This window comes from Hippopotamus amphibius, chromosome 5 (genome assembly GCF_030028045.1).
Source record: "Hippopotamus amphibius kiboko isolate mHipAmp2 chromosome 5, mHipAmp2.hap2, whole genome shotgun sequence".
Taxonomy (NCBI): domain Eukaryota; kingdom Metazoa; phylum Chordata; class Mammalia; order Artiodactyla; family Hippopotamidae; genus Hippopotamus; species Hippopotamus amphibius.
Window position 1 is genome coordinate 29,015,207 of NC_080190.1, and position 139,183 is coordinate 29,154,389.

A 139,183-nucleotide genomic window follows, 5' to 3' on the forward strand; every position below is an offset into this window, starting at 1 on the left:
GAAAAGAACTCAAATCTTATCCACAACTCAGGGGTCAGATATAAGTAGGGGAATCTGACAGCCTAGGGGTTCAGGTGTTGGAAGCTAGCGTGCAGAAGGAAGCTCTGAAAGAAAATCACTAGCAGTGATGAGCAAGTCTAGCAGGATGAACCAGACTCAGAAGGCTTGAGTATCAAAAGCAATGCTTCCAGGTATGTTGGGGGTCCTTAATCTTACAGCACTGCTACCCAGCACCACCCCTGACCCCACTGTGCCTTGGTGCCCTGGAAAGGAGGTCATGGCCATGAAACTATATCACCAGAGACCAGCAACTCTGTGTGGGAATACTCTGTAGGAACTGGACAGGAATGAGGTGAAGGTGTCTCCTCTCCAGCATGCCTCAAATGATGGCAGCTCGGTGCCAGACCCAAGAAGTGGCAGAGATAAGAGGGCAGGTCAGTGCCACAGGGAACTAACTGCCAAAAGGCAAAGGCATGGACATGTGCAAAGAAGCAGATAGCACAGTTGGAGACAGTGGCTCTGATTACATGTTAGATACTCTCTTCCTCACCTCTCTGCATTTAGGACCCCTAGAAAGACACAGAAGAGGGAGGGCTGAGCTCCTTCTCTTGCTGGCTATCGTATGTAGGGACATCTCTAGAGACAAGCTTCACTTTGCCTAGGGGACTTTTCAAGCCACACTACCCCCAAGATTCTGACATGCCTCCCTGGGAGGACGTGCTGCAGGCTGAAAATCACTAAAGCTGTGAGCCATTGTTTCTGTTGTGAATATGTCATGTCTTTTAGGTTTATTGAGGAGTAAAACAGATTGAGAACCACTGTGTTAGTAAACTAACCTAGAAGCAATATATAAGTGGGGTTTAGGGCACTTTTGGATTCCACATTCATTTATTCAGGAAACATGTATTGTGTACCTACTGTGGATCAGGCACTATTCTAGGTGCTGTGGGCATGTAAAAGTGAAGCTATGAGTAGTTGCCTAATGTGTAGAGAGTTTCAGATATGATGTGCAAGATGAAAAAGTTATGAAGAGTGACTCCACAAAAATGTGACTATACCTAACACTACCGAACTGTACACTTAAACATGGTTAAGATGGTTTTTGTTATGTGTTTTTTATCACAATAAAAAAAAAAAGTGAAGATATGCTACCTGCTCTCAGGTTTTTCATTTAAACTGGAGAGAATCCTTTGTATAGACTCAATAGGAATACATGTTGTAGCAAATACCAATCAGGTTAATTCCCAGCTCACAACCACTGCCCTTCTTTGAGAACAGCCCTAACCACAGAGGTGGACCTGAAGTAATGATGTGCAATGTCCTTGCAACTTGACCTTGACCTCTGGCTACCTCATAGGGGTAGACAACTAATCTAAGGTGTACCAATTTTTGAAACTTGAATAGAGAGACTGAAGCTGGCTGAAGCTGTTACCTGAATGGCAGGGTCCACATACTCCCGTTGCTGAGGCCTCCAGAACTGCCCAGCTTCTTCCCCTTTCCAAGGCCTGGTTGATTAGCTCCATCGCTGATTCTGAGAGCAATGGCAGAATCCTTCCAATACATCCCTCCATTTACTGAAGCTAGACACAATCATTGTTGTTCCTTTTCACAAATAACTTCAATTATAATCCAAACCAGTAGTGCTCCTTCTGGGAAATAAAAGTTGTCAACTGAGGATTTGCTGGTAATAGGGGAGGGGAGGTCTTCAATCAGAAAATAGCATAGGTGGTTAATTTATAGATTAAAATAGCAAACTTTTGTTCCATAAGCAAACACTTTACCCTGAAGGAGCCTCGTGCTGCTTGTTACAGGCAGGGGGTTATCTTCCTACTGGATATACGCGGATGGAAGGAGGACAGCGCTGTGTGAGTAGCCTAAGTTATTCAGAGTTCCTCTCCCATTCTCCTGGTCCTTATTCAGCAGCAAAATGTTGCTGGTCTGAGAAGATTGGAAGGAAAAAGCTGGAGGAGGCTGTGGCCTGAAGCTGAGGCTGCTGTTGTCCTTCTGGCAGCCTGGGCTGCGACTGCCAGTCAGGAAAAAGATGTGTTTACAAGAAGAGAGGAGGGAGCAGCCCCAGAAGCTCTCTTCTGGAGATTGATCCAACTGGTTCGAGGGTCCTCCACAATTCCTAGCAAAAGTTTGCCCCGCATGAGGACCCGAGATCACTGCAACGTCTGGAGAGACTAACGAAGAGGGGACCGAGAGAGGTGCCTTAATACCTGCCGAGCACGGGCTGTGTCCCTGCAGAGGGGAAGGCACTCTTCACCGAACAGCCCATTTCTACTCAGCGGCGGGCACAGAGCCATACTTAGCAGAGTTCACTGAACCGTGGGATGCAAGGGTGGAGAGACGGAGAGACTGCGGAAGGCTCAAGAGGCAGGGCCAATAGCCTCACAGGCCTCCGAAAAAAATCAGGGCGCGGGACCCAGGAGGGGGCCTTGCGTGATTCCTCAAAAACCTCGCGGACTTCTGGGCGGGAAGTCAAAGGGCGGGCGCTGGGGCGCTCGTGGGTTTCGAAACTGGAAAGTAGGGAGGGGATCTGGCGGATTTAATGGTCTAGGACCGAGGTCACCAAGGAAGCGGATCTGTGACGTAGGTTCCAGGCTCAGGTAGGCGAGGTGAACTGTATTCCCGGCCTGCGGAGCTAAAGTCGTTGCCCGGGAAACGGGAAGGAGGCGGAGCCAGCCGAGTTTTGACTGACAGGAGCCACAGCAGGGGCGGGACTCTGCTTCTGACTGGCTATGTCCCCCACGAGGGGCGTGGCTCACCTATGACTAACAGGCCCAGGGGCAGGGCTGGCTTGAGACTGACAAGCTTGACGGAGAGGAAATGGGACTCGATTTTGACTCGTAGGACACCCGCCAGGGCGGGACTAGGATAGCCTGATTGGCATGAGTCCACAGGGCCTGAGATAAAGCAGGCCCAAACCACTTGTCCTTAAGATGCCGGCCTCATTAGCCCCAGTAACCAAGGAAAAGAGCAGGATATGCCCACCTGGTCCCCTCCCTACAGCCAAAGTAAGCCAGGGCTCCAGATCCAAACCATTCTTTCCCTTAGAATGTGGGCCAGGAAGAAGGAAGAAGGCTGGGGAGGAAGGCCAAGGGTGCTGATGCAGGTTCCCAGAGAAGGTTCCCGGAGTCTGAGCACTGGGAGGAAGAGAGGAGGGCCAAGAATGAGGCAGATTACTTTCCAGTGAGAAAAGTGCTATTTCTGCCCAACTGCTGACTTCTGAGGAAAATTCCAAGCATGTGGAGGCAGTTTGGAAAACATAACTGACTAGGATTTGCCCCTAGAGAACCTGTGAAGTTAGCCTAAACCAACCTTTTTTTCTTTGAGAAGCTGGTGTGGAACTAGAAATGGAAGATGGTGGGAAAGCCTTCCTTCTAACTGGCCCACTGATGCCCTGGCCAATCTTCTCTCTGACATGGTTCAGTATTATTTGCAGAGCACAGATAATTGTTATTAAATGTTCTTGATGATCTTGTTTTACGGAGATTCCTGCACCTCACTCCCCAAGTGGGTTTCTTTTACCTAGATTTTCCAATAAAAGTGCAAGACCTCCTTTCAAGGGGATTGCCAAAGGTCAAAGCTGAAACTGCACAAAGAGGCTTCAAGATTTGACCCAGGGCTCAAGTTGGACTTGGTGGGAGGCATTGTTCCCTGGCAGAAAAGGATGGAATTGAAACTGGTTATCTAAATGTCGTCCCGTAGTTAATCAAGAATGGGATTCTTTGGTTATACTTCTTCAGCTATAAAATGCTTAAGCTTGGAAACTCCTCAGGGGCTTTGGTAAAAGATCTGTATACACTTGTGGGCCTGTCAGTTTTGCTGACCTGTATACAAATTGGGCCCGGGGAGGAGATGTCCTGGAATGTCAAAGGGACTAGGGCAATGACCTCAGGTTTGGCTGGTGGGAGAGGAAGAAGCATAGCACAGGCTTCAGAGTCACTCAACTTGTCTTGAATCCTGGTTCCACCACTACATAGCTGTGTAGGTGTGGGCAACTTTCTTAATGTATTTAATAAGCCTGTGTCCTTGCTATGAGTGGACATAACATGTCTGGTCTCACAGGGGTAGTTGTGGAGATCAAAAGAGACAATGGACTTAAAGCACTTGGCTGCAGTAAGCCTGCCTGGCACGACATGGAAGGACTCAACGAGCAGTAGCTGGTGTCACCCCCACCGCCCATCGAGTAAACTTCCACTTCCCAAGAGGATCAAGTGAGCCCAGGCCAGGGTCACAGGTTGCTTGAGGCTGTTGTGGGACCATTCAGCCCTAAAGATTTCTCTTGACCATCTATTGTAAGAGCTTTGGGCTGAGGGGTATTTCCTGCAGGTAATAGGGAATGGATTTTATTATAGATTCATTCATGTTTATACTTTTGAATCGTCCAAAGCTAAGACTTGGGATAAGAGAGGCAACTATTGGGGGAATTCCCTGGTGGTCCAGTGGTTAGGACTCTGTGCTTTCATTGCCGAGGGCAGAGGGCCCAGGTTCAATCCCTGGTCAGGGAACTAAGATCCTGCAAGGCATGGCCAAAAAGAGAGAGAGAGAGAGAGAAAGGCAACTATACACTGTTTAACAGTAGCTCTCACCAGTTACACATAGGCATGAACTCTGGGCTTTATTTTTCCCAGAAAAAAAAAAAAAGGTGGGGGTTATAAGCAGGGAGGGAGGAGAGGGCCCTGGGATGGGGAAAGGGGCGTTAACTAGCAAAAGGTCCCTACTAGGCCTGTTCTGGTGTTGCACCAGTGAGGGTGTGGAGGGGCGTAGAGATGTGCTGGCACCCTAACAACTTCTCTGATGGAGCCAGGCAGTCCTTAGCCCTCTAGCCTTCCTCTACCAGAGGCCACCACCCCATGCCAAATGCCTGAAGGGAACCAAGAAGCCCAGAGCCTGAGTTGGTTTGTAGGTGTGTGATCAGCACCCCCTAGAAAAAAAGAAAATGAAGCCAGGACTCCATCTGTTGAGAGAACAGAAGGTGGAGGCATCTACCCCCATCCCCTCTACTTTAGTACTTAGGGTGCTGATGGAGGACTGACTTTCTAACCTGAGAGAGCCCTCTGCTGGGGGCTGAGGCTCCCTACAGAAGGGAAGGGAAGAGACTAAGACCTGAACTTTGTAGAGAGAGAAGGGAAGGCCGCAATTGGGAGGCTATTCCTAGGCACACAGGACACAGAATTGAAAGAAGATCAAGAAGTAGACAGGTTTTCAGTTTATTGAGTAACAATGGCACCATAGCTTTTCTTACTGGTGGTGGTTGGTTGGGGAAGCAGGAAAGTGCTCTTAGAGGATCCCACTGGGGCCTTCACCCCATTTCAGCCAGAGCTCACAGGAGTTGGAGTCAAGGTCCAGCTCTGCACTCTGTGAACTCACCAGCACATATTCCATCCCCAAACCCACCTCCCCTTTGGACTAGCCGTTGACAACTGGGCCCTTCTTCCCCTTGGAGGTGGAGGTGGGGGTGGGAGCAGAACCAAGCCTCAAGAAAGAGAAAGAACTAAGATCAGGATCCTGCTGAATGTCTAACAAGATCAGTGGAACACAAAATTCCCTGTCTTAAGATTGTACACTCAGGGCCTAGTTGCCCTTGAGGTGTCCCAGTTATAGTCACTAAGACACCTGTGGAGTTTAAGCACCATTCCCATAGCTGCGTCCCTGTGTAAGAGGGTGCAGTGGGGGCTCTTAAAGAGGAATGCTTGCTCTGCTTTGGGGGCTATTTGGTTGGGGGAGGGCGTTGGGATTGTAAATTTAGATTTGAGATTATGATGTCAGAGCGGTCCAAGAACTCCTAGGATTGTGCCTAAAGGTGCCCATATTGCAGAGTGGGGGAGATGGGATGATGGCCAGAGCAGTACAGGACACTGACACTCCTTTGTTCTAGCAGAGAAGAGGAGAGGAAATGACCCTTTCCAAGTTGTGGGGGATGGGATAAGCCCCCTGCCTCCCTTATCCTGACACATCTTCCCCTGCCAGCCCAGTTCCTGAGTCAGCTTCAGGAGTCAGGAAGCAGAAATCTGAAGGATTCAGCCCAGTTTGGCCTGCTAGTGTCTCTCAGTCTCTGTCTTAAGATCCTGGGGCTCCTGTGTTCAGAAGGGGCAAGATTCCGTCAGAAATGACTTGGCTGGTGGAACTGTTTAGGCAAGAAAGTCCTGGACCCTGACTGGCTGGCAGGTGGCAGGAGGCCAAGAAGGGAAGCCAGAATGAGGACATCCCATGACAGCCTGTACACATGCACATATCATGAATGAACGTACATAGACACACTAGTGCAGGAGAAAGGGATTATGTGACCCTGCTCTTTGAAATCAGAGGAGAGAAAAAGGCTTATGGGGGCACCTCTCCCAGCCTAATGGATTGCTGGTCTCAATGGCTGCCCCCCCACCAAGCCCCCTGCCCAGTCCAGACAGCTGGGAAAGTGGCAAGGACAGCAAGCCTCCACTAAAGCAGCAGTCCAAGGAGGTGAGAGAGGATGCCAGGGGCTGACCCTCCCTCAAAGCCCCTTGTTGTAGTAAACCACTTCGACGCTGGGGTTTTGCTCACGGATCTGAGCTCTCAGCTCCGGCTCCAGCCTGCTGACGTGTATAGAGCTGCAACAGAACAGCGCAGGCAGGCTGAGTGTCCCTTGAGCCCACCCGCCTCAGGCTAAGGGATCACCATCCCTCCTCCTCCCAGGCTGCAGAATCTTCTCCTTCAACTGCCAGAGGCCCTGATCACTGTCATCCCCCCACCCCCAGAATAAGCTGACTGCCTGCCAGGCCTCCTCCCAGAACACACTGAAGGAACCTAAGGTCAGCTGCTCCCAGAGATGCGGAGATCTGTCCAAAGCCCCCAGCCAAACCCGGGGGCAACACTTACCTTCTCTGGGGGAACAGGGCACAGCACAGGGGGGTGGCAAATACCAGGCTGAGGGAGAAGAGTGTTGGAGAGTTTTGTAAAGCTCTGACCTAAGGGTGTGCCCTTCCAGCACCCCACCCCATCTCTGGAGACAGCCCCTGGGGTGGAAACTGATTAAAGCCAATGATGACATTAGGTTCTGGCTGAGGAAAGAGCCTCTGGAGTAGTGACTCAGAGCACCACAGCCAGTGACAGAATCAGGAATTAAACGTGCATGAAACGCTGGGATGGTACCAAAAAGTATACTTCCATGGTTTCCACGGTGGATGTAGAACCCCTTCGACTAGACTTTTGACCTTCAAGAACAGAGATCACCCCTAACACTCTTAGTATGCCCTGCAGGTGTCCAAGACCCCGACCAGCTGAATGTATGAATGAATGAGGTATATAAATCAAGCAGTAATACCCACCCACATCCATCACAGAAAGGACACTCCCACACACTCTAGCTAACTCTCTGCACACTTACCAGAAGCCCACCAGTCCCACCTGCAGGGGCGCCCCCAGCCAGGGGCGGCGCTGTGGGGAGAGAGAGAGAATGTAATGGTGTGTGTCCCCTGCCCCCTCACCCCTACACATTCACCCACCGCGGCTCTATCCCATCAGTGCTTGCCTTTGAGCCTCCGATACATGACCCTTTTCTTTCCCCCAATCCTGCAACAGGGATTGACCACCCTCCATGCCAGCCAGGCCCGCTTGCCGACACCCTCCCTAGCATTCCACCACCCATTCTCACCTTGCAGAATCACTTCCCACACTTCCTCCCGGAGCTGCTTTCTTCAGGATGCCTCCTCTAACCCTCCACTCACTCACTCCCATCCCATTGCACGAAACTGCCCCTTTCCAAACACATCTCCTGCTCTGCACACCCTTCTTGATTTGCTCCAGGCATAGAGACCACCAACCTGTTGCTCCGTGTGCATGGCTGGCACTCAATAAATATGCACGAATACATGATTCAACGAATGAGCCAGAGTTTGTATTCCTGTGCCTTGCTTATCTGTCCTGTTGGTGTGCGTGTGAGCCTGTGTGTGTGTGTGTCTCAATGTTTTTCATTGCTGACAGCACGAGCATGATATCAAGCGTGACTGTGATAGTCCATCCCTATGTGTGTCAGAGGTCCCTGGAGTGACACCAGCTTCCTTCAGAATAGAAACCCTTTCTTTCCTTTCCTTCCCTTCTCCTCTGGCACCCCTAGTGTTCCTTCATTCCAGCTCAATTTCTTCTTGCTGAATGAATTAATGGCAAACAGGTAGCAAGTCTTAGGTCAGGTTGGAGAGGAGGTTGGGGACTGGTCAATTCTGCCCCCAGTCACCGCTACTTCCAGGACAGGAAAGGTGAGAGTGGCCTACCTTCAGGAAGTCCTTCTTCTCCAGGGTGTCCATGATCACGGGGGGAATGGCTGAGGGGAGGGCAGGGAGGGAGGGAGTTAGTGAAGTGAAAGTCAGGACCCTAAGGAAGGGGTGATCCCCCTTTGCAGCTTCTCCCACTCCCCCCAGAGTCTAATGGCTCCCAGAGTCCTCAAACCCCTGGATAATGGCACTCCCTTCTCTTAGAGCCTCCCATTCCCACCAAACCACTCCTGCCTCACCCATGGCAGGAATCGCCATGCAGATTCTTGATATCACCACCTGGAAGATTCCTTGTTTGGCTGCAGCCACCGACTGGCCAAGCCTCTGACCTTGTTCATTGGTCACCGGGATGCCCACCTGCAGCTCCCTAAGAAGGGAAGAGGGTGGGGGTCAGGTCACAGGCCCCCAATCTGACCTGCCATGTCTGCATGGGCAGCTAGTCTCTGGGGTCCCCTCCGACAGCCTAGATTCAAAGGCTGGTTCTCCCAACCCAGGATCCCAGCACCAGACTGAGAGGAGGCCCAGCAGCTCGTGTGACTGGCTGGTGTGCCCACGTGCACATGCCAGGAGCGGGGGCCACTCACCTCTGCCTCATCAGAGGGATGTTGATGCAGTTGGCAGCTGCCACAGCTGCAAAGGGCACAAATCTGCCAACCAGCGGGGGCAGGTGCTGGGGGAGGAAAGATGTCATTTAGTGGCTCTAAGGGCCACGGGGTGGTGAGGAACTCTGAGGAGAGATACGGGGAGCCAGTAGGTTGGGGTGGAGGAGTGGTAGGGAAGAAGGAGGCAGATAAAGGGTGAACCGGGGGGACAGTGGAATGGGGGGCACTTACCTTGGTGAGGGATTTGAGTCCCAGGGCCGTGGCCACAGCCCCAGTGGTGGCACTCACGTAAGCCGTTCCCAGCTGCCTGCAGGTGGAAAAGCCAGGACACACGCAGGAGGTGAACAGTCCAGCATGTGCCTTTGCTTCAGGGACATGCCAAATCCTCAATACAGGAGGTGTACGAAGGTGGCCTCATTGCAGAGAAATGTCTCCCCTGCTCCAGTGTAGACTTGTCTGAAAGTGCCAATCCCTCCCCTTGAAGAGGACTGGGTCCCCCAAACCATACACAAGAAGACCCATGCCCTCAGTCAGGCCAGGAAAGGGAGTAGGGGGCGGACTCTGAGGAGGGCACTGAGCCACTGGCTGCACAGGCCCTCGGGGAACGGGCGAGAGCCATGGCGGGTGCGGAGAAGAGTCCCTGGGGATGAGTTCTCACCCCACAGTGAAGGGAGCGTCGCCACTGCGATTGGAGTAGTTAACGATGGCATTGAAGGACTGATTCACCCACTGCCAGAACACCACGGTTGGGGTCTTCCTGAGGGAACAAAGACACTTACTTCCACAGTGTCCCACATCCTTGGACACTGAAAATAAAACCCCAGAGGTTATCCCCAAACCCTCAGGAGGGGCCCTGCTGATGACCCTAGAACCTGCTCTGGTGACCCCTGCATGACCCTCCTTACACAAACCCAACCATTGTCTCTGGGGTGGGAAGACCCCAGGGGCCGAGTTCTGAGGAATGGAAGGGATTCTAACACAAGCTCTCACCCACCCGCAATTTTCTGCCCAAACTGGCCCAGAGAGCAAGTGCCTAGTCATCAAGTTATACTCTAGCTTGGACAGAGCGCCCAGGGAGGAGACACAGAGGACAGGACCTGCCTGTAGAAGGTGAGCATGCAGCCGGTGATGGTCATGTTCATGGGCACCTGGGCTGACATGCGGCCGATCAGGACCACCTTCTCCCCTGTGTCCGGATGGAAGGCAGAGTCATACGCATACTTGGCCCTCCACAGCTGGTCCTCGGTGAGCCCTGGCATTACCACGCCGGCCCTGCAGAGGTTGGCAAGGAGCAGACAGGCAATTCTAGGGGGCAGATCTGCCTTCCCAAGCCCTGCCCACCCAGTTCAGAGGAAGTCTGGGCAGAGGACCAGGCACTTTGGCCTCCAGTCTCAGAACAAAAGAGCTCCTTGTCTCTGGGGAAGAATCACATCTTCCCAGAAGAATGGCTCCTATTTCTATTTCCCTTCTAGCCACACAAAGAGGGGTGCCCTTCTGTTTCTCCCCAAATGCTAGGCCATGGGTATTGGTGGTTTCCAATGGGTCAAAAATAGTTGGGGTGTTGCAAGGGTTTTTCCTCCTGGAGACAAGAAGGCTGTCCTCCTACCTCCTTGGGACTCAACTTTGGGTCCCTCCGTCCTTGCAGAGGGTGGCCCAGTAGTGGGACAAGTCCTTATAGAAGGTTTGTGAAGCACAGAGCAGCCCCCTACCCATAAATATCAACACCACCTCCTGAACCCAAATACCCTGAAATCCTTTGGGTTAAAGTTCTGTGCCCTAGTTGTTTGTGATTCCAACAGATAGGGCCAGGGAGTGAGGGGGTGGGGGAGTGGGACAGGAAGGCAGGTGCAAAAGTTACTGCATTAATAGCAGGGAATGAGCCCCAGGGTTAGATGGGGTTGGTCGTCACCTGTAGTTTTGCACAATGTTCCGGGAAGCTTCCAGCTGTGCCCCAGACAGCAGGAGATTTCGGGGGTCGGTCACAGTGAAGAAGTGCCGGGCTCTGCCCAGGAAAGTGCTTTGGTCCCAGCGAGGTTCCTGGATATTTATATCTAAAGGCAACTCACCCATTTTCTGCAGGGCAGAGATCAAAGTCAGAGGACTGGGAGGAGGGGTCTGAGGGCTCCACATGGGGAGACTTTGGTGATGCTGTCCTGGTCCCTGGGCCTATTGCCAATCCTTCTAGAGCTCAAGGTGACTCCATATAGGTAAGAAAGGGTGGGGGGAGGAGCTGTTTTCTGGGCAATGTTCCAGTCTGCCCTGGGCCACTGGAGAACAGGGCCAGGAAAACAGATGTCCTTGCGCTCTGGCCTGGTGCAGATTTTCATGAGCGAGGATTTACATGTGCATGGTTGACGCATGAGCAGCGACTAATCCCATGCAGCCACTCTTGTGTCTGTATGCACAAAAATGCAGGTTATATGCATTACACACCCCTGTTCATGTCAGCCTTAGGCCCCGGTTGCCCTGAGACCTACATACAAACCCCCAAGGCTGTTTGGGAAGATGGCATAAGCCATCCCACACCCCAGGCCCTGACTGGAGGAGAGCAAGGGCTCATTGGCAACTCCAGGGCTTACCTATTCCAGATCTCAAACAGGGGACTGATGCCAGCCAGCCAGGTGTGCTTCTGGGCATGCACAAGTCCCCTTTCCAGACTCATCTTCCTCAACCCACACTGAATGGTCCAAGGCTCTCCTTGTTCCCCAGCTGGGCAGGGCTGGCACAGACACCCATCCACCTCTCCCTGAGCTACCTGCCTCTAAAGAAGCAGGATTCAGTAAGTGACCCCTCCACGCAGAGGAAAGCTTGAAGCAGCCATCTGGCCATGTTGGGCAAAATCCTACAGAATGACTAATCTTCTCCAACCACACTTCCTCCCTCACAGGCAGACACACCCTCCCCTCCCCTCTCACACACATTCACATACCCACACACAAAGACACCAGCATACTCGCCCTACAGAGACCTGCAAACAGGGTGGATCCGCCCTGCATACAAAGACCGTTATTTACACCACCACCCCCATATCCATCAGTTGCAGACACTTGAATGTGAGGCCCCACCCCACACAGAGCCCCACCCTGACATCCCCTCCCGAACCAACCTCTCCTCGTGCCTCATGGACCTCCCTACAGCCTAAGATACTGAATCCCGCAGAACAGAAGCTGCTTCCCCTTCTAACTCCCAGCCCTCAACTCCCTACTCCCCCGACCCCAGACGCCGCCAGGCACAGCGAGCACTCACGCTTTCCTGGGCGCCTGGGTTCCCGGCCTCTGCAGCTCTCAGACCCGCCTTCTTCTCCGCGCGTCGCCCCCGCCCTCACACCCATCACGCGTAACGTCACGCGTGACGCTCACCAGCCTGAAGGGCGGGGGCTCCCTCGGCGCATCCGCCCCGCGAGGCCAGGGATTGGCAGAGCCTGGGGGCATGGGTGTCATTAAGGGCGACGCCCCCAGCCCGGGCCACTGAGACCTGGCCCTACCCTATCTCCCACAGCCAATCCGGGCTCAGGGATCAGTTCTGGCCCGGTCCGCAGCCCCAGAGAGGAGGGGAGGAGCTGCCCCATTTGGTTGCAGTCCCTTGGCTGGCCTCGGGAGGCACCCGGCCTCTACAGCAAGGAGTCTAGGTACCCCGGGCGAAGGCGGGCGGCGTTCAGGGGCATCCTTTGACGGTGCGCCCAGAGGGACTCGGGTTACCGGCCGGCTTGTTTACTTGATGGCTGCCTTGGCAGTGGCCTCTGCCTTCTTGGCCCCCTAGGCTCCTACCCCGGTTTCCACAAGGTCCTCTCAGCACCTCGGCATTCTCACCCCTTCACATTCCGGTTCTGCTCGTGCCCGTGCCCCTCAGTGTCCCCAGCCCTTTCCTCCTCCCCAGTCCCCTCTTTCCTCCCCAGTCCCCTCTTTCCTCCCCTCTGTAACCTCTAGTTCCCCTGGGTCGCCAGTTTCCTTTTGCCCCCAATCCCTACCCTTGCATCACAGACCCTGGCCCCAGTCTCTGCCCCGGATATGAAGGGGCAGAAAGCTCAAGGCACCTCTATCTGCATCAAGCAAATGGAACAGAAAGATTCTTCTTCCTTCTAGTGTCTTGGGACCAGCTTCCCTGCCTTGTGTCCTTTCCAGAACTCGGTGGCCAGAGGGACATTTTCTGACATGGAGGGAGGATGCACGTGAAGGCAGCGCTCAAACACACACACACACACACACACACACACACACACACACACACACACACACACTCACAACTCACCCAGTCACCATACAGAGCATGCGTGCCGCACACCCAGGCGCCAGCCCTCGCTCCTGCCCACCGCAGGCTCACGCCCTGCTCTGCCCAGGTGACATTCCCTCGCTGAGGCCTCAGGGATTACCGCGGAGGGGAGACAATTCCATGAGCCCTGGTAGCTGGTTTGGCCTGGAAAAGACGCGGTTCTGGGCTCCCCTGCGCTGAACTGGTAGCGGGAGCCGGGCGAGCCGAGACCCAAGCCCTAAGTTCGTGGTGCGGGGTGGGGTATCAGAACTCGAACTGGAGCGGGTAGAACCCAGAGGCCCCAGTCCAGGTTACAAAAGGCTGTCCGGGGCACCCAAGGGAGGTGGTGGGAGGGAGTGACTGGCGGCCCTCCCAGCCAATGGGAGCGCGGGGCTGTGCGGGCCAGCCCTGTTCCTGCAGCCTCGGCGGGGCGTGGGCGGGGATCCCCCTGCTGCTGCAGTCGCCCGCGCTCGCGGGTGGGCGAGGCCGGCGGCTGCCACACGCGCGAGCAGGTGAGGGGGGCCGGGAGGACCGAACCGGGGGTAGGGTGCTGCGTTCTGGGTCCCGGAGCTGCTCTGGGGGATTTGGCCCCAGGTTTCGAGGGGGATGTTGCCAGGCTCTCGCCAGCAAAGCTCGGAGACGTTCATGCACCTCTTTAGACGGGAGGGAAGCGGGGACAGAGGGGACGGCAGCCTGAGGCCTGGGGAATCTCTGGGGGCCCCGGAATCTCCGGGGCCCTTGGCTGCAGCTGTCCCAGGTTCTGAAGGCCCTGGAGACCTGAGCCCCTAGGGCTGGCCCCCTACCCACATACACAGGAGAGGTGGTGCAGTGAACTGCCCTGGGCCAGATTTCTGTCACACTGCTTGCAGCCCTAGGGCCGGCAATAATCCCATCTCCACTCTCTCAAACTCTACTGAGGACTGGAGACCTACCGGAGTAGATGACTCAGCTGAGAGCAGGATCTAGGGGTGAAAGAGAGGTTCTCATCCACCTGGTTGTATAAATGGCTCCCAAAGTCCACAATGGTGGCTGAAATGGGTAGTTCTCTGGCCAGTGGTGAGAGAGGTGAGAGGCCTATGGCATGGGAGGTAGGATGTTCCAATCAGGGGAAGCGGTGGAAGTTCTGGGGGGCAGCAGGGGCCGCATTCACACCCCTTCCCCAATCCCTGCTCTCCCTGCACAGGCCTGGAGCACACACTCCTGAGAGGCAGCAGAGGTCGGGGGCTCCCGGTCCCTGAGATCCCAGTCCACACAGAAGGCTCATGGAGCCTGGGGCATTGTGGGGCCCTCCTCCCAAGGGCTAGCAGGTTCCTTCTGAACCTGTAGGGCGCTGCCCCAGTCTAGCCACCATGGCGCATGGTTTCTCCGTGGGCTTCGACCCACTGGGCCTCGGAGACCTAAGCTCCGGCTCTCTGAGCTCCCTCTCCTCCCGAGGCCACCTGGGAAGCGAGTCGGGCTCCGCAACGCGATACCTGCTGAGAAAGCAACGGCGGCTGCTGAATGGGCCCCCCCGCGGAATCCGAGCCTCATCGCCCATGGGCCGAGTCATCCTCATCAACTCCCCCATCGAAGGTGGGGGCAGGGCCCAGGCGCCGGCCGGGAACTGCGGGTGGGGGTAGGGGGCGGCAGGCACTAAACAGGAGGAGGCAGAGCCAATGCAGGTGGGGGAATTCAAGACATGGGAGTGTAGGGATGCAGGGAAAGAGGGCCTCTGATAACCCATAGACTTCCTTAGCTGCTCTTTTCTCACCTTTCGGCCAAACCTTTAGTGTTCCAGGATTGTGGAGAGGTCAGAGATGGGAGGTCTGGGCATGGAGGCAGAGAAGGGGGTATGGCGTCCTATGGACTCTTCCTTTCTCCAAACCCATTCCTGTATGACGTTGGGGGGTGGGGCAGAATGGAGAAGGACATTCTTCATCAACCAGTCCATTGTGTGCCCAGCTCTGCACTGGGCTGTGAGAAGTCAGTGTCTAGCTGGACAGACAGAACTAAAGGCTTCAGGTGCAGAGGATGGAGATAGAGGTAGAGTGGAAGATGTTCCAAAGAGCGAGGAGAGGAGGAGGGTTGAGGGTCAGGAGAGAGCCCCAGGTCTGGCCCCTGAGGGAGGGGGACACCTAATCTTATGTAGTTGCTTAACGCTGTTTCATTGCACACCTATTCTATACCAGCTCTTGTTAGGTCCTGTGGGGAACCCGCAGAGAAACAAGGCTCAGTCTTTACCTTCCAGAAATTTCCAGTGTAGCAGGGCTTAGAGACAGAGCAATGATAGCAGCTGGTGGTGGAGTGGAGATATCACAGACAAGACTGAAATGAAAAGCATGGAATATGGTGGGCGGGCACTTAGGAGACAGCCTGGCTGCAGTGACAGATGTGAGGCGACAAAGAGCCGGTAAGCAAGGCAGGACCTCAAATACCCGCAAGGGATTGGGGCCCCCTGGGCCTGGGCTTTCCATGAACAGGACCAGATAAGTATCTCCAGCTCCCTCCTCTCTCTCAGCCAGCAGAGCTTCCCTGGCTGGATCCCAGACTGGACTTTTCAGACCCTGCTCCTTCCACTTACCCAGCTGGGCCCCTCTGTCCCCTAACCCAGGCCACAGGGGCGAGGGGGGAGCACGTTGCTCAGGGAGCAGGCTTTCCTGCACCAGCGGCCCATCACACTCACCCCCATCACCCTCCATGCTCGGCCTCACCTTCAGGTGAGCAGCAGGGCAGTGTGTCATCCTACACATGGAGCAGAAGTCCTCAGGTGAGCTAGGAGCCATGGAGGGGGAGAGAGGGGGCACTGCAGCACGGCCCTTGCAAGTCCCATCATGTTAGAAGTACACCATGCCTCCCCCTCACAAACCCATGTACTCCAAGCCTGACTATGACGCAAGGCCTGTGCTCATGGTCCCTCTAAAGATCCTCTTCCAGAAGTTCCATGAGTGCTCTGTCCCTCTGCCTCACCCCAGTGCCCCACTGCAGCCAGGAGAGCAACAGCCCCTAGCAATGGAAGGACTGGGGCATCGCTCCAACCACCTGGCCTGTCTGGGTTGGGAGCCTGTGAGTTCAGAATCGTCCCCTCTGCCTGAGCACAAACATCTCCCAACTCACTACAGCCTGGAGCCCCTCCCCCACATTATTATTTAGACCATTCCAGAAGCCCACAGTAGCTGATAAGGGAGACACAGTGAGAAGGCGAACACTGCCACCCACATCACCCCCAAGAGTTCCTGTTAGCTCCTCAGACTCAGCGGGTCCCAGAGAAACCGCATTATCTTTAATCCCAATCAGCCCTTTCTCCTCAATCTCCTCATTCATTCACTTATTCATTATTCCGCTCATTGTTTCATTCATTAAAAAAAAAGACAACAAATATCAAGCACTGTGCAACATACTGGGGATACATTGGTGGACAGAATTACCAAGTCCCTACCATGATTGAGCTTATGGTCCAGTGACAGGAGAGCAAGAATAAATAATATATAAATAAGCAAATAATAAGAAAGGATGGTAAGAGTCTTGAAGATGTAATTTGGGTGATATGATACAGTAGTGGTTCTCAAACTTCAGAATACATCAGAAATGCCTAGGGGGCTTGTTAAAAGACAGATTATTGGGCCCCACACCCAGAGCATCTGATTCAGTGGGTCTGCAGTAAAACCCCCAAATTCACATTTTTAATAACTTTCCAGGTGCTACTAATGCTGCTGGGCTGAAGAGCTTGCTTTGAGAACCATTCTAACAGAGACTACCTGGGAGGAGGGAGAAAGGACTTTCTTAGCGAGGGTTGTCCGGGAAGGCGTCTCTGAGAAAGTGGCGTCTGAGCCAGGAGGAAGTGGAAATAGGAGGTGGCTTTATGAAGGTCTGGGCAAAAGCACTGCAGGCAGAGGGAACCCTGAAAGGACTGGCCGGTGAGAGGAACAGGAAGGAGGTCAGTGTGGCCAAAGGTCATGAGGCCGGGGAGGGTGGCCAGAGGTGAGTGCAGAGAGGTGGGCAGAGGGAAGCCCAGGGAGGGCCTTACTGAGCATGCAAGGAAGTTCCTTCTAGAAGCAAGGGCAGGCATTGAGGTTTTTAATCAGGGGAAAGGCATGATCTAGTATGAAAGCTGACTCTGGCCACTGTGTAGAGAATGGATTAAAGGAGGCAGGAGTGGAAGCAAGGAGATAGTAAGGAGGCTGCCCAGTGCCTGGAGGGATGACTTGTGGCCCAAGCTAGGGCAATGGAGGTAGAGAAGATTTCCTCCTGAGAGGCTTCAAGCTCCTAGGCTCAAAACCCCAGATTTGACATCCCCCTGACCCAGGGCCCTAGGGAGGCCCCCTGAGAGGGACTGAGGAGAAAGAGTTGAAGGGCAGGAGAACCAAAGGCTCCTTGTCTTGGCTGAGAAGGTCCTGGGACCTGTGCAGATAGAATCATCTAGGAAGCCCCAGAATCTCCCACACCTCTGTCCTGCACTGTCCCCGCCTAGAGCTGCCCTTGGGGATTTCTTCCTGAGCTGCTCTGCTCATGAACTGTAATCTGATTTCTCTTAGTTCGATTTAGAAGTGTGTGTGAGAGAGAGAGAGAGAGAGAGAGAGAGTGTGTGTGTGTGTGTGTGTGTGTGTGATTTCCTCTCTCAAACACCTCTGAGTAAGCCTTGCCCAAGAAGAACTCTCACCTTCCCACCTGGGACCCAACTTATCCCTCCAGTTCCCTCACTTTTCTCTAACCAAAAGGCCACCTCTGAGCCTTTGCTCACTCTGTCCCCTCGTCGGTGCCTTTCCCTTCCCCTTCACGCATCCAAATTCCATCCTCCAAGAAACCTTCCGTGACAGCTCCAGTCCTTAAGGACGCCCTCCTCTGACTTTCCCCATCACTGATGGACAGGACCACTTTTGCATTCTGGGCACATACTGCAACATGGTGGTGTTTTGGGTTTCTCTCCTCATGTAGTCAAGTAGCTCCTAGAGCCCTCACCTCCAGAATCACAGAGTCCATAAGATAGAAGGGACCTCAAGGATCCTTCCACAACATCCCAGACAGGGATTAACTATCAACTTGTATGCCTCCAATGATGGGGAACTCACTACCTTTCATGGAAAATTCATTCCATTGTCTTCCAGCTGAAGGCTTTAGAAAGTTTTCCTTTATTATTATTTCCCTTCCTCCATATAACTCCACTATGTGGGCTTGGTTCTGCCCCATGGGTTACACAGACAAGAAACATCTAATGCCTTTTATAGAACAGCTCTTCAACTATTTGAAGATAGACTTACCATACTCATCACTGCTGTAAGCCGGAGAGCCCAGACTCCCTTGACTGTGCCTCATAGAATGCAATCTTGAACCTCTTTTCCATCCATCTGACTCTCAGAGGGGCAGGATTTTTTGGAATTTGCCCTACTCCAGGCCTGTGGGCGTGGGAAGCTTAGTAAGGATTAGATACACCCCCCCCTCACCCCCCCACCCCCACATTATGAGAGAAGGAGAACAGTGGCTTCTAGCATGGAGTCCTGACCTGCTTGCTCCCACACCCTCCCTGGCCCATGGTCTCAAAATCCCTCAGCGAGGACTCCGAAATTAGCTGCCTACCCCTTCATGTAGGGCCCCGGGTGCCTGTGCCCAGCAATCCAGCCTTTGAAGGCCCCAAGTTGGGGAACCCAGGGACCCTCTGTGCCCAGAACGGGCAGGGGAGTCATGCCTGGGTCTCCACCCCAACAGCCAACAGTGATGAAAGCGACATCATCCATGCAGTTCGAGTGGAGAAGAGTCCAGCTGGGAGGCTGGGGTTCAGTGTGCGGGGCGGCTCTGAGCACGGCCTGGGCATCTTTGTCAGCAAAGTGGAGGAGGGGAGCAGTGCAGGTGAGCAGGGCCCCCCGGGATGAGGTCCTGGCTTAGGATGTGACCCCCACTTCGGTGGGTGTGGCGATGCTGCTGTCAAGGATGAGAGGAAAGGGCCCTCAGCTTTGGAGGGCCTGGTCCGATGGGGGGGATGGAAGGGGCTAATGAACAGATCCCTGGTCTGATGGGGGATACTCAGACCCTACCTGGGGTCCCAATCTCATTGAAGAAGTTTTACCCCAGGGAGCCTAGTCTGATGGGGGAGGCTCAGCTTCAATCTGGGGGACTTCTCCCAAGGGGCCCACGCCAGCGCCCACTCCCCTGGTGCAGAGCGGGCTGGCCTGTGCGTGGGGGACAAGATCACCGAGGTGAATGGGCTGAGCCTGGAGAGCACCACGATGGGCAGTGCTGTGAAGGTGCTGACGGGCAGCAGCCGCCTGCACATGATGGTGAGGCGCATGGGTCGTGTGCCGGGCATCAAGTTCTCCAAGGAGAAGACTACCTGGTGAGCAGGCCTGGCCCCACATCATCCACTCCAGCACTACCACCCAAAGCCGTGGCGGGAGAGGCCGAGGGCACAGGGCCCAGCCCGGGGCCTGGCTAGTGTGGCTTCTGCTCTTCCCATCCCCTGGCGCTGGAAACACAGGGATCTGATGGCCTGACCTCAAAATGACAAAGGGCCATGTCTTTCCCCCAGCCCTCCTCCCAACACTCTTCTATCTCAGACCCCAGTGGCCCTGCCCCTCCGTGCTGCTGCAGCTGTGAGCCTGGGGACAGTACAGGGCTTCTCCCTCGGGGGCCCGGGGAGGATTTGAAATGGGGCCTGGCAGTTAGAGCTGCTCAGTAAAGAGAGATTTGTGTGGTTTCCCTGACTTGATGAAATCTATGTCCCAGTGAAGATCTCAGGTCTGGGAGTCCCTCAAAGGCAGACCCACCTTTCCTATACAATTGTCTTGGCTACGGGGAGGAGAGGGTGGTGGGTGGATGGAGCCCAGGCTGAGGGCCCCATGCTGTTGTCCAGGGTGGATGTGGTCAATCGGCGGCTGGTGGTGGAGAAGTGCAGCTCAATGCCCTCCGACAGCAGCTCGGAAGACAGCGCACGGCGTATCGTCCACCTCTACACAACCTCCGACGACTTCTGCCTGGGCTTCAACATCCGCGGGGGCAAGGAGTTTGGCCTGGGCATCTACGTGTCCAAGTGAGGGCTGGGGCAGGAAAGGACACAGGGTCGGGCTGGGACCTGCGGATGGGTCAGCAAGTGAGTCCTGGCCAATGATATGTCCATGTGACCTAGGTTAGGGATGAGATCTGGAGAGGGGTCAGGGGTCACCAGGAGGAGGGTCAAGGAATTTGGGGCATCCTGTATTCAAATGAAGAGTCTGGAATGGGGTGAGGGAGGGCAGCCAGGTGGCCTATCAGACAGCCTCCTTTCTGAGCCCAGAGTGGACCACGGTGGACTGGCCGAGGAGAACGGCATCAAGGTGGGGGACCAAGTCCTGGCGGCCAACGGTGTCAGGTTCGACGACATCAGCCACAGCCAGGCCGTGGAGGTGCTGAAGGGCCAAACACACATCATGTTGACCATCAAGGTGGGCAGGACTGTGGGAGACAGGGAGAAGCCAGACTATAGGAAGGACTTCCCAGACCACTCTAGTACTTAATGTTGTGCAACTTATGACGTTCCACAGCCTCGTGAGTGGTAAGGCAGGCCTTGTCCTCATCTCTATTTCACAGAAGAAGAAACAGGCTCAGAGAGGTGGCAGAGCTCAGGAATCACAGTCAGTTACTCAGCTGATCAGTAGTAGGGCCTGGTTTCAGTCCTGCTCCCTGCCAGATGCCTAGGCCAGTGCCCCTTTGTATGAGTGGTGGAGGTCTAGGGGTGAAAGGAGAAAATTTCCTGCCCAGAAGAGGGGGTGGTAGCCGTGGCTTTGGGCAGGACCTGGGCGGCGGGCAACCTCAGGGCACAGGGCAGGGAAGGCTGTGCTGGAGCCAGAGATTGGGTTTCAGGGGAGACGCCTGGATTCATTATTCATGTGGGTCTCACACTTGCCTAAGGATCAAGTCCTTCCCACCCTGGCTCCTGAAGGAGGTGATATCTCACTCTCCCCTAGCGCCGGCCTCTGGCTCCTGCCCCTGTCCTCTCCCTTCCAAGCCTTCACCCATCTCATCATTCAGTGCCTCCTCTACCATCCCCCCCCACCTCTATTTCCCACCTCTCCCACATCCCATTTCTCCCTTTTCTTCCTTTCAAATTATCCCAAACACTCCTCCTCTCTCCCACTCTCCCCCATTCATTCATTCAATATTTTTGAGTGCCTACTACGTGACAGTCACTACACCAGGTACTGCATTACAACAGTGACCAAGATAGACAAGGTCTCGGCTACTGGAGGGAAACAGACAAACGACAGGCATGTGGATTGTGACAGCTTCTATAAGGAAGCTAACCGAGACACGTAGAATGGGGGTAATTTGGGAAGGCCCTTTTAGCCAAGGGGGGTCAGGACCTTTTAGCTCTGAGGAGGTGACACCTGAAGAGCTGGCCATAAGAGGAGCTGAAAGAAAAGAATTCAGGCAGAAGGAACAGCAAGTGCAAAGGCCGTAAGTATAGAGGAACTTGGCACGTTCAGAAATAAAGTGGCTGGTGTGGCTAGAGTGTGATGAACTTGCAGGAGAGTAATCGGGTTGAAAAGTTGACTCCTGTGCCATCGCTGCCCCATCCTTACCCTCCCTTGTCACCCACTCCCCTTGCCCTCCTGTGCCCACCATGCCCTCCCCAGGAAACTGGCCGGTACCCTGCATACAAGGAGATGGTTTCTGAATACTGTTGGCTGGACCGACGTAAGTATCTAGGTCCCAAGGTTGGAGAGAAAGGGCTGAGGCCCTAAAGTGGGGCCAGAATCTGTGCAGAATAAGTGGCAGGGGCACCAGGATCTCCTCAGGACTTTCACACACCCAGAGCCATCTCTGGGCTCCCCTTTGAGAGGCTGCAGGTTCCTTTACAGGCTCTCCTGGGGTCTGGAGTCCCAGGGGGTGGTTGGAGGAGAAGTGACTTGCTTAAGGTCTCTCACCCGGCCAGTGGCAGGACTGCTGAGCAGCGGGTTCCCTGGACCCCACGCTTACAACCTGCCCAGCGCTACCCCGCCAAGCCCACGGGTGGTCTGCAGCCCTGGAAGGGCCCCAAAGCCGCCCGGTCAGATCCCTGAGCGGGCCCTGCCCTCCCCACTGCCCGCAGTGAGCAACGGGGTGCTGCAGCAGCTGTCCCCTGCCTCGGAAAGCAGCTCCAGCGTCTCCTCGTTCGCCTCCAGTGCCCCCTACAGCTCCGCCGAGGGCTCGGGCTCCCTGCCTTCGGACCGCATGGATGTCTGCCTGGGGCCTGAGGAGCCGGGCAGTTGGGGCCCAGGATGGGGGCGGGCGGACACGGCCATGCAGACGGAGCCAGACGCGGGGGGCCACGTGGAGACCTGGTGCAGCGTGCGGCCCACAGTCATCCTCAGGGACACAGCCATCCGCTCCGATGGCCCCCCACCCACCCGCCGCCTTGGCTCTGCGCTCTCTGAGTCCCCCAAGACTGCTCTGCTGCTGGCCCTCAGCCGACCCCGGCCCCCCATCACCCGCTCCCAGAGCCACCTGACCTTGTGGGGTACGTGGGGGATGGGTGGCTGCTGCTCTCTCCAAAGCCCTGGGTCCAAAACCTGTCTTGCACCCTGTCCTGCGTCCCAAACCTTCCTTTGCACCAGGCTTGGCCCAGCCCCAGCTCCAGAATACACTCAGGCCCTGCTCTGGGCTCCATTTTACACTAGTCTGGTCCCAAAACCTACCCTCAGACCCAACCCCAGCTTGTTAGCTCTGGGCCCCAAACCAGCCCTAACTCAGCCCCTCCATCCTGGAGTTCCCAGGCCTGTCTACATACACCGGCCCCTCTCCATATAGCTGTAGCTGTGAATGGGGGAGGGTGGACAGTTGGCAGAGGAACCCCACCCCATCCTCACCCCCACCTCCCCACACAGCTGCAGGTGCTGTCTGCCCCCTACTCTCCCTTCTTTCTGCCCCTCCCCACACCCCTGGCCCTCGTCCTTCCCTTCTGCCCACCCCTCCAGCCCCCCGGGTGCTCCCTCGTGTCTGCAGAGGAGAAGCAGCAGCGGAGGAAGGAGAAGTCGGGGTCCCCTGGGGAGAAGGGGGCCCTGCAGCGCTCCAAGACCCTGATGAACCTCTTCTTCAAGGGAGGGCGGCAGGGGCGGCTGGCGGGGGATGGGCGCAGAGAGGCTTGGACGCTGGACAGCAGGAGCCCGGCCAAGCCCCGCCCCAACCTGGACCTGGAGAAAGGTAAGTACTGGGCCGGTCAGACAGTGAGGACAGAGGAGAAGTCCACGTCGTTACCCAGCAGCTCTGAGCTTAAATCCCACACTGCCTTGTCCTGGTGTGAGCCACCACTTCACCTTGCGAGCCTCATGAATGAAGTGGGAGCAGTAATACCTATTTCTTTGGGCGTAACGAGGAATAAGTGAATTAGTGTATGTTAAGCACTTAGTACACGGTCTGACACACAGAAGGGGCTCAGAAAACGTAATGGTCCTTGTTATACTGCCTCATCTTCCCATTTTACAGGAGAGAAAACTGATAAGAGGCACAATGTAGATGAGAAAACCTTGGGTCAGATCCCCATGCTCTTGGTGCTGAGGGGAGACAGGGCACTCCTTTCCTAGAGCGTTTGGCTTCACCTCCCCTGGCCAGAGCTCCACAGGCTCTACCCAATTCTAGCACCATCTTGAGCAAGGCCACTTCTAGATCAAGGCCCAGGCAGGAGGGCCTAGACAGGCTTCACTCATGTCAAGGGCTTCCTAAGGACCCTTACAGAGGGCATCTCATCTCTCTGGTGAGATTCAGAGACTGGACCCAAAGTGGATGCATTGAGACTCTTGGGGTTGCCTGTGGCAGAAACTCAACTCAAGCTAGCTTTAAAAAGCGCTTCTTGGCTCAGCTACTGATGTTAAACTGGGTCTAAATGTTTAAACCATCTCCTCAGACATCTGCCCCCTTCATCTTTTGGTTCCTCTTTCCCCTTGGTTGGCTTCATTATCTTGCTGGCTTTGCCACTTGGAGGTAAGAGAGTCACTGTGTCTTAGCAGCCCAGGGGAAAGAGCTTCTCCTTAAATAGTTCCAGCTGAAGTCCCAGGCTCTTGTTGGCCCAGCTGGAATCACGTGCTCAACACATCACTTGTGACCTGGGAGAGAGAGAGGGTGCTTTCATTGGCCAGCCTGGGTCATGTGTGCACTCTGCAGTAAAAGGACTGAGAATGGCAGGATGAGGGGAGTGTCCCCAGGTGAAATCAGGGTGCTGTTTCTAGAAGGGAAAGTGGATGTTGGGTAGGCAAAAACAACCAAGGGATGAAGAGCTGGGCCTTGCCCCTCCCTGGGGTCTCAAGGTGACAGTCTCATGGAGAGACAATCCCTTCTAATCAGGAAAGGCCAGCCCCCGCCCTAAACCCATCTCTCTTTCCACAGCCCCCAGAGCCCTGCTCTCTCCTGATTCTCCTTCCACTTCTCTGGGCACTCCTCTCTTTCCTTCAAAGGCTCCTCTTTTCCTCTTTGTTCCCTGAAGGTAGGTGATTTGCCCTTGGGGTTCTTCCCTCCATTCATTTGCTTCCAAATGCACCTCCATGAGCAGGGTGCAGATTGGACCCTCTCTTTATCCAAAGCCTTCACTGACTTCCCATTGCCTGTGAATGAAGTCCCTGGCCTGAGCATGGCCTTCAAGACCCTACTCAATAGCCTAGCTTCTTGCTTCCCAGTCCCATCGCCTTCCAGCCTTGAACTCTCCATTCAAACCAGTGATCCAGTCAGTCCTGAGCCCCCAACCCCCATTTTCAGATAGGTGACCAGGGCTGCAACTTAGCTGAGCCTCTTTCTTTTTTCATAGCAGGGGGAGTGGGGCCCGTGCAGAAGTTTGTCACCTGGAGGCTGAGACGTGGTAATACATGCATTCCTCTCCCAAGCCTGGTTTACAGTAGAGCTGCAGATGGGGTGCATGTTGGGGGTAGTAGCTAAGGGACTTTGGGCTCAACTCAGTTGGGGTCAAGCATGGGGGATCAGACAGATAGAGAGGTGCACATTGGGGGCAGCTAAAAGAATTGGACTACACTTTCTAGGAAAGATAGTGTTGCAGACAGATATTGGGGTGCATTTTTGAGGACTAAGGGCTTGAGTTGGGTCTCCCAAAGACAGATTTTTGGGGAGATGAGAGAGGGAGCCTTGCTAGAACTCCAGTGGGAACAGACTTGTATGACAGTGCATGTTCAGAGGACCCAGGGGGCACTGGGCTAGGACTCCACTAAGGAACAGACTGGGATAGGGGTCTGTGTTAGGGGCTGAAGGGCCTGGATTGGAGCGCCAATGATGGGCAGATTGCTGTGGGAGACCGCGATGGGAAGCATATGGGCTAGGCTGGGATTCCATCGGCCCCTTAGCCAGTCTGTTCTGGGATCTGACCCCACTAAGGGGAGCCCCTGTCTCTTCTTCTGATGGCTCCTGGCTCCTTCATCATGCACTTTTGCTCCTGCCCTGCAGACCGGGAGAGGGGCCGGGCTCTGCTCTCTGCCAGGTCCCGGAGCCCCTCCAGCCAGCTGCCCGATGTGGATGAGCGGGTGCAGGCCTGGGCGAGCCGACGGCCCCTGATTGAGGACCTGGCCCGGCGGCTGCTGACTGACGACGAGGTGCTGGCTGTCACCCGCCATTGCTCCCGGGTGAGCCTCCAGCCCTCCCCCAGCCCCAGTACATGGTCACTCAGTCACCCAGCCCCTCATTCACTCAGGCCACTATCTGCTGACCAGTATCTGGGCTTGATGCTGTGAGGCCAGTGCTAAGTAAAAGCAGACATCACCCCTATAACATGGGCACCCATGAGTGCGCGCACACATGCACGCGCGCGCGCGCACACACACACACACACACACACACACACACACACACGCTGACCTTGAAGCCAGGAAGGGAAGATAGTAACTAAAACATAAGCACCCATAGTGACAAATTACGTGAAGTACAGTGAAGAAAAGGAACATGAGAAAATAATCTAAGAGGTGTGGTCTGGGAGGGCCTCCCTGAGGAGGTGATATTTAAGCTAAGGAGAGAAGGAGCCAGACCAGACAGGTGATGAGTTCAGGACCCGAGTCCCTGCAGTTGCCTGCTCTGTTCTCTGTTCTCTTCTAAACCCCAGCCTTCCCCACCCCCCACGCCTCCTTCCACTCCTGGGTCAGCCAACAGCCCTGGCCTCATGCCAGGCCCCCACCCCCGTTACCCATGTAAGTAATCTTTTGTTCTCCAGACATACCCCAAGCCTCCCCCAACATCTGCACTGTTGTTCTCTGTTTCCTTCCACTTCAGACAGAAGCAGAGGGCCCCATGGTGGGGTAGAGGGTAGATTTGAGGGAGCCTTTGTAGCCTGAATGTTGGGGAGGCTGCAGGAGGCACAGGTCACCCCCTCCAGGAGGATTGGAAGGCCCTCTTCTATCCCTCTGTCTCAAGAACCCCCGAGTTTCCTGTGATGGGTTCCCTGTGCTGGATCTGCATCAGTGCATGCATGGTCCTGTGTACCAGGGCAAGCTGAGGAGTTTCAGGAAATTTTTTGTGGTTCCCTCCACTCCCTCACTTTGGTCAGGGTGGGGCTGTGTTATGTCTGTGTGACGTATGCATTTGTTTATCTGTGGGGTACCTATGATTGTATCTGTGTGTATATCACCTGGAGACTGAGGCACACTAATTCATGCATCCTTTTACCAGCGCTTGGTTTGCAGCAGAGCTACATATGGGGCTGCATGTTGGGGGGCAGCTAAGGGCCATGGGCTAAACTCAGTTGAGTGTCACACTCAGCTCTGAGCACCAAGTGGGGCTGTGTGTATCAACAAGCCTTTGTGAGCCTGTGGCTCCAGGCTCTGGCCACTAGGTGGAGCTCTGTGTCGGTTTCTTTGGTCGGCTCCCGTTCCCTCATCCCTCTGCTCCTGGAGGGCCTCTGCCTGTGCCCCAGAGCACCTGGAGAGCAATGCCTACCATCCAAGCCTGACCCAAACCCCTCCCACACCAAGAGATCAGATCCTCAGGAGAGCAGATCCTGGGGGGTGGGGCCCTGGCCAGAATGATTAGTAAAGGTCCCCTAGTGACTCTGGTGTGTGGTCCCGAACCTCAGGCCTCCCTCCTCTCTCTGGCTCTGAGCCATCTCCCCACAGCCGCCAGACCAGACATTATAAAGCACCTCTTTGATCACTTTACACTCCCCAAGCCCTCTTGCAGCCTCCTTTTGTTGGCAGAACAGAGTACAAGTTCCTTATCCTCACATTCAAGGCCCTGCCTGATTTGACTCCCCAGCTCACTAACCCCTGCTTTCCCATGGTCACCACATCACATCATCTTCCCCCGTGTAACATATAACATTGGTTTATACAGGTTATGAATTGCTCAGCTCTAGAGGCACTACTCCCACTGTAGTCATAACCTGCACAGTCTATATGGAGGCCCTTCATGTGCCCAGTGGTCAACAAACATCTATCTACTCATTATTTCACACCACCCTTTCCTCCCAACGTTCATGCTATTCCCTGCATTTATCCTTAAGAGTCAGTGTAAGTGCCACCGCCTCCATACAGCCTACCGTGATCTTCCCACCCTCCTCTGAGACTCCCTCTGCCCCATCACCATTGGTTTGTAGTTTACTGGGGCACGTGGTCCTTTGCTGTTGTTGCCCCCACTGCTCAGTACAGGACCTGGTACTTAGTGGATGCTGAAAGCAGGTTTGTGGACTTGAAGTGTGTGCACATATGTGACCTGTTCTGTGCAATTACATGTACCTCTCCAGACAAAAGGGGGTGCATTGTGGATATGTGTGAGTCCCTGTAACTTTGTGTGTGGTTTAGGGCCACACACAGTTTAATTCCCAGATATTTATGAATGTCTCACTCTGGCCACCAGGGTGTGCTGTTTCCCTGTGTCCGTGCACATCCCGGAGGCTCCGTGTGTGTCCCACAATCAGTATGTGTCCCTCATGGCACTAGGGGGCAGTGTGCTGTCCAAGTTGGGTGGCTCCCAGTATTCAGTTTGCCAGTTTGTCTGTGTTGGTGGGGTGTGGCTGGTGGCATCCGGGCAGTGCCAGGCAGAAAGGCCTCCACCACCATGGGTACTGACTGGAGAGGCTTTCTATAGGGCCACCCCTTCCCCAAAGTCCCCATTCCAGCCTTGAACAAAGCCTAATTTGTAGGTCTGTGTGCAGATACAAGCAGGGACAGCCAGGCACACAGCCTAGTCTTTGGCTGGAATTCCTTCCTTCTGTCTAGGAGGTGGGGGTGGGGAGGAGAGTCCACTCCCTGCATATCCTTTTCCGGTACCAAAGCAGGGAGGAGCCAGATTTCTCAGGTTCCAATGCCTCTTCACACTTCCTCATCTGTGTAGCCTGGGGCAAAGTCCTTCTCTATGAGCCTCAGTTCCCTCATCTTTAAAACGGGAATAATGATGTCACCTCTCAAAGAGGTTGCTAAATGAGAGACCATGTGTAAAAGGCCTAGGAAAAGGCCCAAAGCTGTTATTGTTATTGCTGTTACAGTCCTGTCATTATTATTATTTTTTAAAATTAATTAATTAATTAATTAACTTATTTATTGGCTGCGTTGGGTCTTTGTTGCTGTGTGCGGGCTTCCTCTAGTTGTGGCAAGCGTGGGCTACTCTTCATTGCGGTGCATGGGCTTCTTATTGCAATAGTTTCCCTTGTGGAGCACAGGCTCTGGGCACGTGGGCTTCAGTAGTTGTGGCATGTGGGCTCAGTAGTTGTGGCTCGTGGGCTCTAGAGTGCAGGCTCAGTAGTTGTGGCTCATGGGCTTTTTTGCTCCTTGGCACGTGGGACCTTCCCAGACCAGGGATCGTACCCATGTCCCTTGTATTGGCAGGCAGATTCTCAACCACTGCACTACCACGGAAACCCGCTGTCATTGTTATTGCAGGCTTCTACCCAGTCACCAAGATAAGACCATCTTGTGGACAGCCTGGGGGTGGGGAGAACTTTTCCTAAACGTGGAGGTCCCTCCATGCCCAGGCATGTCCCCTCACTGAGCTCTGGAAGTCCCTGCTGCTGTCTGACCTGTGGTGCCTCTCTTTGCAGTACGTGCATGAGGGTGGAGTGGAGGACCTGGTGAGGCCCCTGCTGGCCATTCTGGACAGGCCCGCGAAGCTGCTGCTGCTGAGGGACATCAGGTGGGGAGGAAGGGGACCCCGATACCTCCCCTAACCTCTCCAGGGCTGAAGCCCCTCCAGCCACCTCCAGAGCTGAGCCCTGCCCACCCCTCATCTCTTGCCCTCCCCCAGGAGTGTGGTGGCCCCCACAGACCTGGGTCGCTTTGACAGCATGGTGATGCCTGTGGAGCTGGAGGCTTTTGAGGCCCTCAAGAGCCAGGCAGGTCAGCAGCCAGGGGCAGGGCTGTGAATCCTGAGCCCCAGGTGGGGCTGGGGGTGGGGCCTCCCAGTGGAGAGGGGCAGAGATTGCCTGGGCCTTTGCAGCTGTGTCCATTAGGGAGTCTTGTTCCTGACCTGCTCTCCTCTCCAACCAGTTCGGCCTCCTGCCTTGCGACCAGCCCGGCAGGACACACCACCCAAGCGTCACCTCATCACACCTGTGCCTGGTCAGTCAGAGTCCCAGAACCTGGGGAGGGGGCACACCCCGGGAGGACTCGGGGAGGGAGAATGGGCCTTCCATCCCTGTCCTCACATGGCATGTTGTGGCTTCAGAGGTACATGCGGTTACCCGAAGGAAATCCCTCGTCTGCTAGAACCATTTTTATCACGTCCACTCACCATGTACTGTACTATTATTTACTTAATAATTGGTTTTAAACCCACTCACTTTTTAAATCATCTCATTTCATGCAATAATCTCTGAGAAATTACCAGCTTGGTGTGGGAGTCATATTTTTACTTAGACATGTTAAAATAAGACTGTAAGTATTACAATAGAAAGTATTAAAATACTATTGTAATAGAGCCCGGGCAGCGTCCCCTCACTGTGGGGCACACAGACACAGGGCCTGAGCAAACCCAGGCCTGGGTCTCCCTACACCAACAAAGGCAAGGATCGGGTCTGGCAAGGTGGTCTGGGCTGTTGAAGAGAGGGTGGCCTGACCTTGGCCCTCTTCCACAGACAGTCGTGGAGGCTTCTACCTGCTTCCTGTGAACGGCTTCTCAGAGGAAGAAGATGATGGGGAGCTGAGGGAGCGGCTGGGGGGCCTCCAGGTCTCCCTGGGTGCCTCTGCCTCCCGCCACTCTCGTAAAGGGGTCCCCCCGCTCCAAGACGTGCCAGTAGATGCCTTTGTCCCATGCCGAAGCACCCGCACACCCCCTCCCCAGCCACCCCCTGTTGCTCCCCGGCCCCCGAGGCCTAACTGGCTGCTGACAGAACCCTTGACCCTAGAGGACCCTCGGCAGAGCTGGAGCCAGGGCCCAGCCCAGAGCCGCAGCCGCAGCCGCAGCCGCAGCCGGGGCAGAGGCAAGTCCCCCGGAAGCAGGCGTTCCCCATCCCCAGCGCCTGTCCCCACTCTCAGCACAGCCAGTGGGCGCTACCTCAAGCCTCGGAAGGCCAGGCCCCCTCTGCCACGATCTACAGACGGGCAGGTCAAGGCAGGGGGCAGTCAAGGGCCCTCTGAGAATGGAACCAGCGGGACAGCCAAGGAGGCAGCCGTGAAGGGCCCTCGTGGGGAGCTGAGGACCATCACTCTGTCCAAGATGAAGCAGTCCTTGGGTGAGTCCAGGCGGGACTGGGCCTGGTGGGGGCAGGGGCTCTTGGATGTGGGTGAAGTTGGTGGGCTTGGTTTTGGGGTATAACTAGGGAACCTGGGACTAGGGAAAGAATCAGGGTATTGGGGTATAGTTGGGAGGATCTAATTTGGGAGGTTTGGGATCTAGAGTGAACTGAGGATTGAGTAGTAATAGAATCTGGGGGTTTGGGAGACGTTGAGGGCTCTCTCTTTGGGGGTGGGTCCTGGGTTCTCCTGGGAGCTCAGGGTTTTAGAGGTGTGGGTGCACTATTACCCTGTGTTTTGCCCTCTCACTAGGCATCAGCATTTCTGGGGGCATTGAGTCCAAGGTGCAGCCCATGGTGAAGATAGAAAAGATCTTCCCTGGGGGCGCCGCCTTCCTCAGTGGGGCCCTTCAGGTGGGTGAAGGGCACCCAGGCCCACTCCCTAGGCCCAGAGCTGAATTCTGGCAGAGGGTGGGGCTGGTACATACTCATCTTCCAGCCAGACATGTTTAGACCAAGTCGTGGGAGAAGGCTTGGGAGCAGGGGGGTTAGGACTGCTGGATGAGCAGACCTAGAGAAAAATCTGTCCCCTCATGCCAGCCTGGGCCTGAAGACAGCCCATCCTGTTTCACCCCAGCCCCAAGGGACAAAAGGCTGTTGTCTGTGCCCCATCCTGCCCCCAATGGGCTCTGGGCACAAAAGTCCCATTGTCCATCCCCTCTGCCCAGATGGGGAGGAGTGTCCTAGCTGGTGAAAGGTGAGAGGTTGGGCGGTGGGGTGGAGTTGACCTGAGGAGGGAGGGCTGTGACTCTCCCACCCCCATCCCAGGCTGGCTACGAGCTTGTGGCAGTGGATGGAGAGAGCCTGGAGCAGGTGACCCACCAGCGGGCAGTAGACACCATCCGCCGGGCTTATCGAAATAAGGCTCGGGAGCCCATGGAGCTTGTGGTCAGGGTCCCCGGGCCTGACCCACCGCCCTTGCCCTCTGACTCATCAGCCCTCACTGAACAGTGGCTTCCTGCTGAACATTCCCCTGCCCACTGACCCCTTGATGGTACTCCAGCTACCTCCCACTGTCTCCCAGAACCTCCCATCAGTGCCCTTCCCACCCATACCCGGACCCCTCCCACTGATGCCAGTCTTCTGCAGCTGACCCCCTGCCCAGTCCCCTTTCCAACCCCCCAGCCTCCTGGTAAGTCATCCCAGACTCTCCCCAGCTATCCCATAACTCTTCCCACGGACCCCAGATAATCCTCTTGCCGTTCCCTGGACCCTACTAACCTCTTCAGGCCTCAGGAACCTCCCACTCCTGCTTGCTTTGCCTACTCCCAAAGCTCCATGCTGGTGGCTCAAATCCCCTCCCCCCATTCTCCCTCCCCAGTTGTCACTAAGGCTCTGCCCATTCCAGATAAACTTGGTGTCAAGGACAAGGTGCTACTGGGCAGCCATGTCACCAGCTCACTGCCCCCAGCCTCCCAAGACAGGAATGGGGTGTGGAGACCCGAGGTCTGCAGCTTGGGATTGGTGTGCACTCTTGTGATTCCCCCAAGCAGTGAGGGACAGGAACTCTCAGGGCCCTTAAGGGGGGGGGGGGTCATTGCATCCAGCCCTCAGCCCTAAGCAGTGTTCTGTGCAAGCGACAGGATGGGAGTCTTTTCTAGTTTCTCAAACCCTGAGAGCCCATTTCATGTTGTGGTCCACTAGGACCTCAGATCTTCTACTGGATTTCTCCTTCCCCCATCCCACCCTTTCTCCCCCTAAGACCTCTATGAGGGGTAGGGGAATAGCCAGCAAATAAAGAGGGCATGGGGGTCAAACAAGTTCTCATCATCTTTATCCAGCACACTCATCTTTTTTTAAAAACAAAAAAATTTTTTAATTTTTTTCTTTGGGTTTGTACAAGAAATATACAATGTGAAAAATATACAAGTGAAAATGAGGCCATAAACCTGGGTGTGGGGAGGGGCCGCTTGGTCACAAACACAAATAAACAAGACATTTCTGAGTTCTTCCTTTGGTCTGACTACAGCCCCCTCACCCCAGGAGAGAGGCTGCAGAGCTGGAACCTGGGGATCAGATCCCAGTCCCAGCCCTGTCCCCCAACACGGACAGGGTGGGGGCAGGCACATCTGGAGCAGCTGGCGCTGTCTGGCTCGCTCTGGCTTTGGGATGGGAGAGAACGTGGAGATGAGGGAGCCCCTTCCTCTTCTGAGCCCCTGGCTGGGTGGGCTGGTGAGCGCTGGGAGTGAATGGGGTTGGCAGAGTGGCGATGGCGGTAGTTGGGGAGTGAAACAGGTCAAGTGAGTAGGAGCTTCTGGGTGACAGTGAACATGGGGACCACCATCAAGGAGTCTGATCTTGTTCATCTAAGTCATAGGGCAGCCCCGAGTCCTTGGCAGAGGCCCAGAGGCCTGGATCCCAGGGGGACAAGTGGCCCTGGGGCCCTCAGTGGATCTGAGGCTACCCCGCCTGCATTCAGTAGAGTTCCCCACAGAGCTGGATGCCAAGGCCCTAGATTTCGGTGGCAGTGATCTCCTCCAGGCAGATGCAGGGAGCCGGTTCCGCCAGGCCCAGGTCTGCGAGCTCCCGGGCCTCCAGCTCCAGGCTGAGCTGCTGCAGCTCCTGCTCCAGCTGCCGGTTGCGTCGGTACATCTGAATGTAGTTGTGCTGCAGCTGCTTCTGGTAGCGGATCACCTGCTCCTTCTCCGCCTGCCAGGCCAGCCGCTCCCCTTCGAAGCTGTCCCGCTGCTCCTCGCCTCGCCGCCGCTCCCGCTGTAGCTCTGCCCGGAGCCGCTCCACCTGGGCCCGCAGGCTGCCCCCTACCCCGGCTGCTGCCCGCTGTGCCTTGGCCTCATCACTCTCTGCCAGGAGGAACGGGTCAGCGGTGGCAGGTGGCACAGGGGGTTCCCGGAGCCCGGCTGCCTCAGTGTCCAACTGCCCAGCTTTCTCCCGCAGCCGCTCAGCCTCCTGGCGGTGCTGCTGCAGCTCCTGGGAACAGGCCTCCAGCTCCAGCTCCCGTGTTCGGGCCGCCTCCTGGAGACCCCGCGCCCGGCCCTCACTGACCCGCAGAGCTGCCCGGGCCTCCCGCAGTGCCACTCGCAGGGCCACCAGCTCGCTGCCCTTCTGCACCAGCTCTGCCTGAGATTCCTTCAGTTGCTGCTTCAGCAGGGAGATCTCTCCTGACTTCTGGCACACCTTGGGGTGGGAGACAGTTGAAAAGGATGGTGAGAAGGGTTCTCCCGGGGGTCAGGCCCTGACATCATGCAGGACATTTGGGGAGAGGTGGTTTGATCATTTTACCCATTTTACAGATGAAGACACTGAGACAGCTATTAATTGGCTAAGGTGGAATACAGACCCAGGTCTTTTACTTTCAAAACTAGGGTCTTTAAACCATCATGAAGCACCAGCACCCTGGGGACTGGCTGGTGGCAGGTTTTGTAGGAATGGAAGCAACTGAAGGCAGTGCCCACATTTCCAGTTGAGAGGTACTACAGTATCTTGCTGAAAAGCTGAGACATTGGAACTGGACGGCCGGGTTCTCAGATCACCCACTGACTAGGTGTGACCCCGGGCTCCAGCCTTTCTGGGTCTCACTTTCCTCACCTGTAAAATGAGGATGTTAACAGCACTCACTTCACAGGGCTGTTACAGGGATTAGATGATACGCTCTATGTTACACACTTAGAGCAGTGCCTGTTGAGCAGCGAGCACTATATTCTCATTCTTATTATGGGTGGAAAGGCAGTGGATGGCAACATCACTGGCTACGTGAACACTTAGACCAGACCAGTGAGACCTGACGTGGAGGCCCAAGGAGACGCGCACCCAGAAAGGGAGGTCAGAAGGGGAGCCTCATCTCACAAGGGTGAGGAAGGGGCAGTCCGCTGGGGGTGGCAGGCGAAGGGGTGTGGCTGCGCCCCTCCTTTCCAGGCGTACTCCCCCAAAGGCCCTGCTCTCTGCCCATCTTTGTCCGGCCCACCTCCCACTTGGTCTCCTCCAGCCGTGGCCCGAGCTCTCGCTGCTCCCGCTCGAAGGTGGCGCAGCGCCGCTCCAGCTGCTCTCGTTCCTGTAGCAGCTGCGCAAAGTCATCCTGCAGCTGCCGCTTCTCCTGCTGCAGCTGGAACACCTGAAGCTGCAGCAGCTGTCGGGCCCGCTGCGCCCGGGCCGTGCTGTCCTCTCGCACGGCCTCGCGCTCCCGCTGCCAGGGCCGCTGCCGCTCCTCGTACACCTGTGGGCGAAAGGGCAGGCCTGGGTCCTGCTGGCTCCCCCCAGACCTCGAGCCCTGGCCACCCCCAGCTCCCCGATCACCGACTGCCCTGGCGGCCCACCATCCTGGGCTCAGGGAAGGTGAACTCCAGTCGACAATTGTAATAATTACGACACCAACAGCAGCAACTGCTTTTATGAAAAGAGACACAACAACAATGATAGAAAGCACTTATGTGGCACCTCCCAGGTGCCAGGCATTAGTCTAAGCACTTTACACCCTTCACCCTACTTCATCTTCATGATAACCCTGAGGCCAGGAACATCCCCATTTATAGATGAGGGAACTGAGACTCAGTACGACGAAGTAAGCTTGCTCAAGTCTGAAAGATAGTAAATGGTGGTGCTGTGTCCACCACGCTACAGTTGAAGCCAGACAGCTGGGCTGGGGAATGGGGTCACCGTACACCAGCCCAACACCTGCCCCTCAGCACAGACAGAAATGCTTCTTATACCCCCAGCACCTGTGGCCGTCCTGCCATGCCACCCCCGTCACTGCCGCTGACCACACCTGGCACATGGTCACCTCACTCTCGTCCAGACTGTCCCGCAGCTGCTGCAGCTCTGCCTCCCGGTCTCGGAGCTTTCCTTCCAGGACACAATGCAGCAGGGCCTCGTCCGAAGGGGGTGGAGGAGGCGGGGGCGGTGGTGGGGAGCGTTCCCCACAGGAGCTGCTGTCAGGGGAGGCCCGGGGACCGCTGCCCAAGAGCCCCCCTGCCACGCGGCCCCCCAGGGAGCCTGTGCTCTTGCTGGAGGAAGATCGGCCACTGTCTGAGTGGGAGGGCCCAGTGGGGGCCCCTCGGGCTGGCCCAGGCAGTGCCCCCCGTCCAGGGCCGTGGGAAGGCAGGTGCCCGCCTGGGGAGCTGGTGGCTGGCTCGGCACCCCCGGTGCTGTAAGTGGGCAAGCTGGACAGTGAGTTTCGGCCGGAGTCGGACAGAGTCCCCGATGGGCAGCCGCTGGCCCAGCCACTCAGTGTCAGGGGTTTGTCGGCAGCCGAGGAGGAGGAGGAAGAGGAGGAGGAGGCAGGGCCCCCAAACAGCTGCGTTAGGCTGCCTTGGCTCCCCGACAGTCCGGCGGCCCGAGGACCCAGGAAGCTAGGTAGGGATGGTGCCCCTCGCGGTTTGGGCAGCACTGGCTTGAAGGCTGTTGGGCGGATCACAATTTTCTCCATGTTCTGAAATGAGGTGCCATTTGACAATGGAGATGAGCCGCCCAATCTTTCAAAGCCCTTATCATACTCCCTGCCCTCCCATCTGGGGTCCCCAATCCCCATATATTAATAACAAGTGCTACCACTGGCTGAGGGCCTCCTGAGTGTCAGCTTTATGTCAAGCAATTTAAAGGGTTCCTCTCAGATCATTACAACAGCCATACAAGCAAAATATTATCACTGTCTCAAACGAGATGAGGAAGTGGAGGCTCAGCAGAGTTACGGGCCTTGCTCAAATTCAAACACATTGTTTTATGTACAAAACAGTATTTCTTAAGCAGCTAACATTTACTGAGTACATATTATGTGCCAGACACTAGGCTAAACACTTTACAAACATCATTAGATTTAATTCTCATAACAATTCTATGAGAGTTGACCTATTACATCCATCTTACAGATATAGAAACTGAGGCTCAGAAAGGTTAAATGATTTTTCCTGAGGTCACACAACCAGAACGAGGCAGAGTTGGGATGAGAACCCAGGTCTGGTGAATCAGGAGCCCACACTCCTTCCTCTAAATAGGTCTCCAACTTTCAGCTTCTCCAGGGTACCCCTGATTCCACCCAGGCCCCAAAGGAAGGGCTGGTCCTCACCTTCTCAAGCTTTCCAGAGACAGGGATGAGCTTTGGTGGGGGACCGCGGAGATGGGCATTGCGTGCCCGCTGCTCTCGGGCATCTTCAATGTCACTGCTTGGGCTGGGGGGTGACTCTGTCCGGAAGTCCTCATTGATGTAGGTAAAGTTGGTGCCAGGGACAGCTTTCCTGGGGGGCACAGCTGGGCACAGTGGCTCCTGTGCCTCATAGCCACCCCGCAGCAGCCCATCCTGCTGGCGGAAGAAGGTGGGCCCAGAGGGACCGTGGTGGCGGGGAGGAGCAGGCCCCCCGGGGCAGGGCCGGCCTGAGATAAGGCTGCTCACGCTGCCCATGGCTGGAGCTTGTGGGGCAGTGGCGGCCTCAGGAGTGGGCTCCAGTGGTACTGGCAGCGTCTGCACAATGGCCATCGCAGCAGAAGCTCGGGCCTGGCCAAGGGCCTCCAGGGAAACCTGTGAGCAGGGCAGTGGTGTCAGAGTCTCTCTGTCTTGAGCTCCCTCTCTATATAAGGTCCTGAGTCCCTCCTGGTCCTTTGGCCCAGGTCAAACAGCTCCCTGACATCAGTAACAAGCACTGATACCCTCTCTGGGTACCCTCAAGGCATCCTGAGTCTTGGCAAGAACCTCAATTCTCCCTGGGCCCCAAACCACTGCCAGCTCTGGTCTGAACAGGGCTGAGGACTGAATCTATCAAGCAGGGATGATGAGGGAATGGGGCCCCACAGAGGCCAGGACTCAAGTTAGGGAGGGAGCCCTCTCTACCAGCTCCCAGCACCAGTCCCTGGTCCCCTGGGACAGGTGGCCTCATTAGAGGCAGTCTGGGCAACCTCAGGGGTGCAGTCAGCAACTCAGATGGTAATTAGGGAACAAAGAGCTAAGGGTAGGCAGTGCCTAGCCTCCCCTAGCTGGACCTCAGTTTCTCCCAGACAGACGGGTGGCAAGGGTGGAGCTGGTCTAGCAAGAACCCAGAACTCTTAGGGAGCCCACAGATGCCCTCTGGGGTCTCCTGCCTCCCAGAGGTAGATGCAGGCTCATGCTTGTTTCCATGACAACTCCCAGCCTCACCGCACCCAGTTAGGCCTAAAGAAGCCTACACAGGTCCACTGCAAACCTCCATGAAACCTTCTAGCTTTGGACATTCCTCAGAGTAACCCTGAGAGGATGAGGATAGAAGCTCTACCATAACCTCTGGCAGCTGTTCCAAGATCTCACTTCCCTGGGGCCCAGGGAAGAGAGCTCCACCTCCCCAGGCCCTGCTCCTTCCTGGAAGGGGACAGCAAGTCTCCACCCGGAACTCCCTCCCTAGTCCTGAGGCTGAAGACCAGGACTTAGGCATCTGCTGAAGTCATCATGCAGAGCAGGGGCCAAGAAGTAGACAGAGAATTGCGTAGGAGTAGGAGTGTGTGCACTTTACTTATTTGTGCACGTGAAACTGCACAAGAGCATGAATCTAAGCACTGTGTGTGAAAACATCGTAAACGAGTGTGTGAGTATATGTTTGGATAGATGTATTAGTACATTCAGATATACATGCACATACATGTGAACTCATGTGCATATCTTACAAAAGTGTGTGTGTAAATAGGGTTTCTCTCAGAAAATATGTGAAAGTTGCAAATGCATACATAAGTGAATTTGTAGTGTACGAGTGTGACTATATAAAAGAATATGTTTGGTTAGATGTCCATTCACATATACATGAGTTCATGTATCTTACACGAGTGTGTGAATAGGAAATGAGGGTGCACACGTGTGTATAGAGCACTGTGTGTGCATGGGAGCATGTGACAGAGAGGGTGAGAGCCTCGGTTGCATGCAGGGCCAACTCGGTTAGTGGGAGCCTGGTTTTTGTCACTCACTGGAGTGTGGGGAGAGGAGAAACACATTAGTCTTTGCTTGATCTGCTCTCCTTCATTCTTGCTTGTGTTCTGTTAAGTCCACCAGCCCCCCTCCCGGCTCAAGTCAAAAGATCTGGAGAAGCAGGGAGGTGTCCAGATTGAAGGAGGAGGAGCTGGAAGCTGGGGTGGGGGTGACTGGTGTCCACGCAGCAGGGGCAGGGGCTGAGTCTACCCCACAAGTGCCAGTCCTGAGCAAACTCGATGGAACATCCCCCCGGAACACCCCCTCTTCTGCCCCCTCCCAGACCACTCCAGGGTATGGAGGAAACAGTGGGGAAGGGGCTTCTTAGGGGGCCATGGAGGCTGGCATCTCTGTCTGCATTTCCCCACTTCAGTGAGCACAGAGAAAGTGGGAACTGAAAGGAGGAGACAGATTCAGACAGGGACCCAAAAGACAAGAGACAAAGACTGAGAGGCCCCTGGTCAGGCAGACCCAGTGAGCCAGGGGCCCCCCCTAAACCCAGAAGAGACACTGAGCTGGGCCCTGAGAGCCAGACACCCAGGGAGCCAGCGCCAGGCGTCTGGAAAGCCAGGCCCAGCCAGCCCGGCTCCTGCTCTTGGAGCCCGAGAGAGAAGGAGGGGCAAGTGGAGGCTCCATTTTGAGAAATGCGTTTGTGGCTGTGGGAAGGGAACCCCTCGCTCTCCCCAACATCCTTGAGAAACCGCTCCAGCACAGCATACACTCCCCTGCTCAGTGGGCTGGGGGCGGCTGAGGGCTAGGTCCAGCCGGGCCCGAGGGAAGTCTGGCCAAGGTCCAAGCTCCCACAGACCTGTTTTGGGGGCAGAAGAGTTCGGGAAAGTCTCCCCCTCACCAAACTCCAAGGACCATCCAGCGGGATCAAGTCTGGGATCACGAGTTCCCATTCCGAGACAGGAAGCCGGGAGCCCCCAATCCACCCTCCGGAGTCCACCCCACCCCCCGCCCCCCGCATAAAGTGGGGGCAGCTGTGGAATGCCGTCACCCCACGGGACCTCCGCCGCGCAAAAGTTGGGGGCGCCCCCAGGTCGCCTCCCAGCCCCGGCCCCCCCTCACCTCCACCGCGCAGCTCCATGCTCAGCCCCGGGCCGCCCCCAGCGCTCCACAGGCGCGCCGCCCGGCTCCGGCCCGCGCGCGGCCACTCGGAGCGGCCCGGTCCGGCCCGGCCCCGCCTCCGCAGCGCCCCCGACCCGACCCGGCCGGGCCCGGCCCCCGCCCGGCCCAAGTGGGCGGTGCAGCGCGGGGGAGGGTCCGAGGGGCGGCCCCGCCCCCGGGGCGCGGACACGCGCAGGCACCCCGCGTCACGCGTGTCCGGCCGGGCGCACGCAGGGGCTACGCAGCGGGACTCAGGTCCCCTCCCTCCGAGGCGCGGTGGCTGTGTGTCAGGGGGCTCGGTCGGCTCAAGGACTAGGCGGCGGGTCACCCTCTACCCCTGCCCGGGCCCCGGGGCCAGCAGCAGCTGGTCATTGTTCGAGCACAAAGGGCCAGGCGCCCCGGCGGCCGCCCTCCCCCCTCCGCTCCTCTAGTCGATGCCTCCCCGCCCCAGACACACTCTCCAGCTTTGGAGTCCAGAGAGGGAGGCCGAGAGTCAGCTGCCCCCCACCCTGGGCCCTGCGCCCCAGCAGAAGTCGGGGGTCGAGGCTTGGTGGGTGCTTGCCCCACCCCCAGCTGGTTGGAGGAGGCGGGCTTGGATTTGCGGAGGCGGCGCCATCTGGCGGCCCATTCGGAGAACACGCCCAGTCACCCCCAGCCTTGGAGCGGGTGTGGGGGGGGTCCCTTCCCAACTCCCCAGCACTGTAGCCTCTCCCTCGAGAGCCCAGGCCTTCCCCGAGCGCGGCTCTGTGCTTCCCAACCTTCCCTTCGAGTCATTTGCTGAGAGAGAGGTCATTGCTCGGAGAGAGGCAGCCTCTGGGCCCCCAAAAGCTACTGGGGTGAGCCGGTCGAAACCTATAGGCCAAGCCTACACCGGCCTCACAACAGACAACACTGCACTGTCTTCTCAGGGTTTGGGATATTCTCACTGGCAAACAACACAATCTTAACACCCACACGACCTTTCCCACGTTCAGTCTCACACAGCCACAATTACACAGTCTGTTTCATCCACCGCAAGGTTCCATGTCCCTTCTTTCCTTAATCTTTCAGGCCGGCTCACAGAGGTACACTCGGTGTCACACGCCTAGTCGTGCACAAGCTTTCACAGCTGGAGCTCCTTCGCACTCAGTCGCAATCTTAAATACACTTAGTCTCCTAAGCATGTTTCACACTGACAGTCTTATTCACAGTCACAAAGACAACTTCTTAACACATACTCGTATTTCACAAACATTTTACCACACAGACTTTCCTGCAGGGGTCTCTGTGACCTCATCAGGTCAGCTGATGCCCGCACCCCTGGGCAAGGGCAGCCTCCTGCCCCCAACCCCGCCCCCCAGGGCCAAGGCCTGCCAGAGCTCCTCTGCCCCAGGAAGGAGCATCCCCCCCTTCCAGGCCACAGTCCTGGCCGGCTCTCAGCTCTATTTTTAGCTCTCTGGAAAGGGTTGTTTTTCTTTCTTTTTCCCTGGAAAGGGAAACATAGCCCAGCCACCCTCAGGCTCACCCTAGACCCTCTGCCTCACAAGAACAGACTGAGTCCCACCCCCCGTAGAGACCCCCTCTCTTGGCCTTGCCCTGATCCCAGCCTCCTGGGGCACCAGGAGCCTCCTCCCCTTTCTGGCAGCCTGCCCAGAAGCTCAGGCAGCAGCTGGGCTCAGCGTGTGTGTCGAGGTGGGGGGTGGGGCGGGGAGGGAAGCCGAGGGCTGCTGCCCACTCCCTCATTCCCTGGGGGGAGGGAGGGCCGTCCTCCCTTCTACCAGAGGGAGATAGGCCCACTCTGGTATTGAGGGGATGTGTACGCTTATGCATTCTCTGGGGAAAGGGGACTCCCACTCTTGCATGAGTGGGCTTTCTGCTCCTACTTTGGGGGTAGGAGCTCCCTGTTCTGCAAGGAGGGGTGGTAGTCGGAAGGGGACCGACAGGCACTCCCGAGGCAGCTGCTCCCCAGGCTGGAGGACCGGACTGCTGCACACTGCCATCCAGAATAGCGCTCCCCTCGAATACCTTCAGGGATGGGGACACCATATTCCGGAGAAGGAAGGCGAGGAGCTCAGGTAACCCCACCCCAGCCCAACAGTCTCTCGTCCTCCTGCGCTACCCCAACTCCAGAGGGCGTTGTGTTCCCATTCCTGGGGGAGGGCTTATCACCTCCAGGTGGAGAATGGAATACAGCCCGGCACGGTGCCTCGCAAACTCGCTTAGTACCGGGGAGGGAGGTTCCCGCCCTGAGGCCGGGGTTGGGGGAGCACAGCCCACTGGTCTGGGAAGCGATCACGTGCTCAACGCCTGTTTACGTTACGTCTTCACCTGTGGGCGGCAGGGAAGCATGAACCTGCCGAAGTGTCCCACCCGGCCCGCCTCCATCCGCGGTCACTGGGCGGCCCTTTTCTCCCACCCCCGTCAAGTACGCGACAGCAGCGCGCCCTGCCCGCTGGGGGTCCTCGCGGGCCAGTGGCGGTGCTCCACGGACTGCAAGCGTAACTTACTGGGCGCGTCCGCCCTGGAATGCACGTGTGTTCGTTTCCAGTAAGCGCGTGGGTCTGTGTGCACGCGTGTGTGGGCCCATCAGTGTGAGTTTCCGTGTAGGTTCCCTGTTCAGACTCTTCGCCTGTGGCCCCCGGACTGGGATCCCCCTCCTCACCCCAATCCCCAGCTTCCCCAGACCGGGAAAGTTCGCTGCGGGGGTGTGCGGGAGGCAAGAGTTCCCACACCTCCGCGGCCCCACCACTCACTCACCCAGCACCACCTGCACCGCCGTTCCAGCTCCCGCCCGGCTCCTGCTCCGGCGCCCGCACCTCTTTGCCGCAGATCTGCTGGCTCCCAAGCCCGCTCCGGGCTGCGGATTCCCAGCGCCCGCCTGGCCGGGCTTGGTGGAGCGGGGCGGGGCGGCCGAGGCCGCGCCCCCGACCCAGGCAGGGGAGTGGTCTATGCAGCACCCCCTCAACAGCCGACCCAGTACCCAGCCCAGCTGCGGCTCGACGGTGGCCCAAGACTATCCCTCTGGCCTCTGACTTCACAGTTTACTGGATTTGGCTTTTGACTTACGAAGGGACCAGCGGCGCGACAGTTAAGCTAAACTACCTGGCAGCCCTAACCAAGTTGTCAATAGGGCTTTATTGCCACCTTCCTCTGCTATGTAGGGAGCCCAACCGGGTCTACTCTCAGCCCACTCCCCAGACTCAGGGAAAACCCCTGGGAAGCAGACAAAGAAGGCTCGGGTTTCACCAAAACAGACCCCGCCCTTTCTCACACACACCTCGGGGTTGGGGCTGCCCGAGCAGAACAGCACCTTCCCCCTCCCCTGGAGTATGTGTCTGCCCAGGTGAGCAGGATTGCCAGTTCTGGCCCCCCACAGAGTACGGCCAGGCTTCTCTTAGGCTCATAAAGTTCCACCCACAGACACAAACAGGAAGTTGACCTGTATTACAGGGAGGCACCAAGGGCTCCCTCCGTGGCATTCACGGCAGCCTGTGGGAGGGCAGATTGTTATGTCTACAGGTATCTGGGCCATATTTGCAGCCTGAGTACTTGGTTAACAGGAGTCCTGTGAGTTTAGTCCCTTCCTAAACCCATCCCCAGTAAAGGGATGGAGGACCAAAGCTGCTCTCCTCACAGCCAAGTGTGACAATGAATCTGAGGCCAAGGCTGCAAATCCAGCTGGACTGTGCTGGGCAATGCGCTCCCTGCGCTCTGAGGAAGATTCTTAATGTCCAACTGGGTACAGGCAGAGAACTGGTTCCAGCCCAGGCAATTTGCCTCAGTTCCCTTTGGCTGGGCACTGGGACAGTGACTCCCAGGAACCTTACACAGGACCCAGGGATTAACTACTGCTTTCTAGGCTCCAGAGACTCCTGAACATACTTTGGGCGAATTTTGGTGTGAGGAGTTTAAGACACGTGTGGAATGGAATGTGTGTGTGTAAGGGGTGGGGCCGGGGGAGCCTTAGCTTCCCCTCCGCCCCACCATTCTGGTTTGTGCAGTGTGGGGGTATCTGCTAGGAGGGCGGGGCAAGACAGGCAAGCGTGTATCTGTCCCTCTATCCCCAGTTCACAGAGACCTCACAAAAGTCCCCTAATGGAAATCCCTAAAGGATTTCCTGAGAACACACCAGGCATCCTGCAGAGACCAGAATGTGGAACCCACATCCTTATAGGTAGGATTGACCTGGTGGTGTGCATCTGGAAGGCATGGCTGACGTTCAGAGTTATAGACCCTGGATGAGGCCTAGACCAGCCAGCGGCTGGGAATGATTACTGCGGGATTAGGAGGCCTGGCTCCAGCCAGTCTAGGAGAGACCCCCAAGAAGGGAGGCCCTAGAGGAGGTCCCCCCTCCCTTGCCCCAGAGAACAGCTTTGCTCCAGGGTCTGTTTCAGGAGACAATTGTAGCCACAGTTCTCACACACAACAGACCAGAGACCCCAGACCATTCCACAGGGTTCCAGAGCCCCCTCTTAGGTTGGCAGGGAGATCTTGATAAGGCAGCCCTGCTTCCAGGAAGCAGGACCCCCCGCCCCCTGCATTTACAAAAGGTTTCTCCCCAGCCCTCTTAGAACATCTTGCATTCTCATCACTCTTGCAGGCAAATCTAAAGGGAAACAGACTTGAGGATATCAGAGGAAGTGAGACGGGAAAGTGTCATCATTTAGCAATATTTCTGACAGGGTCTCTGGACAAGTTATTTTATAATCTCCTTCAGGTTTTCTTAAAAATGAGGAGTCCTGTACCTCTCCCCAAAACTCCAAAATTAGAAATGCCTGTGTGTGTGTCAGGATTGGGGAGAGAGTAGCGTCTTAGGTTCTGCATTTTTTAAACAAAAGCCCCAGTTCTGACATACACTAACAGAAGAGAAACGCTGAGAGGGTACAAGAGGAGGGAAGTGGACGGGGGTGGGGCCAGATAAGAATATGCTAAGCCTGAGTCCACAAGGCCAGTGAGTGGCTCATATCATAGAGGGACAGCTGGTCAGGCAAGGCCTTAGGCATGGGGCCCAGTGACCCACACCTCTGCCAGGGTTCACATGGAGATCCTCAGGGAAGACCAGGGATAAAGAAGCACCATCATGTCTTCCCTAGGCCATGGAGAGGTGTTAGGGTGTGCATATATGAGGACTCTAATGCCCCTGCTTTCTTGGCAGTGCAGCTCAGATGGGGTGGGGAGGGGACCTATCCACTCCCAATTCAAAGCAAGAGGAAAATCCAGTTAAAGACTGGGGAGACACCTGGTGGTCAAATAAGAAAAAGCACAGAAACAAAGGCATTGAAAAAAAAATTTTTTTTCTCAGTAAAACTGGAAAGGCTCTACAAAAAGTCATGATTGTGTCCACTCCAGCAGTCCAAGGCAATACACCATGGAATGAGTGTCTAGATGGCAGGCACTCTGGGCTTACAGCTCCGTTCCATGGCTCTCTTCCAGGCTTCCACCTTTGTAGCTGGTCTTGGTATTATGAGGGCTAAGCACCTAGATCCAATGGTAGTAAGCACCACCTCAGGGTAGGCTCCACAGTGGGGAGCAGAGGAGCTTGGTATCCACCATGTCACCCCTTGGCTCTGAAAGCCTGGGGTGGAGTTTTGGCAAGAAGTCTCCTATTCTCCTCCAGGTTCAGGGGGCCTGACCCCATGGCTTTGACCCCAACTTGCTCATTTCCACCTCAGGGCCTCTGTATTTACTTTTCCCTCTGCCTGGATTCCTCTTTCTCCAGATGTTTACATGGCTCAATCCTAGTTCTTTAGAGGCCCCGGCTCAAATGTCCTCTGCTCAGAGACACCTTTTCAGATCTTAACCTAAACTAGCCTGTAAGCACTATCACATTACTGTATTTTTTTCCTTTAAAGCATTTTTCACTGTCTAAAACTGTTTTGTATGTATTTATTCATTGCTTATTTTGTCTCTTCTACCAGATTACAGGTTCCATGGAAGCAGGGACCTCATCTGTCTTGTCAGTGCTATATTCCCAGGATCTAGAACAAAAGCCAGCTCACAGTAGGTTCTCAAATATTTGCGAAAGTGAATTCCCTTGCCATGGAACCCTGCCCTAGGCTAGGCCCCTCAGACTAGAAGGGCCCATAGCTCACAACTACAGGACAGAGACAGCTCCAGCAGAGGAATAAGAAAGAATCTCTACCCCAGCCTGTCCTGCCAGGCTCATTTCAGCAACCAGCCCTGCAATACCTTCACCTTGAAGGCTTGGAGAGGTCTGGCTTGTAGGGGTTGGGGGCCTGCTCAGAGCAAGGCTCAGAGATCTGGGGCACAGCCCCCTTTTTGCCAGAAGAGGGCTTTTTGGCCACTAGCCCATTATCATCCTTGATCTTCTTGAGCCGGGCCTTGCTCTTTGGTGGTATGGAGAAGGTGAGAGAGCTCTTGTTGAATTCAAGTGGAAAGACACCTACGTTTCCATCAAAGCGGTTCTTGGACACCTGCAGATACCGTTTCCCTGGCCCAGTTACCAGCTTCCTGTCCTGTAGGATCAGAACATTGTCTGCTTCCTGGCTTGCCTGGGGGAATAAGGGGCAGAAGGAGGAAGGAGCAGTGAGAAGACATATGAGAGAAGCACAAAGGAAGGTTGAAGGTACGTGGCGAATAGAAAGAATGGGGGAAGGAAACAGTACCTCCCCCATCACCAAGCTCTTTGAACTACTGATCACAATGCTGGGGCCACCTGAGTCTTTCAGTTCCCTGACAACCCTGTCCCAGATTGTGTACATGCTGTTCCCTCTGCTGCTAACACTTCTAGCTCCGCAGCTCACCAGCTCACTCAGCCTGAGCTCCTTATCGTTTAGCTCCCAGTCTAAATGTCACACTTCATCAGAGAGACCATTCTTGATCCCTGTAAATAAAAAAAGCACCATCATCTTAACACTTCTGTGTTATTCTCTTCCCCACTTCCATGCCTGTTCCATTGTGGCACATAGTTTGTGTTCCTTGCCCTGTATTCCCCGTGCCCAGCCCAGGCACTGTGTACCACTGGAAGCTTCAGGATCAGGCTGGTCCTGATGCCAAGAGGCCCTCCCACTTATTTGCTTATTTAACACGAACTGTCTGCCAAAACCCAACCCAACCTTTGTTGATACCTCTTCTAGGAGGTCTCCCTAGATGTCCCAGGCTCACTCAGATGCCTTTTCTCTTTTCTCTCCAAATACTTGTGCTGCCTATCGTAGCTCTTATCATACTGAGTTGTAATCACTGTCTCTTTTTTTTTTTTTCTGGCTGCACCATGCAGCATGTGGGATCTTAGTTCCCCGACCACGGATCAAACCCCCGCCCCCTGCATTGGAAGCTCGGAGTCTTAACCACTGGATTGCTGGGGAAGTCCCTCACTGTCTCCTTCTTCTCCCCACAGAAGATGTGAGTTCCTGGAGGACAAAAAGGGCAAAGGACCAGCCATTATCAGCCTTTGTATTCTAGCACGTGTATTCCTTATGTCATGGCCCCAGAGGCAGCTGCCTCCTGCCTGTTCCAGATGAACAGTCAAGATGATTTACGGCTGAATGAAGTCTGACCCTGGTCACACCTGCCCCCCTTTACTCTCCATAGCTTGAGCTCCTCTAAAGCCCACTCACTTTGGCTGAGCCAAAAATGGATGCTGTCTGTAGTTCTTTATCATCATCCTCCTTCCGGGGGTGAATGACCAGTGTCACATGGCAGCTGCTCTCTGTCGCAAACTTCCGAAAGGCCCCGACGATATAGTCTTGAGCTGCAATCCTGCCCAACAAAGCAAAGAGGTTACCAGACACAGAGTGACAAGAACAAACACATACTCCTGATTTGTTCACACACAGAGTGACAAGAACAAACACATACTTCTGATTTGTTCACATCTCCCCACAAACCACCACAACCTCACTCTACTTCCCTCTACCCAAGGACTCACACTTAAGTCCCTGTCCATACTTCCCACTGTCACACCCCATACCTCTATAAAGACAGAAATACATATGTGGTGGTATATGCCTGCACATATGTCAGAAAACAAGAGTAGAGTGTGTTAGCCCAGAGGCCAGCTGCCTGAGAAGATGTGTGTTTAAGTGGGTTACAGCTAGACAAGAGGAGGATGTCACCTGTCTGTGGACAGCTGCTCATGACCCATCATGAATTGCAGATTGTCGATGACCACATGACAAATGTCATAAACGTAGACTGCATGTTGCATTGTGTCTATTACAGTCCTGGGAAGAGAAAGAGACAATGAATTCAAGAGTCAGTTACAAGTAATCTCCAGACCATGGCGTTAGAAAACTCTGTTGGGAGTCTGTTCTCCCGCCCTCCTATTCTTTGAAAGCTGCAGGCCTGGGAATCTCACCTGATGCTCTGCTGCCCATGAAAAGTCATGAAATAGAGGGGCAGGTCCTCAAAGCGGTCGGCCCACTCATCGTATTTGTCTAGTTGCTCTTCTAGTCGCCCCACAGCAAACTGTGTCAGCATTACCCGGGCTAGTCTCACGTTGCTGATCTCAAAGCTCCCCCATAGCGTGTTCACTCCCTGGGTACACAAATCCAGGGCATACTCACTGATGAATGTTGTCTTTCCACTGCCTGTCGGCCCTGCACAGGGGGTGGAAACACAGACCTGGGTGAGGAAGTAAAGCCCTACGCTTGAAACCAAGACACGCAGAAGCTTCACAGTTGGGAGGGGAAGGCGCCTCTTCAACATTTACTGTGCCCCAAGCCCACGTGCTTTAGTCATCTGATCACCTCCACCCAAACCCGCCCAAGCAGTGATTTCCCAAAGGGTCACCTGTGAAGACCGTCAGCTCGCCCTTCCGATGTCCCTTCAAGAGACGATTGAGGTCTGGGAAGCGGCTCCAGCGAACGCCAGCTGCCTGCTCCACATTTGACAGTTCTCCTAGCACCTCCTCCCGAAGCTGCCGGAAAGACACGATAGACTTGTGCCAGGCAGGCAGGGCAGTACGCAGAATACGAGAAAGATTCAAGCCTTGGTTCAGAGCCTCCAGGGGAGGGGGCTGCTTGTCCCCAGGCCGCACCAAGGAGCATCGTTTGGGGTTCAGTTTCCGGGCAAACAACTTGGCAGCTTCCCAGGACCGAAGGTCATCCCCCAGCCACAGCACAATGCGACGGAACTGTTCAAGGTAAGGAAGCAAGGCGGGGGGTAAGCAGGCTGTTCCTCGGGGTAGGGCAAGGGTGGGCAGCCCTGTGGACTGGTTCAAGGCCAGGCTGTCCAGCTCACGACTCGTCAGTACCACCTCAACATCTCGACGACCGATCAGTGGTAACCCAAACAGGTTGTGGTAGGCACCAGGCCGGGGAATGGTGGTCTCTACGTAGCGCACTCTATTGCCCTGGCCTTCAGCCTCTAATAGCTTCAGGCCTCGTAATCCCAAACCTCCAGGGGAGAACCAAGGGAAGACAAGGCTGTGAGCAGACCGCAGATAGCGCACACTGAAACGCTTGAGTGTGTCATCTGTCACTCTGGTGAGGCCAAACATCACACGAGCCAGCTGGGCCTCTTCTGATTCAGGCAGCTCCCAGAGCGGTATGGCGCGGTCCCAGATCCTCCGGACCTCCTCACTGTCCTCAGCTTCTGGGGCCTCACTAAGCAGGACCCCTTCTCTGGCTCCATCCCCTCGCCCCTCCACGCTGGCCTGGAAGTCTTCCCAGTTCCCCTCTGCAAGGCTGGTCATGCAAAGAAAGCGGCCTGTGGTCTTGTCAATGAAGAGGCTGAAGGAAGTGGCAGCACCAGTCTGGTCCTTGAGCTTGGAGGTCCGCACAAAGGGACTAGGTGCCCGCAGGCAGCTGTGCCCATCCTGGAAGGGGATCCCACGCGCCCGCAAATACTGGCGGATTTCAGTTGCAGTTACAGGCAACACTGGTACCTCCAAGGCGGGGAGAGCCTCCTTCCTGTACCGTCTGCGAGGAGGGCCCGGGGCCAAGCTTCGGGGCAGGCCCCTCCGTCCCATCCACGCCCCACGAAGAGGCAGCAGGATACGGAGGGGGTACCCACTTCGGAGGAGGACCCACATTCCTAGTCAAACAGCTGAAATCACTGCTTGAAATGCCTCAGGTGCCCGGTTCGGGTGCCTTCACAACTAGCTCAGACCCTAGGGATCCTGAACGCAGCTCTCTTCTCCCTGAATCCTCTTCAGCCCCTCTACATGGCCACTTCACGACCCTTTCATATCCGCGTGCCTCTGGCCGGTTCCCTAGCCCTGCGGTCCTCCACAGCTGCTCCCCCGCCGCCTCACCTCTGCAACCCTCCGCGCCGCCCCTCGCCGATGCGGTTTCTCTCGATCACCTCCTCGCCACTACCGCCCCTCCACTGCCCCTCCTCGTCGTCCTCATCTCTGGGGCCGCCTGCGTCCCCTCCGTGGTCCCTCTCCTCTGGGACCCCTGCTAGAGGACCGCTCCGCCGCTCCTCCCCTCAAGGGGACTCCAGGCGAGCTGAGCGCCACTCCGCCGCTTCCACCGAGCTCCGCGCTCAGAGGACTCCCGCCGCGCCTGCGCCGCGTGGTTTCCTCGGCTCCACTGCTAGGAGGTCCGCTGCTCCTGACGCCGGCCCTGGGTCACCACTCTCGTCTCGCCCCTGTCGCCTGCCACATGGGTCCCTCACGCGCCACTAGCCATGACCTCGGAAACAAAACTGCCGCGGCGCGAGTGTCCCCGGAAGCGGAAGTCTCGGGTTAGTCCCGCCCCACGCCGGGAGCCTGGGTTTGGCGGCCTGGGAGCTGAGGCCATGACTGCGCGCGGGACCGCCAGTCGCTTCCTGACCAGTGTCCTTCACAACGGGCTGGGTCGCTACGTGCAGCAGCTGCAGCGTCTCAGCTTCAGCCTCAGCCGTGACGCGCCCTCGTCCCGCGGTGCCAGGTGAGCCGGGGAAGGGCGCGGGGGCGCGACTCCGGGCCGAGGTCGCCCCGGGTCAGGGGTCACCTTGCTTACGCTTCTCGGGTCTCTCAGGGAGTTTGTGGAACGGGAGGTGACCGACTTCGCCCGGCGGAACCCCGGGGTCGTAATATACGTGAACCCGCGGCCGTGCTGTGTGCCCAGAGTAGTGGCCGAATACCGTGAGTGGGGCCGGGCGAGGGCTGGAGGGCGGTGTCGGGGGTGGGGCTCGGCCCGCTTGCCTGCCGCTTGTCTGACCCCTGACCCGCTCGCTCTTATCGCCTCCTCCCTTCGGCCAGTTAACGGGGCTGTGTGCGAGGAGAGCATCCACTGCAAGTCGGTCGAGGAGATCGCCACGCTGGTGCAGAAGTTGGCAGACCAGTCGGGTTTGGACGTGATCCGCATCCGCAAGCCCTTCCACACGGACAGCCCTAGCATCCAGGGCCAGTGGCACCCTTTCACCAACAAACCGACGACACTGGGCGGGCTGCGCCCTCTAGAGGTCCAGGATCCTGCCGCAGCCCAGCGGCTGGCACAATGAAGAGTTGCCCCACCTACTCCAGTTCCTGGGTTTGGACTCTGACCCCAGTAGAGGTGGTGGTTCCTCCTGATTTGATTCACGGCCAACAGATGGAGCCCACCAAAGGCGAAGTTAACGCCAAAGCTTTTGCTTGGGATAAAGAAGAGCTGCCTGCTTCTTTTTGATGTCCACTGTGAGGGGCAGTGACTGTGAGTTTTCTAATTCTTATCCAGTTGATATCTCTGAAACCTGAGAGTCTTCAGAGATTTTACTGGGTCTTCATTTGTTAAATCCAGATGGATAACAGTGATCTCAAATCACAGTGAGGGGTTTTAAGGCTGGCTTCTGAAGAATCCCTTGTGCCCTGTTTCTGCAGCCATAGGCCAAGAGAGAGCTAGTACCTTATATTCTGCTGTGAGCCTGGCACTGGGCTAGGCCCTTTATATCTGTGTGAATGTTTATGTACAAATTGGAAAACTCAATAAACTTGCGAAGGTTACACTTGCAGTCTACTTCAAAATATGTGCATATTTAAACTATAACACCATTTTTTATTATCCTAAAACCAGAAGCAAAACAAATAACAACTCTTCAGGATGGTATAGTATCAGGCCATGTGATTAATTTAGGCTTGACCCTTGGAGAGAATGATTCTCAGGCCAGCTGATAAACAGTCAGCATTAGCGAGGGAAGGGGGGAGATGGTGCGGAAAAGAGCCAGGAGGTAAAAACCTAGAAACTTTTATATGAATTCTTGAACTGTGGTAATTTTGCTCTTATCACCATGATCAGTAAACAGTGAGAGCCTTTAAAAGGCCTGTGTACCTGCCTAGGACAATCAGGATAGAAGCTGAGGATCTCAATTTTCTCTGCACATGGTTTTATGGAAAGCAAAGCCAACCTTGCACCTTTATCATAGGCTCAGAAGCCTGTCCCCTGGTGATCAGGAGAAGGCCAGTCTAGACCAAGCAGACCACTCATAGCTGTGAGGAAAGGGGGTATTTATTAACCAACAGTGGGGGGAGGAGCTGAGCCCAGCCTCCCCACTCTGTCACATGCCTGTCCCGCCTACCTGGGTCGTGAGCGGGGGCATTCCTAAAGAAGGGTAGCCGGCTTACAATAAATACATTCATTGTGGAGTAGAGGGGGGAGAGGTTGGATGAAGGGCAGTAAAAATCCGTGGGATTCCACGTTCTCAGCTACAAAAATAACAGTCATCCTCACGCAAGGGGAATGGGGGAGCTCAGTCAGGTTTTGATTGTCCCATATGGGCCTGGAGACTTCAGAGGCCCCTGGACCCTGAAAGTGCCCCGGTGAGGTAGGACAGGGGCGGGAGCCAAGCATCCAAACTCCCAGCCTCTGCCCTTTGCATAGTTCCAGGAACGGGCTTCATGTGCCAGGTGAGACCTCAGATCTCTTCTCCCCCTGCTCTGGTTTAGGGGTAGCAAATGCTTGGTCCCCAAAAGGGAGGCTGGCTCATTGAGTGCAGTGTTGGTCACCCGTTCTAAGGAAGTGTCTGTGAGGACAGCTAAATGGGAGAGAGCTCTCCCTCTGAAATGTTCATGGACAAAACCCAACAGACACAGGTCTGACGCAGCAAGGGGAGGCTCAGCAGATGCCTGTGAGTGGAAATGTAAGCACATGTGCATGAGGAAGACCATGCCTGGAACTGTCTCTGTCACTCTTGAGAGTGGTAGGGGGGCTGAATCATAAGGGCTACACATTAAGGGAGAAGAGGGAATGATGCAGTAGTCTTACCTCCCCAGGCTGGCCTGTTCCCAAGGTCTTGCCAAAGAGGTCATCACATGGGGCTGGGACTACAGGAGAGGACTAGGTAGGATGGGATGTGGCAATTGGGAGGGTAGTCAAAGTCCAGAAGGGATAAAACAAGAAAGCACCAGGGGGTGGGGGTGGGGGCCCTGCAGCCCAGCTGATAGACATTCTTCCATGTGCGCACGTGAAGGTACACAGGGCTCAGGTGGCTCTGGTGGTTGGCAGAGGTCTTGTCTGTTTTCAGGACCATCCAGCATGTAGGGCCATGCAGAGGGTAGTGACATTGAGGCCATCTGGACCTGCAGAGCCCTGCCTGAGAGAAAGAAGGGTTTGAGCAGATGAATAGGGTAGGAGGGTGGCATCCTCTCCTCCCAAGTGACTAGGTTAAAAGGGAATAGCAGCTGGGGCTAGGTCTGCAGAACCTGAGGGAGCACCTACCTCTGAGGAGCACCGGTTGGTCTGGGCTGCTCACAGATGGGTCTGTGGAGACTGAGAAGAGGGCTTTGGCTGGGCCTGACTCTGGCCAGCCCTACAGGGACATCAAAAAGTTGGGAGAAGGGCCTGGAGTTGCAGGGATGAAGGTAGGGTGTTTGTGTTGGGGAGGCAGCGGCCCAGCCTGGGGCAGGCAGGCTGGTTTGGAAGAGCATTTGTCCTGGGAGGCTGGGCTCAGACAGAGCTCTCATCCAGGTGCTCTACGAGCTGCGTGTGCTTCCTCTTCTCCAGGATGCGGCTGAGCTCCTCTGCAAAGGAGCAGGGTCCTGCTGGCACTCCATTGTTGCTCTGCCTCAGGAGCACATAGCTGTTGCCATTCATCCTGCGCAACCGGCTGGGCAGTGCCACCAGCCCATTGGTCAGCTCAGCTGGTGGCAGTGGGGGCGGTGGGGGCGGTGGGGCTGGGGCCCCCTCCCCAGGGATGATCTGGAGGCAGCCACCCTCCAGGCCCCCAGCCCCCTCCCCATCATCACCCTCATCTTCCTCTCCAGGACACTGGCCTGAGACCGTCTGCAGCTGCACAGCAGAGCCCCCTGCCCGGCCGGCCCGACCCAATGAATATTTCCGTCGGTGTCCTCGTCCGCCTCCCCGAAGACAAGCCATGTAGAAGAGGGAGAAAGCCAGGATGAGGCAGAGGCCACCAAGTGCAGCAATGGCTAACACATAGAGCAGCCGCACATCAGGTGCCAGTTGTGCCCCAGGCATTGCAGGGGCCTGTGGAGCAGGGGCAGGAGTGGCTGGCCGCACCGTGAGGCTGTAGGAGGCCAGCAGGGTGCGGAGGCCATTCTCTTCAGCATAACAGCCGTAGTTGCCACTGTGCTCAGGCTGTGTGTCTGTTACCAGCAGCCCATCGACACCCACGCGGTAGCCATCCTGCCCATCGCTCAGGCCCATGCTCCCATTGAGCAGCCACAAGGCCCGGGCCAGGTTGGATGGCTGGTCACAGGGCAATAGGACATCATCACCCCGGAGCACCGAACGAGTCTTCAGTGGTAGTGGTGGCCCTGGAGGGAACGGGGCACAGGAATAGCTGTCAGTTCCTGCCTATCCTGGGAGGCACTGGAAATAGCAAGCCAGGTGGTTTGCTGTTAGGTTCCCAGCACCAGGCACAGAATCCGGAATTACGATGACAACTGACTGAGCTCTCTGTGCTCACGCTCCCACATAAGGTTCACATTGGCCCTTCTCAGTGGTTTCAGTTCCTGACATCTGCCAGTGATTCCTCATCCCTACCTCCAACAAAGAGTTCTCTTCCGAGTGTCAGACCTGAATATCTTCCGCGTGCTGAGCATCTCTTGGACGTGTCCCAGACTACGCCAGATATTTGTCTTGAATTGTCATTGCCATGTATGGCGCCACCAGCCATTTCCTAGAAACCTGAGTTTCCCTTGCCTCTCCCCCCCTCACTTTTGTATCTAACCCTCACTAAGATTCTGCTTCCAGAATCTATCTCAGACCTTTTCACGTCTCTCCTTCCCCAACTGCTGCCCTCCATCTAATCCATTCTCCATGCCGCAGTGGGGGTGACCTTTTAAAAACACGAAGCTGCTCATGTCACTCCCCTGCCTCTGCACAGTCCCGCCCGTTTCTCCAGCCTCTTTTCTTGTTGTTCAGACATGAAGCTTGCTCTGTCTGCTCTTCCCTCTACTTGGGTGTCATCCCCCCTATCCCCGCCACACACCACCATGCTGTCTGTTTGCCTGCTTAACTTGGAGAGAGCACAACAGTGATCAAAAGCGCAAACTCCAGTCAGCCTGCTTGGGGTCAGGTTCAGATTCTGACCCTACTGCTTAACAGCTGATTAACTTTGGGTGGTTTACTTATTCTCTCTGTGCCTCAGAGAGATTGCCCCTCGTGGAGATGAGAATAACGGCGCCTTCCTCATAGGAATACTCCGAGGATAAATGAAGTCGTGCAGGTGAGTGTTTGCTCAGTGCTCGGCGCGTGGTGAGTACTCAGTACTTGTTAGCTGTGATTATTATTATGATTATTGCTCTTGCTTCAGATATTGGCTCAGTCATCTGATCTTCCTTGGGGAAGTACTTATTATCTTTCAAACCCTTGTCATAGTTGTAATTATTCCTTTTGTAACAAAAACCAAAGAAAATACTTGTAATTAATTGTTTCTGTGATCATTTGATTGCCTGTGCACATACTTGGCTATCAGCACCAGACATGACAGAAAATGTCACATCTTGAACCTGTTTCCTTATTGATAATTTTTTTTTGCAAATGTTTGTTGAGTACTTACTCATTCTTGCTCAAAGCACAGACATAGCCATTCACATACATACATGCACATACAAATGGCATCAAATGGTAAAGAGGACAGGCTCTGCAGCCAGACCCACACACATCCATGATGTCACTTACCTGTGTCCCTGTTGCCCTCACAGCCTCGGTTTCCTCTCTCTATGTCCTGAATCACTGCTGTCCTGGAGACAGAAGATTGGGATTCATGAACAAGGGGAACTGGACTTGAGTTTCCCCAGTGGTGGGGTCAGTAAAGCCGTTACCAACAACTGGCCCCTACTTCCTGCAGCTGGCAGGCCCTCCTCCACCCCTCAGGCCCTGATCCCCTGGGCAGATGGGACCCTCACACCACCCTATGGCCTCCCACCTGCTACCCTGGGACCTGTTGGGTATGGTGGTGGTCACCATGCAGGCATGGGTGCTGGGGTCCCAGCCACAGTAGGGGTCCTGGGCCAGGATGCAGTCGTAGCAGGAGCGGTAGCGGGAACAGCTGGACAGTGAGAGCTGGATGACTCCACTAGGGGCCCCCACGTAGAGGCTATGCTAGGAGCCAGAGAGGACAGCTAGTCGGCAACACCCCACTCCCACTTACAGACACACATACACAGCTGCTGCCCAGCCTCCCCACGCCCTCCACCTATTTTGGCAAGGCCAGAATATCGAGAGTCATGAGTCGGGCTACCTGCATCGGCGAGATGACCAGGTTCTCCACAGACTGGGGCTCCTTGAACACCTGTGTCTCTTCAATAATGTGCATCGCAGAGCCCAGGACCACAGCCTTGTGGATCCAGCCATCAGCTGGTATGGGAATGGCAGAAGGTCAGATTCCAGCAGTGGGATCTACTCTCAGCCCCCTGCAGTAGCCTAATGGGAGCAGCTTGGAGTCATAAGGTCAGGGACAAGGATTCAGCAGTGGGCCCTCCGGATACTGGGAACTCCAAGCTAGTCATGGCAAAAATTGTTGGATTTAGAGGCATTCGTGACCAGGGTCAAATGTCATTGTGGTTGGTGACAGGAGTCAGCAGTCACCAAGGGCTAGTGATTGTTGGGGAATTGTTCATTGAAGAATCAGCATCAGTGGTCACCAGGGTTTTGTGATCAGGGGTCATCCAGGGGGATAGAGGTCATCAAGGATCAAGGACTCAGGCCAGCAGTCACAAAAGGGCTCAGGCCAGGGGTCAGAAGCACCTGTGCCCAGAAAGAGCAGGTCATAGGTGGGTCCAGCTGGCGTGGTGACAGGTGTCCCCGTGAGGTGTGTGTAGCGCACACTGCGCTTGAGCAGCAGGGGCCGTCCGCGTGTGGGTACCACGGGCCGAGCCATCAGTGGGTGTAACTTCACAAAGTCCAGGACCAGAGATGGCAAGTCCTGGGATGAGTTGTAGCCTCGGCTGCGCAATGAATCTGTAATGCACTGTGGTGGGGGATGGGGTGGTGAACCTCAGGACTCTACCACCTGCCAGTCCTCCCCACAAGGCTAGACCTCCTGCCCCTCTCAGGCGTCCTGTCTACTCAGCACTGACCCCAGGCCTGGGCACTCACTGAGCCAGGCCGGGGCTCCGGCACCGCTCCCTCGTAGCGGCCCCAGCGCCGGACACCATCCTGGTATTCCATGTAGGGGCCAGCAAAGACGGCCTGAAGCTCGGTCAGGTCGTAGCGGCAGATGGCTGAGGCCTCCAGGGTCTTCCTAGGGATGGGACATAGGGGAGGGGGCTGAGTCACACTGAATGGAGCCTGCCCACCTGCCCGCCTGGAGCCCTGTCTAATCCTAGCTCCAGGCCCACAGGGCCTCTCCTGAGGGTCAGCAGGCCACTGGATGTGCCTGAAATTCTCTGCAGCCCGCCTCCCTCCAGTGGATCCTGTCTCATCTTCACTGACTTCTGCTCCAGCCCCTGTGCTGTCCCCGTTCCTTGCCTCCCCACTGTCCCTGCACTGACCACTGTGTGGTCAGCGTGAAGGCTGCGTAGAAGTGCGTGCGGGCTGAGGTGTCAGCTTCCAGGCTGCAGACACCACGTAGTGTCTCATACTGTGGTATGTGGCAGATGAGACGCGCCTTTAAGAAGGAGGTCCATTTCTTCTGCAGGATCTTCTTCCCTCCCAGGTCTCCCTGGGGAGGCAGGGGCATGGGGTCAGGAGCCAGGGTCAGAGGTTCAGCCTCTACACCCTTGCCCTGACCTCAGTCGTACTCACCTTGCACACACGGGCCACACGGGCCACACGGTGGCTGCTGCGGCTCTGAGCAAAGCTGCTGGAGCCCTCCTCAGCAGCACGCTCCGTGAAGAAGTAGTAAACCTTGTCATCGTCACCCACTGCACTGGCCTTGCTCTCCCGCACCAGGACGGAGAACACAAACTCAGCATCTGTGGGTCACGCAGTTCAGGTGGCTTCTGAGATAGGCTGGGGATCTCCCCCGCACCACCCTCACTCAACAACACACAGGAATAGACAGGATCACCTGGGGATCTGGGGATGGGATGGTCAACTGCCCAAGGGAGTAAAGATGAAGAAACAGCCCCCTGCCCCCCATCATCCTGTGCCTCATCCTCCTAACCATTGAGCCAGTGCATCGGGGCCTCCTCAGTCCTCAGGGAGTGCGGGTGGTGGCTCCGGCGGATGTCAGGGATGCTCCGGAATTCATACCGAGTAGCTGTGTAGAGGCCTCCATCTGAGGCAGGGACATGCCAGGCATGAGAGACATGTCACCCACAACAAGACACGTAACACACGGGTGGCAAGTCCTAGAAACGAGATCTGTGTCCCACAAACAACATGCTTGTGGGTGAGGGGCCGATGTGGGGAGGAGGGCATGCTTACCAATGATGAGGCCTGTGAAGCCACGGGCTGGGTCATAAGGACACTTCTCCTTCCCCTCCTCGAAGCTGGTTGGCAAGGTGAAGGCCTCAGCATCCTGGGGGAACCAAGGGCCAGAAGTCAGTGATCCTGAGGACAGGCCAGCGTCGTCGAGGAAGGTCAGACCAATCCAAGGTCAGGGACCAGCAGTCAGGGCAGGGCCAGGCATACTCACAATGGCTGCACAGAGAGGCTGGAAGGCGTGAGTCCCACATGTGTAGAGGTGGGTGGCGTTGAGCCGCTGCAGGAATCGCACATGGTTGAAGCACTCGGTCTGTGGGATGGGTGGGGGAGGGCTGTGAGCCCTGGGCCACCTTAGAGACCCCTTCCATTGGGCCAACTTTGTGGTCTGGCTCTTGTCTCCACCCATAGGATAAACAGTTCTGTCTAAGAGCCTGGTGGGCCTTCTCACCCCAGGACACAGACTATTCCCTGGAACTCACTGCCCTTTGGTCTCCCAGCGGCACGACCCCTCTTCCCTTGGCCATCTCTTAGATTACCTGTCACACTCGGCTGGCTTCTCCTGCATCGTCTGTAGTCCCCTGTGGCCCCAGTTCAGGGGACCCAAGGGCTCTCACCACCCTAAGATGCTTCTCTCTCATTGTCTCAGCACTGTCCCCTAGTCACGAAGCTCCCACACCCCCTTCTGGGAAGCACTACCAAATCGACCCCCAGCTTCCAGCCATTGCTCCTGATATCCCAGAGACACATCAAACTTGTGCTGTCAGAAACCAAGCGCATCCCCTCCTCCCTCACCTGCATCTTCACTCTTAAACCTGTTCATCCAGCCTTTCCCACCTCACTTCATCTGTCCATCCTATTACTCAGGCCAGAAACCAGGCATCCTCTTTGCTGCTTCCCATTCTCTCACCCCACATTGTCTCTCTCCGTGACGAGGTCTTGGTCTTACATGTTTCATGACTTGGTCCACTTCCCCTCCACTGTCACCACCCTAGTCCAAATTACCACCATCACCTCTTCCCTAGACAGCTACAGAGACCACCTGACAGCTCTCCCAACTCTCTGCCACTCTTTACAAAAACTATTTATTTATTCAGTCAATGAGGAATACACGTACACCGTGTGTAATTCAAAAGGTACGAAGGGGACTTCCCAGGTGGTCCAGTGGCTAAGACTCTGCGCTGTCACTGCAGGGGGCCTGGGTTCGATCCCTGGCCAGGGAACTAGATCCCACATACCACAACTACAGATCCTGCAGGCTGCAACTAAGACCCAGTGCAGCCAAATAAAGAAATATTAAAACAAAACAAAAGGTGCAAAGGGATATGTTGTAAACAGTCTCTTTATCCTTGTTGCCTTCAAAGGAGGCTGCTGTTACCATTGTCTGGATTTTCCTTCCAGAGAGATTCTAACAGTCATCACCTTCTCGCAACCCACTTTCCAAGGCATATTTTAAAAATGTAAACCAGATCATGACACTGCTGTATTTAAAAACTCTTCAGTGACTCACCAGAGTCCTGAACATAGGGTCCCATATGCTCCCAGCCCTACATGATAGGGCCCTGCCCCTTCCTCTGGCCTCATTCACCCTATTGAAGCCACACAGTGGCCTTCTCTGCCCATCAAATGCCCTAAACTGCCACCCTCTTGACTTTGCCTTGTTAATGATTCCTCCTCCTGCCTGTTACCCAGGGTTTGAGTCCATGCAGCCCTCTTTGTCTCATCCCACTGCCTCACCAGGTGCAGTACTTTGGCATCCATCCCTCCTCTCCACCAGCCTGTTCAGGCCTCCCTTCTCTGACCCATACGATGCCTCCAACCTCCCCATTGCCTTTCTTGCCTCCAGACTCACTCTGTTTTAATCCACCTAGTGCCTGGGACCAGATAAATATTTTTACAATAGTGTTTCCCCAAAATGTTTACATTAAAAAAAAGGGGAAGTTGGGAGGGGGAATCCTGTGGTCAAATAAGTAGGAAATCACAGGTAAAACCTACCTTTACTGGGGACTCCTCAAAGCCTTGAGAGTATTGCTGTGCATTGTGGGATTGAGCACGCAGCATTTCCCAAACTCATCTAACTATTAAACATCTCTTTTTGAAAATTAATGCTTCTCTGAACATGCTTTGGGAAATGTTCTTCTGAAGTCAAAGTGCGGTCTGGCACCAGCAGTGTCAGCTTCATCTGGGAGTTTGTTAGAATTGCAGTATCTCAGGCCCTTCCCCAGAGCTACTGTGTTAGCATCTGCGTTTATAATGCACCAGGTGATTCACGTGCACATGAACGCTTGAGAATCTCTAAAGTATCAAATGGTGAGGGTGCCCATCGTCATAGAATGAAATCCAAACATCCAGCTGGGTGTTTACAGCCCTCCACAAACTGGGCTCCATCTGCCTCACCAGCCCCATTTTCTACCCATGTTACACTAAGAGGCAGCCTTTGATGGAATCTCCTGGAGATGCCTCTTTAAATGCAGCTGCCTCAACACCACCACAGATCCACAGAATCAGAATCCCCAGGCTGGTGGGCCTTGTGAATGTGTATTTTTAAAAAGCTCTCCAGGGATTTCCCTGATGGTCCAGTGGTTAAGACTCTGTGCTTCCACTGCAGGGGGCACGGGTTCAATCCCTGGTCACGGCCAAAAAAACCCCAAAACCAATGTGTAAAAAGCTCTCCAGATGGATCTGTTACATAGCCAGACATAGGACCCCTGCAGACACCCTGTTCTTTAGACAGAAAGGGCTTGACACTTCACTGATACTCTTCCACGGAAAACTGGGTACTTGAGCTATTCCTTGATGAAAGCCTCATTTTTCTTATCTGTAAAATGCAGGATAATATTATTTCATATGGTTTTTTTAGAATTAAATGAGATAATAGCTAAGTCAGCACTTACTAGAGATTACTTATTGTTATCGTGATTTTTGCTGCTGTTGCTGTTATCGTGATTATTATTTGGCAGCCCAGAGGCTATTAAGATGCTATCGCAGACCAAGCTAGTAGGTCACCAGATGTTTGGATTAAAATTACTGCTCCCAGGGCCTGTCACTCCAGTGGCACTTACAAGTGTTTATTGTGGTTGCTGCAACTGATCTGTACCTCTCCATCTGTGTCCCCACCAACTCTGATATCCCTCACTGAAGAGAAAAAGGAAAGGAGCTGGGGACAGGGCAGACCACATACCTGGTTGTTTTTCCCTTTTTGATGACATTTGCTTTGCATCTCTGGGGAGGCCTCCCAGCGAATCTGGATGGGGTGGTAAAGGGAATGGGCTGATGGACTGAACCCAATGCCTTTGCCTTTCCCCATTACCTGTGGGACAAGGTGACAGGACCCCAGGATGGGGGTACGTTTCAGGAGGAACACTGGATATAATGGGGACCTGGGCCAGGAAGGGCAGTGCTGTCTGACCAGCATGCCTTGGAAGGCAGACAGGGTTTCCAGGAAGTTGAGGTCCCAAGGAGCTGGATAAAGCTGGAGACCCTCTGGGTGGTTCAGGTTCCAGGGGCTGACCTCTTTGTGAGTCCCGTCTCCTATGTTGTGGGCATTGAGAGAGAACAGGGCGCCTCGGGCTCCCACCAGCAGCCTTGCTGAGGCCTCCTCCAGCAGCAGCGTTGAATAGTTCTGGGCTTGGCCCTTGAAGTGCTGGGTCCCAGAGAGCTCTGGGGAGAGTCGGAGCTGTGAGCCCAGCTCTGGGACTGCCTCCCCACCCCCAGCCCTGGCTCCTTCTGCCTTTTGAGGTTGCGGATAGCTAACCTTCGTAGGGGATGGTCATCCGTGGGGTGGCATCTAGTTCTCTGGATGGTCTCCTCAGCGAGGGTCCAGGGACTGCAGTTGCTGTGAGGAAGCTCAGGAGGAGGGGCCAGAGCCTCCCCCACATCTTCCTGGGGAGGCCCAGACCAACAAGACCCCCAAGGGGAGCCAGGGCCAGAATTAAGGGGATGATAGGAAGAACAGTCACAGGGGTTAAGGTCCCGGGCGGTCACTTAGAAGATCAGGAGTCATGGGGCCAGGGAGGGTCCTGGAATTGGGGAGACATGGAATCCCAGGGTTGTGTGGCCATGGAATCCCAGGTAAGAGGTCAAGAGGAGGGACAGATTACACACTGCCTGTCGGCATCAAATGCAAGCTCCATGGTGAGAGGGAGTTGTGGGGTCACAGAGGGGTTGTAGGTCACTGGTGGGGTCACCCTGCCCCGACAGCAGGGCTAGTCCTGGTTCTCTGAGGTGTGTTTTCTGAAGGAAAAAAAAAAAAACAAGAAAAAAAGCCCTTTCATCTGTGTGTGAATGGAAAGTAGATAGCATTACCCTCAGACCTCAGGTGGTACCAAAGGGAGGAGGCCCAACATCTACGAAACTCCCACAAGAGGATGCACTCAGTCATTCTGTCCCCCTTGCTGTTCTGATGCAGGAAATTGGGTGGAACTTGTCCACTTTACAAGACCCTAGACTCCCTTCAACCCAAACCTAAGGTAATAGCCCTCCTCTGACCAAGTGAGAAGCTTAGCTAGGCCTCTATCATGGTAGAGCTCAGGTTCTCAGGGAGAATGGCTTCTCCCAGCAGTGAGACTCAACTCGGGCAGCAGCTGCCCCTGCCGCCTGCGGGGGTGCCTTGTGCAGGAAGGCCTGGGCAGAGATGCTTAATGGGCCTTTGTTTATTTTGTCCTGTTTTCCCTTTGTTTTTTCTTTTCCCTGGCTTGAAAGCTCCCTCTGGAATTTCTCTTTAATTAGATATTTCTCCTCCTCGGCATTCCTCTCTAAGGGGGTGCACGTCTCTGCCCTGCCCATGTGAGTCTGTATTGTACCCTCTGGCCAAGTATCCACATGTGCCCCTACCTGCAAACAGGCACAGGCAATGTGGGGGGTATCTGCCCCCCTCTGCTCTGCATCCCCCCCCCTCCAACAGTGCAGTTGTAATACCTGTACAGGAGGCTCTAGTGTGCAAGGTCACTTAATTGAAACATGAGCAACATGGAAAAGGTGAATGATAGGATCCCTGAGCTCTTGGCCACTTCCCCTGGCATATCTTGGAGACTGTTCCCACACCTGGGCCCTCCCTCACATCAACCAGCTGGGGATGGGGTTGGGATAGGTAGCAGATCTGAGCTGACCCCTGTAACAGGCCTGATCTGTGAAGTTCCTGAAGCTTGTCTGGGCTAAGTGTGGAGAAAACCTGACCTACCCAATCTCATCAGACAAGGCCAAAGGGGCAACTGGCCTCTCCCCTTCCTTCCAGGTCAAATATTAACTTTGTGGCATTGAAGAGAGAGGAGGTACTGGAATTGGCCAGAGGGAGAACAGGAATTTGGAGGGTTTTTTCAAGAGGTAAAGGTCACCACTGTGGTGGGCAGAGCCCAGAGAGGAAGAATGGAGTATGAATAGACTGAAGAGGGCCCCTGGACCACAGAAGGGGCATTGGCTCCTTGTTTGGGGGCTGGGGCAGCAAGAGGCCCCAGGAAAACTGCCCATGCCCCACCTCTCACTGTGGAGGCACACCTGTTTACCTCTGGGGCCTCCTATTTGCTTAGTGCAGAATAGGGGGTGGGGTGGAGAGCCCTGTGGCTAGGAGGGATCAGTCTCTAGGATTGGGCAAGAGGAACGCACCCCAGGTCAGAGGAACCACTCAGAGTGTGGAGCATGGCACACTTATACAGGTTTAAATGAGTCACATATGTCTAGAGGCGGGTGACATGCACGCACATAGGTACACACACATACACATTCATCAGAGGCCTGTGAGCACATATACTTGCTGGAGAGTCATGCGCACACATTCACAGGGAGGTTTGTGCACACATATATTCACCTAAAGGGCCTGCCACGTGTTTATACATATTTACATGTAGAATTGTGTTCACATACCCGTTCATTCAGCAAGTCACCCAGCCTCAGTAGTGCACAAGGAGGGTTATAAACCCACACATGTCCCTATTAAGGATTGTACACCTAGTCACAGGAGGGTCCTGAACATACACATGTACATGTAGGGACATGCACACAAACCCATTGATACAGTAGGTCAGGCACCGTCATGTTCACAAAAGGATCAACTACATGTGTATGCACACAGTCCTCAGACACGCAACTGCATGTACGCAGAGACAAGCATATGTACATACAGGGGTCCAGTTCTCATTGCAGGCTTGGAGGCTGCCAGTGTCCACTGGGTGAGATGCAGAGCAGAACCCTGCCTCCCTTTCAGAAAGTCCCAATTCTAAGGCCAGAATCCAAGTATGTGTTTATGAGTGTGTGTGTGTGTAGTGATGGGGGAAGTTTCTGACCTCGGACGCTCAGATAGGATGGGTGCATGGGTCAAGGCCACTCTGCAAGGGAGGGAGGGGCTACCTAACCCAGGCAGAAGGAGGCCCCTAGTTTTAGCAAAGTAAAGATGCAATCGAACGTGTAACTTAGCCCTCCTCTACTCCCATGTATACTGCAGTTCTAGAGATGGGAGTTGGGCGGGAGCTCTCAGCCCCCATTTAACCTGTTGGGAAGGAGGGTGGGGCTAAATGGGGGGGGGTGCGGCGGAACTGACATCCCCCTCCCCCAGTGGCAGCCAGGCTTCAGGGTCTCCAGACTCCACCCCCAATTCCACAGCTTGGGTTCCTCCCCCCGGGCCAGCCCCCTGAACTCTGATCGCCTTCCCTCTATTAGATCTTAGGGCGGAGGGAACTGAGGAGGGTAGCCACCCCCCAAACAGGATCAATGTAGGATGGGCAGGCTCCCGACCTTCATCCCAGATGTCCACCTGCCTAATGTAGGCGGTATCTCCGTCTGCCCAGTAGGATGGCGGCCCCTCCTGGCCTGAGAACCCCTCCCCCGCTACCCCTTTCCTCCTGCATCCTGGACAGTCCTCGGTTCTCTCCTCTCCTTAGGTCTAACCTCAGTCTCTACTGCTGCAGCTCGAGGACATGCTCTCCTTCGATCCCGCCAGACGCCTGGAGACGTGACCCAGATCCCAGGGAACACTGTTGGCCACGCGGGCCCCCGCCCCACGCCAGTTGCCGACTCTGCGGTGGCTGGTCTGCGCCCAGCGCGGCCCGAGGCCTGGCTCGCTCCCCTTTAGAGCCTTCATGCGGGACCAGGGGACTTGACACTGAGAAAGGCCTGGCCCAGCTTGGAGGGTTTAATAGACGTGGGGAAGGCCTGGCCTGGCCTGGCCCCCGCCCCCTGGCCCAGGCCTCGCCGCCACCCGCACTCCACGCCTCTCTCACCTTTGCGCTCAGATCCCGGGCCATAGAGACGGCGATGCGCGGCTCCGCGGCCCCACAGCACCACAGCACCAGCTGCGGGAGGAAGGGGCCGCGGCCGGAGGCGGGGCGGGATGGAGGCGGAGCCGGGGGTGGGGCGGGGGCCTGGAAGGCGGGGCCAGGGAGGTGGGGCCAACAGGGTGGGGCGCCGGGAAGGGCGCTCTCCGCTTTCGCGCCCCCACCCTACTCTGTGGGTCGAGGCTCACACACTACCTTCGGGCGCCTGACGTGCCCCGCCCCCTAGGGCCACTGCTCCGGTATCGGCCTCTAGTGGTGGCTTCATCACCCCGTGCGCCTTCAAAGGGCTTATCCCAGCTTACTGCCCCTCAGCCCTAGGACCCCTCGGACTTGCCTGCTCCTGGGGATGTGTACACCCGTGCTCTCGGGGCTTAACTCTCCGAAGGCCCTTTGCCCAGTGCTCTAATCTGGAGCTCACTTCTTGCGCTCCCGCCACCTCCTTCTGCTCTCTGCCTAGGGCAGAATAGGTGAAGACCAAGCATTGGGGGCGGCTCTCAACACAGAACAGGGTCTCTATTCCTAGCTCAGGGGTCTCCCGTCGCCTGCTCTTTCAGCTTGAGGTCTGAGGGGGTGAAGGGGGTCAGACTTGGAGGGACGAAATAACAGCTTGACCAGAAGTGCACATAGAAAATGCTGGTTTTCTGATTAAATAAGCCACAATCATTTGCACCTGTCCATTCAACCAGCTCTTAGATGTAACTGGGAGTCACCTCCTCAGGAACTGGATCACTCAGACCCCTGCCTTCCCTTCCAGCTCATCTTGAATATCATTCTTACTCCAGATCTTACAGTGAGCTCCTCCTAGGCAATCAAATATGCTGCCCTTCCTAGGCTTAATCACCTCACCCAGCAGCAATCTACGAAGCCTCCTCAGAATCAATTCCCCAACTCCCTTAAACTCAACTAGGGTGTAGCCCTCGCATGGGATCTGGCTCTGCAATTTCCCCTTAACTCAGACCATGCTTCCTTCCCACCACCTATTAAATCCCCCTCTAGGGTTTGAATCAAACCTGAGCTCTAGCCATGACCTGGCCTGATCCTTTCTCATCCACGACAGTATTGATATGGGCCCAAGAATAAGACGAAAATGATGAGGGCCACAGGGTTATAGGTAACTGAGTCTCACATGTGTCGAAGAGTCTGGGTTCTGGAGGAGCAGGGGGTGGGGGAACAGGCAGATGAGCACTGGCCTGAGAGAGGGTGAGCAGGATTAAAGTAGGTGTCATTATTTAACTGAAGGCACCCTGGGAAAGACATGTCATCTCTCATCTCAGAATTCCCCAAAGCTCAGTTTAGCACTTCATCATATACAGTCTCATAGTTTGTGTGGCTGTGTGACTGCAGACCGCTAGACAGCAGAGCCCACATCACACTTCCACCCGCCCCCCTCAGCACTCTGTAAATAGGATGTGTGTGTATGTGGAGAGGGAGGTAGCTAGGGAGAAATGCTTACATTAAAGTGTACACAGGGAATTCCGTGGTGGTCCTGTGGTTAGGACTCTGCCCTTCCATTGCAGGGGGCACAGGTTCGATCCTGGTTGGGGAACTAAGATTCTGCAAGCTGCTCAGTACAGCCAAAAATAATAAAGTGTACACAAACTTTTACAAAGTGTCCAACTTCATTTTTTTCACTGTAGCCTCATTCCACCGCCCTATTTTATAGATGGGAAAACAGACTCTAAGGGGTTAAACGACTTGCCTTGAAATCAGGACTGGAAAAGCCTGAGAAGAGGGAAGCAGGGTAAACCTGAAGGGGAATTGTCAGAGCAAAGGCAGAAATGTGCAAGTTTGTGCACACATGAGTGTTGGGAGAGTAGGCAGAAGGGAAGGGGCATGAAAGAGGAAAGTGAGTTTGATTTGATGAGATGGAAGGTTCCTAGTAGGAAACAGAAAGGAAAAGTCAGCAAGCAGTTCAGAAAAAGACCACAGAAAAAAAATCCTGACAGAGCTGGTGGATTGAGTAAGGAAGACCAAGCTGGGAAGCCCAGGAGAGACATGCCTATTTAAAATCTGCAATCCTTGTGGGAAAGTGGGTTGGGGGACAGTGGAGGGAGGGCAGGAAGACTGCTAGCCACATGCATGGTACCAGACAGGAGAGAAATTAAACTACAGGGGCCCAGTGGGCTAAGGGACACAGCTCCTCATGTTCACACAGAACTCAGGGCCAACTTCAGATACCTCAGGCGGTGGCAAGTAGGCCAAAGTGATTTGGTGGTCGGTTCAGCATCCCACTCACCTACACTCTATGATGCAAGCCTTTCTCCTCTAAGGTGCTCTGATGGCCCGCTCAGAACCCCACACATTTTCAAATGAACAGAATGTATAAATCACAATGCTGAGTTCCAGCATGGCACTTGCTAAACTATAGTTGGGCAGTTACTGCACTCTGATAATACAGATTCAGACCAAACCCACTTCTCTGTTGTCTTCCCACTTCAGTCTCTAAACTTAATGAAATGATCAGATGTGACAGCAATTAATGGAACTTTCTACAGGAAGCCCCTCTGATTGACAATACTCCTCTCTGCAAATCAAGCTGATAAAATATGAGTGAGAGGATAGTGACAGCAGAAGAGATTCAAAATCAAACCAATAAATTAATCCTAACCTAGCCCTGAATCTGTATCCTGGGACACAGGGAGGTCATTCTTTGAGTGGGTTGTTACTTACCCTTAAAGTCACTACACTGGCTGCTTCATAGGGTGGCTATGAGTGGATACTATTTGAAAACCTGCTGGTTGTACTTCACAAACACAGAACACAAATATGGGTTTTGTTTTTGCTAGGCTATTCTCCCCAGCTCTGCTGTAAGAAAGTGGCAGAGGGCAGCGCTGGCTGTTCTCAGCCACCTACACACCAGTGTTTTGCTCCAGGCTTTGCACAGAGCAGTTACTTACTGTAGCAGGGATCGTAGCTGAAGGGTGTAGGTATAAAATCCTGAAACTTGAGCAGAGGTTCCCTGAGGCAAGAGAACTCTGGCCTAGTCAAGTTATCCTGCTTCCTATTCACTGTGGCAGCATTTCTGTTCCTGCTTTGCCATGTCCCTCTGGTTTGCCCAGCACTCTCCTTTTAGGTGGCGTGATCTTTATTCTGGCCACCCATACAGCTGAGGTGCTTCTTCAGTAGGCACTGTCACCAGTGCAACAACGCTGTAGTCTCACTGTTCCACCGTGCCTCAGAAGCCTGTTTTGCCTGTTAAGTTTTCCTCCCTGCCAGTCATCCCGGAATCAGAAGCTGGGCCTTCTGGTTTGCCCTCTCTTGACTCCAGCCTGGGGGATGGTTAGCAAGGAAAAGGGAGTCAGGACATGTCCACAAATGTTGGAAGATCACTACCCCTTTCTCAACTTTAGCATCCTGGATTTACAAAAAAAAAAATCAGTTTTTTGCCAGCAGAGACAGAGCTGGACAGAGCAGCTTCTGGAACTCCCTGTATCAGAAGGAATAGAGCACACATACACTATAATTTTAAGAGGTATAGTTTGCTCAGATGTCAGTGAACCCCAAAGTGTCAAGATCAATTTTAACTGTCATCTGAGAAGAGCCTCAAATTAGAGCTAAATAATGTTATCATTTATTGAGTTCTTGCTGTATGCCAGGCACTTTGCTAAATACTTTTCATGCATTAGCTTATTTAGCCCTCACTAATCCTGAGGTAGACACTGTTACTCCTTTTAACAGATGAAGAAACTAAGGCTCAGAGAAGCTAAGTAACTTGCCAAAGGTCACATGGCTGATATGGTGAATCTGGGATCTGAGGTCAGGACTAAGGGCAAGGGCAAGGCCCTTAACTTGCACAAAGCTGTGCTGCCTGTCGCCCAGTAAGTACTTAAGGCAATGTCTCTGCTTTTGCCTAGGCTGTGGCTCCCCACCCCTCCACTCCGCAGCTGGAGAAAAGTGCTCACAGGTGGTCAGCATCCTTCTAACAAGCTTGTCAGAAGGAAGAAAGAAACACTGGCATGGTTCTGGAACCCGAGGCCGCTGGCAACCATGCCTAGCCCTTCTATGAGCTCATAAGAACAGTTTCTCCTGTGAGGATGTCTCAACTTATGTCTCCCCCTTAGCTGGCAAATCCAGAGCTGTATCTGCCTGTGGGTTGGAAGCAGTCCTAAGCTCTGCCTCTGCACTGTATGGCTTCTCCCGTCTTTGCCCTGAGCTCTAGAACAAGGGAGACAGGCCAAGGGTATTCTTTTCCAGTCCTCTTTGCCTAATAACAGAAAATATTTTCATCTGAGTTTCAGAAGGTAAGATACATGAGAGCTCTGTTTGTATTGTTCACCACTGAATCCTAAAAAGAGTGCTTAGCATGCAGCAGGTACTCAACAGTTGTTGAATGGACACAGTGAATGAGGTAAGAATGAGATTACCAAATTCCTGACTGCAAAGTATGCAGCAAATTATTAATTGGGTTATATAAAAGTGAACTGTGTACAATTATGGCTTTATGTATTCCAGAAACAGGAAAACATCAAGCTAAAAAACTGACTGCAAGAGGAAGAAATCAGTTTAAAAACTAGGTGGGGCAGGGGAAGAAACAGGATGTTCCAGATACTTAACCATCCCCACTCCCAAACAAACAGTACTAAACACGCGTCCAAAGTGAGAAAGAGCTATTTTAATAACAGACACATACATTCATAGGATTTAAAACAAGATGTAAATAGTATAAAATCTTAAAAAAAACAAAAAAACCAAAAAAAAAAAAAAGAAACCAAAAAAAAAAAAAAAAAAAAGGAAAGAAAAGAAAAAGGAAATCTGCATTTACTTGTAAACTTCCTAAAAGCTGGTGGATTAACTGGCTGACAGGACTGCCCGGGAAAACAAACGCACAGATAAGAGGTGCACCAACACTGTTAATGAATAAGAAATAACTGCAGGTCATGCTTTACATGCCCAAGCCACCTGTACCCTAACTTGCCTCCTTAGAGACAAACCAGAACAGTCCTCCCCTAATTCACTTGTTAATGGGTCACCTCTTAAATTTTTTTTTTTTAAATTTCAAAATTACTCTTGGTTTAAAGACTCCACACATTACTGGCCAGTCCCCACCAACTATAGTTGTTTTGACAGAAATAAAAATGCAAATGCTCCAACTGAGTCTGGATGACAACATACCATTTTCTTTTACATCTGGGGAGATTTCTGTGAAGTCAAAAGCAAGCTATTACTTCAAAACAAAAACAAAATGCCAGCCTTCCAAAAGGTGACAAAGGCACCACTGCCATCCGGAGATAGACAGAAAATGTATGAATGCTGCTACTTTACTGCTACATAGATGCATTTTGTGCATGGAAAGCCTCTTCACTTAACATGATATAACCAACAGAATTATATTTTAGGATAACAAGAAAAGCAGTTTAGAAAAGGCAAACAGTTACACACTGAAGCATAAACACTTACAAGTACCTTAATTTTCAGCTTGCAATAAGGGTAATAAGTTTGACATACATATCCAGAAAATTAGATAAGGTGATTTTTGGCACAGTAATATTGCCAAACACACCACCACTCAGTGCAAGCTTTGTTTGCCAAGTCCAGAAAATGGCCTGACATTCTCTGTGCAATGAACATATTCTCCCCCACTACCATCCCATTCACTGGGAAACAACAGCAGCAGGGAGAAAAAGCACGGGGACTCAGAGGGAAAAAGGATAATACTTGACTTGGGAGAAAAACCATGGGCTACTTGTGCTGAAGAGACTCACAAAAATTTTTGAGAACCCCAATGCAAATACTGGCTGGAATATGACCTGGAGACTAAAGACGTCTACCAAAGTCATAAATACAAGGGTCCAAACTGATGTTTGGTTATTTATTTTAAATGGACAGATGAAGTATTTTTCTCTAATGGAGAAAGACAAAAAATAGAGACTTTTCTTATTGGAACTGCTAAATAAAAATGTATCAAAGTGGTTTTAAATTTGATGGGCAGTTATCTGTTGAAACTGCAATACAAAAGGGTCACTTAAAAAAAAACCTGAATAACCCACTTGTCCCCCCGTCAATGTACACGATTAGAAAATATTTACACACTGTAATTATAAGCAATATAAGCAGTATTTTATACTTTGAGATATTGTACACTTTACACAATGCAAAATGAGAAAAATATGAACACTTATAAAATTACACACAAATAATGTATCTACAAAGTATTAAATTACAGAGAGTGAAAGCCCCCATTGTTGGGCAGATAGATGCCAGAGTTTCAAGCTTCTGTCAATATAACTCTTTGTATCTATCTCATTAACCATAAGTGGCATTTTCTAACAATACCCTTGAGAGGTAGTATCAAGATAATAATATTCTTACCAGTAAACTCAACACAGAATAAAACTTTTGTTGGTCTGACTCTTGAAGCCTCATTTAGCTGGGGTTCTTGGGAACTAGATTAACTTAGTCTTCCCTATAAAATCTCTAACTGCTCAATGCTTGACATGGGCTCAAAAGTTACTGATACTATTTTAAATGATAAATTCAAGATAAAATGTTTTTTACTCCTAAGTCTCAATTTAGATGTAGAAAGCTATTTTTCAAAATATATTTCCTCCCCTCTCAAACCACAAACATCAAGTCCAATTTCCTTCCCCTCCATCATCCTTCCCCCACAACTGGAGGCAGCAGAGTGCTCAGGAGAGCAGTGTCATCCAAGTCAATTATCGAAAGAAAGAAAAACAAAGCTGGCATTATCTTTCAAGAGACAAACCCTCCTAAAAGGGACACTCAGTCAACAAAAGAATTTTTCAGTTAGCTAGTAAGAGTCTATTACTACCAAAGGCTTCAAAGGGCCCTTGGGCTAAGACCAGCTATGTGCACTTCTACTAACCCTCCACCATTGAAACCAAAGGATGGCTTTCCAGTGTTTAAGAATTTAGAGCAGCTGTGGTTTTCAAGTGCAACAAATTTAAAATACAAGCACACATGTGCACACACACATACACACGCGTGTGTAGTGTACCAAAGATTAAATGCCGTTCAGGTCTCTGCCAAGGTTGTTATATACTCACGAAAGTAAGGTTTTTGGAAATTTATCCAGATCTTTAAGCTTTTACAATATAGACTTCTGTAAAATGGCTACAAAGGGCCAGAATTCTAAGATTTAGCCAAGATTCTAAGATTTAACCAGTATTAAAAAAAAAAAAAAAAAAAAAAATATATATATGCACTTAAAAGAAATCCAAAACAAACTGCATATGTATGTTTTGGAATAAAAACAGAGCCACTATTTTATAGCTTAAGCTCTTCCCCTTAAGGGGATCTGACAAATATACCAAACTTCTGTTTCTCAACTGTTTGTTTCAATGTATTTTAAAAACCCAACAGATTTATAATCTTGAACAGCTAAGAAAAATGCATGGATTGAACCCCCAGGTGGTTTACAGGAGTAACAGAAGAGATTTATCCTTTCTATTACTAAATTCAGTTCTAAGCTTTCCCTTTGAGTCGTAAAATAACCAAGAAGGAAAATTAAACCAAACTGGAACTTGATCTTGCTTTCCATGTCCAGCTCCTCAAGTTGGTCCAAACGCTTTCTTACATACTTTCTGTGATTATCCAAGTGCTGCTAATACAATCCAAAAACAAAAAAGGTAACTGGCTTCCATTTAACAAGAGTTAACAAGGGAAGGTTAGACATGCAACTATTTAGCTGCTTCTAACCCTCCCCTCTTGTTATAGGATTCTGCTTTATGGGATTCTGCTCTTTTAAAAGGCCAGTTGCCTTAATTAAGCAGATAGCATTTCATATCTGCTTCAGAAATGGCAATTTCTTCATTACCAGCTTCAACTAGATATTCAAGTAGCACATTTGCTGCACATTCTCTTAGCCTTCCACTGGGTTCTGTAGTATTCCTTTCTACTCCTGGCTCTTACTGAATTTCTCTTGGTTCATAATTTTGCTGCTGCAACTCCTGTTAAGAATCTGGTACCCAGAAGTCATGAAGCTGCCCCTAGCAAAGGGAAGGGGAAAAAACAGGATAAAGGAAAATCAGATTATGAATTAATCCTTATAAAATCACTAATCATCAGACAATGGGCTTTGATAATGAAAGTAATAAAATCTTGATATTGTACATTTTTCTCAAAATTTATGGTAATCAGATTCAAGTTTCACATTTTATAGTCTAACAATTTAAAAAAGTATTAGTAAGTACAAGATGTTTTCCTCAGCACACACAGATGTGTGGAGGGACATATTTAAAAAGATTAAGTAAAATGTGGATTAATATACAGTTCTGGTATTAAATTCTTTTCTGTTTTAATGCTACATTAGCAAAAAATGGCTGGCCTAAAAAAGAAAAGTCTATTGAGATGAAAAACTAAAACAACAAGAACGACAAAACATTAACTTAAGATTTCTCAAAGACTTCTCTATCTTATGAAGAACACCACAGCAAGAGTCAAAGTGTCGTAACACAGTGAGAGTGCTTTTCAGAACTAATCTTCAGTGCTCCTGCTACCCTGATATGAGAGAAGCAACTTCTGGGCTCTAGCTAACGAGAGTATGATCCCTGGATCAGCAGCACTGGTGTCAATCTGAGAGCCTGTTAGAAATGCAGAGTATCTCAGGCTCTACTCCAGATCTACGAAAGCAAAATCTGTATTTCAACAAGTTCCTAACTGAAGCCTATGCACATTAAAATTTGAGAAGCAGGGAATTCCCTGGTGGTCCAGTGGGTAGGACTCTACGCTTTCACTTGCTGAGGGCGTGGGTTCCTCTGGTTGGGGAACTGAGATCCCTCAAGCCACGTGGCAGGCCAAATTGAAAATAAACACATGAAATAAAATTTGAGAAGCATTTTAGACAATCCCATATTAGTTGGTTTGTAATTAAGCAGGATGGAAAACTTAATAGCAGGTGTTTAAACAACGCCCCTCTTAAGGAAAGTCTCTTTACATATAACACCAAAACCGTAAGTGACAAAAGAAAAAAAAAAAAAAAGATAAAACTGGACTTCATCACAATGAAAAACTTCTATGAATAATATCATCAAAACAATGAAAGACAACACAAAGAATGGGAGAAAATATTTGCAAATTATATACCTAATGAGGACTTATATTTGGAACATATGGAGAATTCTTACAATTAAAAAATTTAAAAATGGGCAAAGGATTTGAATAGACATTTCTTCAAAGAAGCTATACGAATGGCCAACAAACACATAAAAAGATGCTCAACATCATCAGTTATTAGGGAAATGTAAATTAAAAATCCACAAGTGTTGGCAAGAATGTAGAGAAATTAGAAACCTCATACATTCTGGTGGGAATATAAAACAGTACAGCCACTTTGGAAAATAGTCTGGCAGTTCCTCAAAACATTTAACACAAAATTACTACATGACCCAACAATTCCACTGCCAGGTATATGCCCCAAATATTTTAATTTGAAATCATACATTCACACCAAAACCTATACACAAATCTTCATGGAAGCATTATTCATAACAGCCAGGAAGTGGAAACAACTCAAATGTCCATTTAATAAGTACATATATAAAATGTGATATATCCATATAATGGAATATTATTTGGAAATAGAAAGGACATACAACATGCTATAATATGGATTAACTTAACATAATGTTACATAAAAGAAGCCAGTCATAAAAGACTACATCATATATGATTCCATTTGTATGCAATATAAAGAACAGGCAAATCTATACTGACAGAAAGTAGATTAGTGGTTTCCTATGGCTTGGGGGAGTGGGGATGGGAGCCCTGGTGGTTGGGGAATGAGGAGTGACTGGTAATGGGTATTGGATTTCTTTTCAGAGTGGCGAAACTGTTCTAAAGTTAGATTGCAGTGATGATTGGGGATGATATTCTGTGCATATACTAAAAAATACTGTACACTTTAACTGGGCAAAATGTATGTGAATTTCATCTCAATAAAGATATTAAGGAAAATACTCCACATGAAATAGCCTCCATTTGATTCAATGTAACATTTTAAAATGGGGTCAACCACCTTCGGAAATAAATTAATGAATATAAGAGCAAACAAAAATTTAAAAACATACATAAAGTATTATCTTAAGATACCCAGAAGCAAGTGCTCCATCATGCTTTTTTCAAACAGTAGGACGAAATAACATTTAGCAAAACTATTGAGAATAAATAAAGACACCTGAGTAGGCCGACAGTTCTGGATTATTTCCTGCCACTTTCCATGTATCCTGGCAACCAAGTCTTTTACCTTAAAAATATCAAGAAGGGGAAAAGGGATCAGATCAAAACAATTTAATGCTTGATACAAAAGACCTGATAGCTGTGACAGAGCCACACCCAACAACTCAATGTAGTTTCTGTCAACAAAGAGAGAATAAACCCCTCGACTGCTGGAGGAGTTTTCAAGTCACAGTGATTACTAAGACCTTTCTTCACCATCATATACAAAATACTGAATGCTTGGACTCCATTTTCCCATTAGTTACTAAAGATCATCCAGAAAAACATATTCCCTGCCTTCAGGACATTTATATTTTCAACTTGCTGGCTTTTGAACACCCACATAGGGAAGATGAAGACTAGGCTTTGTCACAGGACCTAAGGCTTTGGATGTTCCCTGCCTTTCAAGTTCTATTTGAAAGACTCAAGGCCACAAAAAAGGGTTGTCATTTGCTCCTTTGCACATTACCAGAAGATACAAAATTCACAGCTAAGCCTCTCTAGGTTTTCACAAAGCACAGCTGACTCTTGAACAACATGGGGGTTAGTGGTGCCAAACCCCTGTTCAGTAGAAAATCATACTGCTATCTCTGCCTCAAAAAGAAAGTGATAAATGACTCAACTAAAGGCAGGAAGCTAAAACAGTCTGGATAGAATCAGGACTCAAATACATGTTGTTCAAAGGTAGACTGCACTGTGAATCCTCTTTAAATACCTGATCTATTCCTGTATTTGGAGGTTTAGCAAGTCTCCGTGTGAAACTCCTACCACAATAGAGATTGCCAGTTAGTTCTTGGACATGATTGCTTGACAAAATGTTTTATTTTATTTATTTATTTATTTGGCCATGCCACATAACATGTGGGATCTTAGTTTCCTGCCAGGAATCAAACCCGTGCCCCCCGCAGTGGAAGCACAGAGTCTTAACCACTGGACTGTCAAGGAAGTCCCAACCAAATGTTTTAAACACGTCAGGAATTTTATAGTTGCTTTCAGTTTATAAAGTGAATTGCAAGGTCTGCTTTTTTCTCCACTTGGAGTTCAGCAGATTCAGTTTCTCCAAACAACCACCACCTTGTCTATCAATACTAGAGGCTTGTGGAGAGGCATGCAATTCATTTATTTCAGCAGGACCATCCCCTGAAGCAATTGCCGTAGACCTCTGTGTCATTCTCCGCTCTAAGTAAGAGGAGCCCTGGCACCAGTCTATGCCCAGCCTCCTGGCTTTAAGAAACAAAAACCTTGGGTGGTCGCCCTTAGCATGTGTGTCAGCAGTAGCCACTATCACCAAGTTCTATGGGCCAGTAACTCTAGTCAATGTTCAAAAGAATGTGCTTCTGAAACTACAGTTTCCACTCTAAGGCAGAGAGCTATCCCTTACATGTATTTGAAAATCTGCAATCTGATACAATTTTGTTAGTTGCTCATTTTTGTACTTAAATCTATTAAAATAAATAGACACTAAATCTAAATGGGCATTGTTGAAATGACTGACCTTTATGGCTAATTAATGTAAAATATAAAGTTACAAAGCTGAAACCTCACATCCAATGACTATCCAAACACAAATGGCAAGAATCAGGTCTACGCTGCAAAAGCTAAAAGATGATTTACAATAAAATAAATCCTTAGAAGAAAAAGTTTTAAAAAAAGTGTTATGTTTCGGAAAAAATTGTCAAATTGTTTTATTAATACTAAAGTTGCTTTCCTAACTCCATACTCATATAACCAGCTTTTCTATTCAGCTTGTCTTAAAATGTATTTGCTTTGATATTTTTTTCCCTTTCACTTTCAATCTAGCTAGAAGTACTTAGTAGAAGCTAATTTGTTATTAAAGGAGAAAGTCATATTTCTACTCTTATATGTTCTTTTTCAAAGAGAGGCTTATATGCTTCTCTCACTCAAATATTAACGAAACCGAAGTTAAACAAAAAAACTAACAATAAGAAAAACGTACACTTACCTTAGTTCTATAAAACAGTCTTGCATCTTCCCTAATATCACACTTAACATGCTTCTCTAAAGCCCCACAGAGATGCACAAAGTGTTTCTGTGTAAAACAAATGCAAGGGATGAAAACAACTCTGAAGCATTACAATTTAACAAAGAAGAGATTATGTAGCTAGCACAACTAACAATCCATTTAAAAAAGTCTACCCGAGCAATTTCTGATATTAACCATCCAACATAATAGCAGTCATATCAGTAAAAAGTAACTGCCATAACAATAATATTGGTATGGTGTATTGCGTTAATGCACAAAATATAAACAAAAACAAAGGTTGTCCTGCTATGTATTAAGGCACATTAATGAAAATTAACCCTAGAGTTCAGACTGTGATGTAGTGCCCAGAAATTTGTCTTTTCATTAACACATTCTGTAATGAAACATTCAAATAACAGTTAACCTTTTTCTCTATAAACAAAAGGTTTAATGGTAGTTCCTTGAAAAAGTGTTTTAAGTTTTAGAAGTGTACAGTCCAAAATAGTCACTCTCATATATAAACTAAGGTTGAAGATAATAAGGTGAGAATGCAAATGGATACTTTTTGGGAGGTAAATGTGATAACAGCCATTTAAAAATAATTAAAATTTGATCTAGCATTTCTACTTCTAGAATTTACCCCATAGAAATGCCTCTAAATGTTCATGTTAGCACTGTGTATAAGCACAAGAAAAGGCATGTTCATCAATAAAAGTGTTGAAATACTATCGTTATTAGATAGAAGTGCTAGTGATTTACAGTGGGGAAAAAAAGGTTGCAAATAATATGAATAGCATGACTTCATTAAAAAAATTATGTTTGTATATGCATAAATTATGGAGAAATTTATAGGATGGAACTAGATTATAAAATCTTTCACTTTCTACCTTATATGGTTTTATAATAATTGAATTTTAAAGCAATAATCATTGTTTTCTAATCAGAAAAAAAATTAAAAATGTAAAGACAATATATAGGAACAGATAGATCACAACACAGTTAGTTCTATGTACAACAATGTTTATAAAAACACATGAACCAGTCTTGTGTCCTTTTGATCATGCCTAAGGAGATACAAAGTTTTAACAGGGATTGTGACTACGTAAAGTGTGAAACATGAAGAATTAAATAAGAACTTTCCCCAGGAGTATGGAACACGATAGCATAGGAAGAATAAAATAATTCAAAATGAAAATCTTAAAATGAGGAGATAACTTAGAAATGCATATCTGAAGTAGCCTGATTTACCATCAGCTTAATTTTGCAGGCAAACATTATCTCTAAAGAAAAAGGAAGTGGAGTGGGTGCAGAGATGGGAAGAAACCAGCTAAGAGCTAGCCCATTTGGTATTTGGTGATTTTGGTATCTTATTTTTTTTTTTATAAATTTATTTATTTATTTTATTTATTTATTGGCTGCATTGGGTCTTCATTGCTGCACACGGGCTTTCTCTAGTTGCTGGAAGCGGGGGCTACTCTTCATTGTGGTGCGCAGGCTCCTCATTGCAGTGGCTTCTCTTGTTGTGGAGCATGGGCCCTAGGCACGTGAGCTTCGATAACTGCGGCACGTGGGCTCAGTAGTTGTGGCTCACAGGCTCTAGAGCACAGGCTCAATAGTTGTGGCACACGGGCTTAGTTGCTCCGTGGCATGTGGAATCTTCCCAGGGCAGGGCTCGAACCCATGGCCCCTGCATTGGCAGGCAGACTCTTTACCACTGTGCCACCTAGGAAGTCCAGTATCTTATTAATGTATTACACCGCTGCCAAGTTATCACGGTTAAGTTCCACTCCAATAAACAGACCTAACATTTGTAGACAAATAATTCTTGTCAATGATATGGCTGCAAGGTTACTATTACTTCTCTCTTTCCAGTGTAAATTGGGATTTCTATAGTGAATCCAAAGTTAAATTTTATCCTATATAAAGAATGTTACTGGGATGGGGAGGGTGGGGGAGAGTCGAGGGAGGGAGGGAATACAGGGATATGTGTATAAATACAGAAGATTGAACTTGGTGTACCTCAAAATAAATAAATAAATAAATAAATAAATAAATAAGAATGTTCACTTATCCCATCAATAGTGTCACTTATTAAAAACAAAAAACACTAAAAAATACCTACTCGTTGTCCAGAAGAAAAAGAGTGAGAACAACTAACTTCACCGACTAAATGAAGAAGAATGTAGGTCAGGTAATAAGCCTGGTAGTAGAGAAATGAATAAAATCAACACCCATGAATTAGCCACAATACAGGTCATCCTAGTTTATACATTAGGAAAGTTGCCCAGGAAGGATTAAAGATTTGCTAGTTAACTGGGCTGTTAAGGAAGGAAGCTAAGCATTCATCCCAGGTTTCTGATTTCTAACTCAAGTGCATTCCTTTTACCACCTCACAACTGCCCTAGTAAAGAGCTACAAAAAATATTCCCAGTATTAAATTACCAACAACCACCCTTTTACCTCAATCCTCAAGTTAACTGAAGAATTTCAGGACAGCAATAAACAAAAATATCATTCACTATATAATTGTGTTTGCTAGAATGCATCCAGTTTCTAAACCCAGACACGTCTATGGTTAGGAAGTTGTCATTGCTAATGCTCATGTGTACTCTTTTGAGATGATCTCGCCTTGGATACCTGCTTTTCAAGTTCCAAATGAAGACTATCATCAATAGTGTCATTTGGCTGTTCAGCCCTTTTCTTCAAGACCATTTTCTTCAACAAATCTGAAGGCTTCATTTGCACAAGATAGCGATGTAAGACTGATATCTATCAAAAGAAAGAGGAGACACTGAACAATATTAGGCAATACACTTGCTCTTTCTCAGGCTTTTTTTTTTTTTTCCAGTGTGTCCTCTGTTCATTTTGCCTTTTCTAATTTTGTTCCTTTAGCTTCTTATAGTCCAGTGATATTCATTTCTTCTTTACTTAAAAGTCCCCAACTGACTCACCAAGGTCAAGTCCCCAACATGACTCACCAAATCCACTTTTCAGAGTGGGGTTTCCATGACATGGTTTTATACACTCACTTTTCTGTACTGTTAAACTTCATTGTAATAAAATGAGAGTAAAAAAAAAGGCCCTAATTTTTTTTTTCTAATCTTTATCGGAGTATAATAGCTTTACACTTGTGCCAGTTTCCACTGTACAACAAAGTGAATCAGCTGTATTTATACATATATCCCCATATTCCCTCCCTCTTGAGCCTCCCTCCCACCCTCCCTAACCCACCCCTCTAGGTCACCAGCAATCATTGAGTAGATCTCCCTGTGTTAGGCAGTTGCTTCCCACTAGTTATCTATTTTACATTTGGTAGTATATAAATGTCAATACTACTCTTTCACTTTGTTCCAGCTTCTCCTTCCCACATTCTCATGTCCTCAAGTCTGTCCTCTACATCTGTGTCTTTATTCTTCCTTTGCCACTGAGTTCATCAATACCATTTTTTTTAGATTCCATATATATGCGTTAGCGTACGGTATTGGTTTTCTCAGGGTATATGCCCAGTAGTGGGATTACTAGGTCATATGGTAGTTCTATTTTTAGTTTTTTAAGGAACCTCCATACTCTTTTCCATAGTGGCTGCACCAATTTACATTCCTACCAACAGTGCAGGAGGGTTCCCTTTTCTCCACACCCTCTCCAGCATTTATTGTTCCTAGATTTTTTGATGATGGCCAATCTGACTGCTGTGAGGTGATACCTCATTGCGGTTTTGATTTGCATTTCTCTAATGATTAGTGATGTTGAGCATCTTTTTATGGGTTTGTTGCCAATCTGTATGTCTTCTTTGGAGAAATGTCTGTTTAGGTCTTCCTCCCATTTTTGGATGGGGTTTTGTTTTTTTTTTTTGATATCCCAAATTGTTTAAAAGGGATCTTATTTTTTTTCTTTTTTTGGCCATGCCACGCGGCTTGCAGGATCTTAGTTCCCCAACCAGGGACTGAACCCAGACCCTGGCAGTGAAAGCGCCGAGTCCTAACCAATGGACCACCAGGGAATTCCCTAAAAGGGCTATTAAAGATTTAGTACTTGTAATTGAGGATGAAAACTTAAGAAGGAGACCAAATAGCATCACAACAGAGGTCAAAGGGAGGACTTTCTCTGAGAAATTACTTGAAAGTCACCAAAGTTGAATCTTCCTCCCCGTGAGTAGGGTCATTGAATTCTGAAAAAAATTCTCTTTTGATAGCAGTAAATATCACTGAAAGGACTGAGAGCTATTTGTTCATTACCCTGGTGGCTCAGGTATGGTCCCCCCATAAATTTAGAATCAAATCCACCTCAACTCTACTAATGGAGAAACCAGCTGTCCTTTTAGATCTCTCTGTCCCACAGCACCTTGTACATACTTCCTTCACTGTTCTTGCTACACTGTACCACAATGGTTGGTTAACTGTTTTAACCACTACATTATGTTTTCAAGGTTAGAAGTCTCTATCTCATTCAATTTTTTGTTTTAATTCGTAGGATGTAACAGATTCACATCTAGATCAGGTTCTATGCTGAGTTTTCAAATTCAACTACAATTAGCCCCATTAATGCTATTAATGCTTGTAAAAAGCCTTCAGGACTTTTCAGAGTGGGGTTTCCATGACATGGTTTTATACACTCATATATATGTGATATATCCACTACTGAACAAGTACTAAGGGCAACCACTTAATATTAAAATAGGTACAAGATGTGATTAATGTAGAGTAGTTCTGCAATTTCTAATCTTGTGATAAAATTGCTAACACTGACAAGGTGAACTAATTAAAAAAATAATGTTGTATTTATATAGCACATTATGATTTTCCCAGTACTTTTAAATTCTATTTATTTATTTTTGATGCGGACCATTTTTAAAGTTTTCATTGAACTTGTTACAATATTGCTTCTGTTTTCTGGTTTTTTTTTGGCTTTTTGGCCACGAGGCACATGGGATCATAGCTCCCCAACCACGGATTGAACCCTCACCCCCTGCACTGGAAGGCGAAATCTTAGTCACTGGACAGCCAGGGAAGTCCCTCCCAGTACTTTTTATACATTAATGCATCTAATTGTCCACAACCATCCTATGTGGTAGAGGGTGTCATACTGTCTCCATTTCACAGATGAAGAAACTGGGTCTTATTAGTTAAGTGCCATGCTAAAGATTACAATGAATAGTGGTATGCCTGAGAGCTGAGCTCTAACCCCAGGTCTTTTGACATAGGATCTATCAATTTTTCTACATATCACTACCTCCTTTATTTATTAAAAGAAAACAAAAATGTTATTTATACCTGCAGGTTACTCGCATTAGGGATATCTTCATGTTTCTCATCCAAAAGCTTTGAAATAATCACTAGGCTGAGGCACTGTCTCAGTTGCCTGGAATTAGAATTTTAAATATTTAGAATGTGTTTAATTAACAGTGCTTAAGAAGCAAATGAATGAGACAAAAGACGTTCTTCTAATTTGAAACACAACTAATGTTTCAAGAGAAGGCTATACAAGAATACATAAGCTATACTAGAACAGTAAAATTTTCATGTAAAATATTTGTATACAAAGTTAAAGTTGCCTGACGCTCAGGAAAACATTAAGAGCCTCTATCTTTGACCCTGATGATTTACTGTTAGAAAATCTACTTTATTGCTGGAATTGCTTTTTACTAAAGGAAAAAAAAGCTAAAAAAAGGCCAACTGATTCATTTTCATGGTATATGCCATCTATATTAAGTTATTAGATAAGCTAAAATTAAAAATCAAGAATATTACAAAGTGATCTAAGTATCAGAATCAGGCTGTCAATGCCTTTCCCCACAGCTGAATATGAAATAAGAGACTGTGAAATAAGACCTTGATCTGATGTTCAAGAAATGATGAAAGGAAAGAAAGGACCTAAAAGCATTTCATTAATGTAAACACACATTTTTCTTAGTGTTTAATTCTCACTTTTCAATACCTTCCACGTGATGTCCAGTTAGGGACCAGCTGTACCAACCACAGAAGGTTGTGGGGATGACTGGAGAGTTCATTTATGGCCAGACAGAGCTCAGGCACCTGAAAACAAACAGTGAACAAGATTTCTCAAATAGGTCAGTGGAATTAAATATCAGATCATCCACATCCCTTCTTACTGAAGCATTATTACAAAAAGAGCACTCATTTTTAGAAACAGCATAGAGTACACAGATTGTTGTACCTTAAACTTTAGAACAGACTGAATAGATAAATTTATCAGAATTTCATTTGGCTTTTGTGTTTGTGCTACATCATATCTATCTGTTTTTAAACAGTCTTTATTCTTCGAAGAAGTCTTTATTTATCTAAATATAAATACCAGTTTCCAAGGTATGTAACAAGAGTTGCACAAGATAATAATACATGTTCTTGACTGGGGATTTCTTGAATTTTAGGAATCCTCAATTATTCCAGTACTTAAAGTCTAACAGAACTGCTTCAAAATAATCCCTGAGTAGGGAACGGAAGTATGGGATAAGATTGACTATGTCTTGGTAATTGTTGAAGTTTGGTGATAAGTACTTGGGGTTCATTAAACTCTGCTATTTTTGCACGTTTGACATTTTCCACCAAAAAAGGTTGAAAATATTGTTTTAAAAAAACTTGACAAAAATTATACATGTTTACCTCAATGGCTGCAGAAGTTCAACTCAAATTCTTGTATGTGTGATTCACTCTATTGCTCCATTTAGGTCTCTGTTCAAAGGTCACTTCAGAAAGGACTTCCCTAACTGCTTCATATGAAATAGCAGAGCATCCCTGCCTTGTCCTGCTTTATTGCAATTTGTAGCACTTACTACAACTTAACATGATATTATAATATACATTTACATTGTTTATAACCTAACATTTTGACTAGAATAAAAGCGCCGGAAGAGCAAGGGCTTTGTCTTCTTCACAGCTTTATCTCTAGCACCTGCATTAATGCTTGGCCCACAGTAAATTTCCAATAAACATAACACATTTTTTGTTGAATGAATAGCTGCAGTTTCAGAAAAGTTTCAGTTTCATGAATTTAAATACACTTTCAGCAAAGACAGTCCTTCCTTCAGTTTACTTTTCATCTATTGAAGATCTTAACTGAGGTTAGAAAACTTTCAATTCTGCATGCACTATGAAAGTCAAATTGTGATACTATACAAAACACAATATTAAAGTTTTAAGTAATGTTACCTTTGTGTTCCAATCTCTGATGTTTTTCATCAGGTTTATCAGGAGGCTTTGAAAGTCCACTAAAGGAATCTGTTTCAGTTGTTTCTCCAAGCTCATTTTAAATAACATTAAAATCAGTAACATTATTTCACGATCCTGGTAACCTTCTGGATGTATAGATGTACACAAGCCTAAAAACTTTGACACATATCAGAGACAAAACAACTTAAGGAGATATAGTTTACTTGAAGAGTTTGTATTATAAAAACTTTTTGACAAAAAGTACAAAAGAGAACTATATAAAAGTTGAAACATCAGTAGCCTAGGAAAGAGAAGGCAATAAATACTCATGTTAATAGCTGAACTGATAAGTATTTTCTTCTCCATTTTTAATTTTCAAGATTTTCTTAACAGTTCAATATCATTGATTTGATTCAGTCACTAAAAATGTTTTAATACTGTTATTAATTCTTGGTCACTAAGTTGCATTGTAACTAACAATTTTTTTCTTTGTATATTCTAATTCTAAAAAATTATTGGTTTCAAAAATACTAGTATCAAGGGACTTCCCTGGTGGTCTAGTGGTTGACTCCACACTCCCAATGCAGGGGGCATGGGTTTGATCGCTGGCTGGGGAACTAAGATCTGGCATGCCGTGCGACACGGCCAAAAAACAAAACAAAACAAAACAAAAATTAAATAAAACAAAAATAAAAACAGCAAAAACAACCTTTAATACAAAGATTATTGCTAAGAAATTTCTTTTTTTTTTTTAATTAATTTATTTATTGGCCATGTTGGGTCTTCGTTGCTGCAGACGGGCTTTCTCTAGTTACTAAGAGCGGGGCTACTCTTCACTGTGGTGCATGGGCTCCGCATTGTAGTGGTTCCTCTTGTTGTGGAGCACAGGCTCTAGGTGCGTGGGCATCAATAGTTGCGGCACACGGGCTCAACAGCTGTGGCTCACGGGCTCTAGAGCACAGGCTCAATAGTTGTGGCGCACAGGCTTAGTTGCTCCATGGCGTGTGGAATCTTCCCAGAGCAGGGCTCGAACCCGTGTCCCCTGCATTGGCAGGCGGATTCTTAACCACTGCTCCACCTAGGAAGTCCTGCTAAGAAATTTCAAACACTAGAAATCCCATGGTAAAACACCAGTGATTTTGTTTTAAAACCATAAAGGAAAAAAACTAAATGGCTCAAGCTCTGTGCTAAAGACATACAAGAGTTTTTTCCTACCTTAACCACATTTAAAATGTTGGTTTCAGGAAGAGATGAAAAAATTGGCTTGCAAGATGAATCTTCACTTCCTTTCACCCCCAATGTCATCTGTGTTTCAGAACTATGGAAAAGTGAATAAAACAATGCGAAATGAGGCACAAAAGTCTGAGAAGCACTGAACAACAACAAAAGTTTTACTGAGGTATAATTTACATACAATGAAAGGAGTATACGCATTTAAATTTTTGATGATGTACATGCTAGTGTAACCACCATCCAAATCAAGAACTAGAACGTTTCTTTTACTCCCTTCACGTCAGATCTGAGTCAATCGGCTATCTCCCACTCCAGGTAAATCTGATTTCTATTTCTATGCACTAGTTTTCCCTTGAACAGCTATTTTTTATAAGGCATTCTCCCTGTTACTCTTGGTGTCAGAGAGCTATGTAGAAGGTGGCTCTAATTACAAAGAACTTATAATATTTAAATGCCTCAAGAGCAGCCCAATGAAGCTGCCACAGCAATATAAAAATTCTAAGCACCCCAATTTTGGTTGAGGAAATCAGTGAAAGTTCATGGAAGAGGAGACACATGAACTGGGCTTTCAAAACACACATATACATAATATTTTCTTGTGTACTTTTTTTGAATAAATAACCCTTTCATAGGGTTAAAAAAAGTTAAAAGATATTAAGGCACAGTGTGCTGAAGAGAACTGTCCTCCCAGTCCACGCTTTTAGCCATTCTTTTTCCCTCCCCACAATAACTACTAGTTTTAGTCCTTCCTTCCACAGCATTTTATATATACACAAATAAATATTAATATACCTTTCCCCATTGCTTTAATACAAATGGTAGCATACTATACACTCTGTTGTGCACCTCTTTCTTCACTAAATATATCTTGGAGATACTCATAACTACATGTGAAGAACTTTTATTTTTTTTAAATATGTGCTCAGTAGTCTTGTGTCCCTTCCTAGCTATACAACTTCAGGCAAGTTACATAATCTTTCTGTGCCTCACTCACCTATAAATAGGAATGAAAATACTATCTAGTAGTTGTAGTGACTATTAAATGAAGTACTATCTATTAAGCTCCTAGAACCAAGTCTGGCACATAGTAAACAATATGTAAGTGTTGGCAGTTCTACTCTTATAAACACTGCTTCAACAAGTGAGACAGACAATATTGTGGTGAGTAGACAATGAGGACAGAGGTGAGGGACCAGCATGAGGAAGATCCAATCAACAATGGCTAACGTGGAGGAATAGCAAGAGAATCAAATTGGTTAGAGCGAAACGGTGAACAAAACAGAAAAAATGTCAGAGTCAACTGTAGAGTCTTAAATACAGGTGTAAAGGTTTAGTAGTGGAGAAAGAAGCTTTCATAAAAGGAATCCTCTAACAGTGAAAAGAATAAATACTTTGGAGGTGGAAAGCCCCCAACGGGAAGGAGATTTCTGTCAGGCTAGGCATGAAAAGAGGATCTGAATTAGACTGACACTGGGAATGAAAAGGATGAAGAGCTGTGAGATAGGCAGAGGAAGAGGAACACAGGGATGTGACAATTGATGGAATATAGAATAATGGCAAAGAAAAGAATTGTACTAGTATCCTTTAATATCTTACTCTCCCTATCTGAATATTTAACAACCTTGAAACATTTTTCATTTCAAATCTACTATTTGGATAGAAACTTGCTATTGTGAATATGCATATACATACCAGCAAAAATGGATAAGTTGCACGTGAGTCCTAGTGAGAGAAGAGTGAGTTGTGGTCATATCTCAACAGGATTCAGTCTTGCGCTCATGTTGATAAACAGGTATTTCATTATGTTTCACTCATTTCTTCACCAGCTCACTCTTTTTTTTTTTTAAAGTGTACAATTTGATATTTTTTTTCTTATTAGTAATGTATATATGGCAATCCCAATCTCCCAATTCATCCCATCCCAACCTCCCCTCCTCCCCCCACCACTGCTTTCCCCACTTGGTGTCCATATGTTTGTTCCCTACATCTGTGTCTCTATCTCTGCCTTGCAAACTGGTTGATTTGTACCATTTTTCTATAGTCCACACATATGTGTTAATATATGATATCTGTAGTTTCTCTGACTCATTCCACTCTCTATGACAGTCTCTAGGTCCATCCATGTCTCTACAAATGTCCCAATTTCATTCCTTTTTTATGGCACCAATTCACTCTTACCTATGTTCATCTTTGCCTACCACTATACAGCAGCAGTGACTTAAACAGCCACCACCTCCTGGCTCTAGTCACCAAATCTGACTGAGGCAGCTCTTCAGTTGGTAAATAATCAATCAAAAAAAATATTCTGCTAAATATTATCTGCATTTATTATGTCTTAATGAAATCATTATATATCTTCATTTCACTACTTCCACTACAGTGAAGAAAAACTCAAATCTGTTGCATACAACATACAAAATCATTACATACTATTCAGTTGTGTTAGTTTCACTTCTTATTAGGATCTCATCAAGTCCACAGTTTATCTTAGGGGGAGCTCTAATGTATTTATGTTGTTCAATTTTCCTATCTGGTCTCTTAGTAATATTTACATACACACACACACACACACTTCTATTTAAGTTTATTCCTAGGTATTTAATATATTCTTCTTACTATTGCAAATGAAGTGTATCTTTTAACTAGCTACAGTTCATATACCTGAAGGTTACTAATTTCTCTTTATTAACATTGTACCCTGGCATCCATACCAAATTCTCTTATTTTGCATAGCTTTTCAGTTGATTCTTAGGCTTCTATGTATAAATAAAATCATTAAGTCACTTTTTCTGCAAATAATGAATCTTTCACCAACTCATTTCCTATCGTGATATCTCTCTTTTTTTTCCCTTGTCTAATTGTTTTGGCCAGTAGCTCCAAAATAATGGTAAATAATAACTGGCAGTTTTATTTAAAATTTTTTTTTTTAATTTAAAAAATGCTTCCATTTTTTCCCTGTTAAACATGATGATGGTATTTAGATTAAGATAGATGTTAAGAATGTATCTAGGGGCTTCCTAGGGGGTGCAGTGGTTGGGACTCTGCCTGCCAATGCAGAGGACATGGGTTCAGTCCCTGCTCCAGGAAGATCCCACATGCCGTGGAGCAACTAAGCCCATCCGCCAAAAAAAAAAAAAGAATGTATCTAATTCAAGATCTATTTCAACTTTGAGAGATTTAAAAAAAATCAAGAATGAATACTGAATTTAGCAAATGAATATTAACTATTGTTATATAAATTGTTTAAAAGATAACTTTTGGAGTTTATTATGAAAAGAACACTTACACTAGATTGTCTTCATTAAAGTCTGGCTGAAGATTCTCCAGAGGAAACAAAGATTTAAAATCAATTCCCATATTGAAAAACACAGCAGCTACATCAAACAATGATGGGATCCAGGGCCAAACTGGTGAATCACTGAAGGTATCTAGTATAACAGAAGAAAATATTTTATCCCAAATCCTGGGTTCACAAACCTACAGTTGCAAGATGACAGTCTGCATGTGAAACATGGATTATTACCATGATTTGATAGAAATGGCAGCTGGTAATGATATGTTAACCATATAGTTATTTAGAATAATCATATAGGAAATATAGATTTTCAAATAAATGTGAAGGAAATGACATTTATGAACAAAATATCTGCTAGTGATGGATAAAAGGGTGTAACTCAGGAGGAACATTTTCAAAAGACTGGAAAATAACAACAGTAAAAAACCTACTACTGCTAACACAGAAAGATTTTACCATGTTCAGTGCCTATATAGTTCCAAGCCTTAAAACAAGTGAAACAGGTAAATCAAATGCTTGTTTCATTACAAGGGATCTCAAAGGTGAGAACGCAACTGTCATACTTTTGCAGTGGATATTTTCAATTTTCTCAGTGCATAATCAGTACAATACTGCTGCTCACCAAAAAGCCATCAAAGTTAACTGGCTAAATAAATAAAATAAACTTGCAACTATTTCCACTTACCCAGCACAGTAGGCTATGACTTGGTAAAAAATTAGGTAAGGGCTGCCACTTGCAAGATCTTATGCTCTTTTCTTCAGTGCAACTAGAAAAATGCACTCATTTTTTATTGGACTTCAATTTCATTATTAAAGACTTTATATTACAAAAATAACTTTTATTCCTTATTTCCAAATATTCTAATGTTTAGTAATAAGAGATCATACAAAGCAACCAATAATTCATACTGTTAATCACAGTGAATTTATATACTCACCATTTCTTATTGTTATTTCCATTAAAGTACTTAAAATCTGCACAGACACAATACAGTCTGTATGAATTGACATCATCTGTCAAAAGTAGATAAATGATAGAGTATTAAGAGAGAAGAAAGAACAAAGAGGCTCAGAGAGATTAACATACTCCACCCAACATAATACACGAGTTGGAATTTAAATCCAGGTCTGATTTATAAGTTGGAGCCCTTTCCATTCTAACATGCTTTTTTTTTTTTTAAACAACTTTCATTTATAATTAGGCAAATATAACTTTTAAAACTATGAAAAATGCCTTTCTAGTTCATATTATGCTATGAAACCCAAAGACCTTAAAGGAGAAGTCTACTATGTTGATCATATCACAGGCAAAAATCAAACTACAACCTAGTAAAAATATTTGAAAAGATACAAATATACAAATTAATATACCAATGTGTATTTTTAAAAGCTATTCAATATCACTAGTAATCAAAGAAATGCAAAGAAAAATGACATGATATTATTAGTTGACTTCAAGATTGGTAAAGATCAAGAATTTTCATAGGAAGAAGGTAGTATGTCCACTGTGAGTGTAATTTGGTAAAAAATGTAAAGTCACTTGGTAATATTTATGCAAATTCATTGTCCTTATACTTTGACCTACTCAGCCTTTTTTACGTAAAGGAATTTATATATGAAGCATATAATTAATGTAATTTTACAATACAACTTCTTGGGAACAAAATCTCAAGTTTAAAAGACATTAAAAAATCATAACAGATGGAAGATGCCTTTGAGGACTGGGGTGGGGAGGGGGGGGGCTTGGGGGGGGGAGTCAAGGAAGGGAGGGAAGATGGGGATATGTGTATAAAAACGGATGATTGAACCTGGTGTACCCCCCCAAAAAATAAAAAAAAAAAAAAAAAAAAAAAATCATAACATATTGAAAGTTATTTTAAAGTGATTTTGTAGAGGAAAACATATTGTATTTCTATTTCTCTTTTGTTTTGGAACCATGGATTATGATTATAATAAATTTAAATCTAAAATATAAGGGTGAATAGCCTTAACTGTGGTTTCAATAAGGCATACAACTTGTGTCATTTCAAAATCAACACATGTGAAAGAAAGTCTCTGTGATAATGTTTGTCATTACTCTGTGCCACTAGGGGCAGCACCATTCAAAGGCATGTTGGACACAGGACAAGTTCTGCATAACAATTTTTTGTTGGTGGTGATGAATTTCAAGGTGGGCAATACAGTACTTAGAGATAAATAAATATGTAAAGAGATACATACATATATATAAAACAACCTAATGTCTGTCAATTGAGATGGATTAAATAAATAAATCATGGTATAGCACTACAAAGGAATACTATTACTATTACAATATAGTATGCAAAATAAAGCCATTAAAAAGAATAACATGTCTACACTGAGATAAAAATACTCAATAATTTATTGTTACCTGAAAAAAAAAGTTATAAAACAGCACATATTCTGTTCACAGTGTCTTTATGGTCAACTATGTTTAGACACATGATAAAATAATGAAGATGCAAACATTTAAACTACATTTTAACAATTAAATTTCAAACTATCAGGACTATAGCATTAAAATGAATTCTGACATACTTTATTAAAAAAAATACTTGTGGGACTTCCCTGGTGGTCCAGTGGCTGAGGCTCTGCGCTCCCAATGCAGGGGGCCAGGTTCAATCCCTAGTCAGGGAACTAGATCCTACATGCTGCAACTAAGAGTTCATATGCCACGTGCCACAACTCAGACTCAGTGCAACCAAATAAATAAATATTAAAAAAAAAAATTTCTAAGTTCCTAAGTCTCTCCATCATGAAAAACGGACTTGAAATTGAAAAGGAGAAATGAGACAAAATGTCTTACACAGAAAAAACACTTAAATGATTGTTTGCTTTTCAAAGAATAAATATGAAGAATATAAAAAACTGCTTACATGAAGATATGCTTGTATGTCATCATTAGGGTTTTAAAGGCTATAATGATGAGCCCACATCGACAAGATGAAAACAGATAAATGCAAAGTCTTACTTGTAAGTTTAAGGAAAGATGTATTACATAATTAGAGAATAATGAAGTCCTGGTGTGACAGCAAATGAAATAATAAATATAAATATGTGGGGGCAGAGGTAGATGGGTAACAGTCTTGCTGGAAAATGCTGGTAAGAAAAGCCCTTATCTGGAGGAGCATATGTTCATTTATTTGGGGGAAGGAGGAACACTTTAGGAGTGAAACTGACAAGCTAAAGGTCATTCAAAAAGGTGATTGGTAAAGGTACTGGATATTTAGTGATTCAAGTATGTTTAGTGTGGGGAGTGATGAGGGTCATGATAGCTGTTTAAAATAACTGAAGGACTGTTTGACAGATGAGGCATATTGTGGGAAGCTATAGAAAACATAATTAAGATAATAAACCGGGCTTCCTAGGTGGCGCAGTGGTTGAGAATCTGCCTGCCAACGCAGGGGACATGGGTTCGATCCCTGCTCCAGGAAGATCCCACATGCTGCGGAGCAACTAAGCCTGTGCGCCACAATTACTGAGGCTGCGCTTTAGAGCCCGTGAGCCACAACTATTGAGCCCATGTGCTGCAACTACTGAAGCCCACGTGCCTAGAGCCTGTGCTCCGCAACAAGAGAAGCCACGGCAACACACACCACAAGAGTAGCCCCACTCACCACAACTAAAAAGAAAGCCTGCGCACAGCAAAAAAGACCCAACACAGCCAATAAAATAAATAAATAAATAAATTTACTAAAAAAAAAAAAAAGATAAAAAACCACTTGGAGGCAAATTTTGATTTAATTAGGACTGTTTAAAAAAAAAATTACTGGGATCCAAGTAGTGAGTCCCTAACCACTGGAAGCAAATGCTCCTGGCCCCCCAGTATGTCCCACCTGTTACTCTCTCTGCCTAGAATGCTCTTCTCCCACTTACCATCTGACACAATATATACGTAAATGTACACACACGTTTATTGTTTGTCTCCTCTATTCTAGAATGTGGGTTTCATGAAATCAGAAACACTGATTTTTTAATTGCTGTTGTCTCCAGCACCTGGCACAGCTGGCACTCAAGTATGCCAGCTATATGAAAAATGAATGAAAAACTATACTGGAATATCTAGTTCTTGCAAATATGAGATTCTCTGAAATGCAATCTTAAAGCCCAGAATAGAAACTGCATATGTTTTTCCCCACTTCTCACTTCATATATATAGCAGTTACAATTCTCTGATACCACTGATATTTATAAAGTTACCATGTAGATAATACAAAATTAAGGTAATTATCTAAGTGGATTTAAAAGTTAAATCTGAATGGGGAAGAGAAATAATCAGTTGGATTTACACTGTTCCCCCTCAAATACGAAAGGGGAAATAAGTATACAAGTCAAATCCTAAAAATGTATGCAGGCACTGCCACAAAAATAGGGGAAAATATAGGAAAAAAAACCCCCAGGTACACAAGCACTAGAAGACCCCTTCTAGAGCAATCTACAATACTGATTTACCACTGTGATGAAATGTCTTAGGCACAAATAGCATTACTGCCTATCCTGTACACCACCTGCATTAGCATGTCTTTTGTAACCTCTTTATACTGACTCTTTTTGCCTAAAATTATGGGTTTGTTATGCTAGATTAATTTTTCTCTGGTAATGTGCAAATAAGATTATATTTTTAAAGTTTATTTTTAACTGGGAAATACAGAAAGAAGCAACTATACCCCAAACATTTCTCTTACCCGAAACAGCCACTTTAACACAGGTACAGGACACTGGACATAGTGATAAGCAGAGGTAAGGAAGCCTTGTGTTGTTAAAAAAATCTGATCTGTTTTTCCTGATCTGAAAAAATACAGTGAAAACAATATGACTGTTATCTTCATGGCAAGAAACTTCTACTACCACCACATCTGACATGATCAGGGAAATGAGTAAGCAAACCATCATAGTCCATGAAGTTGGACTCTTCCCCAACGTAGATGGGTTACTCATTAAAAATCAATCAATGGCCTAAAGCTGAACCAATCTGTTGGCTTGGCTTCAGATTTATCTGGTGGACAAATCTACATTAGCTGGCAGTGCTGAAGAGCCTATCGAGTCTCAGAATTTCATCTGCTTTTGCTAGCTTGGGTTTGTACTTCCATAAAACTCAGCACCAGAATTAATGTGATCTCTCTGGGTCTCAGTTCTCACACACTGAGAGAAATTAGACCAGTCTGGGCATTGTGGTAGAGATTGTTAGTTGCCTATCCCAACTATTCTTGTCTTTCCTCTTGGCAACCGAACCCTGAGGTTTTTAGCTGGGCACACTGGCTGCCTGAAATAAAAATCACTTCCCAGCCTTCCTTGTAGCTAGGTGTGGCCATGTTGACCAAGTTCCACCCAACTAACCATAAGTAGAAATGTTGTGTGGGGTTTCTGGGAATTTAAATGCAAAGGCCTGAGCTCCAGTAGCACCTGAAGCAACCAGGTGTTAAGGATGGTGGGGAAGAAAGATTACATGGTGAAACATCAGCCCTGGACCTCCTACCTCTGAACTTCTTTCCACATCAGAAAGAAATATACTTCTTGTTTAAGCCCTTGCTATTTTGACAGTCACTGTTATTAGATACTGATCTTAACCCTAGCTAATAAAGGCATGTGATATGCCAAGCGACTATCTTATACTGCTTCCTGTAATTAAATAATAGAACACAAAGAGCAATAGTAATAAGTAAGAGGATGAGGAAACTGGATTGGTCATAATAGAAATTAACCTTTCAGAAGATTACATCAGTTAGAAACCTTCTAATTTTTATGGAGGAAAAAGTAAAATATCTATTTCCCTACTTACTTAAGAATAAGCTTTTCTACAGCACTTTGTCCAATAAAACCAGAGTCTCTTAAATCCAAAGTATACTGATTGAAAATTTTTCCAGAATTAAGGAAATTAAATATTTCTTCGCCTGGATGATGATCAGGAATAGCATCAATTGTGACTGAAAATTTCTTTAGAAATTCTCTGAAAAAAAAAAAGTTATTGAATACTGAACAGTTATACTGCATACAGTTTTGTATTTCAGGATTGGGTGCAAAAACCCCTTTTCTTAGGACCAGTATTAATCCCAGATTAGAAGATGAACATGAGAACACATGCTATGCTCCTCTCACTTTCTGCTAATATTAAATAGCTATAGTCCAAAGCCACTAAATATGTCTGTGTGAAAAGAATAACTAGGAGAAAAGACAAAAAATGTAACTTGGCCTTAACATTTGCCTTTCAAATCTACCACAGATGTATTAAAAACCCATCATAGATTATTCACAAAGTAAATAACCATCAACAGCCCATTTATTTTACAAAAACAAAACTTTAAAATGTATTTTTAATACCGTATACATTATGAAATATGCTGTACCTGTGCTTTTTTTCCTCTGAATGATTTGTTTATTTATCCAGTTTTACTGAGGTATAACTGACATACAGCACTGTGTAAGTTTTAAAATATACAGCATAAGGATCTGACTTACATACAGCATGAAATGATCATCACAAGCTTAGTGCACATCCACCATCTCATATTAATACAAAATTAAATAGGAAAAAAATTTTTTTCTTGTGGTGAGAACTCAGGATTTGCTCTCTTAACAACTTTCATATACAACATACAACAGTGTTAATTATATTTCTCAAGTTGTACATTACATCCCTAGTACTTATTTCTCTTATAACTTGAAGTTTGTACCTTTTGACCACCTTCATCCAATCCCTCCCTCCCCCAAACTCTCTGCCTCTGGTAACCACAAATCTGATCTTTTTCTAAGTCTGTTTTTGAAGTATAACTGACCTACAACACTGTTAGTTCCTGTTACACAACATAGTAATTTTGTATTTCTATACATTTCAAAATGATCACCATAAGTCTAGTTATGATATATCACCATTTATAAAGAGATTATATAGTTATTTACTATATTCCCCACATACCTGTGCTCTTCTAAGAGGCCATCTTCATCATCTGCACTGTCCTGGTCGCCAATTCTGACTGGGGATTTAATGCCTCGGCCCTGTCTTATGTCTTCCTGTAGTTGCTTCTGCAGTTCATCTAGCCTGAGAATCAAAAGAACATTATAATAAATGGTTTGCCCTAAAAATAAAAAAATCTTTAGTTTATGTCTAAAAGCAGCACCAAAGAAAACTCTTATTAAAAGACTTGAATAATTCTTTATGGCTAGGACTTCAAGAATGATGTCCAAATCATTTAGAGAAAGGGGGAGGAAAAATCACAAAGAATAAACACCGATGATTTGATTATCCATCTAATCTTTAATGCTCATCTGACTTCCAGTAGACCAACAACCCGATAATGTTAACTAGGCTTTCTAGAAGCAGTAGTCATTATCATTGTCACTGTCATTATTACAACAACCAACACTTACTAAACAGTTACTATGACACTGTACTAAGGACTTTATGTACTAACTCTTTTAACCATCACAACAATCCCATGAAGTAGTGTATTATTACCCACTTCACACACAAGGAAACAGGCATTAGCAAAGCTAAGTTGCTCAAGCTCACAATGTAAGAAGCTGGGATTCAAAGACAGAGAGTTTAGCTCTGGAGTCCTTGCTTATCTTGCTTGCCAAGATTAAGCTATTTTAATAAGGTCCTTATTCCCATCTCCAGCCCCACAGTAGATGAGTATAATACAACAGTAAATGACCAGCAAATGCACTGCTCTTGTCACTACAGGAAAGAGTCAAACATCAGATTAAACTTTGCCTTTGGTCTGAGCAATGTTCAATTTTAAATAAGCAACTTCAGATTTGCCGTCACAAATCACATGAATTTACAAAACTTGCAAAGAATTTTACAGTAGACAGGAATTCCTTGGCAGTCCAGTGGTTAGGAATCTGAGCTTCCACTGCAGGGGGCAAGGGTTTGATCCCTGGTCAGGGAACTAAGATCCTGCATGCGGCACAGTGCAGCCAAAAAAAAAAAAAAAAAGAATTTTATGGTAGAGACAAATTTCTCTAGTTAAATTCAGAAAGCAGAATACTTCTCACTGTCTGCAATTCCTATGCTTAGCTACTTGGAGACACATATATATCAACTTCAACCTAGCTATGGTTTTAGTGAAATTCTCTGGGTTAGTTTCAAGGACAGTCTTTGAAATAATAAGGAATATTATTTTTCCCCTCTCATAAATAAAAGCAGTTTGCAACTAGTTATATACATTTCATTAGGGTTATTATAATTCTCAAACTTTTTGATTTCTGTACGTGTGTGGGCAGGGGTGTGTCAGTCACAATTCTAAACCTCTTCCTCAAAAGAGTAACTTGATGTAGAAATATCATGTCTGGTTATACTGGTTTCAAAACTTCAAGTAGGTGGGCATACAAATGTTTAACAAGTATGAAGACACCACTTCGTACTTGTTAGGATGGCTATCATTAAAAAACCAGAAAAGTCAAGTATTGGTGAAGAGGTAGAGAAACTGGAACTTGTGTGCACTACTGGTAGGAATATAAAATGGTACAGACATTATGGAAAACAGTACAGCAATTCCTCAAAAAATTATGTATAGAATTAACACATGATCCAGCAATCCCACTTCTGGGTATAAACCCAAAAGAACTTAGAGTGGATACTTGAAGAGATAATTTGTACACCCATGTTCATAGCAGCAAAATTTACAGTAGTCAAAAACAGAAGCAACCCAAGTGTGTCCATCAATAGATAAATGGATAAACAAAATGAGGTCGATACATACAGTGGAGTATTATTCAGCCTTAAAAAGGAAGGAAATTCTGACACATGCTACAACATGGATGAACCTTGAAGACATTAGGCTAAGTGAAATAAGCCAGTCATAAAAGGACAAATACTGTATGATCCCATTTCTATGAGATACCTAGAATACTCAATTTCACAGTAACAGAAAGAGTGGTAGTTGCCAGGGGCTAGAGGGAAGGAGAGAATAGGTAGTTACTGTTTAATGGGTATAAAATTTCAGTTAGGGAAGATGGGGAAAAATAGTTCTGCAGATGGATGGTGGTGACAGTTGCACAACAATGCGAATGTATGGTAATGCCAGTGAACTATACATTTAAAATGACTGAAACAGTAAATTTTATGTTATATATTTTTTGTCACAATAACAACAACAAAAATTCTACCCATGCTTTTGATCAAGAATTTCAGCTACAAGATACTAGTTGTGGTAAGCAGAAAGGAATTCATACTATTAGTTAATGCAGTATGCCATAAAAACCAGGATCTTCTGATTCAACCTATAAGCAAGTACACCTTATTTCTAACATAGCTGACAGCAAAACTGTTATAACAGCATTAGCACAAAATACATGCTAATTTCTCATGTTTTTTTAAGGTAAACTAAAAGCCAGCCATACAAACAAACAGTATGTTAAATTCAGCAAGGTAGTCATGATGCTAACCCACCTTTGTGTGTCTTCCATCTCCTTCACTAGACGCTCTAAAGTATTTGTATAAGTTCCACAATGAACACGTTCCTAAAATAAGAAGAAAATTTGGGAATACTTTATAATGTATCTTAGTAGAAGAATTTGGATGTTTTAAATTATTCAGAACACTAAAAAATATTTTCTATTTCAATAACCTGGGCCAGGAGGATATCTTTCTTAAAAAAGAAAATCTTCACCATCATGCTTTAAATCTAGAATTTTGTACTGCAGGCAATGTGATTTTACCATCTATTAGGAAAGGCACTACTTATAAAAATCCTGCTAGCCTTAGGAACTGATTGCCAACACCCAAGGGCTCCATGGCTACCCTGTCTTTATTTTTAAATTCTATTTTAGTGGAATTAAACTACTAATTTTTAGGTGTTACCATGAAACACTAACACCTTCCCCACCAAATTTTACACACATATGAGAATTTAATTCAGTTTATTCCCAAGATAGAATGAAGCACTTTATAAATAAAATTGCACACCACAATTAACAACATTTCTACACTCTACCTTCATTTACAGCAGTGGTCTCCAAAGCAGGGGGTGTGCAAGGTGATCCATTGGGGTGCAGGAAGAAAATAATAGAACTTCTATTTATATGGAACTTCTATAGAAACTCCAGTAGAACTTACTCTATTGTAACTTCTATATAACTTTTACAGGAAAATACTTTTTTCTTCTTCCTTTCAAATTCTGTTTTTTTCATATGCTTTAGAAAGTACATACTAGTATAGTAGCACATGTATATAATCTATAAGTATATATATATTGGGATACACGCTCAAAATTTGTTTTACTAATAAAAGTGTGTGTGATCAAAAAAGTTTGGAGACCACTGATTTACAGTTATAAAGCTAAATATATGGGAAACCCATTAACCAAACAAAGAACTATACCATTTTCAGTCTAATTATAAGCTGTAACAAACACTGAATTTTAAAGTAAGTACTAACAATCTATCCCTCTTTCGCTAGTCAATCCGTCTTTCTCTCTTCAAGTAAAGATAAATGTCATAGATCTACTTACTGTATAGTCTGATGACTGAGATCTAAGCCCCTTAGAAAGAGCAGGAGGCTTTCCTGTAGTGGCAGGAGGCTGGCTGAAGTTCAAAGCCATTATTTCTTCCAGTGATTTTAACGTCTCCTCTTCCTCATCACTGTCTAGGTTATAACCTAAACTTTCTTCATCGCTATCAAAGTCACCCCTCAGTTTCCTTTTCAGCGCACTGCTACCTGCATTGGAATTTCCTGAACTCTCTTTATCTGAAGGGGCTTTATCTGAAGGTGCTGTTGGGCTTGGAATACATGGCACAACTTCCAAAGCAGCAGGGGGAGACTTTGTAGGAGTGCCATATTCTGAACGCAAAAATCCCCCAGAAATTTTCCCTGAAGATACATTAGAATCAGCCTTATTAGTCTTTGCTTTGTGTTCCTTGTGTTTGGAGGACTCTGCAGAATGCCCAGAACATTCTTTAGATGAGGAACGCTCCTTATCTTTTTTAGGAATTGGAAGAGTGCAATTTTTAGCATTTAATGGAACCCGAGAGGAAACAGCACTTGGAACATGGGAAAGTAAAGGTAGAAGTTTTGTCTCCTGTGATGCCACAGAGCTAGCAGTTTTATTTTTCTGAAGGTTGCTAGGTTTTTTAACTGCAGACTTTTCCTGAGGTAAAGACAAGTGGGGTTTCTGTATCTTAGTCTCTTTGGTACTTGCCACACGGATTTGGCCACTATTCCTGGAAGAATGGTGCCCAGAATATAAAGGTGCCAAGCCTGCAGAGGAGCAATCAGCTTCTTCATTCGGCTCCTTGGATATATCTTCCAAGCGCAATACATCACCAGGTGTCTTCAGTGCAATATGTTTTATAAATTTTTCTTTCTGATGTGGTCCGTCAGGACGCTTCTCAAGGAAGGACTCTTTTGGTTTCGGCATTATAGATTCTCTTGTGCTTTTCAGATCTGAGTCCACAGAGTTCCTTTTTCTTTTGTCAGGGAATTTATTCTGCTTAGAGCCTGCTAAAATTTAATTTTTGCCAGATTAGTGAAAAGCATACTTTCCTATCTTATTAAAGTTTATTCAAAGAGTGTCTAGAACATCCTGACAAAATGTTTAATTTCTAAAAGTTTAGGCTGAGATTATTCACCCACATACAGAACGAGGAAAAAGAGCTAATATTATATTTATTAACTGATAAATACTCGTGTCCAAGAAATTTAGTCCAAAGCTAATGACAAATGCTCATTTTCATTCGAAAGCTATTAAAAGTTTACCACCCAAAAAGAATTAAAGGTGTTACTCCCCAAAACACTAAAAAACTGCATATTTGTATCAAGGAAAGGATCCTAAAGGCACTTTTCCTGAAAATGCATATACTCTTTCTTAGACTAAAGCCTACCTGGTTCTAGAAATGTAACACTTTTTCATCTAAATTTATAGTACCTTAAAACATGTATATAGGGCTTCATAGGTGACACAGTGGTTGAGAATCCGCCTGCCAATGCAGGTGACACGGGTTCAATCCCTGCTCCGGGAAGATCCCACATGCTGTGGAGCAACAAAGCCCGTGCACCACAACTATTGAGCCTACGCTTTAGAGCCCGTGAGCCACAACAATTGAGCCCATGTGCTGCAACTACTGAAGCCCGCGCACCTAGAGTCTGTGCTCTGCAAAAAAAGAAGCCACGGCAATGAGGAGTCCGCACACTGCAACGAAGAGTAGCCCCCACTCACCGCAACTAAAAAAGAAAGCCCGTGTACAGCAAAAAAGACCCAATACAGCCAATAAAATAAATTAATTAATTAAAAAAAAAAAAGAATTCGCCTACTAATACAGGGGACACGGGTTTGATCCCTGCTCCAGGAAGATCCCACATGCCGTGGAGCAACTAAGCCTGTGTGCCACAACTACTGAGCCTGTGCTCTAGAGCCCTTGAGCCACAACTATTGAGCCCATGTGCTGCAACTACTGAAGCCTGTGCGCCTAGAGCCCATACTCTGCAACAAGAGAAACCACCGCAATGAGAAGCCCTTGCATGGGAACAAAGAGTAGCCCCCACTCACAACTAGAGAAAGCCCATGTGCATCAATGAAGACCCAACATAGCCAATAAACAAATAAATTAATTAATTTAAAAAAAAAAGGGTGGGTGAACTGGGTACTACAGGTCTCCTTTTGCAACCTCTCTAGAACAGTAATGTAACTGTAAACACTTCATGATTCTTTTTGTACAACCTGTAGGCTGAATGCCTGTGTTACAACACTTCAAATATCTATTAATATAAAATACTCAGAAAAGACAGGGACTAAGTTTGTAAAAAGGAAAAATGCAAACGCTCAATAGGGGACTGGTTATTAATAAATTATAGAATAAATTAGGGAGGGACTAAGTTGGTCCTGAGAATTCAGCCAAAGGACAGGGTTCTGGAAGACCAAAGAGCTAAATGATTACCCTACGAACATTTTTGAAATCCCCGAACTTGTATGTGATTAATGAAGGTGGGATTATGTATATCACCACAGTTGTTATGTGCAATAGCAGTAATATAAATATAACATAATATTTGGATTATTAATATCTATTCACTATCAGATAAACATTCTTTATGTCATCTAGAGTGAAAAATCCCCTGATGCCCTTTATATTCTGTTGATATTCAATTGAAGTATAAATGTATATTTACTAGGATTACAATAACATATTTCTTATTGAGGATTATGAAAAACAGGCAAACATATTAGAAATAAAAATATAAGTGAAGGCAATTGTCTTACACCTGCCTCTGAAAATATGTAGAAAGCATCCTTTTCAAGCGGTATTCAAGAACTTCACTATGTGCGATTATATAAAGGAAACTACTTCAGTCACCGCTGATGAAATCTGCAAACCCATGAACTGAAGAGAATTTTACCTTAGTCATTATCAGAGAAAAAAATGCTAAACAGCATGGTGGCAACACCACCACCAGTAGCCCTTTGTACTAGAAGAGCAAGCCTAAAGATACTTTGTTTTTCCATTCACCTCAGTACAAAGTGATCATTTATTTAGTGTTATAAATATGTAATACAGGGAGTATAGGAGCAATCTCATGGCTGAGAAATTAATGTCCTTGTACTGTAATGTCAAAATCCACTAAAACCTGATCACTAAACCAACAATATTGTAACATTTTTAAAAATTAAAAAAAAAAAAACCACACAAAATTTCAAATTTATTCTTTTATCCTACAAGCTCCTTCTACGATAGTAAAATATGACTTCAGCCTTGGATGCAGGTTGATTACAAGACTCAAGATCATTTGGTCAAAATGCAATACACCTCTATGATATATAAAAAACAGTTTTACATGAAACCTGAAGAACTGTCTCTCTGTACATGTTTTTCCATCTCTAAAAGTAACCAGCTTATAAGGATATGAATCAAATGATTAAAAGAATGGCACACAGTAAGTGCTCAATAAATGTTGGCTATGATCAGTATATCCAATGTATCTTACTAATTGTGGAAATCTGTAAAGTCCATTTTTCAAAGTCTGCAGTCATAGCAGAAAAAAAAATTGATACACCAGACTTATTAATAGTTGGCATTTCTGGAGATCTTTCATTTTGTTATACATTTCTGCAGTGATTGAATTTTACACTATCTTCTAGTTAAAAAGAATATTTTAAGAATTACTGAATTAACAGTAACTGTTATTATGTATTTTCTCAATCAATAGATACGGAAAGTACAAACTAGTATCATGTAGGTGTCCTTGAATCTGATATTAAAAAGGGACCTTTGTATTTGAAATATTAAGAAACACTGTTTTGGACCACGATAACAGTTTCAAACTTAAACAAAGCATCTACATTATCAAGACCTCAGTCCATAATTCCAAGAATATAAGATTATGCTTCTTAATGTAGTCAAGGATTCAGAAGTAGAACACTGAATACCAATATGAGAAACACATTGTTAGGAACTCTTGAAGAAGGCAGAGTCAAGACAAACCACTCTTTACACATACTAAATTTAAGACCTATTCTTTCTGAATATAACTTTGCCAAACTTTTAACTAATCTGAGACACCCAATTTACCTCTAGGAAGGAAACTGCGTATTTAATAAACAAATTTAAGTAAAAAAACAGTGCCATTAAGATGCAAATTTACTTAAAATTCTGAAATTTAATTTTGATTCTACCTGAAGCAGGCTCCCATGAATCAGAAGAGGATCTTTTTCTTGAGAGATGTCCATTTTCCTATTAGCAAAATGAGAAAAAATTAATTAGGAGTTGCGAGCAGTCAAGAATGTAAACTTTTCTTCATAATATTTAAACACAGATTTCTAGACTGAATAAAGCAAGCACCAAATTTGGAGGTAAATCCCAAACTTCTAGAGTAAAATATTTTAAATTCTTAAGTCTTTTCATAAAAATGAAGTACATTTGTATTGTATAAATGTCAGTCAGTTTTCATAACGTAAATTTAGAAATTTTTATTAATAGCTCAAGATTAATATTAGAGCACCATACTGTACTATTATTTTAATAAAGAAATAGTGAACCTAATATTTGCCAATCAAATGGGTACAACTCACTCTTCAATACTTCTGTTTAGGTACTGATGCACCACTAAACACTGAAATCTTATGAAAATGAACCAAATGTTACTAACCTCTATTGATCATTAGCAAATCTCACTGGTAAAGGCACAAATTCCTTGCAAACAAACCCATGAGTTTACAAATACATTTTCCAGCAATATAAAATGCAACTCTATCCACTTTTTTTTTCCTCTTCACTCTTAGAATGTCATAGTTTGGTTTATTTTTGGTCCATCTGGTTTTAAAATCTCATAGCATCTTATTAACACAGCACCCTCTTGATATTTCACCTTCCTTTAGTTGCTCTTTATGTAGAGATGCTTTTTGAAACAGATGTACTTAACAACTTGACTTTCCAGGGGACAGGGACAGCTTTTATGCTAATTCTCAAAACAGAAATTTGATGAGCTTAAGATGTATTTTGATATTTCCACCATATTCTAAGTTTTCTAAAACCCATACTCAATTATTTAAGACATATATAACCTAAACCAGTGATTCTCAAATTTTAAAGTGCGTCAGAATAATCTGAAGGCTTGTTAATTGCAGACTGCTGGACTCTACCTCCACAGCTTCTGGTTCAGTGGGTTTGGAGTGGGGCCTGAGAACATGCATTTCTAACAAGTTTCTAGGTGATGCTGATGTTGCTAGTCTAGGAATCACATTTTGAGAACCTCTGTTCTAAACCATTTCCTGCTGTTTTAGATTTTCCATTCCCTCAACAATCTCCCTTCAGAGCAGCCTAACTTAAAAATGAATGTACTTGCGTAGAAAAAAAAAAAACAGAAAAAAACTTACTTTCCTGATTAAGAAAAATCTTTGCTCCTGGTGTGAAAAAAATTAAGGGCAAAAAACAATGCTTTACTAGGTTCAATGGACAGTTGGAGGAAACGTAATGAAAATAGCTTCTACACAAGCTGTGTATCAGTATTTCCCTAACAAAAGGTACCAAATTGTTTGTTAATGATTATCAAACATTTTTAGATTTAGTATTCTAAATATGATAAAATAGTAGCCAAGCTAATTCAGCATTTATTGCACATACCAGGTTTGAAAGATTACTGTTTCCAGCCGTGACATCATTCTGTTTACTCTGTTCCTGCCTTGGTTTGCATTTTCTTCCTATACTAGAGGATTTTAAGGAAAGATTGCTTGCTTCTGAGAAAGAATTTTCTGAGTTGATTCTCTGCTCCATTTGTTCCCTCCTCAACCTCTTTAGTTCTCTCTCTCTGCAGTAAGAAGCTAGAGACGACTGGAACTTAGCTCCCAGTGGGCTTTCTCCTGGGTGGTGCCTAGATAGGCTGCTCCTGCTGCTAAGACTTCTGGAGCTGTTCTTGAAGATGTCAGCTGCTGTCACCGTGGCCTGCTTTTTAGAATCTGCACTGATCTTGCCTCGATCCGCATCATTCTTCTCCCTGCTATTTTCATGAATGAAATGTGACTTCCTTCCCTCTGGAGACTGATGTTTTTTCTTCATCTCTTTTGACAAGAGATATGAAGGAGGAATGTATTTTGTAACCGCCTTTGGACATTTGGTGGCCAGTGACACACAAGGCTGATGTGACTCATGTACACCATGATCTCTGTGGTGCTCTTTAACACCTTTCATGAACGCCTCTAAGACAGGGCTCTTTTCTGATGGCACCCTTTTGGGTTTAGATCTTTTTGGTGAGGATAGTTTCCTTTCAAACCGCTCTGTCCCACTGATGGACAATCCACTTTCTCCATATTTGATGTTCGATTTTTGTTGAGAATCCAACATATGTCTATCTAAATAGCCAAGTAAAACACATACACATTGTATGTTATTAAAAATAGCACAAACTACTACATTTGTAAAAATATTTATTATAAACTATTAATACTCAAAATATTAAGCTATCACAAAAGTTTTCAAATTGATTATTTAAATGATGATACACATTTTATTTGGGGGGAAGGAGAAATTAAGACATGATTTAATAGCCTTACTTTCAAAGCTCCCTTTTGCCACATCATGTAAGCTCCCTATGGCTCTACTTATGAAATAAGTTACTTTAGTACAGAATCAAAATAGTATACATTATGGACATTGACTAGAATATTTTAAATGTAAGAAAGCATAACAGCAAAAAGTTTCTTCATGACATTTAGAACTTGTTTATCTTTGTAAACACTGCATCTTCTTTATATTTTCAATTCTGAACACCATGTTTAATCAAATTGAGTTTAGAGTAGATTTAAGAATTGACTCCATCTCCCTCCCCAAAAGATCCCACAAAAAAATGCATTAACAGTATACATACCTTGTTTTGAAGCTGGTTTGAAGAAATCTATAATTGACTGCTTCCTGAAAATAAAAGCATAACTAACATGGGATCACATTAGCAAATATTAAAACTTCAATAATTCAGATTAAGTGGAGCATGTGAGTAGATTTATAGACTATAGGCCGAATTTCACTATTTGGCTTAATCAAGTTCTCACAATAACAATAATGCTTTGCTAAGCTGATTATAAAAAATTTTGAAATATAATTCACCACTTCCTGTAGGAGTAAATTTATAAAAGCAATACTGAAGTTTATATACTCTATAGCACTAGAATGATAAGACTGGAGTGTAGATCTAAGGAATTGGTAGAGTGCTTCCTAGGACTGAAAAGCTTGTTGCTATGTGTGAGAATAAAAGAACTTGAGGGGATCTTATCCTGTTCCTTGATATCTCCAGTGACAGGTACAAAATAGATGTTTGCTGAATGAGTAATGGAGATTATAAAAACTAAGTAAAACCTGGACAAGAGTAGATGGTAGAATGGCAAACATGGGTGATTTTGCCAGTCTGGAGAGGCAGCTGAAAAGGGTGCTGGGCAAAAGGCATAAAAGATCAACTTCTAACCTTATACGATACTCTTTATAATCTACAGTTAGATATTAATCTAAGTAACAGCAAAAATTGGAATGAGTAGTGTTTCAAAATCTTAATTTTTTACTAAGAATTCTTAAGATATTTACAAAAACAAGGCACTGCCTGGGAAAAACACAAACCAAGAAAGTTAACAAGAATAACAAAAATGAAATTGTTTTAATTTTTAAGGACTTCTGCACCCTACAATAAAAACAAAAGGAAATAGGACCATATTACCAGAATTTGTATTCTGATTTGTTCACGTATTTAGAGTTGTCAACTGCATAAAGAGAATGTTACTATATGTAGAGCAAAAAATTATCTTTCTGGCAAATTTTGCTAAAATGTATTCATTTTAAGTGAAAGAAAATAAGCAGTAGACAAGTTTCCCTAAACATTTATCTACTGAGGTTGGAATACTCAGAGGAACTTGAACAATCCAACTCCCTTTAAGGTTATGCTTCTTCTACATCTTGTACTCTTTACTGGCCACATTAGAATAGCAAAGCCCATCTTTAATGGTTTCCTGAAAGTCCACAATGTTGGTTGTGGTTGGTTGTTGGCAGAAAAGCTAAGTAGCTATGAAATGAATGAATGAGAATCTACACTTTTTTTTTCATAAAATAAATTATATAAGAGAGTAAAAGAAATACGAGACGTTCTGTAAAGGGGAGAAGGTTGATGCCTTCAGTTATTGGTTGAGGAAAGAGAGATGAGAAAGGACTAAAAAGCAGCTAATCAACTTAAAACAAGATAATACTGAATGCTTTTACATTAATTACTAAAAGTAACACTGTATCTCTTCCCTAAAGTATTACATCTTTTCAGTTAATACACCTGAGAGAAAAATGACTTTGGGTAAAACATACAAGAAACCTGTAAAATAACCACGAATGTAACTTTCAAGAAGAAACAATCCCCTAAGTTCATATGCACAGAAAGGTCCATTACTTACTGATACCTAGTTAAAAAAAAATTATTTGTAACAGCACACAAACCCTTATCTGAAGCTTTTGGGACCAAATGTGTTTTAGAATTCTGAATTTAGAATTTTAGAAAGGTGGTAACTTGGATGCATTATGTAAAGCCCACAGTGGAGTCTGAGACTGCACCCTGTAAGCAAACACAGTAATATTTCCCCAGCAAAACTTAAGAATATTCACACTTAATGAGATAAAGACCATCTATAGCCTTCCATTAGTTCTGGTCAGGTTTGGCTACCAAGTTAGATACGGTGCCAAACTTACTGAAAACTCGATTTTCATAGCTTTCTGGCTTTCAGAATTAAGATAAGGGGTTGTGGACCTGTACCACAATATTAGAAGATAAAGTTTCTGTTAAACTTACAAGCTTTTAAACTTAAAATAAAAAAGACAGTACCAAGTGCGTAGAGAATTTAAACATATTTTATTGTCAGAGGATGTCATTTGATGAAACTCCGCATCTCATTACATAGCTCCCACAAAATCTTTACAAAAAAACCTGGCCTCTTGTAGAGGCGTAAAGTTACTGAAGGAGAAAACATATCACATTCTAAACCTGCATGTTCTTTAAATTAAGACTTATCGTGTATACCTAACTTCAAAGCAATTCGTGGAAGGGTTTCCCTCATCATATCTTACATAAATTGCATCCACAATATAGAAAAGGCTTATACTATTCAACCACCATGATCAGTAGAACTGATAACGTACAGAAAACCACTTAAATATGCATTTAGCAGTTAGGGCCCCGGGTCCAGCTAAAGAAAGGACAAAAGTCACGTTCTACCTAAGACGAGTGGTCCGTAGCCATTCAGGCTGTGATCACTAGACCCGGAACAGCTTCCCAACTACAGAGGAGACTCCAGCTCCCAGCAGCCCCCGCACGGAGGCGGGGCGGGGGGTTGCCAGGCCCCGGACGCGGAGGCCTGAGCTCGCGGAGGATGGCGGGAATTGGAAGAGCGGCCGTCCGCAGTCCTCCCTCATACCCTTGCCCCCGCGACCCGGCCCCTTCTCAAGCCCTCCGCACGGTACCTGTCCCCAGGACTCTCTGTTCTCTTTCCCGCTGCAGCAGGGGCGGTACTACCGGGTCTCAGATGGCAGCGCGGGGGCGACGACCCCGGGGCTGGGGATGAGGGGAAACCTGGCCTAGCGGGCATGCAGCGCCTTGTCATGTCGGCGCCGCTGGCGACGGCGGCATGAGCTGTGGTTGGAGAAGTTGGGTGCGTGGTTGCCGTCTTGTTGCTGGGACTCGGGGAGGCTGTCGGAGCAGAGGTGGGAGGCACCCCCTTCTCTCTTCATGGCGGTTCTCTCTCTTCGGAAGTGACTCCGTTGTGAGCGGGAAGGAACCTGAGGACCAGTAGGGGGCGGACCTTACTTGAAGCCTCGCGTTCTGATTGGCTGACACAGCGGTCATTCCGGTAGTGGCGCAATAGAAAACCTCAGCCTCTCAGGAGAAGGCGGGGTTTCGGGGAGGGGGGCGGGGAGAAGGAAAACTGCCCCCTGTCACGTGCACCGGGTGGGGGGCGCCGCGGCATCCGGGGCGCGTTGGCCTTGGCTGGAGCGCGGGGGCGGGAAGGCGCGGGCAGCCGAGGGCGCTGCGGCAGCTGGCGACACCCGTCTTGAGAAGGGCAAGGGGCGAGGTTTGCAGAAGCAAACCCGAGCCCGGCAGCTGCCTTCAATGAAGATGGCCAACATTTGGGCTTCCTGTATCACACAATTGTGCCTCAGAAATCCCCAGCTGTTCATTACATCGTTTCTTTAACATCTTAGGCCAAAGTGCCCTGATGCTGTCACTATTTCCTCGGTAGTCTGTACAGCCCAATCTGAAGATTTGTTCATTCTGTGAGGGTTCTTGTTAAGTGCTGAGGTGGCTCCTTTTTCTCTTTTTTTAAGAATGAAAAAAAAACCTCATTGAAATAAAGACTGTTTTTATTCCACAAACGCATTTTGTTTCTCAGTTGCTGAAATGAGTTATCCATAAAATATCTGCAGCCAGAGTCCTTGGAGATTTTTGAAAGGAACATAGGGTCAGCTTTCAATTACCCATGTTGAGTGTGGACAGCATAGATTAGTGAAAACTGCCAGCAGTCTCCAATCCTCCTTTGTAAAGGGCTTGCACTTTGGAGGCTGTTAGCCGGGGTTTTTCCTGAGAGGAAACAGGCTGGTCAGAGTATCTCCTAGCTTGTTTCCACGTCTATAAAATGGGCGTTCTACTTTTCTGGGTAATTGTAAACCATAAAAATGATAAGCAATGCAAAGTGCGCAGCTCAGAGTCTCTCATGTAATAAGTACTGGGCAAATTAGTGTTCTCTTGCCATTGTTCTTTAGACAGACTCTTACACTTTAACTTACTGCAGAATCTTTCAAAGGCAGGTCCGATATTGTTATAACTATTAACCAGAATATCAATCTAAAGGATGTTCAAGCCTTAACTGTCAGGCTTGTTTAGTCAGTTGGATGGAACAAAATCTTAAATTACACAGAATTTAGACAGGTCTTTAAAGTTTATTATACTCAGATTTAACTGCTTTGGTAGCTAAGCATGCCTGACTGGCCTGAAGTTCACCTCCTTCCCTTCCCTGTTAGCCCTCAGGAGGAAGAATTAATGAGGAACAAAGTGACTAACGGGGTGGCAAATTGGAGGGTAGAAGGTAAGCTGAACGTACAGGTCTCTTATTCATCACCAGAGTATACACACATAGGTATATACTGGGTAGTAGGGATGCAAGAAAGGAAATGCTGAAATAAGGGGCATTTTTCTGCTCCCAATACCTGAGAAGCTGCTATTCCTAGCATTGTTTCTTAGATAAAAAAGAATATAATAAATGCTCAAAATGTGAATGAATAGTGAGATATATTTGTTTACTAGGGGCTTTTTACACATATTATTACTAGCCTCTTGTATTATTTTCTGTTGGATGTTACTACACTAGCAAGTCCCTGTTTCTGTAACAGCACATCTACAAAACATTTAATCTGATTTGTTTCATTGCGTGCTTGGACCATAAAATAGGGTAATGCATGAAAACATGTTCTGCATGATCGATTAGTTGCTTTTCTTGGATTATAGTATTTGAATCATCCAGCTTCCAAGGTGTTGCTTTAAAGTCTGTACTTATGTTACCAAACAATAGTTTTTGAATTTTCTTAATCTGAGCAACAGATTATGGAGTTAAGTGAGGCAAGAAATCCCTTGATCAATAAATGGACATGGAGTCATAATGAAAACACAATTTTAAAAATCTCTTCTTAACAGGGAAGTAGTTATCTAAATCCTCAATAAGCATCAAGGCTCTTCTTTGTTTAAACTGTGTTTGAGAATGACACAGATTTGGATTGCAGGGTGAACTATGTTCAGTTTACCAACCAGAACTGCTGGGAGCCTCTAAGGCTCTTCCCCACTACCAGTCCCCCAAATAGTGTTGGCCAGTCTATGATGTCCAGTCTATTTATATCCCTTCTTTCCCTTTGAATTTGTGTGTATACACACCCACGCACACACACACATCCACAGCTATATGTATACACATGGTTAATGTAAGGGATTTTTACGCATTATTCTGCAGTGGGCTGGAGAGAGATGGCCTGGAAGCTGTACACTAGGTGAAAGATGTTAAGGAGCTCAGGTATTTGCACGTGAGGAGACCAGGGGAGAGAAAAGCTGGGGCGGGGGGATGAATAAAGTAGAGAAGACTGAATTAGAGACTTAAGACGAAACTTCAGCCAGGATTGGACAAATAATTTGGAGAAATGAAGGCTGAATGACCATAATAGGCTAGTTTGAGATTTCTGGGCATGGGGATGAGGAAGCAAAGGCCACAGGAATGGAGTCGCTTCTAGGCTTGAGGCTTCTAGGGTACCCCTCTGCTCAGATTAGCACCCTGGGTTGTTAAAGACAATAGGAGGAGCACAGGTTCTGGCCTTGATGGGAAGGGATGGAGCAGCCACAGAAACAATGTTGCGCGCACAACAGATCAAATTTGCTGGGAGCTGTCAAGCCCAGTGTGGGAGTCCTGAGAGGAGTGACAGTATAGCTGATACCAGAGATGCAAGCAGTCACAAAGACAGAAAACAATTTAGGGAGATTGGCTCATGCAGTACCTTAGCAGGCAGGGACTAAGAGAACAAAAGGTCAGTAAGCTACGCAGAATGTTACCAACAAGCAGGGAATTCTACCTTTTGATTCAGCAGTAATGACATACTTTTGCTCTGAGATTTGCAACACTCTGGAATAAACCCCAAGGCTCTTGTTGGAGGGTGCTCTACAGCAGGTGAGAGACAGAGATGGGTTTGCAGCAGAGCTGCCTGATGGTGGCCAAGAATGTGTGTGGAGGGGAGGGTAGAGGGTGACCTGGGAAAGGGGATAAGGAACGGACTCAGAAAAACAGGAAATAATTAACTTGAAAGCCTGACAGAGAAAGAAAGACCACGTGATGATCTGAAGGAGGGAAGGCGAGCTCCAGCGTCTCAAGATCTGCACAAATCACTTTGCAAATGGATGCTAACTCAAAACTGCCCAACAAGTGCTTGGAAAAAGCACTAGCTAGGTTTTAAGGAGCTGCTGGGGAAAAGCCAAATGTAATATAATATAATGTCACATCATGAAACCTAAACTTCCTGGGAGTAATTAGTAAAACTGCAGAAGTAGATCTAATGTTAAGGAAAGTTAAGTTTCTTGTTATTTCATTATGGAATGGTGCAAGATAGAATTTCCCACACTTTAGAACACAAGGAACATATTTGTAATTTTTGACATATCTGAATGTTTCATATATTAACAGTTAATATTTTTCTGTAAATCACTTTTTAAACTTCAATACATTTATTTTAGAAGAAAACAAAATAATTTCTACCAGTGGAAAATCAGTATCACTTGGAAGGGGTTATCTTTCCAAATGGAAGCTAACTCTAAAAACTAACAAATAACTAATTAATAACTAAAAAAAAGTCTCCACGTTTCTTCTAGAGACATCTTTTTTACTGGAGGTAGTAGGTATACGTATTACTTGTACATCTGAAATATAAAAGACTTTTTGGGAAATATTCGTTTTGGGAAATATTCGTTTTGGGAATTCCAGCCTGGAATCAGGTATTTTTCACACTGGGTTAGCAACCCATTAGAAGGTTTTAAAATTGATGTAATGGGGCTTCCTAGGTGGCGCAGTGGTTAAGAATCCACCTGCCAATGCAGAGGTCACGGGTTCGATCCTAGCTCCAGGAAGATTCCCACATGCCGCGGAGCAACTAAGCCCGTGTGCCAAAAAAAAAAAATTAAAATTGATGTAATGGGTCACAGACCACATGAAAAAAAAGAATAAGGGGCTTCCCTGGTGGAACAGTGGTTAAGAATCTGCCTGCCAATGCAGGGGACACAGGTTCGATCCCTGGTCTGGGAAGATCCCACATGCCGAGGAGCAACTAAGCCTGTGTGCCACAACTACTGAAGCCTGTGTGCCCTAGAGCCCGTGCTCGGTAACAAGAGAAACCACCGCAATGAGAAGCCCTTGCAGGGCAACAAAGAGTAGCCCCCCCTCGCCACAACTAGAGAAAGCTCGGGCACAGCAATGAAGACCCAATGCAGCCAATAAATACATAAATTTTTAAAAAGGGGAAAAAAAGGACAATGAAATAGACAATGAAATAGAGAGTATCAAGACACTGTACACAGTGTATGAGAATGTGTTGTTTCGCAAGACTTTTACATATTCAGTTGTGTGTGTATATTTTATACGGTGGTGATGTAAAAGGTATTTCTGTGGCCCTACTGTAGATGGTGGTGTAAACATTTGAAAGTTGTTGCTGTAATCTGTATTCATATTTCACACTTCTGTGTATTGGTGGCAATGAACAGCAGAAGCTGCTTGGGGGGCAAAAGATGGGCTTTCTTTGGTCACTCCTGCTGGTGGGAAGGGTGGGGAGACATAACTCCAGCTCTCCGTAAGCCCTTTTAAGACCACACCCTCTAGGAATGCGGGAGGCTTGTAGAGGGAGGCAGACTGTCTCTCTAAAGAAGATTACTTTTACCCCTCCTGGGCTGTAGTAACTTCCAGATGGGGAGGAGCAGCTGAAGTGGCCCCATCAGATCCCTCCTTGTCCTCAGTAAGCTTGAGGCTGTGATGGAGAAGTGGGAGAGAAGGGAGAATGATACAAAAGAGGTGGAAAGACCTTATATCGCTTGTCCAACTTGCCCCGCACATAAAACCCCACCACCCTGGAAAGAAGAGAGTCTGTTGTGGATAATACATTTGATCTCACACCTTTGCAAAGCTCTTCCCAGAATTCAGCACACCTGTCATGACCCATAAGGCCTTTCTTTATTGGGCTCTGATTTGCCTCTTCAGAGTCATTCTACTACTACTGTCCTTAAGCTGTAAACTTCCACAGCACCAAAATACTGAACCCTCTATGCCAGGCATGATAAGATGGCCTCCTCAAGGAGTCATCCTTCATCTCCTTCTTTTAGCTCCCAAAGAGGTGTTTCTTTTGTATGTTTGTTTGTTTGTTTGTTTGTTTGTTTTAAAGATGTGGTGTAACATTTAAAAATTGAGATATCACACAAAATTCTAGATTTCTGGCTTCAAGAGGTACAAAGAAGGGTCTCACATTTATGTCTACAGGGGCTAGGTAGATAATATAAGTACATGAATCAGGTCAACTCAAGGCCCCCCACAGGATGCTTGGCCACACAAAATGGATGCCGAGGCAGCAGTATTATGGAGCAATTTAGCTGAACTTGCAACACTTGTAAACAATATAAACTGGTATGGAATAATCTCTAAGATATGGTAGGGGAAAAATTAAGTTGCAGAACAGTGTTTTCAACAGTGTATGTTACAGTGTATACATATCTTATGTCATTGCTTGTATAAATAAAAGGGGTTATATGTGTGTGTATGCCAAGACTATCTCTGGAAGGATGCTGTGCTTGCCAGATAACTTCCTAATGCAACAGTATTCTACTGTATGGACACGCCATAAGTTATTTAACTAGTCCCCCATTGCTGGGCTAATTCGTTCCCTTTCAGCTTTATATTACTGATAATTATGCATTGAATACCTTTATTCATCCACCTGTGCGAACATGGAAGCATATCTCTAAGATACATTGGGAAGGGAATCCCTGTGTCAAAGGACATGTACGTTTTATATTTTGATAGACATCAGCCATTGGTCTTTTTAAGTGTCTACCTTGAGCATAGGTAAAGAAGCTCATAACAGCAGTTGCCTCTGGAGAGAGGTTTTTCCCTGTTTGTGAAATTTATATTTCACCAAGTGCATATATTACTTTCCCAAAGAAACACATAAAGTAGCAGGATACAAAATTAATGCACAGAAATCTCTTGCATTCCTATACACTAACAATGGAAGAGCAGAAAGAGAAATTAAGGAAACGCTCCCATTCACCATTGCAACAAAAAGAATAAAATACCTAGGAATAAACCTGCCTAAGGAGGCAAAAGATCTGTATGCAGAAAACTTTAAGACATTGATGAAAGAAATCAAAGACGACACAAACAGATGGAGGGACATACCATGTTCCTGGATTGGAAGAATCAACATCGTGAAAATGTCTGTACTACCCAAAGCAATTTACAGATTCAATGCAATCCCGATCAAATTACCAATGGCATTTTTCACAGAACTAGAGCAAGAAAACTTACGATTTGTATGGAAACGCAACCCCAAATAGCCAAAGCAATCTTGAGAAGGAAAAATGGAGTTGGTGGAATCAGGCTTCCTGACTTCAAACTATACTACAAGGCCATAGTGATCAAGACAGGATGGTACTGGCACAAAAATAGAAAGGAAGATCAATGGAATAGAATAGAGAACTCAGAAGTAAGCCCAAACACATATGGGCACCTTATCTTTGACAAAGGAGGCACGAGTATACAATGGAAAAAAGACAGCCTCTTCAGTAAGTGGTGCTGGGAAAATTGGACAGCTACATGTAAAAGAATGAAATTAGAACACTTCCTAACACCATACACAAAAATAAACTCAAAATGGATTAAAGACCTACATGTAAGGCCAGACACTATAAAACTCCTAGAGGAAAACATAGGCAGAACACTCTATGACATCCATCAAAGCAACATCCTTTTTGACCCACCTCCTAGAATCATGGAAATCAAATCAAGAATAAACAAATGGGACCTCATGAAACTTAAAAGCTTTTGCACAGTGAAAGAAACCATAAACAAAACTAAAAGGCAACCCTCAGAATGGGAAAAAATAATTGCCTATGAAACAACGGACAAAGGATTAACCTCCAAAATATACAAGCAGCTCACGAAGCTTAATACCAAAAAAGCAAATAACCCAATCCACAAATGGGCAGAAGACCTAAATAGACATTTCTCCAAAGAAGACATACAGATGGCCAACAAACACATGAAAAGATGCTCAACATCACTCATCATCAGAGAAATGCAAGTGAAAGCCACAATGAGGTATCACCTCACACCAGTCAGAATGGCCATCATCACAAAATCTGGAAACAACAAATGTTGGAGAGGGTGTGGAGAAAAGGGAACTGTCCTGCACTGTTGGTGGGACTGTAAGTTGGTACAGCTACTATGGAAAACAATTTGGAGGTTCCTTAAAAAACTACAAATAGAACTACCATATGATCCAGTAATCCCACTACTGGGCATATACCCAAAGAAAACCATAATCCCAAAAGAAACTTGTACCATAATGTTTATTGCAGCACTATTTACAATAGCCAGGACATGGAAGCAACCTAAATGCCCATCAACAAATGAATGGATACAGAAGATGTGGCATATATATACAATGGAATATTACTCAGCTATAAAAAGGGATGAGATGGAGCTATATGTAATGAGGTGGATAGAACTACAATCTGTCACACAGAGTGAAGTAAGTCAGAAAGAGAAGGACAAATATTGTATGCTAACTCACATATACAGAATCTAAAAATGGTACTGATGAACTCAGTGACAAGAACAAGGATGCAGATACAGAGAATGGACTGGAGAACTCGACGTATGGGAGGGGGCGGGGGGGTGAAGGGGAAACTGAGACGAAGCGAGAGAGTAGCACAGACATATATATACTACCAACTGTAAAATAGTCAGTGGGAAGTTGTTGTATAACAAAGGGAGTCCAACTCGAAGATGGAAGATGCCTTAGAGGACTGGGACAGGGAGGGTGGGGGGGACTCGAGGGAGGGGGAGTCAAGGAAGGGAGGGAATACGGGGATATGTGTATAAAAACAGATGATTGAACCTGGTGTACCCCCCCCCAAAAAAAAATAATGGTTGGATGAATCCATTGTGGATTCAATAACAATTTAAGCAAAATAAAAGAAAGAAGGAAAGAAAAAAAAAAAAAAACAAAGAAACACATATCACTATATCTATCTATTATCTATCATCTATCTATCTATCATCTATCTATCTATCATCTATCTATCTGTCTATCTATCATCTATCTATCATCGTCTATCTATCTACTCTATCATCTGTTCACCTAACATAAAATAAAAGGATCAATTGTTTTGGGTGAAAAGTTACACCATGTTACATTAATTGCTTTCCATGAAGACTACTCCAGATATCCTCCAGAGGTTTTTGTTAGCCTCTGCTCATTTCTCCCTCATGTCTCTTCGGGGAAACTTGCCACTGACACCCCTGTTCCTACCTGCCCCTTTCAGGCAACATGGAGCCTGTTATGTTATGTTGCCTGACCAGGGATTCGATAGTACAAACGTTGTTGTTGGGTTCTCAAACTCAACGTGTCTTAAATAGAACTCATTATCTTCACTCCCTGACCTCCAGATTTGATGTTCTCTCCTCCTGTATTTTTTATCTCAGTGAATGGTGTCATCATCTTCTCTCACCTGTCACTCAAACCAGAAACTTGGGAGTCCTACTAATCTCTCCCCTCTGTCACCCTCAGCTCCCACCTGTTAAGTCACCAAGTCAGTGATTTTGCTCTCTAAATATCACTTGTATCCTTTCTTCTCTCTTAAAAATACATGTACACACACACACACACACACACAGACCCGCCCATATTTGATTCTTTTTAGAAATGTAAAAGATATAGACAAATACAAAGGATGATATAACAAACCCATATTCATCTTCTGAACTCACAACTGTTAAAATTTTAACCAGTAACTTCTCTTTTCTGGTTTTCTTTATTTTTATAATAAAACACTACAGGCGTAGCTAACTCTCTTTTTCTTGACACCCCAGTTTAATTCTCTTCTCCCCTACTCCTGTGGTTTTTCAAGTCCACAGGCCTCAGATTCCTCATTTTTTATGTACATGTATATCTTGTCATAAAGACTATAGTGGATTATTTTGTATATGTTTTTTAAAAATATCCACACGTACATTTTATTTACGTATGCAGTTCATATATCACATTTGATTTGTCCATTACAAATAATACTGTCACAGACACCTCTGTACATGTTTCTTTTTATCCATGTGCAAGAATTCGTATGGGTTATATAATCAGAAGGGAAGTTGCTGGGTCATAGGGTATTTGCATTGTCAAGTTTATTGTATGATGCCAAATTGCTTTCCACAAATGGCTGAATTAATTTACAGTCCCACTAGCAATATATGAGAGCACTGTTTTCCTCATGTCTGCTCAAATGTTTGATACTGTCATCCTTTTTTATTTTTGCTAATCTGAAGGGTGAAAATGGTTTCTCATTGTTTTATTTTGCATTCCCTTAATTATTAGGTTGGGTATCTCTTTATACATTTGGGAGTGAGGCATTTGGATTCTTCTTTTGTTGATTGCCTATTTCTGTATTTCACCCATTTTAGAAGCTCCTGTATTTTTCTTATTGGATGGTAGAATTTTAAAAATGCATATTTTGAATACTCAGAAATCTTTTCCATCCCTTCTGCTGCACCCTGATACAGGTCCTAATCATCCTTGGCGAAGTATCTTGCAACAGCTTCCAAGCTGGTCTCTCTGACTTCAGTTTGCCCTTCTTCATTCTGTCTTCCACACTGCAGCCTGAACAGTCTTTCTAACAGGCAAATCTGAGCGTGCCATTCCCATATACATTACTGACAGGGAAACAAAGCAAAATAAAAACATCATCATCAACAACCGAATCACCAAATAAGCCAATTTTAAAGAACTCTCTGGTATACCATACCAGGTACTCCATGATCTGATCCCTCTCTACCTGTGTGAGGCCATCATGCTGTTCCTCCCCATACATCTTATATCCACCCATTCAGAACAATGGTATTGGCCATTCTTTGAACACATCAGCTTCACCCATGCTTCTGAGCTTTTGTGTACCCCATTTGTACTGCTGTCGTCCTCCTAGAAAAAATTTCCCTGACATCCCTAAAGAGACCTGGTTTCTCTTTGCTCAGCTGTTATATGCACTATAACTCCACTATAATCTTTATGACTTTGCATTGAAATGACTTATTGTATATATGTCTTCTCTCTAGACTGGAAGATTTGATAGAACAGGGCTCTGTCTCTTGGTCTCAAGAGGCAGTATAGCAGAGTGGTCAGGCATGTGGGCTCTGAAGCCAAACTGTTTGGGTTTGAATCTTAGCTCTGTTACTGTTTGGGAGGTTGCTTAGCTTCTCCATGTCTCAGATTCCTCATTTGTAAAGTGGGGATAATAATAGTACCTATATCATCCGCTTGTATTAAATCAGTTAATAAATATAAAGTGCTTATTAATAGCCAAAAGGTGGAAGCAACTGAAGTGTTGATTAATTGATGAATTTATAAACAAAATGTGGTATACATACATACAATGGAATGTTTTTCAGGCTTAAATAGGAAGGAAATTTCTGACATGTGCCACAGCATGGATTAACCTTGAAGACATTACACTAAGTAAAATAAACAGATCACAAAAGGACAAATACTGTATAATTCCCCTTATATGAGGCACTCTACAGTAGTGAAATTCATAAAGACAGAAAGTAAAATGATGGTTACCAAGGGCTGCAAAGAGGGGAGAATGGAGAATTAGTGTTTAAAGGGTATAGTTTCAGTTTGGAAAGACGAAAAAGTCTAGAGATGGATGGTGGTGACGGTTGCACAACAATGTGAATATACTTCATGCTACAGAACTGTACACATAAAAATGGTTAGGGAATTCCCTGGTGGGCCAGTGGTCAGGACTCCACGCTTTCACTGCCAAGGGCATGATTTGATCTCTGGTCGGGGAACTAAGATCCCACAAATCCCTCAGCACGGCCAAAAAACAAAAAAAGATTAAAATGGTAAATGTTATGTATACCTTATCACAATAAATGGAAAAAAATGCTTATAATGGTGCCCAGTATATAGTAAGTCCTCAATAAAGGTTAATTCTGATGATCTCTATTTATTAACAACCCATTATTAATAACCATAATTTATTCATGATAGGCACCTAGTATCTTTGCATGAATGCCTTGTCCACCCGCTCCAGATATCTTAATGTGATTTTCAGAATTAGGACTGAGAATGTTGAAACACTTAACCACTGTTCTTGAGGAGTTACATCCTCCAGGGGCGCTAGCTCCTACAGCTGGGTCAGTTCCCCCAGTCTGTCTCCTGTCCAGTCCCAACTTCCTCTGATTTTCTGACACAAAGTCAGTTCCTCAGAAGGAGATTCCTAGGGCAAGAGTATAAACTTGGTGTAGGAGCAGTGCTAGCCTAGGTGACACTTGGGCATCCCCTAACTAAAATTTCAGGAGTAACTCCCGCCATTCATTTAATCCTGGTTTGAGTCATGGTCAACAGTGACCTTCTGGTTCCTCCCTTCTTTCCCCAGCTCATCCATCCCAGGCACCTAGCTACCATACCGGAAATAACTGGAGGCATTAGAAAAATACATTACATTAAAGGAATCTGAGAACATTCTTTGCATTTTAAAAACCTGTGCTAATTCCACTCCAGTCCTCTCCAAGCCACTCACTAAATCCACGCTTTCCCTCTTCTCTTCACCTTTGATGCAGGCTTCAGTCTGAGATCTCAACATGTGGTAAACCCAAACCATCCGTTCCAAGATTCCTCCAGAATCCAGTTTCCCATGTTGGGGCTCAGATGATCTTTACTATAATGTTCTCCTTCTGAACTCTTTCAAGCACAAAATTCTCACTTTGTGTTCTTATGACCAGAACAGAAACAAACCTTTCGCAGGTAATTGGGAGCAGGAAAAGATGATTTGTTTTTGTTTTTTAGAGTACAGCCTAGAAATGCTATGCCTGATTTTCTAGAGGCCCTTGGAGTGCTGCTGGCTTAGATCACAAATGAAAAATTCAGATGTGGACAGGTGTGAAAGTCAAGAGCTCAGCCTGGGGGATTCTGGGTGTCTCCAATTCAGCAGAACAAATGGCAAAACAACAGGTGTCCACAGATGTACTGACCCATGAGGCACTCATACCCAAAGCTTGCCTTGGGATTGAATTCTCTCATTGAAATCTGCCCTGTCTTTGTGCAGCCGCCATCACCCAATCTCTGCAGGGTTTGGGAAATAATGCATTCTGCTGGCCTTATATTCCAGGTACCAGGAGGTTATGTGTGACTCACCCAGGATTAGCTGGCTTTAAGACTCAAAGTTCTGACATTTTCAAGCTGTTTGTTAGTCATAGAACATTGCAACCTACCTACAGATTGCATAACAATAAAAAACTATAGTTGGAGGAAATGCTTAGGGGTGACCACAACTGAGAGGACAAAAGACCTGTTGAATTGGGAACCCGGTCTAGGGTCCTCAGATCTATAAAGCATTGTCTGGAAATAAGATATTTGCAGGCTGGGGAAGAAGGAATACTGTGGAAAAAAGAATCACTATGACTTTCATTAACTGGGAGGATCAGAAACAGGGTTGGTAAAGCTTGGAAATTTAGGTATTCCATTTACTGTTTCTTCAGGTAGACAGAAACCAGAGCCAGGAATAATTAAAGTAAAAACTTTATAAGCTTTGTACCACCACACATTTGTTCTTATTGTTATTGTGTGTTTGTTTCTTGGAGTGATGGCACAGAACACATAGAACCAAAAAAGCCTGTGTGCTAGTCATTAAGAGCACCAGCAAAACAGGGAGCTTAGAGAACTGCATGCTGCTGCTTAGCCAGGCTTAGGATGGGTAGCTGGAATGGCAGTCTCCAAAGGAGAGGGAAGCAGGTTGAACACCTGGGTCTGCCGCAAAGAAAAAAGAGGGGAGTTTTGAGTGAGGTACCCAGTAGGAGGGACCAGTCAGCCTGAGAAAGGACTGAGCAGAGCAGCAGCAATTTCACGTGTGAACAAAGGTTGCACATAGCAACACTGTCTGTAATATAAACCTGGAAACAACCCGAGCGTCCATTAACAGGTGGTTGCTAGATAAATTATGAAGCAGCTTTCTGTGGAATATCATTCAGCCATCAAAAAGAATAGAGGGGATATAAATATGCTGATATAAAAAGATGCCTAAGGTATGTTAAGTGAAAAAAGCAAAGTGCATAACAGTATACGTATATAAAATCCCATTTCCATATGGTGTTTCCTTTTTAGATGAGGCATGTAATGTGTATTTACATTTTCTTTTATGTACATAGACAGTGTCTGGAAGGAAATACATGAAAAAGCTAATAGAGCCCCACTTCCCTGCTCTGGGATTGAGACTTAGGAGAGGTATCAGGGAATTATTACTTTCAAATTTACAATTTTTATTCTGTTTGAAAGTTTTAAAAAACATTTATAATTAAAAAAATTCTTTTTTGTAAATCTTTTCAGGGTTTCAACCAGGCAGATTTCAGGATTTACAGTTTTCAGAAATCTGTCCCTCAGTTCTAACTCCAAATAGGAATGTGGACTTCAGTTTCCTGATTTTGTCCTTTACCTAGGATGGCGGACAAGCTTGCAGTTTTAATATACAGTCTTTTCAAGCACATGTGGAATATTTACAATGACCATGTTCTAAGTCACAGCGGAATTTAACAAGAGGCCAAAGAACTGATAGCACATAAATAACATTCTCTGTCCGCAATGCAATAATATTAGTACTCAGTAACAAAATCAGTAACTATTTAAGCAATAGTTAAATAACCAAATCAAGATGTAGTCTAATTCTAAATTTTCTCTCTAACAGTGATACCATAAAGGAAAAACTTCTATGAATGAATTCTCTCTGATTTTTACCTTCACCCTTAATTATGATGAGGATAGTTGCTGCTCCTAAGTTGAACTATGCCCTGACTAAATGAACAAGTCTTCATTTATTTATATCTCATCTCTTTCCATAAAGGTTTGAAGGCAGTTCAGTTGCTTGAACTCAATTCTGAATCTGGAGGAACCTTCCTTGACACTGGTTATAAACACTAGTGTGTTAAAGCCATAAAATTCCTCCAAGATCCTAACCCTTGGCTACAGTCAGCAGCAGTTGAAAGATCCTGTTTTTCTCTGGAGAGGAGCCCACACCTGCCAGTCACAATAACGTTTAGATACTGACATTGACAGATGCCTAAGATATATCTTATGTGGAAAAGAAAAACAAGTTACAAGACAATGTGTAATATATGTAGCATTAGATGTCCTAATGTGCAAACGAGGCATATGCTTGGGGTGCCAAGAAAGCATAAAACACTTTTGAAATATATATATATATATTTAAAGTACTGAAATAGTAATTAAAGGAAAAATAAAAACTTTGACCTCTATACACTTGTTTTACTGTTTAGTATTTTCATTTTGAATGACACATGGGCGGGGTAGGGGACATCCTAACCATTTTCAGGCTTAGGGTTGCTTAAGTGCTAAATCTGGCCGTGATTTAATGATATTGATTTTGTAAAACTTTACACATATAGTAAATGTTCATCTGTGCAGAAAAAGCAATCTGGATAAATACATCTCTAATTAAAAGTGGTTACCTCTGAAGGATAGAATTTTAATTTCTACAGTATGTATTTCTGTAACTTTTAACATTTTTACAATGAGTATGAGTTCCTTTGTAATCAGGAAAAGAATGAAGATTAGAAAACAAAATAAAACAAATTCATTTTAGGCAGCAGGCAGTTAGGATTTGTCTGGAAATATCCCTCATCAGTTGTGTGGTTGTGTGGTCTTACTACCTGTTTTCAGCTCCTGAGATACTGCTACCAAACTCAGGTACAAAATCTTTCCCACAAGTGCAGCCTGAAGGCTCATCCTTACTCACTGCATTTTCCCATGACTTCTCTGTGACCTCCTGCTGCCACCTCTGATCTCTGGCCACACTCTACTTGTCTCCTTGTTCAGCTGGGCTCGGTGGGCATTCATCTAACTATTAAGATTCCCAACTCTGTTTTTCTCTTTTCCAGCTTGGCTTGATCCCCTGGGATTCACATTACTGCAGACCTTCTAATGAAACCCTACTTCTTTTTCCTATGTAAACAGACCTGGCCACCTTCGTGCATGAGTCATAACTTTATGTAAATGCTCTGGCAAGCTGGCTGAATGTAAAATGTGGACATGATCCATTAAAGATATTGGGCAGAGTAAGTTCTTAAAGCTGTGCTTGAATGGGAGATGGCTGACACCAGGCAGAGGATGCTCGCCAGTTTCCTGACAGTCTAGGGATGAAGGCTAAACCATGGGAAGAGAAGAGCAAGGCAAGAGGTGGCTAGTTGGCAGCAAGGAGATAGCAGAGTTTGGGGAGGTGGGTGTATTGGGTGGCTATGAAGGGTTTTGACAGACGAGAGACTTCTCTGAGTAGAAAATTTATCAGGGTCTGGAGCTTCCTGAAGACAAAGGCTATTGGGGCCAACTGGGATTTACTGGGCTTTAGCTAATCCTGGATATGGAGACGCACAAATTACCTGTCTAGCCTATTCATGGATGTGTCATACAGAGCACAAAACCCAGTAAAAGAGGTGGGAGAGCAGAACTCCTCTGAGGTGGAAGGATCCTTCCTCAAGGTAAAGCTGATGGCAAGTCAGAGTAGGTCTTGCTTGGTGAATAGTTGGCCACCCAAAGAGAGAGGCTCTGAGAGAGAAAGACTGGGAGAGGGAATGAAAGCGGATGAAGGCAGCCGGGTGAGCACTTCCAGTTACCATATTAGAAAGGAATCAGGAGCCAGGCCTGGGAACCAAACGTGGTGATGCCTGTATGACTCTTAACTGTTGTGGTGCTTCCCCAGTTGTGGTGCTTATGTTTCTCTGTGTCAGTTTCCATGGCGATTAGCGGTAAATCAGTAGCAGTAAAGCAGCAAAAGCTTTAAAATGAAATGGGTTTGTCTTTGGGGGCAGCAAGGATAGAGGAGCTGGGGAAGCTGGCAAAGGCACCTCCCCAAGGAGACAAAAGCCCGCCAGTCTCCAGGACCCACTGCAAGAAGGTGGAAGAGACCCGGACCCGGCGGTGAGCTTGTGCCAAGGAGGGCCTTAATTAAAAAAAAAAAAGTTCTCCCCATGGGATTTTCTTGCCCCTACCCTCATTTTACTTATCCCTCTACTGTGGCACTTATTTCGTACTTCATAGGAGAAAATAACTTGCCCTGTGACTATTTGTTTTTATATTTCCTAGAGTGAAGCCATGTCTCACGTGTTCCTATATTCTCAAGAGCCTTGTATAAAACTGAGCATGTATCAGAGGCTCAATATATCTTTATTTTTGTAAGTTAAAAATAATTTTACTTTTATACAGATATATAATGCATGCATGCCCCCCCCTTTTTTTTTTTACTGTTTCTCCTTGTCTCTGCCCTCCCCACTTCTCATATTCTTATGACCATATATAAATAGAACACACACACACACAGAGTTTGGTCAATAGATGTTTTACAAAGATATGTCATCTTAAACATTTTCTGCCCCTTGCTTTTCTTCCTCAACAATACCTCTTAGAAATCTACAAAGTAAACTTCTATAAGATGATCTTATTATTTTTAATGGCTGCACAGTAGTTCAAGGTGTGGGCTTTGCTATAATTCATTCAAGGTGAGGTTGTGCTGGAACCTCCAGCTTTCTAGAGTCGACTGCTCACATCTCTTCCCAGCTTGGCATTTAGTGACATTAGGATGGTAGCTTCAAGTTGGGCATGGTGGGAATACTTACATGATAGGAATAAAAAGCTACAAATCAGGGCTTTTTCCCATGGTTTTAACTAGCAAACCACTGATCTCTATTAACGGGTTTTTGTTATTTCTAGTTTTTTTTCTGGGGTGGAGGTGTAGGGGGAGAATGGGCCAGTGCAAATAAACAATGCTGATACACAAACACACACATACACACATACATGTGTATATATCTGTATCTCCTTATGTACTGGTGTTTTCATTTCTGTGGGAAGTAAGTGTAGGATTGATGGGTCAAGGGAATACATATTTTCAGTTTCAAAAGGTGTTGCCAGATTCTAAACGATTGTAGAAATTTACATTTCTGCCAGCAAAGTAAAAACATTTATCTGTGCATCCCTGCCAGCAATGGAAATTAGCTTCATTTTGATTTTTGCTAGTTTGAAAGGTATAAAATAATATCTCATTGTACTTTAACTTGCACCTCTTTGAATAGTAATAATTTTGAGCTTTTATTCCGAAGCATGTTGACCATTTAAATATGCTGTTTTGTGGGTTGCTTTCTAATAGCTTTTGCTCATTTGTCTATGTAGTCATTTTTCTCCCTCCTGTCCATTTATAAAATCTTTTTGTTTATTGTTGTTTTAAATTATCTGTCTGTCCTATATATTATGAATATTCCCCCCAAATCTATTGTTTGTCTTCTGACTTTATCTATTGCCATGCAAATTTTTTTTTCTATAGTTACAAAGTAAAATATATCTATATTTTCTTTTATGGCTTCTGGATTCCAGTCTTGGTTTACAACTGCCCCCCCCAACCCCCACCCCTATATTGAACATGTCGCCTTCTAAATTTTAAGACAGTTACTGTCTTATTTTCTATATTTGTCTTTAATCTATATGGAGTTTATATTTGTATGTGGTATAAAATAGGAGTCCAGTTTTATCTTCTTCCAGATGGAAGTTGTCTTGGCACCATTTATTAAATAATCCATCCTTTTTCATGGAATTGAAATACCAACTATGTCATACAGTAAATTCTCATATGTACACACTTGGTCTATTTCTGGGTTCTCTATTTTATTCCAATGATACATTTATCTATTCCCATATCAATACCGAATTGATTTAATTACAGTAGTTTTATAGTACATTCTGATATCTGGTAAGACAAATCTCACCCTTTTTCTTTTTCATGTTTTTATTTGCCATACTAAAGCATTTATTCTTCCACGTAACTTTAAGATCATTTTATTCAACTTTCCCCCCAAATCAAAACTTTCTAATTATCTAATTACAATTGCATCAAATGTATACATTACTTTTGGAAAAAATCACCTTTTAATCAATATTCTTTCCAAAGATACTTACTGAGTACCTACTTTGTGACAAGCTGTGGGGATACAGCAGTGAAGGAGATGGATGTGGTTTTGCTCTCTTTGAGTTCACTTTTTTTTAATTAATTTATTTATTTTATTGCTGTGTTGGGTCTTTTTTGCTGTGTGCAGGCTTTATTTTAGTTGTGGTGAGCGGTGGCTGCTCTTCGTTGTGGTGCATGGGCTCCTCATTGCCGTGGTTTCTCTTGTTGCAGAGCACGGGCTCTAGGCGCATGGGCTTCAATAGTTGCGGCACATAGGCTCAATAGTTGTGGCTCACGGGCTCTAAAGCGCAGGCTCAGTAGTTGTGGTGCATGGGCTTAGTTGCTCCGCAGCATGTGGGATCTTCCTGGAGCAGGGATCGAACCTGCGTCCCCTGCATTGGCAGGCGGATTCTTAACCACTGCGCCACCAGGGAAGCCCCAGGTTGTTTTTTTTAAATAAATTAACAGCCCAGCAATTCCACTCTTGAGTGTATACCCGACAGAAATGAGTGCTAACATCCACCAAAAGATGTGTACAAGAATACTCATTGCAGCTTTATGCATAATAGAAAAAAACCTGGAAGTAACACCAATGTCTTTTCAGTAGAATCGATAAATAATAGCGTAGATGAATCTCAGGGATAGTATGTTGTGCATAAGGAGATGGAGACAAAAGAGTACATACTCTATGGTCCCATTCATATGAGGTTCAAAAACAGGCAAACCTTACCCTGAGGTAGGGTAGAACAGTGGCTACTTTTAGAGGATGGATGCCTATTGACTATGAGGGGACACAAGGGAAACTTCTGGGGTGGTGGTAATACTTTACATTTGATCTGACTAGTGATGACACAAATACAGACATACTTTCATCAAGCCTTACATTATGCACCATCCACGTTACTGTTTGTAAATCATACTTCAATTAAAACAAAACAAAACAAGAAAAAGGGAAGTTCATCCTCACAAAACTGCCTTCCTCCCCTTCAGGTGCCTAGGGTGAGCAGCCATCTGCCCACTTCAGTCTTCTGCCTTCTCTATTGCTGGAAACTGAGTTTTCTAGTATTTTCTAGGCTGGGCTATGGCAGTCTTGAAGTGCCTGCAGCTGCTGTTCGCTTCGTGATTTTCCAGCTCTCTCCCCCCTTTTAAAAAACATATTAAAATAAAATTTCTTGATGGAATACACTACAGTATTGTGGAAAAGCAGCAGACCTGGACCAGCCAGCTCAAACTCCCTCTCCCTCACTGGTCAATAAGAAACCCTGGATTTTTGTGCCTTACCCCCAAAAGAGTTATAAAGTTCAGTAAGTGCCTGGAAAGCAGGCAAGACTCTGCGATGCAATCTGGATCACCCATTACCAATTTGCTTTGCTCACCCACCGTAGTGGCTGGGCCTTATGCTTCCTAGGGGAAAATGAGCAATTTGAATGCCTGCCCCCTCCTCCCTTCTCCCATTTCACCCACTCTCCTCCCTTTGTTCTCGATGAATGGTTCCCTGATGTGGGGGTGCCTGTATTTGTGGCTCTTTGGGGAGAAAACTTTGAGCCCAACTTGGGGTTTCACATGTAACCCCAAGATTGTAAGCGTCGGATGCAGCCTGCAGCTGTTACAAAACGCAGATCACCATGCAGCGCTGCTGAGCTGCAGTTCATGCCGTTTTGTATTTCCGCCCTCTAGGGTAGCGACTCACTGCTTTCCAGTTCAATGTGGGGACATGTCCCACGGTGTTGACTGCCTGATGCTCCTGGAGGACATTCCTAACCCACCACTCACCAAGTTATTAGAAATCTAACTCCGAAATCACTAATCCCCAAATAGCCTCTATTCTCTCAACTGCTGGCTTCCTCGCTTTGAATTTATGCACAGTAGTTCTAAACTCAAGGCCAAAAATTCTGCCCCATGCTGAGCCACTTTCAAAGGAGAACCAATATGCTAAGACTAGAGGGGGATTTGAATAGCGGCTAATTGTCAGTTTGTCTAGTGAAAAAAGCTTCCTCTGTCCCCTGAGAGGGCTGGTTATTTGTTAAAGTTTGCTGGGGTTTTGGAGCACCTCGCTGTTAGGGGCAGCTCAGACTCAGCAGTTTTAACTATTAATCAGGTCAAAGGCGGATGACAATTTTTCTTCTCTTCAGGGGAGGGTCTTGAAAGTTCACAGGAGGGGCTGTCCAAGCCCTTGTCCTGTGATGGGTGGAAAGGAGGGAAGAGGGAAGCGATTCACGCCAGAACGGTCCGAGTTCTTAACGGTTCCTTGCCCTAGACAGACTGTGTTGGAAAGTTGCTTAATCTGCCTCTGGATTGATTTTTTAAGTGAATATAGGTCTTTATACTTTCTGGGGGGTTGTGGCCTTCCGACATGAACAAATTCCAGACTTGACAGCACGTGTGAAAGCGTATCCTGTTGTAGCCTTGCAAATTGGAGTGCAGGAAAGGTGCTATCCTCTTCAAATAACGTGTCCATGTGGGGGCGTCAGCTCACTCGGGGTGGGGGTGGGGAGGGCTCCTCTTTGCTTCAGCGCACTTTGGGAAAGGCACTGGGCTTTTTCCAACTTGGGTTTATAACATTTCCAAATAGGCTGCCTCAATTCCTGCCCTTCCTCCCACGCTTCTCTCCTCGTCTCTGTGGATCTGTTTTCTCTTTTTGGCCTGAGACCCCAGCTTGACAAAATCCAGAAAGGTCTCCTTTCTGTCTTCCTTTCCGTCAGCCATTCTACACGATTCCAGCAGGCCCCGCCTCCCGCCCTTGTTGCTAGGCAGATTCCCCTGTTGCTAGGCCACCACTGCTTCTTCCCAGCCTCAAAAGGAGGCACGAATTCCCCGTGACCCACTCAACCGTCCACCTACCTAGCCACACGCTGACAAAACAAGTCGATCCTAAACACCCACTATAGGTGAACCCCCGTGCCCAGTGTAGAACAGTTCCAAAAGGGAGAAGAGGCAGCAAGCCCAGGGCTGGCAGAGTTAGGGGTGACCAGTTGTCCTTGGGGTGGTGATCAAGCTGTCTTCTGGGAGCTTTCTCAGGGGAGAGCCATTAACTTGGAGACTTTTCCCTGGTCCAAGGTCTGACCCTCAGCCTTACAGGTTCAGAAAATTCATTTTGTGTTCAACTAGAAACAGATCCTTGTTCTGATAGCAAAAGCATATTAATCAGGCTTGAAAGACGGATGACTAAAATGAGAATGTGAATTTATTAATTTATAATGAGAAGTCTGTCACATGGAGCTAGGATACTCCTGCAGGCATCACAGTCTCTCTGAGGAGGTAGATTTTTTTGGAAACGGTAGTGTCACTGAAGGATATGGGAGAGTTGATATGAGCACCAGTTTGCTTAAGAAAGGGAGTATATTTATATACATCTATATCTATATTTATATCTATTTTTAACATTCTTACTATATCCCAGGCAAAATGCTAGATGTTTTGTAGATGTAATTATTTAATTCCTCACATCAGCCATGAGAGGGAGCTACACTTATCCCCATTTCACAGAAAGAAAACAGTTCAGGTTAAATTGCTTAACTGAGGTCATCCAGCTAACAGGTGGCAAATCCAGGGTTGGAACTCATAGCCTATTGTAGAACTAACAGATCTCAGCTCCCTGGCAATGTTGAGATGACAGATTAGGTTGGGAGCGGGATAATGGACACTGAGGTGCTGATGAATCAGCCAGATGGAAATTTCCTATAAGTGATGGGACCTTTGGAAGTGGAGCTCTGCTGAGCCTAGATCTTGAGATGGAAATTAGAGGCACCGTGCAACATCTGCTTCACCCCTTCTGGAAGTGTTTTCAGAGAACAGCTTCTAAATTCTTATTGATAGTGGATAAGTATTTGTGCTTTTTAACTCCACTGTAGTGATACAATGCAGGAAGGTCACCGGGGCTGGGTAGGCATCTGAATGGGGTAGGACAGGGCACCTGAGGGAGATGCCAGGGTTAGAAGCTCAGAGAAGAAAGCCTCCTGGGATAGTGGCTTCACCACCATCATGCCAATTGGCCATTAACTCAAGAGGCCTAAGCAGACCAAGAGACCAAGATCTTAACTCTAAGGACAGGTAGAAGCAGCCTTGGGGAGAAGGTGGTATTCACTAAGCTCCTTAGAAGGGGCAACCTGAGCCTGTGTAAGAAGAAGGGGGCAGAGAAGTGCCTTCCTTGTCCAGGGGCCTGGTCAGGAGCCCCTACCAAAGGGCAGGGCAGACGTGCAGATAGCCTAGATTTGGAAGCTGGATCAAGACAGTGGCCTGAAGCCATGTGGCATGACCAAAAAAAAATCCTAACAAATAAACGAAACCAAAAAAAAAAAAAAAAGAGAGAGAGAGAGAGAAAGAGACAGGGGCTTGGGTGGCAGTTTTTGAAAGCAACTGAGAGCTCCATCAGGCATGGTCATTGCCTCTATCTCTGTTAACTTCTATCTCTGGCTAAAGTGTGAGCATCTTTGTCCTGTACCCAAGCTTTAAAGAACTGAAAAGGAATGAGAGGCAGGAGATATAGTTGTCCAACAAACTGTAGCTTTTCTTCCCTCCCTTCTCCCCCACCTTTCTTATTCATATATTCTTGCAGCAAACTTTCTGAGATCTATACGTGAGTCATTCTGGGAGAAGAAATCTGTGCTCTGTAAGCTGTCTGTTTCTCTGCTTTTGTAATTTACTTTTTTGGTGTCCCCCCCCCCACACACACACACACTCCAGTTTCCTAGTGAAGTACTTTTTGAACAATCTCAGCCTTGTTTGGACGCCTGAGATTTGCCCACATTTGGGCCAAGAGAGTCAAGGGGTTCCAGGGCCCCTGGAAATTTAGCATGGTGGGCCAGCAGCTGTCTCAGCTGGATTTGCAGGAAACAGCTGGTGGAGCCAGGGCAGAGAGAGGTGAAACCTCGGGAGAGGAAGAGATTGAGCAAGGGAGAGAAATGGGAGAGAGATGGGAGCAGCTGCATTCGCTAAGTCTTCCCGCCTGGGCTCCTCCGTCACAGAGGCCAGCCTGGCTCAAAGGCTCTCCACCCTGGTTTTACTCAAAAAGAAACAAACACGTTAAAGTGATGCCCTGGGGACAATAAACAGCGCGCATGGCCAGTATCTGACGGGGGAATCAGATTAGGTCTCTCACCTTAGAGCATGGGGTGGGTTCACCTGCAAAGCTTAAGGACACCTGGGGTGTGATTCAGCTAGAGGGGTATTATGCCCCAGACACTAGACCATGACTGTTTGGGGATGAGATCCAATCAGGGTACACAGCATTCAATTGAAATAGCAGAGAATTGGAGGAATGTGGGCCTCTTCTGTTAGTTTAGTAAACTGAGAGTCTCTTAGAGATTTGTGCACAGCACTAGCCTGTGCCTGACTGGAGGCCCTCCCCAACCCCCATCTCCCTTATTCAGATGAGCGATGATTTTTTTCCTTAAAGATTTGAAATTATGTAATAACTGGGGAAAGGCAATAATTTCCTTGACTTATTGCTGGCTGACCTTTGGGAATGAATGGCTGGAGTTGGGAAGATGTCAGGGTCAGTATGAAAATTTTGGGGGGTACCTTCTTCTAACCCACTAATATATTGCAGACTCAGGCTTGGCTCCTGGGCAGCAGCGGTTAAATTGAAATCTTGATTCTCTTGGTAACCTGATGGCTTAGTTTAGGCCTCAGGTTGCTGTTCCATGAACTGCCTTGAAATTTAATCACCCAAATTTATTTCCTAGAGTGTTTTTCAGCGTCTCCTCCTCCAGGCCCATTAGTCACTATCCCGTGACCTGACAGAGTGATTATTAAAGACCCTGTGGTTCCCTTTCACTAGATTTAGGGGTGTTGGTAACTCTGGAGGCAAGTTCTAACTTGAGTCACAACTGGGTGGATTTTCCTGCAATTGACTGTGAATCTTCCCTAAGGGCATCCTCTCAAGGCTTGGGAGAATAACACCGTGGACCTTCTGTTCTTTCTTCAAAACCAAGGAGATGGTTTCTCAGTGCTTCTAGGGCTGGTGTTCTCGGGCTGAGGGTTATATTATCCTTTGCCCCTAGGCACATCGCAGACTTCTCCCAGCTTCAGCCTCCCTTTTGGTGAAATGGGGATAACGCACATTAAAAAAAGGAGTGCTGAACTCGGTGCACAGGCATGCAACATGTGCCAGCTACCTTCCCATCTGGCTGGGACAAGGCTCAGGCCTTCTGTTGGGAATCTTGGAAGACAAATTTTATCAGTCTGATTTCAAAGCATTCTCAGAAAATTTTATTTCAAAAGTAGGTCCATAAATGAAATTTTAGCTGTCTCTGCCTCCAACCTGATCCTCTAAAGTAGGAGTTGCAGACTTACATGATTACAGGGGTCAGGCAGGTAATGTAAATATACAACAATGTGGCTGAGCCCTGTGGGCGACAGGAGGGCATGAGCCCTGTGAAGACAAGACACTGTCATTCTGCTGGAAACAGCGAGAATGAGACCCCGTGTGATCTTCTCATTTCTTAAGAGAAGTCAGATATCAGCCTATTTTGGTGAAAAGTCTCTAATTTTAAATGCTTTCAACCTATTGAAACATTTTAAATGTGGGATGAACAAAAAACTGCAAAGCTCTCCACTGGTTAGTGTTCTACCCTCTGCTCTTGGCAGGTTCTGGAGGGGATGCTGTCCCTGCCCCCAAGACTGAGCGTTCCTGCTCGCTGCTTGGTTGACCTCGGGAGGCATCTACCTGGGCCTGCTCCTCTCCTGCAGACATGTTGGACCAGTTAAAGGTTATTCTGTAGAAACGTCCACCAACAAGTCAAAAGATGAGTTTCCTGCTCTTAATAGATAATTTTTATTGGTTTTGCAATAAACGTATGAAATAGAAACAATAGCAATAAACCAGCTCAACAAGAAATCGAAAGGCACAGGCCCCCAAAGCCCTTCCCGCCTCTTCTTAATGAGTCTCTAATTTATAGACCAACTAGCAGCCCTACTTTTCTTTTTCCAAGCTTTGCAAACTTCTCCATCTCAGAGGCTGGCATGCTCTGGGGGCTCGCGCACTTGTTTCCACAGAGCTGCTGTAACGGAAGCCACGACACAGCGGAGCCAGACAGGACGGTGTGGCACAGCTTTGGGGCTTGGGGCTCTGGATCCAGCCCTGTTTCCTCTGTCTTTGAGGATCTGCCCTTTTAAATTTCATATTTATCAATGAAGGGCAGAAAGGGAGCGAACCAGGATAAAAACTCATGCTGAAATGACCAAGTTCACAACTTAACTTTTGGAGAGCCAAGTGACTAAGGAGTGGGCACCGAAAAGCACCCAGAGGCTGCGGAAAGGGTTTTCCACCCTCTAAACCTCTGACCTTTATCTTTTGAAAGGTGCAGAATATTTTTAGTCCATGGTGCGGGGCCTCTTCTGAGGGCCACGTCTGCATGCCCCGTCTGCTAAGCAGCACCAAGAGGTGAGGGGGGTGAACTCAGTGTCTCTGTGACAATGACGAGACCTCCTGGCTGTTGTTCTCAGTGGCAACTCAAGCGAGCTGGAGGCCCTGGGTCCCTACCAGTGGGTATTTACTTGCAGGGTTCCTGGCAGGGTCCGATGAGCGATAGCTGGAGTCAGAAGGGGTCCGTGCGCCACTGGAACATTTCCCCTGAGGCCTGCAGCCCAAAGAACGGGTTATCTATGTTTCTGATCACGCCTCAAAGAAAGTACAGGCCTCCTCCGGGCTCACACCTCAACAGTGAAAGGGGAAAAACAAGACCAAATGGGCTCCCATACCCACCCCTTAGGGGATGGTTGACGCCGGGGCCTGCAGGGATGACGGCAAAGACCCTGGCAGCCCATGGCCAGAGAGCACAGAGGGCTTTCACCGGGGATGTTTACGCTCTCCTGCCCTCAGCCAGCTTGGCGCTCTGACACCGCCCCCTTCCCTGCTTCCTGCCATGCCCCTTGTGAGGAAGGAGTGGTGGGTGCCTCTCCTAAGAATTCACAGCCAGGAAAGGGCTGCCGATTTCTCCAGTGCCGCATCTCTGCCGCCCTCCTCCCGCTCATCCCTTTTGCCCCTCCTCAGTGGGCTTGGGGGGAAGAGACCGCTGACTTTGCAACCCACAGCCCCTGAAAGTCCCCATCTATGGTATGCTGTTATGCTTCGAGGACACAGGACTGTGAACTCGAAATTGTCTCGCCTTTGTCACCTCCTGGCAGGTCTTTAGAGCTCCGGGAAACAGCCGAGCGGTACAAATCGCAGCAGCGTGGTAAAGCCCCCCCTTACTCCTGATGGGCTGCCTGACTCATATCCGTTTCCCTGGCAAAAAATAAGTTTTTGTTATTGCTGGCTTGGCAGAAGCACGGAAGAGTGCGCGAGGATCTACTGCCCCATGCATCACTGGCCAAATTGCCTGAGAAATCCCAGCTCTAGAACTTTTCATCGTTGGCTGTGATGTACGGAGCAGAACGGCAGCTCCATTTCCTCCGAGTGGGGCTCAGCGACGCTGACACTTAGCAGACCTGCTCTGCTTGCAACTCCCAGCAAGTGTGGCCTCTCCTTTCCCTTCCCCTCCTCTTGGCCCTGTATCCCCCCACCCTTTATCTTTCCCATCCCCCAGTCTGCTCATCAACCCCCTCCCTGCTTCTACCCAGCAGAGCCATAGCTGGAGAATCAGGAGGAGGCCCACAATGTCATTTCCCCATCACTCTGCAGACGATTCCACACTAATGTTCTTTTAATGCTGTGATGCTGCACTAATTAATAAGCATCCTGCACAGAGGCCTCGCCTCGCCTCCTCCTCCCCTCTCCTCCTCTTCTCTCCTGCCCCTCCCCACCAGCCTTCGAGAAGGCCTCGTGACATCCTGGCATCTGGCAGCAGAGAAAGGATTTCACTCCTCTACCTGGGCTGCCTGATATTGCTATGAGAGATAACTGTATACGAACCAATAATCTAGCCTGACAATCCAATTTACTGACCAATAGCGCACAATCCACCATGTCATCGGCTGTGGGGAGGCCCATAAATTAGTTCCTAGTAATTTATTCTGATCAATAGAATGGGCAAAGTCACTTGTCTCTTTAATCAAAGGCCCTCTCAGAGATGTCAGGACAGGCGGCTGCGTGGGAGGCAGCAAGTCTCCGTGAGCAGCTAGGCGGTGGGTGCTCAGTCCGACACACGGAGCTCTGGCTTCTGAAGTCCAGCAGAAGGCTCCCGAAAAGCAGCTGGTGAGGGGGGTACCCACAGTCCAGGCTGCTCACGGTTCCTTTGGTCTCCCCAACCAGAAAACATTGGCTGTAAAGTAAGCTAAGGGCAGAGGTGGCCAGGGTGGTAATGAACAAGAGATAGACTTCAGGAGACTGCACTGAACCCCAAGGATGTCTTATCCCTTCGGAATGTTCAGAGACTTCCTCCCCAGGTCTCAGGAGCCCCGCCAGCCCTTGTTCTGGGGCTTCTGTAAAGAGAGGGTACATAGGGTGGTAGACCAGAGCCAGGTTGCCTGGCTTTGAATGGTGACACTGCCACTTCCTAGGTGTGAAGCCTTGAGCAAGCTGCTCACCTCTCTGTGACTTGGTTTCCTTTCTGTAAAGTGGAACTAATAATAGTGCCTGCCTCATAGGGTTATTAAAAGAATTCAATAAATATGTAATAAATGAAATTAGTATAAAATTAAATCAACAAGTTAATATGTAAAGCACCTAGAACAGTGCCTGACACATAGTAAGTGCTGTATAGTGTTTGTTAAAATAAACAAGTACAGTGAGATCAAGGGAAAATATTGATGATTCTCTCTGAAGATGTGCCAAGCCCTTGAGATGCTCTGCTGCTTGAAAACTTTTGCTCTTTCCTACCCACCTTCATCTCTTGTCCTCCTTGTCCAAGATAAACAAAGAAAGAGTGCATTGATGCTATCTCTTTGAAATATCAGAGAAACTCTAGAGGCCTCCGTGCAAGGTTCTTCCCCTCCTCTGGGCCCTTGGGCAGAGCCAGTGCATCGGCCTTGAGGCAAGACACTGATTTTGCTTTAGAGGAAACAAGCCTGTTGTTAGTGAGGAGGAAAAGGAAGCCTTGTTATCTGTGTTGGCTGTGGCGCCTGACACGTGAGGCAGCGCTCTCTGACATGAGCAAAATAAACAAGCGATGACACAGCCATGGTGCAAGGGTCTGTCTCCTTGGATTCCAGGCCCAGCTATGCCACTCACTAGCTGTGGAACTTGGGCAAAGTCACTTCATGTCTCTGATCCTAATTCCGTACCCGAGACATGAGGGGGTTGGACAGAGTGATCTCGGAAGTCCCTCCCAGCTCTGACACTCTGAAATTCTGTTTGGTCTATGGAGGAGTCTGTTGGCTTCTCTCTGACTCCCCTCAACCCTATACTCCCCACAATAATCGAGCAAAAGGCTCTGAAACCAAGAGCCAGCAGCATGAGAAAATCCATGGTGTCTCAGGAATATTATAGTCACTAAGTGGACTGATGTCATTGATGGAACAGGGATGGGGATGAGAGCCAGCTCACTGAGGAGAGGGGTTCCTGGGCCCCTGACCCCTACTGCGACTAGGTTCCTCTATGTGCAACAGGCCACGGGCCTCTCTTCTGTCGTCAAGGTCAAAGCCAGGACTTCTGATTCTAGGGAACCTCTGGGGCCTCCTCTGCTCTAACCACTACCCCTCAAGGCTACCTCAGGGTAGGGAACCTCATGCTAAAAGCATAGCCTCGCCAATGCACAAAAAAGGAAACTGAGGCAAAATCCACCTGAAATTCCAGGTTCCAATGACTGTCCCTGGGTCCCCATCCTGGCCTCCCATTTCCCTGCAACGGAGCCCTGACATGTGCTCAGCTCAGACCTGGTGTGTCCATCATAGGTGAGCTGGAGGGCTGGGGTACAGCGGTCATTGGGGTGATGGGGCCAGGTTGGAGGCCTGAGGCCAGCCCAGGGTGGCTGCATGGCAGGTGCACACAGTTTCTGGTGAACAGGAATCTGGCACCCTCTGCTGACCCCGCGGCGGGAGACAGCTGGTCAACCAGGCTGGGGCTGCAGCCACCCGGAGGGGGTGGGGTGGGGTCCAGGACCAAGCGGCAGCTTACCAGTCAAAAGAGCAGCTCCTCTCTCTGAATAGATCATTTTTATTGGTTTTGCAATAAGCTTATGAGACAGGAACAATCGCAATAAACAAACTGAACAAGAAATCGAAAAGATGGGCCCCGAAAGCTGTTACTGAACCTCCTCACCTTCTCTTAATGAGTCTCTAATTTATAACAAACTCATCAGCCTAGCACCTCCAGGGTTCCCTGGCTCCATGCTGGGAACCCATGGCCTCTGCCTTGTGTGTGTGTGTGTGTGTGTGTGTGTGTGAGCTGTCAGCTTCAGGTGACTGAGATCTGGCCTTAGAGTGGCAGGAGGCTCCAGAAGGAGGAACTGGTGCAGGAAAGTCCTGGGACAGGGCTGGGACTTCAGTCAAGGCTACTTCCAGGAAGATCTGGGAGGCGTGGGCCTCCCCTGCCACTCACCAGACCTCTTTA

The 139,183-nt window shown here is 47.2% G+C and overlaps 7 protein-coding genes and 1 long non-coding RNA gene across 25 annotated transcripts; 3 read left to right on the forward strand and 5 right to left on the reverse strand.

Annotated features, from left to right (window-relative positions):
- Nucleotides 1–5,200: 5,200 nt before the first annotated feature.
- Nucleotides 5,201–13,279, reverse strand: SFXN3 (sideroflexin 3). 6 transcript variants are annotated; one of them, XM_057737377.1, is made up of 12 exons: nt 12,098–12,143; nt 11,431–11,612; nt 10,761–10,924; nt 9,949–10,123; nt 9,510–9,604; nt 9,083–9,158; nt 8,834–8,919; nt 8,489–8,616; nt 8,250–8,299; nt 7,367–7,416; nt 6,859–6,906; nt 5,201–6,590 (listed from the first exon to the last, which is right to left on the reverse strand). In XM_057737377.1, exons 3-12 carry the CDS (start codon nt 10,919–10,921, stop codon nt 6,494–6,496), a joined length of 966 nt encoding a protein of 321 aa, XP_057593360.1. In that variant the 5' UTR covers nt 10,922–10,924; nt 11,431–11,612; nt 12,098–12,143; the 3' UTR covers nt 5,201–6,493. The 6 variants fall into 6 exon arrangements, with proteins under 6 accessions (XP_057593360.1, XP_057593361.1, XP_057593358.1 ...); XM_057737378.1 differs by lacking the exons at nt 11,431–11,612; nt 12,098–12,143 and adding an exon at nt 13,221–13,279; XM_057737375.1 differs by lacking the exon at nt 11,431–11,612 and having other exon boundaries at nt 12,098–12,170.
- Nucleotides 13,280–14,374: 1,095 nt separating this feature from the next.
- On the forward strand, nt 14,375–31,781 carry PDZD7 (PDZ domain containing 7). The gene is given in 18 exon segments (XM_057736504.1): nt 14,375–14,671; nt 18,779–18,919; nt 19,229–19,403; nt 19,920–20,096; nt 20,340–20,487; nt 21,679–21,739; nt 22,134–22,541; nt 23,027–23,224; nt 24,404–24,459; nt 24,461–24,500; nt 24,819–24,869; nt 25,466–25,641; nt 29,040–29,131; nt 29,243–29,334; nt 29,485–29,556; nt 30,072–30,668; nt 30,982–31,082; nt 31,497–31,781. Coding segments are annotated over 18 exon segments (3,024 nt in total). The 5' UTR covers nt 14,375–14,448; the 3' UTR covers nt 31,713–31,781.
- A 704-nt stretch (nt 31,782–32,485) lies between these two features.
- LZTS2 (leucine zipper tumor suppressor 2) lies at nt 32,486–42,581 on the reverse strand. 4 transcript variants are annotated; one of them, XM_057734321.1, is made up of 5 exons: nt 39,673–39,825; nt 36,745–37,194; nt 35,449–36,111; nt 34,651–34,899; nt 32,486–33,863 (listed from the first exon to the last, which is right to left on the reverse strand). In XM_057734321.1, the coding sequence occupies exons 2-5, from the start codon at nt 37,150–37,152 to the stop codon at nt 33,180–33,182; spliced, it is 2,004 nt and encodes a 667-aa protein (XP_057590304.1). In that variant the 5' UTR covers nt 37,153–37,194; nt 39,673–39,825; the 3' UTR covers nt 32,486–33,179. The 4 variants fall into 4 exon arrangements, with proteins under 4 accessions (XP_057590304.1, XP_057590306.1, XP_057590305.1 ...); XM_057734323.1 differs by lacking the exon at nt 39,673–39,825 and adding an exon at nt 42,448–42,581 and having other exon boundaries at nt 32,736–33,863; XM_057734322.1 differs by having other exon boundaries at nt 32,736–33,863; nt 35,464–36,111.
- On the forward strand, nt 41,513–47,589 carry LOC130853115 (uncharacterized). Of its 2 annotated transcripts, none has more exons than XR_009053669.1 (3): nt 41,513–41,765; nt 45,609–46,276; nt 47,048–47,589. It is a non-coding gene; the product is annotated as an uncharacterized LOC130853115 (long non-coding RNA). The 2 variants fall into 2 exon arrangements; XR_009053670.1 differs by lacking the exon at nt 47,048–47,589 and adding an exon at nt 46,928–46,999.
- On the reverse strand, nt 44,967–50,310 carry TWNK (twinkle mtDNA helicase). 3 transcript variants are annotated; one of them, XM_057734317.1, is made up of 5 exons: nt 48,442–50,310; nt 48,008–48,248; nt 47,766–47,873; nt 47,268–47,409; nt 44,967–46,202 (listed from the first exon to the last, which is right to left on the reverse strand). In XM_057734317.1, exons 1-5 carry the CDS (start codon nt 49,682–49,684, stop codon nt 45,882–45,884), a joined length of 2,055 nt encoding a protein of 684 aa, XP_057590300.1. In that variant the 5' UTR covers nt 49,685–50,310; the 3' UTR covers nt 44,967–45,881. The 3 variants fall into 3 exon arrangements, with proteins under 3 accessions (XP_057590300.1, XP_057590302.1, XP_057590301.1); XM_057734319.1 differs by having other exon boundaries at nt 48,008–48,186; nt 48,442–48,565; XM_057734318.1 differs by lacking the exon at nt 44,967–46,202 and adding an exon at nt 46,219–46,534.
- A 29-nt stretch (nt 50,311–50,339) lies between these two features.
- MRPL43 (mitochondrial ribosomal protein L43) lies at nt 50,340–51,567 on the forward strand. The gene is made up of 3 exons (XM_057734325.1): nt 50,340–50,525; nt 50,616–50,722; nt 50,840–51,567. The coding sequence occupies exons 1-3, from the start codon at nt 50,395–50,397 to the stop codon at nt 51,079–51,081; spliced, it is 480 nt and encodes a 159-aa protein (XP_057590308.1). The 5' UTR covers nt 50,340–50,394; the 3' UTR covers nt 51,082–51,567.
- A 481-nt stretch (nt 51,568–52,048) lies between these two features.
- Nucleotides 52,049–69,368, reverse strand: SEMA4G (semaphorin 4G). Of its 3 annotated transcripts, none has more exons than XM_057734314.1 (16): nt 68,548–69,368; nt 62,140–62,618; nt 61,897–62,045; nt 61,567–61,629; nt 58,600–58,698; nt 58,389–58,482; nt 58,126–58,239; nt 57,765–57,934; nt 57,512–57,681; nt 57,117–57,261; nt 56,766–56,988; nt 56,260–56,375; nt 55,960–56,120; nt 55,698–55,759; nt 53,271–54,328; nt 52,049–53,145 (listed from the first exon to the last, which is right to left on the reverse strand). In XM_057734314.1, exons 2-15 carry the CDS (start codon nt 62,261–62,263, stop codon nt 53,499–53,501), a joined length of 2,520 nt encoding a protein of 839 aa, XP_057590297.1. In that variant the 5' UTR covers nt 62,264–62,618; nt 68,548–69,368; the 3' UTR covers nt 52,049–53,145; nt 53,271–53,498. The 3 variants fall into 3 exon arrangements, with proteins under 3 accessions (XP_057590297.1, XP_057590298.1, XP_057590299.1); XM_057734315.1 differs by lacking the exon at nt 68,548–69,368 and adding an exon at nt 65,597–65,687; XM_057734316.1 differs by lacking the exons at nt 61,897–62,045; nt 68,548–69,368 and having other exon boundaries at nt 62,140–62,253.
- Nucleotides 69,369–70,657: 1,289 nt separating this feature from the next.
- SLF2 (SMC5-SMC6 complex localization factor 2) lies at nt 70,658–109,719 on the reverse strand. Of its 5 annotated transcripts, none has more exons than XM_057735336.1 (21): nt 109,431–109,719; nt 106,816–106,859; nt 105,576–106,300; nt 104,129–104,186; nt 99,974–100,959; nt 98,914–98,984; nt 96,436–96,558; nt 95,302–95,469; nt 94,208–94,310; nt 90,440–90,515; nt 89,493–89,634; nt 87,899–87,928; nt 86,189–86,291; nt 84,974–85,150; nt 83,742–83,839; nt 83,078–83,165; nt 80,445–80,576; nt 79,930–80,007; nt 77,787–77,873; nt 75,783–75,851; nt 70,658–73,596 (listed from the first exon to the last, which is right to left on the reverse strand). In XM_057735336.1, the coding sequence occupies exons 1-21, from the start codon at nt 109,568–109,570 to the stop codon at nt 73,561–73,563; spliced, it is 3,534 nt and encodes a 1,177-aa protein (XP_057591319.1). In that variant the 5' UTR covers nt 109,571–109,719; the 3' UTR covers nt 70,658–73,560. The 5 variants fall into 5 exon arrangements, with proteins under 5 accessions (XP_057591319.1, XP_057591318.1, XP_057591321.1 ...); XM_057735335.1 differs by having other exon boundaries at nt 99,974–100,962; XM_057735338.1 differs by lacking the exon at nt 87,899–87,928.
- Between the last annotated feature and the right edge of the window lie 29,464 nt (nt 109,720–139,183).

What these genes read in the sequence shown, in the direction of transcription:
- MRPL43 (XM_057734325.1), top strand. Translation starts at nt 50,395, where the DNA reads ATGACTGCGCGCGGGACCGCCAGTCGCTTCCTGACCAGTGTCCTTCAC. An exon ending in CCCTCGTCCCGCGGTGCCAG is followed by an intron (nt 50,526 to 50,615) that starts GTGAGCCGGGGA and finishes CGGGTCTCTCAG; the next exon opens with GGAGTTTGTGGAACGGGAGG. An exon ending in CAGAGTAGTGGCCGAATACC is followed by an intron (nt 50,723 to 50,839) that starts GTGAGTGGGGCC and finishes CCCTTCGGCCAG; the next exon opens with TTAACGGGGCTGTGTGCGAG.
- LZTS2 (XM_057734321.1), bottom strand. Translation starts at nt 37,152, where the DNA reads ATGGCCATTGTGCAGACGCTGCCAGTACCACTGGAGCCCACTCCTGAG. An exon ending in GTGAGGTGACCATGTGCCAG is followed by an intron (nt 34,900 to 35,448) that starts GTGTGGTCAGCG and finishes TTTCGCCCACAG; the next exon opens with GTGTACGAGGAGCGGCAGCG. An exon ending in TGGAGGAGACCAAGTGGGAG is followed by an intron (nt 33,864 to 34,650) that starts GTGGGCCGGACA and finishes TCCCACCCCAAG; the next exon opens with GTGTGCCAGAAGTCAGGAGA.
- SFXN3 (XM_057737378.1), bottom strand. Translation starts at nt 10,921, where the DNA reads ATGGGTGAGTTGCCTTTAGATATAAATATCCAGGAACCTCGCTGGGAC. An exon ending in CATGGCGATTCCTGCCATGG is followed by an intron (nt 8,300 to 8,488) that starts GTGAGGCAGGAG and finishes CCCTCCCCTCAG; the next exon opens with CCATTCCCCCCGTGATCATG. An exon ending in AGAAGAAGGACTTCCTGAAG is followed by an intron (nt 7,417 to 8,249) that starts GTAGGCCACTCT and finishes CTCTCCCCACAG; the next exon opens with CGCCGCCCCTGGCTGGGGGC.
- SEMA4G (XM_057734314.1), bottom strand. Translation starts at nt 62,263, where the DNA reads ATGTGGGGGAGGCTCTGGCCCCTCCTCCTGAGCTTCCTCACAGCAACT. An exon ending in GAGACGGGACTCACAAAGAG is followed by an intron (nt 61,630 to 61,896) that starts GTCAGCCCCTGG and finishes CACCCCATCCAG; the next exon opens with ATTCGCTGGGAGGCCTCCCC. An exon ending in GTGTGGCCCGTGTGTGCAAG is followed by an intron (nt 57,682 to 57,764) that starts GTGAGTACGACT and finishes CTGCCTCCCCAG; the next exon opens with GGAGACCTGGGAGGGAAGAA.
- SLF2 (XM_057735335.1), bottom strand. Translation starts at nt 109,570, where the DNA reads ATGACAAGGCGCTGCATGCCCGCTAGGCCAGGTTTCCCCTCATCCCCA. An exon ending in TTTAATGAAGACAATCTAGT is followed by an intron (nt 87,929 to 89,492) that starts GTAAGTGTTCTT and finishes TTCTCTCACTAG; the next exon opens with GACTCACGTGCAACTTATCC. An exon ending in GACTGTTTTATAGAACTAAG is followed by an intron (nt 75,852 to 77,786) that starts GTAAGTGTACGT and finishes GATATTTTTAAG; the next exon opens with GTAAAAGACTTGGTTGCCAG.
- TWNK (XM_057734317.1), bottom strand. Translation starts at nt 49,684, where the DNA reads ATGTGGGTCCTCCTCCGAAGTGGGTACCCCCTCCGTATCCTGCTGCCT. An exon ending in GAGCAGCTGTCCACAGACAG is followed by an intron (nt 47,410 to 47,765) that starts GTGACATCCTCC and finishes TTTGTTGGGCAG; the next exon opens with GATTGCAGCTCAAGACTATA. An exon ending in CCATTTTTGGCTCAGCCAAA is followed by an intron (nt 46,203 to 47,267) that starts GTGAGTGGGCTT and finishes TTATTCCCCCAG; the next exon opens with GCAAGCCAGGAAGCAGACAA.